A 144,179-nucleotide genomic window follows, 5' to 3' on the forward strand; every position below is an offset into this window, starting at 1 on the left:
AAAAAATCAAAAAAAAGGAAACTGAAAAAATGAAAAAACTGAAAAAATGAAAAAACTGAAATAATGAAAAAACTGAAAAAATTAAAAAAATTAAAAACTGAAAAAAATGAAAAAACTGAAAAAACTGAAAAAATGAAAAAAATCAAAAAAATCAAAAAAAATGAAACTGAAAAAATGAAAAAATGAAAAAACTGAAAAAATGAAAAAACTGAAAAAATTAAAAAAATTAAAAAAATTAAAAAATTAAAAAAATTAAAAAATTAAAAAAATTAAAAAACTGAAAAAATTAAAAAAATTAAAAAACTGGAAAAATTAAAAAAATGAAAAAACTGAAAAACTGAAAAAAATGAAAACACTGAAAAAACTGATAAAATGAAAAAAATGAAAAAACTGAAAAACGAAAAAACTGAAAAAATGGAAAAAATTAAAAAAATTAAAAAACAAAAAATTTAAAAAATTAAAAAATTAAAAAAATTAAAAAACTGAAACTGAAAAAAATTTAAAAACTGAAAAAACTGAAATATTGAAAAAAATTAATAAACTGAAAAACTGAAAAAATGAAAAAAACTGAAAAAATGAAAAATAAGAAAAAAAAAAAATTTGTTCCCCATACTGGTTGATTCATTATGTTCGGCGAGAGTTAGGACACACACACCCACACACACACACAGATTACCGTCTTTATATATATGACTAGTGTTGGACCCGTTGATTTCAACGGGTGGTTTCGAAAAGGAATTGAAACTCGAATAAAAATAAAGTTAAAGATATTGAATCGATTGGTTTCGAAAAGAAATTGATGCACGAATTACGAATGACAAATTACGAAGTGATTACGAGTAATTCGTATTACATTTTGTGCATCGCCGACGCCTCCGGCACCCCGGGGCCTTCGCCCCCAGCGCCGCCGACTCCTCCGGCGCCCCCAGCGCCCCCGATGCCTTCGGCACCCCGGGGGCTGAAAAAACTGGGAAACTGAAAAACTTAAAAAATAAAAAAAATGAAAAAAAAGGAAAAAACTTAAAAAATGAAAAAACTGGAAAAATTAAAAAAAATGAAAAAACTGAAAAAATGAAAAAAAATGAAAAAAATTGGAAAAATTAAAAAACTGAAAAAATGAAAAAAATGAAAAACTGAAAAAATGAAAAAACTGAAAAAATGAAAAAAATGAAAAAATTAAAAAAATTAAAAAATTGAAAAAATGAAAAAAATGAAAAAACTGGAAAAATGAAAAAAATGAAAAAAACTGAAAAAATTAAAAAAAAATGAAAAAACTGAAAAACTGAAAAAAATGAAAAAAACTGAAAAAATGAAAAAAATGAAAAAACTGAATTAAATGAAAAATTTGAAAAAAAGATAAAACTGAAAAAATGAAAAAAATGAAAAAAAAAAATTTGTTCCCCATACTGGTTGATTCATTATGTTCGGCGAGAGTTAGGACACACACACACACACACCCACACACACACACACAGATTACCGTCTTTATATATATGATGATTATCGATTTGAACCGGTTTCTCTTTGCATATATGTACGAAAAAGACCACGTGCACTTCTCGGAATCAATCGCCAAACACAGGTCACGTGGATCCCCAAAAACAATATAAAAGGAGGTCCACCCCAAACAACTTCAGTCGACCCACAGCAACAAGAGTCGACACACAGCAGCAGACCAGTCAACAGGCAGCATCCACCACGACAGCAGTCGACATCCAGCATCTGAGCAGCTACCACATTGCAGATCCAGCGGCCCGCACATTGCAGATCCAGCGGCCCGCACGACACCAAGTCAACAGCCAATAGCCGCTTCGAGAAAACTTCCTCAAATATTCTAATACACTTGTACAATATTTAGGCAAACAATAAAACAACTTAAAACAAGCACAACAGTGTTTCGTTAGGCTGGGGTACGGTCAACACTACCTACCCCGCCTACAAAATATTTGATATTATTCAGGATACGACATTACAATAAATTATAGTAAGCACAATTCATCAATTTGAGATTCAAATATTTTAATTTATCGAGGACATATTGTTACAATACATATTACATCAATTTTGAGATTAAATTATTTGATATTATTCAGGATACAACATTACGATAAATAATAGTAAGCGCAATACATCAATTTGAGATTCAAATACAGGTAGTCCTCAAATTACGACGGTTCGACTTACGACGGTTCGCACTTACGACCGAAAAAAAATAATATATTTTTTATTAATTAATTATTTTTCAAAAATTGATTGATAAATCTCAAGCGGATGTGAGTTATGAAAACGGGGAATTCTCTTTCGGAAGAAATGAAAAAAAAACAGAAAAACTGAAAAAAATGAAAAAACTGAAAAAAGGAAAAAAAATGAAAAAACTGAAAAAATGAAAAAATGAAAAAAATGAAAAAAATGAAAAAAATGAAAAAACTGTAAAAATGAAAAAAATGAAAAAAATGAAAAAATTAAAAAAATGAAAAAACTGAAAAACTGAAAAAAATGAAAAAACTGAAAAAATGAATAAAATGAAAAATTTGAAAAAAAAAAAATTTGTTCCCCATACTGGTTGATTCATTATGTTCGGCGAGAGTTAGGACACCCACACACACACACACACACACACACACACACACACACACACACACACACACACACACACACACACACACACACACACACACACACACACACACACACACACACACACACACACACACACACACACACACACACACACACACACACACACACACACACACACACACACACACACACACACACACACACACACACACACACACACACACACACACACACACACACACACACACACACACACACACACACACACACACACACACACACACACACACACACACACACACACACACACACACACACACACACACACACACACACACACACACACACACACACACACACACACACACACACACACACACACACACACACACAGATTACAGTCCTTATATATATCGATTTGAACCTGTTTCTCTTTGCATATACGAAAAAGAAAAAAAAATGTCGAAGATATTACTAACTTAATCGTACAATTTAGCGAACGTCTACAATTTGACGTAGATAACGAAGACATCGAAACCGCTGAAAAAATTTGTATTGAAATAAATGGCTGCTGCTTTTAATTTAATTAATCAAGGAATACAAAAGTTTGAAGTGATGGAACCAGACATTGAAAGATTTTCAAATGTGAACCGCAGGATTCAAGAAAATCTTGCATGCTACCAAGAAATATATAGAGAAAAAATACAGGATAATTTTCAAACAAAATTAGACACATTTTTCAAAAAAACTCATACGACTGTATCTCAAACTGAAGATGAAGAAATGGATTGTACTTATGTGATAAGTGATGAGGATGTCTAATTTATAATTAATAAGTACGGATGATGTAGATTTTTTTTTAAATTTAAATATGAATTCATTTGAATTACTGTATTAATAAAAGCAATATATTCCTCGACTTACGACGGATTCGACTTATGACCGAGGTTCAGGAACGTATCTCCGTCGTAAGTCGAGGAATACCTGTATTTGAATTTATCGAGGACATATTGTTACAATACGTATTACATCAATTTTGAAATTAAAATATTTGATATTATTCAGGATACAACATTACAATAAATAATAGTGAGCACAATACATCAATTTTGAGATTAAATTATTTATTTTAAACATTTAGTAAATTTCACAAATAAACTTATTTAATTTTTGATAATTTTTTTTTTTTTTAGATAATTTGAAACATTGTCAACCTTTCTTGTTACATTTCACAATTTTGTCAACATACCGAATATACCACCAAGAGGCCAAATGTAACATTATGATTATGCAAAGACGTTAAACAAAAATTGCAATGTGTTTATTTTGTATTGTTTCGCTTATTTTCACGGTGTTTGTTCGACTTCTTTTTGACAATCTGAAGCCGCTGATCGCCCGATATGATGTTTATAGTCGGTGTTACAACCTTGGGAGGAGTAGGCAGCTCGTCCAACGGGATTTGAGGCGGGGGGCTCACAGAATTGGCTTTTTCCGGAGACATCGGACCGCTGGCAGTCGACGACGAAGAACATTCGATCACCATCGGCGGAGAATTAATGCTGCTCGCATTGTCGAAGTCTAGAGCGTCGAGACAAGTCATACACTGCCAGGCAGATTCTGCATCGGTGTCGCTTATAATTGGACTATGACACTCCTAGAAAAGTCAAAGGTTGAGTTTCTTTTGTCATGAGATTTAATCAGATGTTTTTACATATATATATGTAGGAATGATTTTTAAACGAGCTGTAATTGTGGTTGGTCAAACTGCAAGGGATAAAGTATGAGTGTGGTATGCATGGGAAAGACCGGATGCGTGTTGTTATGGTCACTTGTTGGAGAACAAGCCCGAAGCATGTGTTAATAAATACATAGTTCTGACTTAATCTGCGTTTCACTTGGAATCCTTCACATCCGGATCCTATATTTGGGGGCTCGTCCGGGATGCCCGAAGACATTCCAGTGACAGCCAGAAGCGGTCAGACGACGACGCGGAGTTTTGACAGTTGAGGTTAGGACGATGCAAACATGGCTGATGGAGGTGTGAACCTGGCTGATGTAAGTGTGAACAGTGATGGTTTGCACAGAAAAAGACCTTTGCAGCAACGGGCTTCACGAGAGATGTCTGCTCAAAGAGAACTCATTGTTTCCAATGATGAAGAGGACGATGCGAACATGGCTGATGGAGGTGTGAACCTGGCTGATGGAAGTATGGACGGTGATGGATTGCAAAGAAGAAGACTTTGGGACTACGGAGACATACCGTTTTCAAATACAGATGAACCACCCGATGATCAATTTGGAAAAGGATCTAAGGATTATAGTCATTTGAAGAATTCTGAAGATGAGAATAAAGAAAAGGAAAAACATAAAGACAAAGAGAAAGATATGGCTAAATCACAAGAAGGATTAAGGGACCCAGTCAAAATTTCAACACCAAAAGACACTGTATTCACTTTCAAGCTCAGTCGTAGTCGGATTGATGTTAATTCAATGGAAAAGAAAATAGAACCATGGATTGAGAAAAGACTTACTGGATGTATCAGTGAGCTAGAACCAATATGTGTTGACTTCATTTATGGTAAATTACTAGCAGAATATCTGTGGGGTGACGGCAGATTCCTCGGACAGTCACAGAGAATCGCCGAGGGCATTGGATAGAATTTAAGTTGCACCGATGGAAGTGAAGTGTGCGTTTGTGAATTAGAGAATAAGTGAAATACCTGGAGGGTTTTTAGTTAAGCCTTACTTGTAATTTGATGATTGAAAAGTGTAATGTTTTATTGCTTATTCTAGTATTTTTTGGGAAGTGCTTGGTACATTGAATCATGTTTTAATGTGGTTACATGCTTAGAAGAATATAAGATAACTGTATTGAAATGTAATTCTAGTAATGTTTTAAAATGTGATTGTTTCTGGTGTAAAGATTTAACCTGTCATTGTAAAGGTATTGATTTTAATGTTTTATTGCTAATTCTAGTAATGTTTTAAAATGTGATTGTTTCCGGGGTAAAAATTTAACTTGTCATTGTAAAGGTTGTGATACCTTTCTGTTTTGTATTGCTTGTAATAATTTTACATAGTAAATGTGATGATTTATGTGTAACTTTAATTGTGATGATTTATGTGTAACTTTAATTGTGATGATTTATGTGTAACTTTATTGAAGATTGAATTGTGTTGAAATGAAAAATTGATTTGTAGTGAAATGTGTAACGATTAATTTGTTATAATTGTAATTGTTATGTAAATTGTAAAATGATTGATGTATAAGTGTATTGAAATGTAGTTGTGATGATGATTGTAATTGTGATGTAAATTGTAATTGTGACAATTGAAAGCATGTTTAGAAGAATATAAGATGATTTTATGGAATGGAAGATGAAACATTGTTGAGGATGATAGAGGAAATGTTTTAAAAGAATGTGAGATGAAACATTGTTGAGGATGATAGAGGAAATGTTTTAAAAGAATGTAAGATGATATATTGTATAGAGTAGAAGATGAAATGTAAAAGAATGTGAGATGAAATGCTGTAAAAATATAAAAGACAGAATGTCATCCGAGGGCGAATGACAGTCAGGAATGACCGAAATGTAGGAATGATTTTTAAACGAGCCGTAATTGTGGTTGGTCAAACTGCAAGGGATAAAGTATGAGTGTGGTATGCATGGGAAAGACCGGATGCGTGTTGTTATGGTCACTTGTTGGAGAACAAGCCCGAAGCATGTGTTAATAAATACATAGTTCTGACTTAATCTGCGTTTCACTTGGAATCCTTCACATCCGGATCCTATATATATATACATATATATATTTATTTATTTATTTATTCACAAAGTTGCCATAGTGACTTTACAGATCAACTCCAAGTCGACACTATGGTTATATAATAAGGAAATTAATATAAAAATTTGAAAATATAAAAATATGAATATAAAAATGCAATATGTTACAAGTTGCTACGATCTCAAACTAAACAGTACCTCAACCAGATCAGTATCAGATCAGTATCTTTCTCCTTTTCGCGTTCCTTTTCCTTCTCTCGCCCCGTGTCCAAATATTTCACCTCATCTAAAGCTGAACGCAATTGGTCGGTAGAATCGCTGCTCGAAGAGTGCAGCAATCGCAGAGCTTGGCAGATGGTGGGGTCCAGCTCTAAGGCACACATCGTGACGTCGTAGACTGACAAGCTGTGACTGACGAAAAACCGATAGTGAAAAAATTCTGTGTTGCTAGCCGATACAATATTAACTGAAGGCCAAAGGTTTTCAGAATTAATCAATACTTCATTGGGATATGGGTGTACAATGGTCGACTACTGCATGACTTGTACAAAAACCAACTGTTGCTCTTTATTGCGAATCATTACTAGACACGATGTCAATAAATCTCACTGCTATTTTATTTAAGACACAACAAAGCAACAGGTGTTTTTCTACAAAATATATTATTTATTTATGAGAATACATGGGGAAGACGGCGGAAGCCGATAGGTCCACGGGGCCTAATCGCTTAGTATAGATAATGAGATAAAACACTAATTACTCATAACATTAATATGGTAAAAGACAAAAAAAGTAAACACTATAAAGGATATGACTAGAGATGATAAAAAATCTGTATAATGGAACATCTGGCAGCCGAAAAGTCCATCATACTAACGATAACTATCATACTAACGAGAACTCGAGTGCCAAAAATTGTGTATTTGCGATTTTCATGGAAAAATTGTCTTTGTGACCACCGCAATGTGACGAATAGTCCAATTACCTTTTAGTACATAGGTAATTATTAAAGAAAGGTCATATTAATTTAAATATAAGACTTTTTATAAAATTATTTGAATGTCAAATATCATATTTATTCAAAATTTATGCATAAAATACATTTAATATATGTAATACAAGATCCTCTTAAACATTGAAAATTTTATGTATGTATTTATATTTTAACAATAGATAAAGGACAGTTTGATACATATGTATATTGCTTTAGCAAATGCTCTATCAAGTTGATGACATTCAGAATCAGTAATATTGTCAAAATATGATTATATTCGCCTATGGTTTATGCTAAGTAAACGTGCAGTAGATTCAATGCATGAAGATTCAGAAGTAGTGGACTGGTCTATAGCATCCAAGTCAATAATATCGGTATCTATGTATTAGTGTAGTGTGCGTGGGATGCGTGATGTGGAAAAAGGGCGGGAGATTATATAATAACAACAGGTTGTAAGTCTTTTTGTATGGCGACTGTATTTTATATAAATTATACAGAGATCAAGCAAGGGGGAAGGGGGGAACGATTTCGAATTCCGAGATCGACATATTTGCCACTTGCATTTCGAAAAAACGACAATAACTAATATCCAACTCAAATACAAATTGGACTCTCCTGGCGGCGACTCTCGTCGGGTGTACCGCAGGGCTCTGTCCTCGGACCATTCCTGTGGAACGCTATGTAAGACGGGCTACTGAGTGTAGAGCTCCCGGAGGGTGCCAGCGCCGTTGCTTTTGCGGACGATGTCACAATCACGGTGGTTGCGAAATCCCTCAGAAGCGTGGAGATCTGCGGCAATGATGCGCTCTATCGGGTGAAGACATGGCTAAATCGCGCTGGGCTGGAACTAGTGTGAGATCACAGTTATCGTCATGATCATGGTATCACAGTTATCGTCGTAGGGAGGCAATCTGCTTTAGAGAATATGTCAAGATTAAAAATGCTGAATTCCATAATTTATTGATAAATATTACTTATACTATGCTATTTTTAAATTTTTCGTTCTAGTATATTTAGAACTGAAATTTGGATTTAATGTTCGTTTAGAATCCTAGCTCCACGCTTGAAACCCAATTATAAATGTGATATTAAATTCTGAACTAAAAAAGTAATTCGAAAAAATATGTGGCTTCAAATTTTTAAACTCTTTCCAATGTTAAATTTTATTTATCGCTGTGTGAATGAGCTGATAAGCATTAAATATTGTGCGAAACAATTAGACATGTCACAAGCTACAGTTATTGATTGAAATCATTATTTACTTAGGGTCTGTGTGGTGTCGCAAATAGAACAACCAAATACCATGATCGGTGGAGAAGAGATGGTCATTGAAATTAGCAAACGTCTTTTCGTTTATATACGTACCAAATTTTTTGTAAAAAACTTCTATAGCTTCACACAAGAGTATTTTTAATACATGACTTGATACAATAGTCAATTTTCTTTAACGTTAGTTGTTTTACATATTGATTATTCATATATTGAAAAGAATATATGTGTTCTGTGTGCATATCTAAGTTTCCCATCCGAATTTACGTTGTTACTACTACGACATTTGTTTACGTTTTTACATTTGACATTTGACGTGTGTGCATTGATACCGCGACATATATAATCCATTGAGGAGTCAGTCAGTCAGTCAGTCACTTTTCTTCGAAGCCGCTGATATAGCTGAACGCATATCTAACATCTACTGCCCCTCCTCTATCATGTCCAACTTGTCTAAAGAATACAAACATAACCCCGTGGGTTCCACATCAGATGACGGCTTATCCATAAAGCTTTTTGCCGGGATGGATTTCATTGTATGTTGGTCTAACAAATTCAACGTGGATCGTTTCCAAGTCGAAAAACATTCCCGTGATTGGGTTCCACTGATTTCAATGCTATTTTCATAGTGTAGTGGATGTGGTGGAGGCAGTTCAACAGCATGCTGCATTTTTATATGAAAGAGGTGGAAAAATGACTAGTATGATCAAGGTAATGAATATTTGACAATGAACATTTTATAAAGTACATAATAAATTTAAAATTCTTTTCTTACAGAAAATATACATTCAATGTTAGACTATTCAATGTATAGGGAGAATAGGAGGCGCCAAAATTAAATTTATAGAAAATCCCTTTTCTGTAATAATCACAACTCGGCTAATGAAGAGAGACCAAACCATAATAACATTATATTTATTGACTCAACGTCATCCTGTGATTTGCAACAACACACTATAACTTTTGTTCTGACAGAAAGTATAGCCAGCGCTGTTCCATTAGCAGTTATCACTACTAAAGTCTAACAACTTTTGAGAATTTTTCAGCATTTTCAGCTCTTTTGAAAGATTTCTGGGGAACATAAATCCAAAATATATAGTGACTGCCGATTCTCATGCCGAACGCTTAGCTCTCACTAATGTTGTTAAGGATTTGGAGATGGATCTATGATTGGAGTTTTAATAGTGGATAGACAGATATTATATAGATTATTTAAAAATATAATTATTTCCAACTCATCCCATCTCATGAAACTGAAATAAACTTTATTATATTTAATAGTTCAGAGGTATGCAGAAAATACTTAGACTGGTTTAAACTTTTGTTTTCCATAAAAATATTGTTTATTTATAGTTCCAAACTGACTAAAATATCACGATTAGATTATAACCTTGTTTTCACATTGTTCTACTAGAACTTAAAATTGATACATACATTTTTTTACATATATTGTTTGTTTATAATGTTTTACCTTTATTACTTATTTATATTGTTAAAATGCAATTTTTCTTAAGATGTGTAATTCTCTGTTATTCTCATAATTACATATATGACTTAAATATTAATCAGCTAATCACTCACCATATAAAGTTTATCTCTTTTAATTAAAATAATTTAATAGTTCTAATCATTCTCTTTTACCTATTCTCTTGCGAAAAGTCCATTATCGATATTGTGTCTTAAAACTCATGAAAAGAATTCACCGAAGAACGGAGACATCTGATTTTTTTTTATTTGGTGATTCTTCAATGATTCAATGTTGAAATCACTTATTTCATGTGTCTTTTTTGTGTTTTACATTAATGAATATATATTTTTTGTTACGATTGTTTTAAATGTTATTAAAATTATATTTTAATGCTTTTATATGAATAAATGCTATTCTGTTGCTTGAGTGGCCCGTATTTAAACCCAATTACCTGACTCTTATTTCAATTTAAAACCGAAAAATCAAGGTGGACAAGAAATGGTCAAGCATCAAAAAAAAATAAAAAATAGCCTTTGTTTGGGAATTCCGAGTCATATTATATTTACACGATCAATCATAAATTGGGATTTATTTCAGTGAATTAAGATTTCGAAACATACTTAAGTAATTATAACTCTATAAAATAGCATTATGATAGTTATTTTCTTTCTTAAATATAACATGTAAATTAAAAAGCAGAAATAGTAGATTGTAAGCAGAATATACTACGATGACAATTCATATGTGTGTAGCGGCTGGCGAGCTTTTCTGAAATAAAATTATTTTGTGGAGCAAATAGCTTGTTACAGGGACGAGGAAGAGATGATAAAAATTATAACAATTATTCTCAAATGCTTATATTATATTTTCCAAATAGCAGTTTTGTGTAAACAAGATTTAGGTAGACAAGTTTTGAAATTTTGAAAGGAGTATCTATACAATTAGAATGATATTTGAAAGTTTAGATTTGAATAGGATGTGTGATTGTAGAGTGTTGAAACAATAAAGGTTTTATTTGTTTATTTAAGATATAGCCAAGCTTAATAACTAATTATATTCAATCACACAAATAATAATATATACACATACATTCACATATGTACATAGATACATACATACTGTTTGAGGTGTTACCTTACAGCTACCATAAGTTTATCAATATTACAAGTATATTTGTAATTTCATCTGGCAGCTTATTATAAGTAACAACACTTCCATACATACACGTTTTTCCTACTCTTATTTAATTTTAAATTCTGTGATTTATTGCTACCTCTAATGCTATATTTATGTAAACGTAACCCTCTGTGGTGACCGCCGGGGTTCTGGCAGTACCAATGCGATGCACGGTCAGTCACCGTTTTGCGGGAAGCATTCTCTTCGTCAGAATAAACAACACCGTCACTGTTGCACTCGCCTTCCCCCATACCTCTAATAAAATATCTATCGAAATACCTAGGTAACATTTTCTTATCTAACTTATAAATAAAAACCAACATATATATACATATTTTCAGAGTATCATCAAATTTATTAAATACTTTAACACGGATCTTATACTAATATACCTATGTATTTATGTGCATCTAAGATACTCTTCGTGGCTCTATTCTGTAATTTTTGTAGCCTATCTTAGCCTAGCCTACAGAAAAGATCCACAACACATAAAATGTGGTCGGACAATTGCATAATATATGTGAACTGCCTCCACCACATCCACTATACTATGAAAATAGTATTGAAATCACTTGGAAACGATCCACCTTGAATTTGTTAGACCAGCATACAATGAAATCCATCCCGGCAAAAAGCTTTATGGATAAACCGTCATCTGATGTGGAACCCACGGGGTTATGTTTGTATTCTATAGAAAAGTTGGACATGATAGAGGAGTTAGATGGTGTTCAGCTATATCAACGGCTTCGAAGAAAAGTGTACACTGACTCATTAATGTATTATATATGCCGCATTTTGGAGTACACACACGTCAACTGTCAAAAGTGAAAACGTAAACAAATGTCTGTTAGTGTGTCTGAGCTATCGACGCGGCACCGGTGGCAAAGCAAAAACGGACGGGAAACTTAGATATGCTGGCCGTTGTTTGTGGTCTTCGCGAGGAGTTCGCGGGAATCTGTCAGCTCATCCGAAAAAGGTTCGCATGGCAATCGCTTTTGCGTTCATTTCACTTTGACAGTTCGAATATCAAATCAAAATTTAATCTTAATTCACCGCGCTAAATGTACCGCAGAGAGGTACGAGGTATGAAAACACTGATTGTGTACTAACACTAAGAGGATCCTTTATTTATGTTCACTTGTTACAATAGTAATTATATGTAAAAAAGAAGGTCGTTTTCGTTTCTCAGCTTCGGAGCCAATGGGACGCTGCCAGAGATTCATTCTGCATGTTTGTACAAGAGCGATGATTATGCCATCGGCTTCATCTTTAATATGGACGGTATCTACAAGTGAATTCGTCATTTTATAATGAACTTGTTACATCTTATGGAGGATGAACGAATGAGACGACTGGCATGTTAATGCACGTGTTTATTATATGACAGCTGAAGACAGAGTGAGTAGTAGCTCTCCGAACCCAGCCGGGTTGGTCCCCACTCGCAGGAAGGCAACCAAACTCGACCATGTCGTATAAGCGAGCCGCCACATCACTCCCCCCCCAGCATCAGCGATACCAAAATTACAAAGAAACAAATTTTACAAAAGAAAAAAAATTGTTGTTACACAAAGAGAAAAAATTATTACGTGGGGAGAAAAAAAAATGTTGACGTGGGTCATCCGCTGTGTACATAGGTGTACCGCCCTGAATGGTCGGTAGATTCGAGGGCGGTGACGTCGCGAGCAGGACGGTGGGTGGTCCGATGGTCGCGCGATGCGATGCTGCGGCGGCGGCGCTCTTCCGAGGCTGATGTCGGTTGGTGGGGCGGCGGGGGCGGCAGGGGCATCGATGTGGTTGATGATACTCCGAGCTGGACTGTGAGTCGTTGTGGCTCGTGGAGGTGTTGTAGCGCTACCGCCCGTCTCGGCGTGACGACGCTCGTGGGGACGGACGGGGCCTTGATGATGATGATGATGATGATGGTGCTGAGGTGGTGTATGTCTTGTGGTGCTGGATGACCGTTCTATGTGTAGTGGATCGCGCATGACTCCACATCCAGCTGTCAAGATCGTCGTCTCATTCGCTCCCCCATTTTTTAAAAGCACCTGTCGTCGACGTTGTGGCTGGACGTCGGTAGGTAGGTAGCCGTGTCTGCTCGTTTATTGTCACCCGCGGGCCGCGACGCGCTCTGTTGATGGCGATGGGGGCGCGGCGGGTAGCTTCTCCCGCCTGACTCGGCGAGGCAGGGATGAGCGGCATGTTGAAATTGATCGAGGCTGCGTGGCTCGATGTCGGGGGTCACCAGTATGGAGGATGAACGAATGAGACGACTGGCATGTTAATGCACGTGTTTATTATATGACAGCTGAAGACAGAGTGAGTAGTAGCTCTCCGAACCCAGCCGGGTTGGTCCCCACTCGCAGGAAGGCAACCAAACTCGACCATGTCGTATAAGCGAGCCGCCACAATCTCATCTACATAAATAAATCGTCGCTAACATTATTTGTTTATCTTTGTTACATTGTAAAACATTTTCTATATGTCATCTATATATTATAATATATATTCAATTGTAAATAGGATGTCCGAGCCAAAAAACCCACATGGCCGTGTTTTGGGCTCTTACGGGCGCGCACTCATTTTACGAGGCGCGCTCATCTGTCAAAATCAAACGCCCGCCATCCGCCAGCCGAGACGGTCTTGGCGTGGCTGGTCTACCTTGCCTGACCAGCCTGACCTCATCCTCATCTTGCCTGACCTCATCCACAGCCCCCGCCATAAAGGGACACAGGTGCCGAGAAACTCCCCGGCTCGCCATCTACTCCTTAATAAACGAGGATAAAACCGACTTGACGTGTCTAATTCCCCACCCCGCCCTGTTTCAGCACGTGCTCCAGAGCGAGCTGAACACACACAGACGACGACACACACACACAGCCATTGGTCATCCATACATCTACATACATTACAGCTCCTGCAGCTATCGTTCATGGTCCTTCGAATCGGGATGATCTCAGCGCTGGATTCTGTCGTCAGAGCACCAGGTTGGTCGTCAGCCATTTTGCCTCTCCCGTTATCCCTTTGTTCGGGCTCCCGCCATTTTGTGATCCCGCTTCTCTTTGTTTAAACTCCCGCCATTTTCGTTTGGCCTTCGGCATCACGGCGTGCCCCCCCCCTCTCTTCTCGTTTCACCCCTTACAGTTTCTCGGAGTCATGGCGACTCAATTGCGAAGTCGTCGTGGCGCCCTTCGGGGAATGCTGACGAGAAACGCGAATCTGGTCGAGCAATTACCGCTGAGCGTGGCCCGACTCGAATATAAGCTCGAGGAGGCGCGCCAGCTGCGTCTCGATTTTCTGGACACGCAGTCCGAGTTAGAAGCGTTGGAGCCCACAGAGGCGGAGGATTCCGTGCGAACATGGGACGATTTTGAGGACGCCTATTTGGCATATACAGATGCAGTGCTGGACAAACTAGATGCCGCAAAGCGCATCACCTTGTCGGGAGGAACCTCCCCCCCAAGCGACCTTGTCCCGGTCGATCAAACCGTCCGTCGCACTGTTGACCAACTCGCTACTCCCCCAGTGGACCAACCCATTCGTCTCCCGGCACTGGAACTGCCAACATTCGATGGGAAGCTCGAAGATTGGCCCCAGTTCTCCCAACGCTTCCAAGCCGCAATAGACGGCAGTAAGGTGGATTCAGTCCGCTTCCAATATCTTACTGCCAGTCTTACCGGTGAGGCCCGCAACATTATCCGCGGCCTCGACTGTGCGGAAGGGGCCTTCACCACCGCTTGGTCCATTCTCGAGAACCGGTACAACAACAAGAGGTTGTTGGTCCCGAGACACGTGCAAGCATTGCTCAACGCTGAGCCTGTGGGCCGTCACGTCGGTCAAGGGTTGCGGCGGCTGGTGGATGACATCACCATGCATATTCGCACCCTCGGTTCCATGGGCATCCCCGTCGACAAATGGGACGACGTCCTCGTGACTTCCCTGTCGTCCAAACTGGACCGGTACACGGCCCGGCAATGGGACATGCAGTCGGTCAAGTACAAGGACTGGACCTTCGAAAAATTTCTGAGTTTCCTCAAGCTTCAGTGCCAGGTGCAAATGAACGGTGAGGCCATCCAGAGGCTTTCGTTCACCACGCGAGAGTCAAGGTAGCTCCCCGCCCTAAGTGTCGGGGTGACCACTTGCTCCACTCATGCTCATCGTTCCGGAAGCTGGCCCTACCAGAGCGAATCAGCCTGGTCAAAAGGGTAAACCTCTGCATGAACTGTCTGCGTCCTGGCCACAATACGACAGCATGCAAGAGCCAAACTCGTTGCTCCCACTGTCGCAACCCACACCACATACTTCTGCACGCCGAGTTTACTCGGACTTCTAAGTACCTCAACGCTGCTCCTGCCCCAAGGGAAGCAAGCTTCGCTAACGAAGCGCCACACGCGCCTAGCCTTCATTCCCTGCATTCAACCGTCAGGGCAGCAACAGCCCCTCACACCGTTCTGTTATCCACAGTGGTGCTGTCTGCCCGTGGAGGCGATGGGCGTTGGCATAAGTGTCGAGCACTGCTCGACAGTGGGTCAGAGATGAACATCATCTCCAATGACCTGCGTCAGCGGTTGAACGTCCAACCGCATGCATTGAATGCAAGCATGGTCGGGGTAGGCTGTAAGGAAACGCCAATCTCCCAGGGCGTAGTCTTGCACGTTGCTCCTCGGGGGTCGAGGAGCCATGCCAAAATAAAGGAGATGGAGTTTTTAGTGATCCCTAAGATCACGAACAATGCTCCATCCAGAGACCTGTCGGAATTACGGCTGGGGTTGCCCCAGCGTATTTACCTGGCTGACCCCACATTTGATTCGCCGGGGGCAGTCGACATGGTCCTCGGATGCTTGGCATTCCATCAGTCCCTTAAAGACGGTAGGAGGAATATTTCCATTCCTCCCTCACTCGCCAGCGAACGGGGCTCTACCATTCACCTGTTGAACACTTCGTTCGGCTGGGTTGTTAGTGGGGAACTGGGCTCAGTCCCAACAACCAACCGCTCCGGGAACTGCCATCAAAAAGCTTCTCGTGATCCGTCGGCGGACCGAAGAGTTCCGTTGCCAAAGCCTAGGGAACCCGCTTCTAAAAGAAGCCGCGGTAAACCCGCACCCGTTGTTCCTCATTTCATCCGACCTTCCCAACCCAGCTCCAAAAACTCCTGGTCAATTCCTAGCTGGCGAACCACTGGTTGCTCAACAGCGGGAGGATCTGCTCAATCAGCCCGCAGCACGGGCGCTACCGCACCAGCATCTGCAGCAGCGGGCAGAGATGTTCACTGGAGGAGTGCGGCACACTCCTTCAACAGCAACACCAGGAAGGCAGCCCAACGAGTAGCTCGACTGCCGATCGTGCGGCATGGAGAACATGGGGCGAGTCACGTTGGTGCTTCCTGGGCACGACGGCGTCGCACGAATTATCACCCTGTGCACTCAGAGGGGCATCACCGACAGGGCAGCTGGCGAGACGCTCGTTGGCCCCCTGACCAGCCGACTAGGCCTGGGTGCACTCACTGTTCTCCCGCCCCCATATAATTTTGTGTTTGTGTTTTGTTCTGTGGTGATGGTAAAACTTATGACAAAAATGCCATTGCCGGTGTAGTAGTGGTTTGGTTGTGGTGCGCTAATTGACGCTTTATCCTTTAATTTTGTTTTGTGTTTGTGATAGTGAATTCATACCACCCCGGCTAGTTAGCGCGGTATTAGTGATTCATTGTTTAATGAATTTGGTCCTAGTTTAATAAGCCAATCTCTGCTATGCACTCAATGTTTAATATTGTATTCTTATTTTACAGCTTCATATATGTTTGAAGGCTATTTCTTTTCTATTAGCTTTATGATGGCCTGCCGTGTAAGCGATGCCCTACTTTATTTTACCACTAAAATAGACAAAAATGTTGATGTTTGTTACCACTGCTCGGAGCTCAACATATTAGCTTTGCAAATGATTGCAAAGACCTCTTATCTGTATCATTTGAATTGTTTATGTTGATTCTTGAAATATTTGTTAATATTCCAACCCCGGGGAGTATGTCCGAGCCAAAAAACCCACATGGTCGTGTTTTGGGCTCTTACGGGCGCGCACTCATTTTACGAGGCGCGCTCATCTGTCAAACGAGACGCCCGCCATCCGCCGGCCGAGACGGTCTTGGCGTGGCTGGTCTACCTTGCCTGACCAGCCAGTGTACTCATCCACAGCTCCCGCCATAAAGGGGCACAGGCGCCGAGAAACTCCCCGGCTCGCCGTCTACTCCTTAATAAACGAGGATAAAACCGACTTGACGTGTCTAATTCCCCACCCCGCCCTGTTCCAGCACGTGCTCCAGAGCGAGCTGAACGAGAGACGACGACACACACACACACAGCCACTGGTCACCCATACATATACACACATTACAGCTCCTGCAGCTATCGTTCATAGGTTTTTGAGCTCTTTCTCCTTTTTGTTGATGAAACTGGATGATGATATACACATAGTGCTGGATCTGCTTGGATCTCGAGTTGTATTCGTACGTGCTGCTAGTTCTGCGTCACGGACTTGCGATGTCCTCAGAGGTTGCACCGTTTCCTTTGAAGATTCTATGGTAGATCTGCTCTCTCTGCATACTGTGAATTGGCTCTGCACACTGTCTGCTTTCTTGTCAGTTGTCCAGTTAGACGCCAGAAGTCTCCGCTTAGAAGATTCTGGTAGTTGGATTTTTCGCTAGATTCGAAAGGATGAAAATCCACCTGGTCCACTTCGAAGTTGTCTATACAACGGTTGTTCCTTCGTTTTAGTAGTGATGTCCAGTTGTTCAGCTATATCCGCACCCGCTGCCACCAATTTTTATGTTACGGTGACAAGTAGGAGATGGTGTAGAATATTATAGTCACAGATTTTGTCAAATGATTATATTCTTTAATTACCAGTAAATATAAACGAGATTAATGTACAAGATTGTATTACAAGTTATTAGTCTCGAAGTGCTAGTTACGCAATTTAATCACAAGTGCCTTGTGAGACTGTTTGATCGCAAGTAACTATGTAGTAATCACAAGTTACTAGTCAGGCAGTTTAATCACAAGACTGTTTTACCCCCGAATGGACTAAGTGGTCGGTAACGGCATTCGGTCACTTCCCGCTAGAGTTCTCAGAGGTGACAGCGCGAAAACGTGGGACTGCATATCTAGTACATGACTATATAACAATAAGTAAACAAACGCATCGAGGAAGATGCAGTGAGCGACCTGCCTTTTATGTGCAGGTACTTAGGCCATATGAAGGCATTCTGGACGGACTGGCAGTGCGTGGATATCCTTGGATCACCCAATAAATGCTGTGAAGTGATTTTGGCCTTTAATGTGGATCATCCACCCATCTCTACACAACAATACCATTGACACATGCAACACTTTATAGGGCGGGTGATAGGTTTCGACCGTTTCCCGGTCTATGAAAACTCAGTTGGGTTTTGAAGAGGATCTTTATTGCTCGATTAATACGGTTCGGTGATTATTGGTTACAAAACGCTCGCCCAAAAGTCACTCTCTATAACGGAACATCTGGCAGCCAAAAAATCCATCATACTAACGATAACTATCTTACTAACGAGAACTCGAGTGCCAAATATTCCGTATTCGCGTTTTTCATGGCAAAAATTTTCTTTTGGGAGATCATGTTCTGGAAGATTCCTAAAGGGTCCAAGGTCTTCCTTTGTGTGCTGTGTTTGATGCGTTGTTAGTTGGCTCCTTGGGGGTTCCAGTGTACTCGTAATTGCGTATCTGGAGCGAGTTTATGGTGCCTTTGCCCTAGTTCGGCCAAGGATGACTTTCGTGTTAGCAGGATGTCATTTGTACAGCTTAAGTTCGATGAGGAAAATAGGTGATATCATCGACCTAGTTTCGTATAGTACAAGTTGTGCTATATTCCTACAACTTGAATGAATCTAAACGTTTTCGTGTAGTGGCAGTACTTTAAATGTCCAATTTGTATTTGAGTTGGATATTAGTTATTGTCGTTTGTTCGAAATGCAAGTGGCAAATATGTCGATCTCGGAATTTGAAATCGTGGATATAAAGAGTTTATTTTTTCATCCAAAGTAATAAATTATTTTCAATATCGTTATCTTATGTGTGGACGGCCCCATTCTCAATTAAAAAATACAGTTTTATGTAAAAAAAACTGTATTTTAAATACAGTTTTTATAAAAGCGGTTTTTTTCCAGAGGTCCTGGTTTTTTATCATCTCTAGTCATATCCTTTATAGTGTTTACTTTTTTTGTCTTTTACCATATTAATGTTATGAGTAATTAGTGTTTTATCTCATTATCTATACTAAGCGATTAGGCCCCGTGGACCTATCGGCTTCCGCCGTCTTCCCCATGTATTCTCATAAATAAATAATATATTTTGTAGAAAAACACCTGTTGCTTTGTTGTGTCTTAAATAAAATAGCAGTGAGATTTATTGACATCGTGTCTAGTAATGATTCGCAATAAAGAGCAACAGTTGGTTTTTGTACAAGTCATGCAGTAGTCGACCATTGTACACCCATATCCCAATGAAGTATTGATTAAATCTGACAACCTTTGGCCTTCAGTTAATATTTTATCGGCTAGCAACACAGAATTTTTTCACTATCGGTTTTTCGTCAGTCACAGCTTGTCAGTCTACGACGTCACGATGTGTGCTCTAAAGCTGGACCCCAACATCTGCGAAGCTCTGCGATTGCTGCACTCTTCGAGCAGCGATTCTACCGACAAATTGCGTTCAGCTTTAGATGAGCTGATCGCTAAAGTTGACCCATCGCGCACCATGGCCAACGTCTTGCCGAAGAAATATTTGGATATAGGGCGAGAGAAGGAAAAGGAACGCGAAAAGGAGAAAGATAAGGAAATGGATCGGGAAATGGAAAGGGAACGGGAGCGAGAACGTGAAAGGGAACGTGAACGTGAACGTGATTGTGATGAGATTTCCCTGGAGTTGCTGGAATTGGAGCTCACCTGTGCTGTCTGTCGCCATCTAGCCACACAAGCAGGCAACAAACTCGTAGAATGTGATTTCTGCCATAAACTCTATCACCAGGTATGTATATATGTAAAAACATCTGATTAAATCTCATGACAAAAGAAACTCAACCTTTGACTTTTCTAGGAGTGTCACATTCCAATTATAATCGAGACCAATGCAGAATCTGCCTGGCAGTGTATGACTTGTCTCGACGCTCTGGACTTCGACAATGCGAGCAGCATTAATTCTCCGCCGATGGTGATCGAATGTTCTTCGTCGTCGACTGCCAACGGTCCGATATCTCCGGAAAAAGCCAATTCCGTGAGCCCCCCGCCTCAAATCCCGTTGGACGAGCTGCCTACTCCTCCCAAGGTTGTAACACCGACTATAAACATCATATCGGGCGATCAGCGGCTTCGGATTGTCAAAAAGAAGTCGAACAAGCATCGTGAAAATAAGCGAAAGAATAAAAAATAAACACATTGCAATTTTTGTTTAACGTTTAACTTGTATAATCGTAATGTTACATTTGGCCTCTTGGTGGTATATTTGGAATGTTGAGAAAATTGTGAAATGTAACAAGAAAGGGTAGCCCTGAAATACTACATTCTTTAGATTTAATTTAATTGAATGTTTCAAATTATCTAAAAAAAAAAAAAAAAATTATCAAAAATTAAACAAGTTTATTTGTGAAATTTACTAAATGTTTAAAATAAATAATTTAATCTCAAAATTGATGTAATATTTATTGTAACAATATGTTCTTAATAAAGTAAAATATTTGAATTTCAAATTGATGTATTGTGCTTATTGTTATTTATTGTGTGTTCCACGCTTCTGAGGGATTTCGTAACTACTCCTCGGTGCCTCCACATGCATGCACTAATCCGTCAAAAACTGCAGCCGTCGAGCCTGATCGCTTATATTTCATCGGGAGCAATTCAGTTCGTAGCTTTGAGATAAGATCCATGCACCAGACCTATATTTTCATGTTTCGTACATATATAAAACATTGCTAATTGTTGAATATGAGAAGTGAAAAATATGGAATAGTACAAGTGATATTGTTTCGAGTTGCTGACTATCACCGATTTAATTACCAATGTATTGATAAGTAAGTAATATGTATGTACAATAGAAACACGATTATCCGTATTGTTAAAAACAAACACAAAGTTTACGATTTTGCTGCTTTGAAATGCATAACATAAAAATTCGAAAATATATATGTATGTACCTAAATCTAAATTACAGGGACAAAATTAAAAAAAAAACCTTTTATGCACAGTAAATACAATGATTTATTATGTTTTCAACACATTATACATAAACATATTCTTGAATATATATTATTTGGTTTGATTTTTAAATGCTTTTTATTATTACGAAATTATGTTCACAATAAATCTTATATCTACATATTTTAATAGCTACTGATCTACTGATCATCTTCTATTTTACAATTTTATTTTATTTGGTTAGTAATCATAGTATTATATTGTTATGTGGTACGATCTTACAACCTATGTATATACTTATGTATAATACCCTTTAACCTTATATATTATTATCACTATTTATCTCTATGATAAATTGTGTTTCTACTCAATAATGTCTCGATACTCTCAAAGGATACATAAATCAAATATTAAAACTGTCTTACACACGGATGTTGCTCTGTATCTTAATCACTTTGTTATTTACCAACATTCTGTGATTGGTTAAAACTTATCATTCTTTTGTGTATAAATGCTCATATTAGATCTATTGAACCTCACTTGCGATCAAACACTCTAACTGATCACTTGCGATCAAACAGTCTTGTGATTAAACTGCCTCACTAGTAACTTGTGATTACTACATAGTTACTTGCGATCAAACAGAGTCTCACAAGGCACTTGTGATTAAACTGCCTAACTAGCACTTCGAGACTAGTAACTTGTAATACAAACTTGTACATTAATCTCGTTTATACTAATTTATACTGCTAATTAAAGAATATAATCATTTGACAAAATCTGTGACTATAATATTCTACACCATCTCCTACTTGTCCCCGAACTTCGAAGTTCATAAATGAACGAATCGAACATACGAATCGAAGTTCATAAATGAACTTCGATTCACTAACAAAACGTTATGCAAACCTACGGTAAAAATAAAAAGAAAAATAAATTTACTTCGAAGAAATATAAAAATGAAAAATCATGTCACTTTCGTTCAAGTACATCGCGATAATCGATATTGTAACGGAAATTTAAATAACATGAATGCGAACATGTTATCCAGAATAAAAAAATAAATAATTTTCATTGAATGCATTTAACTGACAATTTAACTATCTGTATGTATCGACAATATATCAAACCAACTCGTTTTAACCATTTCATAGAAAATGTGTTATTGAGTTCGGTAATTCCGAAATAAAAAATTGATAATCAAAGTAAAACCGTAAATCCCGTAGACGAATACTAATCTGGGAAGTATTTAAAAAAAATAAAAATAAAAACAAAACTGATAATGGAAATAGTACCCAAATGAAGAATCGTAAATTGGATAACATCACGATTTATGACTAGTGTTCTCTTTTTAAAATCACTTATGACATATGTATGTACATTCTACATGTATGTATACTAAACTTTAAATCATCAACATAAATACATAGATTCAAATTAATTTATTGTTTTGATCTATTATTTTATTTTCAATAAAAAAAAAACAACACGTTGTTTTTTAAGAAACTCAAGCAGAAAGTTGTCAGATAAAGTTAAAAATTTCAATTATGAATTAAATTATATCACAGACAGTGATGTATGCTATTATTAACATTTTATAAGAGCAATTAATTAGTTATAAAAAAAAAGGATTTAAATATTAAACATTATTTAAGCATATATCGAATCAATTAATAATAAACGAAGCATATACAATATCGAAGCATCATATATCGACAAGCCACTTATTTGCATATATCGAAGATTATTTTGAAACAATTAATAATAAACAATAATAATAAAATTTATCGTATAAATAGGATTATACGATCCCTCTCATTTATACAATATATGAAAAAATTAGAAAATTGATTTGAAGTTATAAATAATGAATATATGTACTATAAATAAAAATTATTTCTATTAGATACTTAAAATTATTATATTAGATAAGATAAGAAGTATCAATTGACTTACTGATACTTAGCAATAAATATGTATCAACTTGAAAATCATTTTTGGATTTCATTTTGAAAAATAAAATGAAAGGAATAAAATATAATTCGACAAATTCGAATGCTCCAAAATAAAATACAAATACGCGAAAGATGCTTATTATAATATCTCTAGGATTATTTACTTATTATTAATATCTTAAATCCAAAGTTTTGATGAGGAACATTTAAACCCTCACATCTCTATTAAATAAATAAAAATCTATTGAAGTGATCAGATCAACAAAATTATATTTTTTTTAACTAATTTCGTACTTTATAACTCGTTATTTTTCTGAACTCTTTTCTTTTCACTAAAAAAGCTAGTAATATTACATATTACAAAGTAAGATATCTAAATATCTACTTTTCACATAAATGTATACTTTCAGAATAAATAAAATAAAATAAGAATGATGGAATTATTCAACATTAGAACATTCTTCATCTGTTGAAAATTCACATTTGTTATAAATCACTTTTCAATAGCTATTTTAAATCAAAGATCTTGAATCTAGGTCCATCAAACACAAATCATTATTAGAAGAATACGATTATAATATCGTTCATAAATCTCTTAAAATTAACTTCAACACTACTGTTTTGACTACGTACATATAACGTATGTCCATATAATGGAATTAGAATCAGATATAATATAATGGTATAATGGAATCAGAACTACATAAATTAAATTATTACGAATTTTAAAATTTCATTACCAAACTAATGAAATTATCTTATTAAGATTGACGAATCTCTTTGGATCATAAAGATCATATATTATGTAGGACATTGCATTATATTGTTGAAGAAATAAAAAAAAATATTTCAAATTATAAATAATTAAAATTATCAGTATCTATGAAAAAAAAAAATTATATCAAATGAAAAGTCAAATATATTTTAAAATACTATAAACGAATTATTATACTCGAATCATATATTATCGAATATAAAGATTAATAATGAAAGGTCAGTGTAAAATTTTTCATCATAAAAGAATAAAAGATTATGGAAAATCTTACATTTCAAATACATATATTTAAAAATCTTAAGTTTATAAAATTTATAAACAACCTATACATATTTAAAAATATAGAAATTCAGTTTCACTATTACAACTTACATAGACGTGAAATGAATAATTTGATTACGAATAATTAAAACTATTATTTAATTAAGAATTAAAAAATATATTACTAATAACTTTTGAAATATTAAAAAAAAATAATAATAAAAATAAAAAAATCCAATTAGTTAAATCGAAAATAAACAATTCCAAATGATGATAGTTCATATTCATAAACTCATTATTTTAAGAATCATTTTAATCAATATTAAATTGTTGCAACAGACAATTCGAAATTTCTTTATTTTTAAAGTTCTACATAAAATAATTAGATTAATCGAAAAATAGATTTCACATCTAATTTTGACAGTAGTTGTAAAACTTGTCATTATTCAATATATTCAAACTATGTTCTTAAACACTACATACACATACATAAGTATGTATACGCAAGTGTAAATCGTAAAATAAATTAAATTCTGATTTTTAATAATATAGAATAAAAAATAAATAAAATAAAAAACCATGTGAAATTTCTAGAAGAAGATTGTAAGTAATCGACAACCATTTAGATTCGCAATCTACAACTAATATAAATCGTAAACCAACATATGTAGTTATAAAAACCTAAATAAACCGAAATCTAAAGCTAAAAGTAAATTTCTTAGAAACAAATATAAATCTTATTATAACAGTGAATCCCATGAAATATTTTATATTCTATAAATAAATATGACTTGAAAATTAATTAAACTGTTTAAATGTAATTACACCAGTTATCCTGATACCTAAAGGTTTAATATCGACATGTTAGTTTCAACGTTAAAATTTATATTTTATTAATATTTTATAACCAGCAAAATATATAAAGAAATTTAAAAATAACAATTAATTTAGTTCTATGACAGAACTATGAACACAATATTTAAAAATAAATATGTATAACATTATTGAACTCTCATGTATACATATAATATAAAAAGAAAGAAGACAACTAAAGTTGTTGATAAATAAAAGATTTTTGAATTATTTTAATGCAATGACAATTTATTCATGTACTTATATTGTCATCACATATTGACGACATCAAAAATAAAATATACCATACATCATAGAATAATGTAATGGAATATTATATTCGAAAAGTTAACGCTATATACAACACGTTAAATAAAAAAAACTATTCGAATTCCTCTTCGAAAGTAGTTTATACTTAAAAATCTTATATTATATAATTCAGAAACATTATTTTATCATTTTAATGAATTATTATTGTGCCTGTTGAAATTCAATGGATGTTTTAGAAAAAAATTGGTTGAACAATTTTATTATAGACACATTTAAAATGAAATTATCATTTGAAACTTTTACTGAAACTTTATATTTGAAAATTATATAATATAATTTATCTTTAATTCTTAGACTTTTAAAATTTGTATTTGTATTTAGCAGTTCAACAAACCGTTTGCTTACTTGATTAAATAAAAATATATTGATATAATAATTATCAAACAAGTAAAAACTATTGTTATGTGTATTCTTGAATAACTCGGTAACAAAACAATGATTTAATTGAATATACATATATGTTAAATAATGATAATATATTATTCTAATTTATAGTATAGTTATAGATTTCAAATAAACCAATGTATTACTAATTACTTGAAGAAAAATATTATTGAATTCTTACTAACTTAATACATTTCTGACAGTCTTGTGATTAAACTGCCTCACTAGTAACTTGTGATTACTACATAGTTACTTGCGATCAAACAGAGTCTCAAAAGGCACTTGTGATTAAACTGCCTAACTAGCACTTCGAGATACTAGTAACTTGTACATTAATCTCGTTTATATTTACTGCTAATTAAAGAATATAATCATTTGACAAAATCTGTGACTATAATATTCTACACCATCTCCTACTTGTCCCCGTAACATAAAAATTGGTGGCAGCGGGTGCGGATATACATAGCTGAACAACTGGACATCACTACTAAAACGAAGGAACAACCGTTGTATAGACAACTTCGAAGTGGACCAGGTGGATTTTCATCCTTAAAATCTAGCGAAAAATCCAACTACCAGAATCTTCTAAGCGGAGACTTCTGACGTCTAACGGGACAACTGACAAGAAAGCAGACAGTGTGCAGAGCCAATTCACAGTATGCAGAGAGAGCAGATCTACCATAGAATCTTCAAAGGAAACGGTGCAACCTGTGACGGTGACATCGCAAGTCCGTGACGCAGAACTAGCAGCACGTATGAGTACAACTCGAGATCCAAGCAGATCCAGCACTATGTGTATATCATCATCCAGTTTCATCAACAAAAAGGAGAAAGAGCTCAAAAACCTATTTACAATTGAATATATATTATAATATATAGATGACATATAGAAAATGTTTTACAATGTAACAAAGATAAACAAATAATGTTACCGACGATTTATTTATGTAGATGAGATGTAACAAGTTCATTATAAAATGACGAATTCACTTTTAGATACCGTCCATATTAAAGATGAAGCCGATGGCAACGTCCCATTGGCTCGGAAGCTGAGAAACGAAAACGACCTTCTTTTTTACATATAATTACTATTGTAACAAGTGAACATAAATAAAGGATACTCTTACTAACACAATCAGTGTTTTCGTAGACCTCCCCGCGGTACATTTACCGCGGTGAATTAAGATTAAATTTTGATTTGACATTCGAACTGTCAAGGTGAAATGCCATGGATGCCAAGATTGCCATGCGAACCTTCTCGAACGTCAGATGGGCTGACAGATTCCCGCGAACTCCTCGCGAAGACCACAAACAACGGCCAGCATATCTAAGTTTCCCGTCCGTTTTTGCTTTGCCACCGGTGCCGCGTCGATAGCTCAGACACACTAACAGACATTTGTTTACGTTTTCACTTTTGACAGTTGACGTGTGTGTACTCCAAAATGCAGCATATATAATACATTAATGAGTCAGTGTACACTTTTCTTCGAAGCCGTTGATATAGCTGAACACCATCTAACTCCTCTATCATGTCCAACTTTTCTAAAGAATACAAACATAACCCAGTGGGTTCCACATCAGATGACGGTTTATCCATAAAGCTTTTTGCCGGGATGGATTTCATTGTATGCTGGTCTAACAAATTCAAGGTGGATCGTTTCCAAGTGATTTCAATACTATTTTCATAGTATAGTGGATGTGGTGGAGGCAGTTATCATATATAATGCAATTGTCCGACCACATTTTATGTGTTGTGGATCTTTTCTGTAGGCTAGGCTAAGATAGGCTACAAAAATTACAGAATAGAGCCACGAAGAGTATCTTAGATGCACATAAATACATAGGTATATTAGTATAAGATCCGTGTTAAAGTATTTAATAAATTTGATGATACTCTGAAAATATGTATATATATGTTGGTTTTTATTTATAAGTTAGATAAGAAAATGTTACCTAGGTATTTCGATAGATATTTTATTAGAGGTATGGGGGAAGGCGAGTGCAACAGTGACGGTGTTGTTTATTCTGACGAAGAGAATGCTTCCCGCAAAACGGTGACTGACCGTGCATCGCATTGGTACTGCCAGAACCCCGGCGGTCACCACAGAGGGTTACATTTACATAAATATATTAATACATTATTATTTGTGTGATTGAATATAATTAGTTATTAAGCTTGGCTATATCTTAAATAAACAAATAAAACCTTTATTGTTTCAACACTCTACAATCACACATCCTATTCAAATCTAAACTGTCAAATATCATTCTGATTGTATAGATACTCCTTTCAAAACTTGTCTACCTAAATCTTGTTTACACAAAACTGCTATTTGGAAAATATAATATAAGCATTTGAGAATAATGGTTATAATTTTTATCATCTCTTCCTCGTCCCTGTAACAAGCTACTCGCTCCACAAAATAATTTTATTTCAGAAAAGCTCGCCAGCCGCTACACACATATGAATTGTCATCGTAGTATATTCTGCTTTTTAATTTACATGTTATATTTAAGAAAGGAAATAACTGTAACATAATGCAATTTTATAGAGTTATAATTACTTAAGTATGTTTCGAAATCTTAATTCACTGAAATAAATCCCAATTTATGATTGATCGTGTAAATACAATATGACTCGGAATTCCCAAACTTTGCCTTTTTTATTTTCTTGATGCTTGACCATTTCTCGTCCCCCTTGATTTTTCGGTTTTAAATTGAAATAAGAGTCAGGTAATTGGGTTTAAATACGGGCCACTCAAGCAACAGAATAGCATTTATTCATATAAAAGCATTAAAATATAATTTTAATAACATTTAAAACAATCGAAAAAAAAAAAAATATATATTCATTAATGTAAAACACAAAAAAGACACATGAAATAAGTGATTTCAACATTGAATCATTGAAGAATCACCAAATAAAAAAAATCAGATGTCTCCGTTCTTCGGTGAATTCTTTTCATGAGTTTTAAGACACAATATCGATAATGGACTTTTCGCAAGAGAATAGGTAAAAGAGAATGATTAGAACTATTAAATTATTTTAATTAAAAGAGATAAACTTTATATGGTGAGTGATTAGCTGATTAATATTTAAGTCATATATGTAATTATGAGAATAACAGAGAATTACACATCTTAAGAAAAATTGCTTTTAACAATATAAATAAGTAATAAAGGTAAAACATTATAAACAAACAATATATGTAAAAAAATGTATGTATCAATTTTAAGTTCTAGTAGAACAATGTGAAAACAAGGTTATAATCTAATCGTGATATTTTAGTCAGTTTGGAACTATAAATAAACAATATTTTTATGGAAAACAAAAGTTTAAACCAGTCTAAGTATTTTCTGCATACCTCTGAACTATTAAATATAATAAAGTTTATTTCAGCTTCATGAGATGGGATGAGTTGGAAATAATTATATTTTTAAATAATCTATATAATATCTGTCTATCCACTATTAAAACTCCAATCATAGATCCATCTCCAAATCCTTAACAACATTAGTGAGAGCTAAGCGTTCGGCATGAGAATCGGCAGTCACTATATATTTTTGATTTATGTTCCCCAGAAATCTTTCAAAAGAGCTGAAAATGCTGAAAAATTCTCAAAAGTTGTTAGACTTTAGTAGTGATAACTGCTAATGGAACAGCGCTGGCTATACTTTCTGTCAGAACAAAAGTTATAGTGTGTTGTTGCAAATCACAGGATGACGTTGAGTCAATAAATATAATGCTATTATGGTTTGGTCTCTCTTCATTAGCGGAGTTGTGATTATTACAGAAAAAGGATTTTCTATAAATTTAATTTTGGCGCCTCCTATTCTCCCTATACATTGAATAGTCTAACATTGAATGTATATTTTCTGTAAGAAAAGAATTTTAAATTTATTATGTACTTTATAAAATGTTCATTGTCAAATATTCATTACCTTGATCATACTAGTCATTTTTCCACCTCTTTCATATAAAAATGCAGCATGCTGTTGAACTGCCTCCACCACATCCACTACACTATGAAAATAGCATTAAAATCAGTGGAACCCAATCACGGGAATGTTTATCGACTTGGAAACGATCCACCTTGAATTTGTTAGACCAGCATACAATGAAATCCATCCCGGCAAAAAGCTTTATGGATAAGCCGTCATCTGATGTGGAACCCACGGGGTTATGTTTGTATTCTTTAGAAAAGTTGGACATGATAGAGGAGGGGCAGTAGATGTTAGATATGCGTTCAGCTATATCAGCGGCTTCGAAGAAAAGTGACTGACTGACTGACTGACTCCTCAATGGATTATATATGTCGCGGTATCAATGCACACACGTCAAATGTCAAATGTAAAAACGTAAACAAATGTCGTAGTAGTAACAACGTAAATTCGGATGGGAAACTTAGATATGCACACAGAACACATATATTCTTTTCAATATATGAATAATCAATATGTAAAACAACTAACGTTAAAGAAAATAAATTGACTATTGTATCAAGTCATGTATTAAAAATACTCTTGTGTGAAGCTATAGAAGTTTTTTACAAAAAATTTGGTACGTATATAAACGAAAAGACGTTTGCTAATTTCAATGACCATCTCTTCTCCACCGATCATGGTATTTGGTTGTTCTATTTGCGACACCACACAGACCCTAAGTAAATAATGATTTCAATCAATAACTGCAGTTTGTGACATGTCTAATTGTTTCGCACAATATTTAATGCTTATCAGCTCATTCACACAGCGATAAATAAAATTTAACATTGGAAAGAGTTTAAAAATTTGAAGCCACATATTTTTTCGAATTCCTTTTTTAGTTCAGAATTTAATATCACATTTATAATTGGGTTTCAAGCGTGGAGCTAGGATTCTAAACGTACATTAAATCCAAATTTCAGTTCTAAATATACTAGAACGAAAAATTTAAAAATAGCATAGTATAAGTAATATTTATCAATAAATTATGGAATTCAGCATTTTTAATCTTGACATATTCTCTAAAGCAGATTGCCTCCCTGCGACGATAACTGTGATACCATGATCATGACGATAACTGTGATCTCACGCTAGTTCCAGCCCAGCGCGATTTAGCCATGTCTTCACCCGATAGAGCGCATCATTGCCGCAGATCTCCACGCTTCTGAGGGATTTCGCAACCACCGTGATTGTGACATCGTCCGCAAAAGCAACGGCGCTGGCACCCTCCGGGAGCTCTACACTCAGTAGCCCGTCATACATAGCGTTCCACAGGAATGGTCCGAGGACAGAGCCCTGCGGTACACCCGACGAGAGTCGCCGTCAGGAGAGTCCAATTTGTATTTGAGTTGGATATTAGTTATTGTCGTTTTTTCGAAATGCAAGTGGCAAATATGTCGATCTCGGAATTCGAAATCGTTCCCCCCTTCCCCCCTGCTTGATCTCTGTATAATTTATATAAAATACAGTCGCCATACAAACAGACTTACAACCTGTTGCTATTATATAATCTCCCGCCCTTTTTCCACATCACGCATCCCACGCACACTATACGAAAGAGAAGGAGATAGAGCAGAGCAGCCATCATCAGCAGAGACCAGACCACCGAAGACGAAGGAAGATACCGTGAGGAAACCAGCCCCGCCCACGCTTACCACGAGCTATCTCATAAACCGACATCAGGTGACTCTCGATTGAGAACCCCTGGCGTCCGTACAATTGTCGTTTGTTCGAAATGCAAGTGGCAAATATGTCGATCTCGGAATTCGAAATCGTGGATATAAAGAATTTATTTTTTCATCCAAAGTAATAAATTCTTTTCAATATCATTTGCTTTCATTAATTCAAAAATATAATTCTATTATTCATTCATATTTTAATCCCATTATAAAATGGTAAGACCAAAATCAGCAGTTTGGAATCACTTTAAAAGAATTCTGCAAGAATGCGGAACAAGTAAGAAGTTTGCAGCTGTATGTAGATATTGTGATACGAAATATAACTGTATGGACGCCAGGGGTTCTCAATCGAGAAGCCACTTGGACGTGATGTTTGTAGAATTGCTCAGCGGTAAGAGTAGCGTGGCTTTCCTCACGGTGTCTTCCTTCGTCGTCTGTGGTCTGGTCTCCGCTGATGATGGCTCTGCTCTGTCTCCCTCTCTCGTACCGTGTGCGTATGTGAGCGCGATAAATCATATACATACATATCTACCTGCACTAAATATCAAGAAAAAAGAAAAAAAATCACGTAGTTGAGACATCACTTTTAATACATAGATACCGATATTATTGACATGGATGCTATAGACCAGTCCACTACTTCTGAATCTTCATGCATTGAATCTACTGCACGTTTACTTAGCATAAACCATAGGTGAATATAATCATATTTTGACAATATTACTGATTCCGAATGTCATCAACTTGATAGAGCATTTGCTAAAGCAATATATGTATCAAACTGTCCTTTATCTATTGTTAAAATATAAATACATACATAAAATTTTCAATGTTTAAGAGGATCTTGTATTACATATATTAAATGTATTTTATGCATAAATTTTGAATAAATATGATATTTGACATTCAAATAATTTTATAAAAAGTCTTATATTTAAATTAATATGACCTTTCTTTAATAATTACCTATGTACTAAAAGGTAATTGGACTATTCGTCACATTGCGGTGGTCACAAAAACAATTTTTCCATGAAAATCGCAAATACACAATTTTTGGCACTCGAGTTCTCGTTAGTATGATAGTTATCGTTAGTATGATGGACTTTTCGGCTGCCAGATGTTCCATTATACAGATTTTTTATCATCTCTAGTCATATCCTTTATAGTGTTTACTTTTTTTGTCTTTTACCATATTAATGTTATGAGTAATTAGTGTTTTATCTCATTATCTATTCTAAGCGATTAGGCCCCGTGGACCTATCGGCTTCCGCCGTCTTCCCCATGTATTCTCATAAATAAATAATATATTTTGTAGAAAAACACCTGTTGCTTTGTTGTGTCTTAAATAAAATAGCAGTGAGATTTATTGACATCGTGTCTAGTAATGATTCGCAATAAAGAGCAACAGTTGGTTTTTGTACAAGTCATGCAGTAGTCGACCATTATACACCCATATCCCAATGAAGTATTGATTAAATCTGACAACCTTTGGCCTTCAGTTAATTTTTCGTCAGTCACAGCTTGTCAGTCTACGACGTCACGATGTGTGCCTTAGAGCTGGACCCCACCATCTGCCAAGCTCTGCGATTGCTGCACTCTTCGAGCAGCGATTCTACCGACCAATTGCGTTCAGCTTCAGATGAGCTGAAATATTTGGACACGGGGCGAGAGAAGGAAAAGGAACGCGAAAAGGAGAAAGATACTGATCTGATACTGATCTGGTTGAGGTACTGTTTAGTTTGAGATCGTAGCAACTTGTAACATATTGCATTTTTGTATTCATATTTTTACATTTTTATATTTTCAAATTTTTTTATTTTTATGTTTCATATTTTTATATATTTATCTTTCATATTATTATTTTTCATTATAATTTTATTTCTCATGTTTTTTATATTTCTATATTTCATGTATTTACAATTTTATATTTTTATTTTTACAATTTATATTTTTATATTTTATGTTTTTACAATTTCGTATTTTTATATTTTTATATTTCATGTTTTTACAATTTTGTATTTTTATATTTCATATTTAACAATTTTGTATTTTTGTATTTGTTTTATCCATATTTGTCTTTAAATTAATATATAATATTATTATAATATAATAGAAATTAATTTCCTTTTTATATAACCATAGTGTCGACTTGGAGTTGATCTGTAAAGTCACTATGGCAAATTTGTGAATAAATAAATAAATAAATAAATAAATATATATATTTAAAAACATGTGATTAAATCTCATGACTCAACCTTTGACTTTTCTAGGAGTGTCACAGTCCAATTATAAGCGATACCGATGCAGAATCTGCCTGACAGTGTATGACTTGTCTCGACGCTCTAGACTTCGACAATGCGAGCAGCATTAATTCTCCGCCGATGGTGATCGAATGTTCTTCGTCGTCGACTGCCAGCGGTCCGATATCTCCGGAAAAAGCCAATTCCGTGAGCCCCCCGCCTCAAATCCCGTTGGACGAGCTGCCTACTCCTCCCAAGGTTGTAACACCGACTATAAACATCATATCGGGCGATCAGCGGCTTCAGATTGTCAAAAAGAAGTCGAACAAACACCGTGAAAATAAGCGAAACAATACAAAATAAACACATTGCAATTTTTGTTTATCGTTTAACTTGCATAATCATAATGTTACATTTGGCCTCTTGGTGGTATATTCGGTATGTTGACAAAATTGTGAAATGTAACAAGAAAGGTTGACAATGTTTCAAAATCATCTAAAAAAAAAAAAAAATTATCAAAAATTAAATAAGTTTATTTGTGAAATTTACTAAATGTTTAAAATAAATAATTTAATCTCAAAATTGATGTATTGTGCTCACTATTATTTATTGTAATGTTGTATCCTGAATAATATCAAATATTTTAATTTCAAAATTGATGTAATATGTATTGTAACAATATGTCCTCGATAAATTCAAATACAGGTATTCCTCGACTTACGACGGAGATACGTTCCTGAACCTCGGTCGTAAGTCGAATCCGTCGTAAGTCGAGGAATATATTTATATTTTTTTTTTCGGTGATTTTACTTACTTTTATTAATACAGTAATTCAAATGAATTCATATTTAAATTTTAAAAAAAATCTACATCATCCGTACTTATTAATTATAAATTATACATCCTCATCACTTATCACATAAGTACAATCCATTTCTTCATCTTCAGTTTGAGATACAGTCGTATGAGTTTTTTTGAAAAATGTGTCTAATTTTGTTTGAAAATTATCCTGTATTTTTTCTCTATATATTTCTTGGTAGCAGGCAAGATTTTTTTGAATCCTGCGGTTCACATTTGAAAATCTTTCAATGTCTGGTTCCATCACTTCAAACTTTTGTATTCCTTGATTAATTAAATTAAAAGCAGCAGCCATTTATTTCAATACAAATTTTTTCAGCGGTTTCGATGTCTTCGTTATCTACGTCAAATTGTAGACGTTCGCTAAATTGTACGATTAAGTTAGTAATATCTTCGACATTTTTTTTTCTTTTTCGTACATATATGCAAAGAGAAACAGGTTCAAATCGATAATCATCATATATATAAAGACGGTAATCTGTGTGTGTGTGTGTGTGTGTGTGTCCTAACTCTCGCCGAACATAATGAATCAACCAGTATGGGGAACAAATTTTTTTTTTTCATTTTTTTCATTTTTTCAGTTTTATCTTTTTTTCAAATTTTTCATTTAATTCAGTTTTTTCATTTTTTTCATTTTTTCAGTTTTTTCATTTTTTTCAGTTTTTCAGTTTTTTCATTTTTTTTTAATTTTTTCAGTTTTTTTCATTTTTTTCATTTTTCCAGTTTTTTCTTTTTTTTCATTTTTTCAATTTTTTAATTTTTTTAATTTTTTCATTTTTTTCATTTTTTTCATTTTTTCAGTTTTTTCATTTTTTCAGTTTTTTCATTTTTTTCATTTTTTCAGTTTTTTAATTTTTCCAATTTTTTTCATTTTTTTTCATTTTGTCAGTTTTTTCATTTTTTTTAATTTTTCCAGTTTTTTCATTTTTTAAGTTTTTTCCTTTTTTTTCATTTTTTTTATTTTTTAAGTTTTTCAGTTTCCCAGTTTTTTCAGCCCCCGGGGTGCCGAAGGCATCGGGGGCGCTGGGGCGCCGGAGGAGTCGGCGGCGCTGGGGGCGAAGGCCCCGGGGTGCCGGAGGCGTCGGCGATGCACAAAATGTAATACGAATTACTCGTAATCACTTCGTAATTTGTCATTCGTAATTCGTGCATCAATTTCTTTTCGAAACCAATCGATTCAATATCTTTAACTTTATTTTTATTCGAGTTTCAATTCCTTTTCGAAACCACCCGTTGAAATCAACGGGTCCAACACTAGTCATATATATAAAGACGGTAATCTGTGTGTGTGTGTGGGTGTGTGTGTCCTAACTCTCGCCGAACATAATGAATCAACCAGTATGGGGAACAAATTTTTTTTTTTCTTATTTTTCATTTTTTCAGTTTTTTTCATTTTTTCAGTTTTTCAGTTTATTAATTTTTTTCAATATTTCAGTTTTTTCAGTTTTTAAATTTTTTTCAGTTTCAGTTTTTTAATTTTTTTAATTTTTAAATTTTTTAAATTTTTTGTTTTTTAATTTTTTTAATTTTTTCCATTTTTTCAGTTTTTTCGTTTTTCAGTTTTTTCATTTTTTTCATTTTATCAGTTTTTTCAGTGTTTTCATTTTTTTCAGTTTTTCAGTTTTTTCATTTTTTTAATTTTTCCAGTTTTTTAATTTTTTTAATTTTTTCAGTTTTTTAATTTTTTTAATTTTTTAATTTTTTTAATTTTTTAATTTTTTTAATTTTTTTAATTTTTTCAGTTTTTTCATTTTTTCAGTTTTTTCATTTTTTCATTTTTTCAGTTTCATTTTTTTTGATTTTTTTGATTTTTTTCATTTTTTCAGTTTTTTCAGTTTTTTCATTTTTTTCAGTTTTTAATTTTTTTAATTTTTTCAGTTTTTTCATTATTTCAGTTTTTTCATTTTTTCAGTTTTTTCATTTTTTCAGTTTCCTTTTTTTTGATTTTTTTCATTTTTTCAGTTTTTCATTTTTTTCATTTTTTCAGATTTTTCATTTTTTTCAGTTTTTCTGTTTTTTTTTGATTTCTTCCGAAAGAGAATTCCCCGTTTTCATAACTCACATCCGCTTGAGATTTATCAATCAAGTTTTGAAAAATAATTAATTAATAAAAAATATATTATTTTTTTTCGGTCGTAAGTGCGAACCGTCGTAAGTCGAACCGTCGTAAGTCGAGGACTACCTGTATTTGAATCTCAAATTGATGTATTGGGTATACTATTATTTATTGTAATGTTGTATCCTGAATAATATCAAATAATTTAATCTCAAAATTGATGTAATATGTATTGTAACAATATGTCCTCGATAAATTAAAATATTTGAATCTCATCTGAAGTATTGTGCTTACTTTTATTTATTGTAATGTTGTTTCCTGAATAATATCAAATATTTTAATCTCAAAATTGATGTATAATGTATTATAACAATATGTCCTCGATAAATTTAAATATTTGAATGTCAAACTGATGTATTGTGCTTACAATTATTTATTGTAATGTTGTTTCCTGAATTATATCAAATATTTTAATCTCAAAATTAATGTAATATGTATTGTAACAATATGTCCTCGATAAATTATAATATTTGAATCTCAAATTGATGTATTGTGCTCACTATTATTTATTGTAATGTTGTAATATCAAATATTTGAATAATATGAAATATTTAATATTTAATAAAATCAAATATTTTAATCTCAAAATTGATGTAATATGTATTATAACAATATGTCTTCGATAAATTTAAATATTTGAATCTCAAACTGATGTATTGTGCTTACAATTATTTATTGTAATGTTGTTTCCTGAATAATATCAAATATTTTTATCTCAAAAATGATGTAATATTTATTGTAACAAAATGTCCTCGATAAATTAAAATATTTGAATCTCAATAAATGTTGTAATGTAATTCTCAAGTAATGTTGTATCCTGAATATTATCAAATATTTAAATATCAAAATTGATGTAATATGTATTGTAAGAATATGTCCTCGATAAATTATAATATTTGAATCTCAAATTGATGTATTGTGCTCACTATTATTAATTGTAATGTTTTATCCTGAATAATATCAAATATTTTAATCCCAAAATTGATGTTATATGTATTGAAACAATATGTCCTGGATAAATTAAAATATTTGAATCTCAAATTGATGTATTGTTCCTACTATGATTTATTGTAATGTTTTATCCTGAAGAATATCAAATATTTTAATCTCAAAATTGATGTAATATGTATTATAACAATATGTCCTCGATAAATTTAAATATTTGAATGTCAAACTGATGTATTGTGCTCACTATTATTTATTGTAATGTTGTATCCTGAAAAATATCAAATATTTTAATCTCAAAATTGATGTAATATGTATTGTAACAATATGTCCTCGATAAATTAAAATATTTGAATCTCAAATTGATGTATTGTGATCACTTTTATTAATTGTTATGTTGTATCCTAAATAATATCAAATATTTTAATCTCAAAATTGATGTAATATGTATTGTAACAATATGTACTCGATAAATTAAAATATTTGAATCGCAAATTGATGTTTTGTGCTCACTATTATTTATTGTAATATTGTATCCTGAAAAATATCAAATATTTTAATCTCAAAATTGATGTTGTATGTATTGAAACAATATGTCCTCGATAAATTAAAATATTTGAATCTCAAATTGATGTATTGTGCTCACTATTATTTATTGTATTGTTGTAATATCAAATATTTTGATAATATCAAATATTGAATATTTAATAATATCAAATATTTTAATCTCAAAATTGATGTAATATGTATTATAACAATATGTCCTCGATAAATTTAAATATTTGAATCTCAAACTGATGTATTGTGCTTACAATTATTTATTGTAATGTTGTTTCCTGAATAATATCAATTATTTTTATCTCAAAAATGATGTAATATTTATTGTAACAAAATGTCCTCGATAAATTAAAATATTTGAATCTCAATAAATGTTGTAATGTAATTCTCAAGTAATGTTGTATCCTGAATATTATTAAATATTTTAATATCAAAATTGATGTAATATGTATTATAACAATATGTCCTCGATAAATTTAAATATTTGAATGTCAAACTGATGTATTGTGCTTACAATTATTTATTGTAATGTTGTTTCCTGAATTATATCAAATATTTTAATCTCAAAATTAATGTAATATGTATTGTAACAATATGTCCTCGATAAATTATAATATTTGAATCTCAAATTGATGTATTGTGCTCACTATTATTTATTGTAATGTTGTAATATAAAATATTTTAATAATATCAAATATTTAATATTTAATAAAATCAAATATTTTAATCTCAAAATTGATTTAATATGTATTATAACAATATGTCCTCGATAAATATAAATATTTGAATCTCAAACTGATGTATTGTGCTTACAATTATTTATTGTAATGTTGTTTCCTGAATAATATCAAATATTTTTTTCTCAAAAATGATGTAATATTTATTGTAACAAAATGTCCTCGATAAATTAAAATATTTGAATCTCAATAAATGTTGTAATGTAATTCTCAAGTAATGTTGTATCCTGAATAATATCAAATATTTTAATCTCAAAATTGATGTAATATGTATTGTAACAATATGTACTCGATAAATTAAAATATTTGAATCGCAAATTGATGTTTTGTGCTCACTATTATTTATTGTAATATTGTATCCTGAAAAATATCAAATATTTTAATCTCAAAATTGATGTTTTATGTATTGAAACAATATGTCCTCGATAAATTAAAATATTTGAATCTCAAATTGATGTATTGTGCTTACAATTATTTATTGTAATGTTGTTTCCTGAATAATATCAAATATTTTTATCTCAAAAATGATGTAATATTTATTGTAACAAAATGTCCTCGATAAATTAAAATATTTGAATATCAATAAATGTTGTAATGTAATTCTCAAGTAATGTTGTATCCTCAATATTATTAAATATTTTAGTATCAAAATTGATGTAATATGTATTATAACAATATGTCCTCGATAAATCTAAATATTTGAATGTCAAACTGATGTATTGTGCTTACAATTATTTATTGTAATGTTGTTTCCTGAATTATATCAAATATTTTAATCTCAAAATTAATGTAATATGTATTGTAACAATATGTCCTCGATAAATTATAATATTTGAATCTCAAATTGATGTATTGTGCTCACTATTATTTATTGTAATGTTGTAATATCAAATATTTTAATAATATCAAATATTTAATATTTAATTAAATCAAATATTTTAATCTCAAAATTGATTTAATATGTATTATAACAATATGTCCTCGATAAATTTAAATATTTGAATCTCAATAAATGTTGTAATGTAATTATCAAATATTTTGATAATATCAAATATTGAATATTTAATAATATCAAATATTTTAATCTCAAAATTGATGTAATATGTATTATAACAATATGTCCTCGATAAATTTAAATATTTGAATCTCAAACTGATGTATTGTGCTTACAATTATTTATTGTAATGTTGTTTCCTGAATAATATCAAATATTTTTATCTCAAAAATGATGTAATATTTATTGTAACAAAATGTCCTCGATAAATTAAAATATTTGAATATCAATAAATGTTGTAATGTAATTCTCAAGTAATGTTGTATCCTCAATATTATTAAATATTTTAGTATCAAAATTGATGTAATATGTATTATAACAATATGTCCTCGATAAATCTAAATATTTGAATGTCAAACTGATGTATTGTGCTTACAATTATTTATTGTAATGTTGTTTCCTGAATTATATCAAATATTTTAATCTCAAAATTAATGTAATATGTATTGTAACAATATGTCCTCGATAAATTATAATATTTGAATCTCAAATTGATGTATTGTGCTCACTATTATTTATTGTAATGTTGTAATATCAAATATTTTAATAATATCAAATATTTAATATTTAATTAAATCAAATATTTTAATCTCAAAATTGATTTAATATGTATTATAACAATATGTCCTCGATAAATTTAAATATTTGAATCTCAATAAATGTTGTAATGTAATTCTCAAGTAATGTTGTATCCTGAATAATATCAAATATTTTTATCTCAAAAATGATGTAATATTTATTGTAACAAAATGTCCTCGATAAATTAAAATATTTGAATCTCAATAAATGTTGTAATGTAGATCTCAAGTAATGTTGTATCCTGAATAATATCAAATATTTTAATATCAAAATTGATGTAATATGTATTGTAACAATATGTCCTCGATAAATTAAAATATTTGAATCTCAAATTGATGTATTGTGCTTACTATGATTTATTGTAATGTTGTTTCCTGAATAATATCAAATATTTTAATCTCAAAATTGATGTTATATGTATTGTAACAATATGTCCTCGATAAATTAAAATATTTGAATCTCAAATTGATGTATTGTGCTTACTATGATTTATTGTAATGTTGTAATATCAAATATTTTTATAATATCAAATATTAAATATTTAATAATATCAATTATTTTAATCTCAAAATTGATGTAATATGTATTGAAACAATATGTCCTCGATAAATTAAAATATTTGAATCTCATCTGATGTATTGTGCTTACTTTTATTTATTGTAATGTTGTTTCCTGAATAATATCAAATATTTTAATCTCAAAATTGATGTTATATGTATTGTAACAATATGTCCTCGATAAATTAAAATATTTGAATCTCAAATTGATGTATTGTGCTCACTATTATTTATTGTAATGTTTTATCCTGAATAATATCAAATATTTTAATCCCAAAATTGATGTAATATGTATTGTAACAATATGTCCTTGACAAATTAAAATATTTGAATCTCAAATTGATGTATTGTGCTTACTATGATTTATTGTAATGTTTAATCCTGAAGAATATCAAATATTTTAATCTCAATATTGATGTAATATGTATTGAAACAATATGTCCTCGATAAATTAATATATTTGAATCTCAAATTGATGTATTGTTCCTACTATGATTTATTGTAATGTTGTTTCCTGAAGAATATCAAATATTTTAATCTCAAAATTGATGTAATATGTATTGTAACAATATGTCCTCGACAAATTAAAATATTTGAATTTCAAATTGATGTATTGTGCTTATTGTTATTTATTGTGTGTTCCACGCTTCTGAGGGATTTCGTAACTACTCCTCCACATACATGCACTAATCCGTCAAAAACTGTAGCCGTCGAGCCTGATCGCTTATATTTCATCGTTAGCAATTCAGTTCGTAGCTTTGAGATAAGATCCATGCACCAGACCTATATTTTCATGTTTCGTACATATATAAAACATTGCTAATTGTTGAATATGAGAAGTGAAAAATATGGAATAGTACAAGTGATATTGTTTCGAGTTGCTGACTATCACCGATTTAATTACCAATGTATTGATAAGTAAGTAATATGTATGTACAATAGAACCACGATTATCCGTATTATTAAAAACAAACACAAAAATTCTTAAATTCTTAAAATAAATTAAAAATTCTTAAAATAATAATAAAATCAGTTTAAAATCATTATTTTATATTTATATTATTAAATATTATACACATATAAAAAAATATATATATATAATTTTTTATTTTTGTTTTATTGTACGTTTCATCTTATGCTAATAACACTCGGCGATTTGAAGTACTTTGCATAGAATTGAAATTGTATAATTACCAAGCAAGTGGTATTGCTTTACGATCATTATGGTACTTTTAATAAATTAATTTTAATAATTATATCGGGCAAGTCCAAAGCGATATGACGACAGCTGATGGGTAAGGCTGAATCGCCCCAAACTACTTATTTATTATATCATTTACTATAAATATACGGTCATTCTATGTATATATTTTTATGGAAGAATAATAATTTAATCGTAAATAACAAACTCTATCATAAAAACAATGTTTTTTTTTTTACTTTTTAATTGTTAGCTTTTAGTGGGCTTGATTTTCTTTCTTTTGAGTATATAATTTCGAAAGATTCTTTGTATGTAAGTATGTAAATAAATATTTAATGTTGGCTGGTAACATTGAAAACACATCGAAGAATCATTGGGATACTCCTCGGTGCCTCCACATACATACACTAATCCGTCAAAAACTGCAGCCGTCGAGCCTGATCGCTCATATTTCATCGGGAGCAATTCAATTCGTAGCTTTGAGATAAGATCCATGCATCAGACCTATATTTTCATGTTTCGTACATATATAAAACATTGCTAATTGTTGAATATGAGAAGTGAAAAATATGGAATAGTACAAGTGATATTGTTTCGAGTTGCTGACTATCACCGATTTAATTACCAATGTATTGATAAGTAAGTAATATGTATGTACAATAGAACCACGATTATCCGTATTGTTAAAAACAAACACAAAGTTTACGATTTTGCTGCTTTGAAATGCATAACATAAAAATTCGAAAATATATATGTACCTAAATCTAAATTACAGGGACAAAATTAAAAAAAAAACCTTTTATGCACAGTAAATACAATGATTTATTATGTTTTCAACACATTATACATAAACATATTCTTGAATATATATTATTTGGTTTGATTTTTAAATGCTTTTTATTATTACGAAATTATGTTCACAATACATCTTATATCTACATATTTTAATAGCTAATGATCTACTGATCATTTTCTATTTTACAATTTAATTTTATTTGGTTAGTTTGTTCTTGTCGTGATCGTGTACAGAACAAACGTGTGTGGCGATTTGGGCAACGAAATTGTAACAATTAAAAAAATAAAAATAAATTTGTAATATATAATTATGTGTACGTTCTAAGTGTATAATAATGGCATCAGAACGCATAAGTGAAGTAATAACAATTGAAAAAAAAATTATGGACATTTTGACCACAAAAACTAACAGTATATCAAATGACAATAAAACATTTTTAATTACATCAGTTAAAAAATTAGTTGAATATATTTGTGAAAATGAAAATAATGATAAGGAACAATTTTTGGATGTGATATGTGAATTAAGAAGTGAATTTAAAAATTTGAAAAACAATATACAAAAAGACATAAATATATTAAAAAGCAACAGTGAATTAAACATTTTAAAAAGGGGTGTAAATAAGAATGAAAATAATTTAAGTTATGCAAATGCACTTAAAAATAATAATAAAGATGTAACAATAATAGTTCCAAAAAAAATTCAAGAAACGGACAAAACAAAAGAAGAGTGCAAAAATGTAATAAAACCCAAGGAACTAAAAATCGGAATACAAGGGATTAAAAAAATCGGTAAAGGGGGTATCGTTGTAACGTGTAACAGTGCACAGGATAGTATTAAATTTATAAAAGAAGTAGAAAATAAATTATGGGAGAGTTACAATGTTAAAAGAGGGGAATTAAAAAATCCCAAAATTAAAATTGTAGATATGTCGGAGGAACTTACAAGTGAACAGTTGGCTGAGTGTTTGATGAATCAAAATCAAGTAGTTATAAACGATGGTGAATTGAAGGTGTTGAAAATATGGAAAAGTAGAAAAAATAATAAATATAATGCGATAGTGGAAGTAGATTGCAATACATTTAAAAGATTAATTGAAGATGGAAAAGTAAATATAAATTGGGATAGATGTAGGGTTTTTGAAGAAATTAATATTCTAAGATGTCTAAATTGTTACGGATTTAATCACAAAGCGGTGGATTGTAGAAACAAGGTGACATGTGCGAAATGTGGAGAAGAAGGGCACAAAAGCGAGGGATGTAACAATAAAATAATAAAATGTATTAATTGCTTTAAGAGTAATAATAAATTAAAATTAAATTTGAACACGAATCACGGACCGTTGGACTCTAAGTGCAGTGTATATAAAAGAAATATAGAATTAATGAGAAATAGAATTAAGTATAATAATATATAGCAACCACCAAAAGGTATCTGTATAAATGTACAAAGTTTTTTTGCTCACAAGGATGAGGTTTGGAGTTTAATTGTAAATCAAAAACCATTATTTATAGGTTTAAGTGAAACGCATGTAACTAGTGATTTTGAAGATTTTGAGCTGAATATAGATGGATATTGTGTTTTGAGATGTGACTCTAATTCTAGACATACGGGTGGGGTACTATTGTATTTAAGGGATGATTTAAGTTACGGTAATGTAATAGTTAATAAGGTTGATGGTGAGTTTTGGACAATTGGTGTGGATCTGCTTGTTAATGGAGTTACTGTGTTTTTGCTAGTAATTTACCGCTCTCCGAATGGTAGAAGTGGAAGATTTCTTAAATTTTTAGAAGAATTGAGTGAAAGAAGTATAGATGTGAGTAAAAATATAATTATGTTTGGGGACTGGAATTTTAATTGGTTACAGACAGAAGAATTTTATGTAAAAAAGTTGAGAAATTGGGTAAATGAATTGGGTTTTAAACAAAAAGTGACTGAAGCAACGAGAGTGAATAATTTATCAAGCTCTCTCATTGATTTGGTTATAACAAATATAATGGATTTGCGGTGTGAGGTGAAAGATGTACCGAAAATAGGAGACCATTCTATTGTCAACATGTTTTTGGGACAGCGGTTTAGTAACGGAGGACTTAAAAATATGCAGGTGACTGAAAGAGAAAACATTGATTATCAATTGATGAATGAATTGTTAAAGGAGTGTGTATGGGGAAAGGATGGTGATAGTGTGAATGAAATGTGGGAGATAATGTATCGTAATATAACATATTCTAAAAGTAAATGCGTAAAAACCACAAGAATCATGCATAAGCATAAGCTGAAACCTTGGTTTACCAAGGAAGTAAAGGAAAGCTTAGTTGATAAGAATGTTAGTTATAAAAGATATAAAATTATTAAGGCTATGGATGGAATCCAATTAGAAAAGGCTTGGTTAGAGTATAAAAGAAAGAGGAATAAATGTGTGAATGTTTTACGTAATGCGAAGAGGGATTGGCATGAAAGAAATATTGATGGTGCAAAAAAAGATCCCACAAAAATGTGGCGAATAATTAAAACTTTGATTTCCGGGGGAAAAAATGTTTCTTTGAATGAATTAGAAGTCGAGGGAGTAGTATATAATGATAAAGAGGATATGGTTGAAAGATTGAATGAGTTTTACATCAATAGTGTGAATGATATAGTTAATTCAATACAAACAAGGCATAATAGTGTGAATGATGATATTAATTTGGGTTTAAATAAGTTTGAAAGGTTTAAATTAGTGGAAATGGGGGGATTAAATGGTGTATTGAAGGGCATGAAATCAGTTTCTAGTATGGATGGATTGACTCTAGATATTTTAATCAACACTTGGGACATGGTTGGACCTCAGTTACTGAAATTAATAAATGAATCGTTAGAAGTGGGATCCGTCCCGGATGCATGGAAGGTGTCCTATTGTACCGGTACCAAAGGTTACTGGCACACATAAAGCCAGTGAAATGAGGCCCATCAATATGTTACCAATTGTTGAGAAGATGCTGGAGGAAATCGTTATGATTCAATTGAAAGAGTTCATTAGTATAAATGATTGTTTGGTTGTGGAACAGTCTGGATTTAGAGTGAAACATTCAACAGAAACCGCTATCCAATTGGTGGTTTCTGATTGGATGGAGACGATGGATGAATCTAGCATGGTTGTTGGAGCAGTTTTTCTAGATTTTAAGCGAGCGTTCGAGACAGTAGATAGGAATATTTTATTACAAAAATTATATAAGTTAGGAATAAATGGTATAGTATTAAAGTGGCTTCAATCATACTTAAATAATAGAAGACAAAGAGTAAAAATTGATAAGGTGTTATTCTCTGAATTTGTGACACTTCATGGAGTGCCGCAAGGGTCCAAATTGGGACCCTTATTATTTATATTATATATAAACGATATTGTTAAGGTAATTAAGATGTGTAAAATAAATTTGTTTGCAGATGATACATTGATATATATAATTGGAAAGAATTTTGATGTAATGTCTGAGATTTTAAATATAGAATTAAATTATGTGAATGACTGGTTGTGTGAAAATAAATTAAAGTTGAATGTGAATAAAACAAAAATGATGTGGTTGAATGGTAAAAATAAAAATATATTGAATGAAATTAGAATTGATGATAAGTTAATTGAAAAAGTTGAAAATATAAAATACTTAGGTGTATACATAGATTCGGGACTAAATTTTAAAATGCACGCTGACTATATAATAAAAAAATGGCTAGAAAAGTTGGTGTATTATGTAGATTAAGAAATATTTTAAGTAATAAAAGTAAAATTTTAGTGTTTAATTCAATTGTCTTGCCACATGTGGTTTATTGTGCCACTGTGCTTAATTTGTTTAGTGGCCAAGATTTAGAAAAAATGCAAAAAATACAGAATAAAGCTATGAGAGCTATTTTGAATGTGAGTAGATTTAAGAGTATTGGAAGTATGTTAGATGAATTAGGATGGATGAGTATTAGAATTAGTCTAAATATTAGTACATTGTCTTTTGTTTATAAGTTAGATCATAAGTTATTACCTAAGTATTTTGATGATTATATAATAAGGAATAGAGATAAACATAGTTTTTATACTAGAAATAAGGACAAACTAGTTGTAAGTAGAGTAAGAAAGAATAAGACGGCCGGGGGTGTTTTTCACAGGGGTGTGCTCATGTATAATGCCCTCCCTGAGTGCGTCAGGTCTGCTAAAAACATGGATGCATTCCTGCGAGGTGCGAAGAGACACCTCTGTGAGGGACAGTACATATAAGTTAATTATAAATTTTAGAGTTAAGTATAATAATTAAGATGTATTTTTAAATTAGCTTGATAGCTAAAATATATATAAATAAATAAAATAAATAAAATAGTAATCATAGTATTATATTGTTATGTGGTACGATCTTACAACCTATGTATATACTTATGTATAATACCCTTTAACCTTAAGTTTGAACATCCGTTTCATTTTTAACTACTTATGATGTTATCTCTTAAAGTTATCCCTCATTATTTATGAGACTTTCAATATCTTTATTGCTTCCACACTGTACAATCAACTATTCTGTTCAATCCTATCTACTTAACTTTTATCTATTATAATTTATACGAGTTTCTAACACGATTGTTATATAAGACGATATAGTTAATGACCCGTTGAAATCCAAAGTATTACTTTTAATAATCTTTATTGCTATAGCTGCATTTTGTCCCACGATACGTGTAAACCCTAAAATATTATTATCACTATTATTATCTCTATGATAAATTGTGTTTCTACTCAATAATGTCTCGATACTCTCAAAGGATACATAAATCAAATATTAAAACTGTCTTACACACGGATGTTGCTCTGTATCTTAATCACTTTGTTATTTACCAACATTCTGTGATTGGTTAAAACTTATCATTCTTTTGTGTATAAATGCTCATGTTAGATCTATTGAACCTCACTTGCGATCAAACACTCTAACTGATCACTTGCGATCAAACAGTCTTGTGATTAAACTGCCTCACTAGTAACTTGTGATTACTACATAGTTACTTGCGATCAAACAGAGTCTCAAAAGGCACTTGTGATTAAACTGCCTAACTAGTACTTCGAGATACTAGTAACTTGTACATTAATCTCGTTTATATTTACTGCTAATTAAAGAATATAATCATTTGACAAAATCTGTGACTATAATATTCTACACCATCTCCTACTTGTCCCCGTAACATAAAAATTGGTGCGGATATAGCTGAACAACTGCACATCACTACTAAAACGAAGGAACAACCGTTGTATAGACAACTTCGAAGTGGACCAGGTGGATTTTCATCCTTAAAATCTAGCGAAAAATCCAACTGCCAGAATCTTCTAAGCGGAGACTTCTGACGTGTAACGGGACAACTGACAAGAAAGCAGACAGTGTGCAGAGCCAATTCACAGTATGCAGAGAGAGCAGATCTACCATAGAATCTTCAAAGGAAACGGTGCAACCTGTGACGGTGACATCGCAAGTCCGTGACGCAGAACTAGCAGCACGTACGAGTACAACTCGAGATCCAAGCAGATCCAGCACTATGTGTATATCATCATCCAGTTTCATCAACAAAAAGGAGAAAGAGCTCAAAAACCTATTTACAATTGAATATATATTATAATATATAGATGAAATATAGAAAATGTTTTACAATGTAACAAAGATAAACAAATAATATTACCGACGATTTATTTATGTAGATGAGATGTAACAAGTTCATTATCAAATGACGAATTCACTTTTAGATACCGTGCATATTAACAGATACCGTCCATATTAACGTGGATAGACAGATATTATATAGATTATTTAAAAATATAATTATTTCCAACTCATCCCATCTCACGAAGCTGAAATAAACTATATTATATTTAATAGTTCAGAGGTATGCAGAAAATACTAAGACTGGTTTAAACTTTTGTTTTCCATAAAAATATTGTTTATTTATAGTTCCAAACTGACTAAAATATCACGATTAGATTATAACCTTGTATTCACATTGTTCTACCAGAACTTAAAATTTATACATAAGTTTTCTTGTATATATGTATGTATCTTCATATTTTTAAAATTATGTATATATGTTTTTACCTTTTCTAAATAATTAATGTTTTACATATATTGTTTGTTTATAATGTTTTACCTTTATTACTTATTTATATTGTTATAATGCAATTTTTCTTAAGATGTGTAATTCTCTGTTATTCTCATAATTACATATATGACTTAAATATTAATCAGCTAATCACTCACCATATAAAGTTTATCTCTTTTAATTAAAATAATTTAATAGTTCTAATCATTCTCTTTTACCTATTCTCTTGCGAAAAGTCCATTATCGATATTGTGTCTTAAAACTCATGAAAAGAATTCACCGAAGAACGGAGACATCTGATTTTTTTTTATTTGGTGATTCTTCAATGATTCAATGTTGAAATCACTTATTTCATGTGTCTTTTTTGTGTTTTACATTAATGAATATATATTTTTTGTTACGATTGTTTTAAATGTTATTAAAATTATATTTTAATGCTTTTATATGAATAAATGCTATTCTGTTGCTTGAGTGGCCTGTATTTAAACCCAATTACCTGACTCTTATTTCAATTTAAAACCGAAAAATCAAGGTGGACAAAAAATGGTCAAGCATCAAAAAAAAAAAAAAATAGCCAATGTTTGGGAATTCCGAGTCATATTATATTTACACGATCAATCATAAATTGGGATTTATTTCAGTGAATTAAGATTTCGAAACATACTTAAGTAATTATAACTCTATAAAATTGCATTATGATACAGTTATTTTCTTTCTTAATTATAACATGTAAATTAAAAAGCAGAAATAGTAGATTGTAAGCAGAATATACTACGATGACAATTCATATGTGTGTAGCGGCTGGCGAGCTTTTCTGAAATAAAATTATTGTGTGGAGCGAATAGCTTGTTACAGGGACGAGGAAGAGATGATAAAAATTATAACCATTATTCTCAAATGCTTATATTATATTTTCCAAATAGCAGTTTTGTGTAAACAAGATTTAGGTAGACAAGTTTTGAAAGGAGTATCTATACAATCAGAATGATATTTGACAGTTTAGATTTGAATAGGATGTGTGATTGTAGAGTGTTGAAACAATAAAGGTTTTATTTGTTTATTTAAGATATAGCCAAGCTTAATAACTGATTATATTCAATCACACAAATAATAATGTATTAATATATTTATGTAAATGTAACCCTCTGTGGTGACCGCCGGGGTTCTGGCAGTACCAATGCGATGCACGGTCAGTCACCGTTTTGCGGGAAGCATTCTCTTCGTCAGAATAAACAACACCGTCACTGTTGCACTCGCCTTCCCCCATACCTCTAATAAAATATCTATCGAAATACCTAGGTAACATTTTCTTATCTAACTTATAAATAAAAACCAACATATATATACATATTTTCAGAGTATCATCAAATTTATCAAATACTTTAACACGGATCTTATACTAATATACCTATGTATTTATGTGCATCTAAGATACTCTTCGTGGCTCTATTCTGTAATTTTTGTAGCCTATCTTAGCCTAGCCTACAGAAAAGATCCACAACACATAAAATGTGGTCGGACAATTGCATTATATATGATAACTGCCTCCACCACATCCACTATACTATGAAAATAGCATTGAAATCACTTGGAAACGATCCACGTTGAATTTGTTAGACCAGCATACAATGAAATCCATCCCGGCAAAAAGCTTTATGGATAAGCCGTCATCTGATGTGGAACCGACGGGGTTATGTTTGTATTCTTTAGAAAAGTTGGACATGATAGAGGAGTTAGATGGTGTTCAGCTATATCAACGGCTTCGAAGAAAAGTGACTGACTGACTGACTGACTCATGAATGGATTATATATGTCGCGGTCGGTATGAATGCACACACGTCAAATGTCAAATGTAAAAACGTAAACAAATGTCTGTTAGTGTGTGTGTGTGTGTGTGAGCTATCGACGCGAAACGGGTGGCGAGGAGTAGTAATAGCGTAAATTCGGATGGGAAACTTAGATATGCGCACAGTAAATACAATGATTTATTATGTTTTTAACACATTATACATAAACATATTCTTGAATATATATTATTTGGTTTGATTTTTAAATGCTTTTTATTATTAGGAAATTATGTTCACAATACATATTATATCTACATATTTTAATAGCTACTGATCTACTGATCATTTTCTATTTTATAATGTTATTTTATTTGGTTAGTAATCATTTGTATTATATTGTGGCGGCTCGCTTATACGACATGGTCGAGTTTGGTTGCCTTCCTGCGAGTGAGAACCAACTCGGCTGGGTTCGGAGAGCCACTACTCACTCTTCCTTCAGCTGTCATATAATAAACACGTGCATTAACATGCCAGTCGTCTCATTCGTTCATCCTCCATAACTGGTGACCCCGACGTGATGGGGGGGGGGGGGGGAGTGATGTGGCGGCTCGCTTAGGTATACTCGAATTAGGTGAATTGCATTAGGCGAACTTACAGTGAATCCGGTAGATTTGGCTACTTGATACAGTGTTGTCAGCGCGATTGATCAGTGTTGTAGTTAAAATAATTGAATAAAAAATAGGTAGTCGTGACTAGAGTTGTGCCAACAGGAAAAACCCGTTTTATTCCCAGGAATAAACCGGGTTGTCCCCCGGAAATTTAAAAATCTGTCAAGCTTACACAAGCGCCACAATCTGTCACAAGCACAAAATCACAAGCGCCACAATCTGCGCAATACGCTCACGCAGGAGACAGCAGAGACCCACCTCAGGTCGCGGTGCTCTTATCGAGTCCTACGTCTCAGAAAAGCGCCCCTGGCGTCTCCTTTCCCTTTCGAACTGTAACTTCTCCCCGATCACAGAGGCAGCAAAGGCCTCCCAAGCCGGCCAGCTCCCTCTGTCGCGGAGCATCGAACCCATCACCATCCCCGTCCATAGCGTTTCCTCCCCGATCACGGCTTTGAGGGCCTCCCTTGGGGCGTCCCACGCAGGACAGTGAAGCAATGTGTGCTCTGCGTCATCGTCAGCTGCTTCACAGTGGTGGCAGCTTGGTGTTGCTTCTTTCCCTATCTTGTGCAGATAGGTTCCGAAGCAACCGTGTCCTGTCAACAACTGGGTGAGGTGGAAGTTCAGGTCACCGTGTTTCCTTCCGCACCATTGCTTCAGGTCCCCGACGAGCTTTTGCGTCCACCTTCCCCCAGTGGCTGACTCCCACCGCTGCTGCCACTGTATCATGGTGGCATCCCTCACTTCGCTTTTTTTCAGCCCGCCGTGTGTCGCCTTTCGCTCAACCGCAAGCAGGTCCACAGGCGGTGTGCCAGCGAGCACCAGTGCGGCATCTTCCGATACCGTGCGGTACGCCGAGACGACCCTCAGAGCACTCCGCCTCTGCACTCCAGCCGTTTTCCGCCTAGTGCGCACCACTTTAAGGGAGTCACACCAGACAGGAGCGCCGTATAGGAGTACAGAGTGGACCACCGAGTTCAGGAGTATCCTCCTAACACTCTTAGGCCCCCCTACATTCGGCGTGAGGTGGGCTAACTGACAGGCAGTCACGTCTGCCCTGGTGGATCCACATGTCTGCCCGCTCCACATGCTCCGTGATCCTGAGCTTCCGGTCGAGCTGGATTCCGAGGTATCGCGCCGAGTTACGGAACGGTACCTACAAACCCTCCAGCTCCAATTTCGGTGGGCCGAAACCTCTTCGTCTGGTGAAGAACACTGCCTCCGCCTTCTGGACTGCTAGTTCCAGCCCAGCGCGATTTAGCCATGTCTTCACCCGATAGAGCGCATCATTGCCGCAGATCTCCACGCTTCTGAGGGATTTCGCAAATACCGTGATTGCGACATCGTCCGCAAAAGCAACGGCACTGGCACCCTCCGGGAGCTCTACACTCAGTAGCCCGTCATACATAGCGTTCCACAGGAATGGTCCGAGGACAGAGCCCTGCGGTACACCCGACGAGAGTCGCCGCCAGGAGAGTCCAATTTGTATTTGAGTTGGATATTAGTTATTGTCGTTTTTACGAAATGCAAGTGGCAAATATGTCGATCTCGGAATTCGAAATCGTTCCCCCCTTCCCCCTTGCTTGATCTCTGTATAATTTATATAAAATACAGTCGCCATACAAACAGACTTACAACCTGTTGTTATTATATAATCTCCCGCCCTTTTTCCACATCACGCATCCCACGCACACTACACTAATACATAGATACCGATATTATTGACTTGGATGCTATAGACCAGTCCACTACTTCTGAATCTTCATGCATTGAATCTACTGCACGTTTACTTAGCATAAACCATAGGCGAATATAATCATATTTTGACAATATTACTGATTCTGAATGTCATCAACTTGATAGAGCATTTGCTAAAGCAATATACATATGTATCAAACTGTCCTTTATCTATTGTTAAAATATAAATACATACATAAAATTTTCAATGTTTAAGAGGATCTTGTATTACATATATTAAATGTATTTTATGCATAAATTTTGAATAAATATGATATTTGACATTCAAATAAATTTATAAAAAGTCTTATATTTAAATTAATATGACCTTTCTTTAATAATTACCTATGTACTAAAAGGTAATTGGACTATTCGTCACATTGCGGTGGTCACAAAGACAATTTTTCCATGAAAATCGCAAATACACAATATTTGGCACTCGAGTTCTCGTTAGTATGATAGTTATCGTTAGTATGATGGACTTTTCGGCTGCCAGATGTTCCATTATACAGATTTTTTTAATCTCTAGTCATATCCTTTATAGTGTTTACTTTTTTTGTCTTTTACCATATTAATGTTATGAGTAATTAGTGTTTTATCTCATTATCTATACTAAGCGATTAGGCCCCGTGGACCTATCGGCTTCCGCCGTCTTCCCCATATATTCTCATAAATAAATAATATAATTTGTAGAAAAACACCTGTTGCTTTGTTGTGTCTTAAATAAAATAGCAGTGAGATTTATTGACATCGTGTCTAGTAATGATTCGCAATAAAGAGCAACAGTTGGTTTTTGTACAAGTCATGCAGTAGTCGACCATTATACACCCATATCCCAATGAAGTATTGATTAATTCTGAAAACCTTTGGCCTTCAGTTAATATTGTATCGGCTAGCAACACAGAATTTTTTCACTATCGGTTTTTCGTCAGCCACAGCTTGTCAGTCTACGACGTCACGATGTGTGCCTTAGAGCTGGACCCCACCATCTGCCAAGCTCTGCGATTGCTGCACTCTTCGAGCAGCGATTCTACCGATCAATTGCGTTCAGCTTTAGATGAGGTGAAATATTTGGACACGGGGCGAGAGAAGGAAAAGGAACGCGAAAAGGAGAAAGATACTGATCTGGTTGAGGTACTGTTTAGTTTGAGATCTTAGCAACTTGTAACATATTGCATTTTTATATTCATATTTTTATATTTTCAAATTTTTATATTTTTATGTTTCATATTTTTATATATTTATCTTTCATATTATTATTTTTCATTATAATTTTATTTCTCATGTTTTTTATATTTCTATATTTCATGTATTTACAATTTTATATTTTTATTTTTACAATTTATATTTTTATATTTTATATTTTTACAATTTCGTATTTTTATATTTTTATATTTCATGTTTTAACAATTTTGTATTTTTGTATTTGTTTTATCCATATTTGTCTTTTAATTAATATATAATATTATTATAATATAATAGGAATTAATTTCCTTTTTATATAACCATAGTGTCGACTTGGAGTTGATCTGTAAAGTCACTATGGCAAATTTGTGAATAAATAAATAAATAAATAAATATATATATATATGTAAAAACATCTGATTAAATCTCATGACAAAAGAAACTCAACCTTTGACTTTTCTAGGAGTGTCACAGTCCAATTATAAGCAGTGTATGACTTGTCTCGACGCTCTAGACTTCGACAATGCGAGCAGCATTAATTCTCCGCCGATGGTGATCGAATGTTCTTCGTCGTCGACTGCCAGCGGTCCGATATCTCCGGAAAAAGCCAATTCCGTGAGCCCCCCGCCTCAAATCCCGTTGGACGAGCTGCCTACTCCTCCCAAGGTTGTAACACCGACTATAAACATCATATCGGGCGATCAGCGGCTTCAGATTGTCAAAAAGAAGTCGAACAAACACCGTGAAAATAAGCGAAACAATACAAAATAAACACATTGCAATTTTTGTTTATCGTTTAACTTGCATAATCATAATGTTACATTTGGCCTCTTGGTGGTATATTCGGTATGTTGACAAAATTGTGAAATGTAACAAGAAAGGTTGACAATGTTTCAAAATCATCTAAAAAAAAAAAAAAATTATCAAAAATTAAATAAGTTTATTTGTGAAATTTACTAAATGTTTAAAATAAATAATTTAATCTCAAAATTGATGTATTGTGCTCACTATTATTTATTGTAATGTTGTATCCTGAATAATATCAAATATTTTAATTTCAAAATTGATGTAATATGTATTGTAACAATATGTCCTCGATAAATTCAAATACAGGTATTCCTCGACTTACGACGGAGATACGTTCCTGAACCTCGGTCGTAAGTCGAATCCGTCGTAAGTCGAGGAATATATTTATTTTTTTTTTTTTCGGTGATTTTACTTACTTTTATTAATACAGTAATTCAAATGAATTCATATTTAAATTTAAAAAAAAATCTACATCATCCGTACTTATTAATTATAAATTATACATCCTCATCACTTATCACATAAGTACAATCCATTTCTTCATCTTCAGTTTGAGATACAGTCGTATGAGTTTTTTTGAAAAATGTGTCTAATTTTGTTTGAAAATTATCCTGTATTTTTTCTCTATATATTTCTTGGTAGCATGCAAGATTTTCTTGAATCCTGCGGTTCACATTTGAAAATCTTTCAATGTCTGGTTCCATCACTTCAAACTTTTGTATTCCTTGATTAATTAAATTAAAAGCAGCAGCCATTTATTTCAATACAAATTTTTTCAGCGGTTCCGCAAATGTGATTGATTTATTTTCATCAATATCCTCTTCTGCAACCATTTGAGTTTCAAGATCTAATAATTCTGCGTTGGTTACATCTTTTAAATCATTTTCAAGAAGTTGGTCGATGTCTTCGTTATCTACGTCAAATTGTAGACGTTCGCAAAATTGTACGATTAGGTTAGTAATATCCTCGACATTTTTTTTTCTTTTTCGTATATGCAAAGAGAAACGGGTTCAAATCGATAATTTTTAAATAATGAGCTTTAAGAGACGCAATGGAAATCGCTTTTCAATCTTGTCTTCGATCCAAATCACTAGTAATTTTACCATTTGTTGAATGGGTCCGAGTCTTTTTTTATTTATTATTTTAGATTTGAATGACAAGGACGATTTTAATTTGACGGCTTACGATTTTTTTTATTGTTTTATCACTTCAAGTTTCATTTCTAAGTCTATCACCTTTCTCTTTTTTTTAAAAAGAGTTTATTTATCAGTCACTATCACGTTTCTTTATCACACATTATAAATCTTCTTATAAATAAAAGTTTGAGCATTAATCAACACGAAATTAAGAAAATAAACAACAAAAACAATAACGAACAGTTATGTAACAAACAGTAACGACCATATGAGTATGTTACCGTCGTGCTATTGGTGACGAAACCCAAAAGAATGAGTCATAACTAAATTTGTAAAACTACTGATATGTTTCATTTCTTCCGAAAGAGAATTCCCCGTTTTCATACCTCACATCCGCTTGAGATTTATCAATCAATTTTTGAAAAATAATTAATTAATAATTTTTTTTTTTTTCGGTCGTAAGTGCGAACCGTCGTAAGTCGAGGACTACCTGTATTTGAATCTCAAATTGATGTATTGGGTTTACTATTATTTATTGTAATGTTGTATCCTGAATAATATCAAATACTTTAATCTCAAAATTGATGTAATATGTATTGTAACAATATGTCCTCGATAAATTAAAATATTTGAATCTCAGATTGATGTATTGTGCTCACTATTATTTATTGTAATGTTGTATCCCGAATAATATCAAATATTTTGTAGGCGGGGTAGGTAGTGTTGACCGTATCCCAGCCTAAAGAAACACTGTTGTGCTTGTTTTAAGTTGTTTTATTGTTTGCCCAAATATTGTACAAGTGTATTAGAATATTTGAGGAAGTTTTCTCGAAGCGGTTATTGGCTGTTGACTTGGTGTCGTGCTGGCCGCTGGATCTGCAATGTGGTAGCTGGTCAGATGCTGGATGTCGACTGCTGTCGTGGTGGATGCTGCCTGTTGACTGGTCTGCTGCTGTGTGTCGACTCTTGTTGCTGTGGGTCGACTGAAGTTGTTTGGGCTGGACCTCCTTTTATATTGTTTTTGGGGATCCACATGACCTGTGTTTGGCGATTGATTCCAAAAAGTGCACGTGGTGTTTACGTGTGCAAGTTATGCGAGGAATGTGGTTTGTTGTTTAGGGTGGACGTTTCTCGAATGTTTGGCGTCGTTTCACTCGATTAAGTTTAAAGGATACAGGTGTTCTTCGTGTCGTTCTGATTGGGTTGTTGGGGTGGAATATGCTCGAATGTTTGGCGTCGTTCCACTCGATATAGTTAAATGGATGCAGGTGTTCTTCGATTCCGTGTCGTTCTACTTGGTTTGTTGGGGTGGAATATGCTCGAATGTATGGCGTCGTTCCACTCGATTTAAATTATTGGATGCAGGTGTTCTTCGTGTCGTTCTGCTTGGTTTGTTGGGGAGGAATATGCTCAAATGTTTGGCGTCGTTCCACTCGATTTAGTTTAATGGATGCAGGTGTTCTTCGACTTGAGATGACGTCAATGGTTGAGCGTGAGAAATGTATTCTCCGTCGCAATAGATTTCGATAGTTTCGATTTGCGGTGGCGAGATTTCTACAATTTGAATCTCAAAATTGATGTAAAATGGATTGGAACAATATGTCCTCGATTAATTAAAATATTTGAATATCAAATTGATGTATTGTGCTTACTATGATTTATTGTAATGTTGTATCCTGAATAATATCAAATATTTTAATCTCAAAATTCATGTTATATGTATTGAAACAATATGTCCTCGATAAATTAAAATATTTGAATCTCAAATTGATGTTTTGTGCTCACTATTATTTATTGTAATGTTGTAATATCAAATATTTTAATAATATCAAATATTAAATATTTAATAATATCAAATATTTTAATCTCAAAATTAATGTAATATGTATTGTAACAATATGTCCTCGACAAATTAAAATATTTGAATCTCAAATTGATGTATTGTGCTTACTATTATTTATTGTAATGTTGTATCCTGAATGATATCAAATATTTTAATCTCAAATTTGATGTAATATGTATTGAAACAATATGTCCTCGACAAATTAAAGTATTTGAATCTCAAATTGATGTATTGTGCCTACTATTATTTATTGTAATGTTGTAATATCAAATATTTTAATAATATCAAATATTAAATATGTAATAATATCAAATATTTTAATCTCAAAATTGATGTAATATGTATTATAACAATATGTCCTCGATAAATTTAAATATTTTAATCTCAAACTGATGTATTGTGCTTACAATTATTAATTGTCATGTTGTTTCCTGAATAATATCAAATATTTTAATCTCAAAATTGATGTAATATGTATTGTAACAATATGTACTCAAAAAATTAAAATATTTGAATCGCAAATAGATGTATTGTGCTCACTATTATTTATTGTAATATTGTATCCTGAAAAATATCAAATATTTTAATCTCAAAATTGATGTTGTATGTATTGAAACAATATGTCCTCGATAAATTAAAATATTTTAATCTCAAATTGATGTATTGTGCTCACTATTATTTATTGTAATGTTGTAATATCAAATATTTTAATAATATCAAATATTTAATATTTAATAATATCAAATATTTTAATCTCAAAATTGATGTAATATGTATTATAACAATATGTCCTCGATAAATTTAAATATTTGAATCTCAAACTGATGTATTGTGCTTACAATTATTTATTGTAATGTTGTTTCCTGAATTAAATCAAATATTTTAATCTCAAAATTAATGTAATATGTATTGTAACAATATGTCCTCGATAAATTAAAATATTTGAATCTCAAATTGATGTATTGTGCTCACTATTATTTATTGTAATGTTGTAATATCAAATATTTAATATTTAATAATATCAAATATTTTAATCTCAAAATTGATGTAATATGTATTATAACAATATGTCCTCGATAAATTTAAATATTTGAATGTCAAACTGATGTTTTGTGCTTACAATAATTTATTGTAATGTTGTTTCCTGAATTATATCAAATATTTTAATCTCAAAATTAATGTAATATGTATTGTAACAATATGTCCTCGATAAATTATAATATTTGAATCTCAAATTGATGTATTGTGCTCACCATTATTTATTGTAATGTTGTAATATCAAATATTTTAATAATATCAAATATTTAATATTTAATAATATCAAATATTTAATATTTAATAATATCAAATATTTTAATCTCAAAATTGATGTAATATGTATTATAACAATATGTCCTCGATAAATTTAAATATTTTAATCTCAAACTGATGTATTGTGCTTACAATTATTTATTGTCATGGTGTTTCCTGAATAATATCAAATATTTTAATCTCAAAATTGATGTAATATGTATTGTAACAATATGTACTCAAAAAATTAAAATATTTGAATCGCAAATAGATGTATTGTGCTCACTATTATTTATTGTAATATTGTATCCTGAAAAATATCAAATATTTTAATCTCAAAATTGATGTAATATGTATTATAACAATATGTCCTCGATAAATCTAAATATTTGAATGTCAAACTGATGTATTGTGTACAATATGTACTCAAAAAATTAAAATATTTGAATCGCAAATAGATGTATTGTGCTCACTATTATTTATTGTAATATTGTATCCTGAAAAATATCAAATATTTTAATCTCAAAATTGATGTTTTATGTATTGAAACAATATGTCCTCGATAAATTAAAATATTTGAATCTCAAATTGATGTATTGTGCTTACAATTATTTATTGTAATGTTGTTTCCTGAATAATATCAAATATTTTTATCTCAAAAATGATGTAATATTTATTGTAACAAAATGTCCTCGATAAATTAAAATATTTGAATATCAATAAATGTTGTAATGTAATTCTCAAGTAATGTTGTATCCTCAATATTATTAAATATTTTAGTATCAAAATTGATGTAATATGTATTATAACAATATGTCCTCGATAAATCTAAATATTTGAATGTCAAACTGATGTATTGTGCTTACAATTATTTATTGTAATGTTGTTTCCTGAATTATATCAAATATTTTAATCTCAAAATTAATGTAATATGTATTGTAACAATATGTCCTCGATAAATTATAATATTTGAATCTCAAATTGATGTATTGTGCTCACTATTATTTATTGTAATGTTGTAATATCAAATATTTTAATAATATCAAATATTTAATATTTAATTAAATCAAATATTTTAATCTCAAAATTGATTTAATATGTATTATAACAATATGTCCTCGATAAATTTAAATATTTGAATCTCAATAAATGTTGTAATGTAATTATCAAATATTTTGATAATATCAAATATTGAATATTTAATAATATCAAATATTTTAATCTCAAAATTGATGTAATATGTATTATAACAATATGTCCTCGATAAATTTAAATATTTGAATCTCAAACTGATGTATTGTGCTTACAATTATTTATTGTAATGTTGTTTCCTGAATAATATCAAATATTTTTATCTCAAAAATGATGTAATATTTATTGTAACAAAATGTCCTCGATAAATTAAAATATTTGAATATCAATAAATGTTGTAATGTAATTCTCAAGTAATGTTGTATCCTCAATATTATTAAATATTTTAGTATCAAAATTGATGTAATATGTATTATAACAATATGTCCTCGATAAATCTAAATATTTGAATGTCAAACTGATGTATTGTGCTTACAATTATTTATTGTAATGTTGTTTCCTGAATTATATCAAATATTTTAATCTCAAAATTAATGTAATATGTATTGTAACAATATGTCCTCGATAAATTATAATATTTGAATCTCAAATTGATGTATTGTGCTCACTATTATTTATTGTAATGTTGTAATATCAAATATTTTAATAATATCAAATATTTAATATTTAATTAAATCAAATATTTTAATCTCAAAATTGATTTAATATGTATTATAACAATATGTCCTCGATAAATTTAAATATTTGAATCTCAATAAATGTTGTAATGTAATTCTCAAGTAATGTTGTATCCTGAATAATATCAAATATTTTTATCTCAAAAATGATGTAATATTTATTGTAACAAAATGTCCTCGATAAATTAAAATATTTGAATCTCAATAAATGTTGTAATGTAGATCTCAAGTAATGTTGTATCCTGAATAATATCAAATATTTTAATATCAAAATTGATGTAATATGTATTGTAACAATATGTCCTCGATAAATTAAAATATTTGAATCTCATCTGAAGTATTGTGCTTACTTTTATTAATTGTAATGTTGTTTCCTGAATAATATCAAATATTTTAATCTCAAAATTGATGTAATATGTATTGTAACAATATGTCCTCGATAAATTACAATATTTGAATCTCAAATTGATGTATTATGCTCACTATTACTAATTGTAATGTTTTATCCTGAATAATATCAAATATTTTAATCCCAAAATTGATGTTATATGTATTGAAACAATATGTCCTCGATAAATTAAAATATTTGAATCTCAAATTGATGTATTGTTCCTACTATGATTTATTGTAATGTTTTATCCTGAAGAATATCAAATATTTTAATCTCAAAATTGATGTAATATGTATTGTAACAATATGTCCTCGATAAATTAAAATATTTGAATCTCAGATTGATGTATTGTGCTCACTATTATTTATTGTAATGTTGTATCCTGAAGAATATCAAATATTTTAATCTCAAAATTGATGTAATATGTATTGAAACAATATGTCCTCGATAAATCAAAATATTTGAATCTCAAATTGATGTATTGTGCTCACTTTTATTTATTGTAATGGTATAATCGGAGTGACCTCACCCGAAAACCTGGGTAAGAAGCTAATAGAGAAGATGGAAGCTTGGGTAATCATTGACACGATCGCGTCAACGGTGATGCGCAAGAAGGAGGCGAATGAACGAGAGAGAAGAATGCACGCGAGAAGAACGGAAGAAAGGAAAGAAAGAAGACTAGAAACAAAGAATGAATGGAGATAAATTAATGGACCACCACTCTTTGAAGTAATACACAGAAGTCCCAGAGAGTGGAGGTCGGGGGTGGGGTTTAGCCGGTAAAAATCCGGCACTACCCTGCAGTTCGGACTGTAGTCTGTCTTTCGAAGATTCCCCACCTCCAGCGCAGCGAAAAAAAAAAAAAAAAAAAAAATGTTGTATCCTGAATAATATCAAATATTTTAATCTCAAAATTGATGTAATATGTATTGTAACAAAATTTCCTCGATAAATTAAAATATTTGAATTTCAATAAATGTTGTAATGTAATTCTCAAGTAATGTTGTTTCCTGAATAATATCAAATATTTTTATCTCAAAATTGATGTAATATGTATTGTAACAATATGTCCTCGATAAATTAAAATATTTGAATCTCAAATTGATGTATTGTGCTTACTATGATTTATTGTAATGTTGTTTCCTGAATAATATCAAATATTTTAATCTCAAAATTGATGTTATATGTATTGTAACAATATGTCCTCGATAAATTAAAATATTTGAATCTCAAATTGATGTATTGTGCTTACTATGATTTATTGTAATGTTGTAATATCAAATATTTTTATAATATCAAATATTAAATATTTAATAATATCAATTATTTTAATCTCAAAATTGATGTAATATGTATTGAAACAATATGTCCTCGATAAATTAAAATATTTGAATCTCATCTGATGTATTGTGCTTACTTTTATTTATTGTAATGTTGTTTCCTGAATAATATCAAATATTTTAATCTCAAAATTGATGTTATATGTATTGTAACAATATGTCCTCGATAAATTAAAATATTTGAATCTCAAATTGATGTATTGTGCTCACTATTATTTATTGTAATGTTTTATCCTGAATAATATCAAATATTTTAATCCCAAAATTGATGTAATATGTATTGTAACAATATGTCCTTGACAAATTAAAATATTTGAATCTCAAATTGATGTATTGTGCTTACTATGATTTATTGTAATGTTTAATCCTGAAGAATATCAAATATTTTAATCTCAAAATTGATGTAATATGTATTGAAACAATATGTCCTCGATAAATTAATATATTTGAATCTCAAATTGATGTATTGTTCCTACTATGATTTATTGTAATGTTGTTTCCTGAAGAATATCAAATATTTTAATCTCAAAATTGATGTAATATGTATTGTAACAATATGTCCTCGACAAATTAAAATATTTGAATTTCAAATTGATGTATTGTGCTTATTGTTATTTATTGTGTGTTCCACGCTTCTGAGGGATTTCGTAACTACTCCTCCACATACATGCACTAATCCGTCAAAAACTGTAGCCGTCGAGCCTGATCGCTTATATTTCATCGGGAGCAATTCAGTTCGTAGCTTTGAGATAAGATCCATGCACCAGACCTATATTTTCATGTTTCGTACATATATAAAACATTGCTAATTGTTGAATATGAGAAGTGAAAAATATGGAATAGTACAAGTGATATTGTTTCGAGTTGCTGACTATCACCGATTTAATTACCAATGTATTGATAAGTAAGTAATATGTATGTACAATAGAACCACGATTATCCGTATTATTAAAAACAAACACAAAAATTCTTAAATTCTTAAAATAAATTAAAAATTCTTAAAATAATAATAAAATCAGTTTAAAATCATTATTTTATATTTATATTATTAAATATTATACACATATAAAAAAATATATATATATAATTTTTTATTTTTGTTTTATTGTACGTTTCATCTTATGCTAATAACACTCGGCGATTTGAAGTACTTTGCATAGAATTGAAATTGTATAATTACCAAGCAAGTGGTATTGCTTTACGATCATTATGGTACTTTTAATAAATTAATTTTAATAATTATATCGGGCAAGTCCAAAGCGATATGACGACAGCTGATGGGTAAGGCTGAATCGCCCCAAACTACTTATTTATTATATCATTTACTATAAATATACGGTCATTCTATGTATATATTTTTATGGAAGAATAATAATTTAATCGTAAATAACAAACTCTATCATAAAAACAATGTTTTTTTTTTTACTTTTTAATTGTTAGCTTTTAGTGGGCTTGATTTTCTTTCTTTTGAGTATATAATTTCGAAAGATTCTTTGTATGTAAGTATGTAAATAAATATTTAATGTTGGCTGGTAACATTGAAAACACATCGAAGAATCATTGGGATACTCCTCGGTGCCTCCACATACATACACTAATCCGTCAAAAACTGCAGCCGTCGAGCCTGATCGCTCATATTTCATCGGGAGCAATTCAATTCGTAGCTTTGAGATAAGATCCATGCATCAGACCTATATTTTCATGTTTCGTACATATATAAAACATTGCTAATTGTTGAATATGAGAAGTGAAAAATATGGAATAGTACAAGTGATATTGTTTCGAGTTGCTGACTATCACCGATTTAATTACCAATGTATTGATAAGTAAGTAATATGTATGTACAATAGAACCACGATTATCCGTATTGTTAAAAACAAACACAAAGTTTACGATTTTGCTGCTTTGAAATGCATAACATAAAAATTCGAAAATATATATGTACCTAAATCTAAATTACAGGGACAAAATTAAAAAAAAAACCTTTTATGCACAGTAAATACAATGATTTATTATGTTTTCAACACATTATACATAAACATATTCTTGAATATATATTATTTGGTTTGATTTTTAAATGCTTTTTATTATTACGAAATTATGTTCACAATACATCTTATATCTACATATTTTAATAGCTAATGATCTACTGATCATTTTCTATTTTACAATTTAATTTTATTTGGTTAGTTTGTTCTTGTCGTGATCGTGTACAGAACAAACGTGTGTGGCGATTTGGGCAACGAAATTGTAACAATTAAAAAAATAAAAATAAATTTGTAATATATAATTATGTGTACGTTCTAAGTGTATAATAATGGCATCAGAACGCATAAGTGAAGTAATAACAATTGAAAAAAAAATTATGGACATTTTGACCACAAAAACTAACAGTATATCAAATGACAATAAAACATTTTTAATTACATCAGTTAAAAAATTAGTTGAATATATTTGTGAAAATGAAAATAATGATAAGGAACAATTTTTGGATGTGATATGTGAATTAAGAAGTGAATTTAAAAATTTGAAAAACAATATACAAAAAGACATAAATATATTAAAAAGCAACAGTGAATTAAACATTTTAAAAAGGGGTGTAAATAAGAATGAAAATAATTTAAGTTATGCAAATGCACTTAAAAATAATAATAAAGATGTAACAATAATAGTTCCAAAAAAAATTCAAGAAACGGACAAAACAAAAGAAGAGTGCAAAAATGTAATAAAACCCAAGGAACTAAAAATCGGAATACAAGGGATTAAAAAAATCGGTAAAGGGGGTATCGTTGTAACGTGTAACAGTGCACAGGATAGTATTAAATTTATAAAAGAAGTAGAAAATAAATTATGGGAGAGTTACAATGTTAAAAGAGGGGAATTAAAAAATCCCAAAATTAAAATTGTAGATATGTCGGAGGAACTTACAAGTGAACAGTTGGCTGAGTGTTTGATGAATCAAAATCAAGTAGTTATAAACGATGGTGAATTGAAGGTGTTGAAAATATGGAAAAGTAGAAAAAATAATAAATATAATGCGATAGTGGAAGTAGATTGCAATACATTTAAAAGATTAATTGAAGATGGAAAAGTAAATATAAATTGGGATAGATGTAGGGTTTTTGAAGAAATTAATATTCTAAGATGTCTAAATTGTTACGGATTTAATCACAAAGCGGTGGATTGTAGAAACAAGGTGACATGTGCGAAATGTGGAGAAGAAGGGCACAAAAGCGAGGGATGTAACAATAAAATAATAAAATGTATTAATTGCTTTAAGAGTAATAATAAATTAAAATTAAATTTGAACACGAATCACGGACCGTTGGACTCTAAGTGCAGTGTATATAAAAGAAATATAGAATTAATGAGAAATAGAATTAAGTATAATAATATATAGCAACCACCAAAAGGTATCTGTATAAATGTACAAAGTTTTTTTGCTCACAAGGATGAGGTTTGGAGTTTAATTGTAAATCAAAAACCATTATTTATAGGTTTAAGTGAAACGCATGTAACTAGTGATTTTGAAGATTTTGAGCTGAATATAGATGGATATTGTGTTTTGAGATGTGACTCTAATTCTAGACATACGGGTGGGGTACTATTGTATTTAAGGGATGATTTAAGTTACGGTAATGTAATAGTTAATAAGGTTGATGGTGAGTTTTGGACAATTGGTGTGGATCTGCTTGTTAATGGAGTTACTGTGTTTTTGCTAGTAATTTACCGCTCTCCGAATGGTAGAAGTGGAAGATTTCTTAAATTTTTAGAAGAATTGAGTGAAAGAAGTATAGATGTGAGTAAAAATATAATTATGTTTGGGGACTGGAATTTTAATTGGTTACAGACAGAAGAATTTTATGTAAAAAAGTTGAGAAATTGGGTAAATGAATTGGGTTTTAAACAAAAAGTGACTGAAGCAACGAGAGTGAATAATTTATCAAGCTCTCTCATTGATTTGGTTATAACAAATATAATGGATTTGCGGTGTGAGGTGAAAGATGTACCGAAAATAGGAGACCATTCTATTGTCAACATGTTTTTGGGACAGCGGTTTAGTAACGGAGGACTTAAAAATATGCAGGTGACTGAAAGAGAAAACATTGATTATCAATTGATGAATGAATTGTTAAAGGAGTGTGTATGGGGAAAGGATGGTGATAGTGTGAATGAAATGTGGGAGATAATGTATCGTAATATAACATATTCTAAAAGTAAATGCGTAAAAACCACAAGAATCATGCATAAGCATAAGCTGAAACCTTGGTTTACCAAGGAAGTAAAGGAAAGCTTAGTTGATAAGAATGTTAGTTATAAAAGATATAAAATTATTAAGGCTATGGATGGAATCCAATTAGAAAAGGCTTGGTTAGAGTATAAAAGAAAGAGGAATAAATGTGTGAATGTTTTACGTAATGCGAAGAGGGATTGGCATGAAAGAAATATTGATGGTGCAAAAAAAGATCCCACAAAAATGTGGCGAATAATTAAAACTTTGATTTCCGGGGGAAAAAATGTTTCTTTGAATGAATTAGAAGTCGAGGGAGTAGTATATAATGATAAAGAGGATATGGTTGAAAGATTGAATGAGTTTTACATCAATAGTGTGAATGATATAGTTAATTCAATACAAACAAGGCATAATAGTGTGAATGATGATATTAATTTGGGTTTAAATAAGTTTGAAAGGTTTAAATTAGTGGAAATGGGGGGATTAAATGGTGTATTGAAGGGCATGAAATCAGTTTCTAGTATGGATGGATTGACTCTAGATATTTTAATCAACACTTGGGACATGGTTGGACCTCAGTTACTGAAATTAATAAATGAATCGTTAGAAGTGGGATCCGTCCCGGATGCATGGAAGGTGTCCTATTGTACCGGTACCAAAGGTTACTGGCACACATAAAGCCAGTGAAATGAGGCCCATCAATATGTTACCAATTGTTGAGAAGATGCTGGAGGAAATCGTTATGATTCAATTGAAAGAGTTCATTAGTATAAATGATTGTTTGGTTGTGGAACAGTCTGGATTTAGAGTGAAACATTCAACAGAAACCGCTATCCAATTGGTGGTTTCTGATTGGATGGAGACGATGGATGAATCTAGCATGGTTGTTGGAGCAGTTTTTCTAGATTTTAAGCGAGCGTTCGAGACAGTAGATAGGAATATTTTATTACAAAAATTATATAAGTTAGGAATAAATGGTATAGTATTAAAGTGGCTTCAATCATACTTAAATAATAGAAGACAAAGAGTAAAAATTGATAAGGTGTTATTCTCTGAATTTGTGACACTTCATGGAGTGCCGCAAGGGTCCAAATTGGGACCCTTATTATTTATATTATATATAAACGATATTGTTAAGGTAATTAAGATGTGTAAAATAAATTTGTTTGCAGATGATACATTGATATATATAATTGGAAAGAATTTTGATGTAATGTCTGAGATTTTAAATATAGAATTAAATTATGTGAATGACTGGTTGTGTGAAAATAAATTAAAGTTGAATGTGAATAAAACAAAAATGATGTGGTTGAATGGTAAAAATAAAAATATATTGAATGAAATTAGAATTGATGATAAGTTAATTGAAAAAGTTGAAAATATAAAATACTTAGGTGTATACATAGATTCGGGACTAAATTTTAAAATGCACGCTGACTATATAATAAAAAAATGGCTAGAAAAGTTGGTGTATTATGTAGATTAAGAAATATTTTAAGTAATAAAAGTAAAATTTTAGTGTTTAATTCAATTGTCTTGCCACATGTGGTTTATTGTGCCACTGTGCTTAATTTGTTTAGTGGCCAAGATTTAGAAAAAATGCAAAAAATACAGAATAAAGCTATGAGAGCTATTTTGAATGTGAGTAGATTTAAGAGTATTGGAAGTATGTTAGATGAATTAGGATGGATGAGTATTAGAATTAGTCTAAATATTAGTACATTGTCTTTTGTTTATAAGTTAGATCATAAGTTATTACCTAAGTATTTTGATGATTATATAATAAGGAATAGAGATAAACATAGTTTTTATACTAGAAATAAGGACAAACTAGTTGTAAGTAGAGTAAGAAAGAATAAGACGGCCGGGGGTGTTTTTCACAGGGGTGTGCTCATGTATAATGCCCTCCCTGAGTGCGTCAGGTCTGCTAAAAACATGGATGCATTCCTGCGAGGTGCGAAGAGACACCTCTGTGAGGGACAGTACATATAAGTTAATTATAAATTTTAGAGTTAAGTATAATAATTAAGATGTATTTTTAAATTAGCTTGATAGCTAAAATATATATAAATAAATAAAATAAATAAAATAGTAATCATAGTATTATATTGTTATGTGGTACGATCTTACAACCTATGTATATACTTATGTATAATACCCTTTAACCTTAAGTTTGAACATCCGTTTCATTTTTAACTACTTATGATGTTATCTCTTAAAGTTATCCCTCATTATTTATGAGACTTTCAATATCTTTATTGCTTCCACACTGTACAATCAACTATTCTGTTCAATCCTATCTACTTAACTTTTATCTATTATAATTTATACGAGTTTCTAACACGATTGTTATATAAGACGATATAGTTAATGACCCGTTGAAATCCAAAGTATTACTTTTAATAATCTTTATTGCTATAGCTGCATTTTGTCCCACGATACGTGTAAACCCTAAAATATTATTATCACTATTATTATCTCTATGATAAATTGTGTTTCTACTCAATAATGTCTCGATACTCTCAAAGGATACATAAATCAAATATTAAAACTGTCTTACACACGGATGTTGCTCTGTATCTTAATCACTTTGTTATTTACCAACATTCTGTGATTGGTTAAAACTTATCATTCTTTTGTGTATAAATGCTCATGTTAGATCTATTGAACCTCACTTGCGATCAAACACTCTAACTGATCACTTGCGATCAAACAGTCTTGTGATTAAACTGCCTCACTAGTAACTTGTGATTACTACATAGTTACTTGCGATCAAACAGAGTCTCAAAAGGCACTTGTGATTAAACTGCCTAACTAGTACTTCGAGATACTAGTAACTTGTACATTAATCTCGTTTATATTTACTGCTAATTAAAGAATATAATCATTTGACAAAATCTGTGACTATAATATTCTACACCATCTCCTACTTGTCCCCGTAACATAAAAATTGGTGCGGATATAGCTGAACAACTGCACATCACTACTAAAACGAAGGAACAACCGTTGTATAGACAACTTCGAAGTGGACCAGGTGGATTTTCATCCTTAAAATCTAGCGAAAAATCCAACTGCCAGAATCTTCTAAGCGGAGACTTCTGACGTGTAACGGGACAACTGACAAGAAAGCAGACAGTGTGCAGAGCCAATTCACAGTATGCAGAGAGAGCAGATCTACCATAGAATCTTCAAAGGAAACGGTGCAACCTGTGACGGTGACATCGCAAGTCCGTGACGCAGAACTAGCAGCACGTACGAGTACAACTCGAGATCCAAGCAGATCCAGCACTATGTGTATATCATCATCCAGTTTCATCAACAAAAAGGAGAAAGAGCTCAAAAACCTATTTACAATTGAATATATATTATAATATATAGATGAAATATAGAAAATGTTTTACAATGTAACAAAGATAAACAAATAATATTACCGACGATTTATTTATGTAGATGAGATGTAACAAGTTCATTATCAAATGACGAATTCACTTTTAGATACCGTGCATATTAACAGATACCGTCCATATTAACGTGGATAGACAGATATTATATAGATTATTTAAAAATATAATTATTTCCAACTCATCCCATCTCACGAAGCTGAAATAAACTATATTATATTTAATAGTTCAGAGGTATGCAGAAAATACTAAGACTGGTTTAAACTTTTGTTTTCCATAAAAATATTGTTTATTTATAGTTCCAAACTGACTAAAATATCACGATTAGATTATAACCTTGTATTCACATTGTTCTACCAGAACTTAAAATTTATACATAAGTTTTCTTGTATATATGTATGTATCTTCATATTTTTAAAATTATGTATATATGTTTTTACCTTTTCTAAATAATTAATGTTTTACATATATTGTTTGTTTATAATGTTTTACCTTTATTACTTATTTATATTGTTATAATGCAATTTTTCTTAAGATGTGTAATTCTCTGTTATTCTCATAATTACATATATGACTTAAATATTAATCAGCTAATCACTCACCATATAAAGTTTATCTCTTTTAATTAAAATAATTTAATAGTTCTAATCATTCTCTTTTACCTATTCTCTTGCGAAAAGTCCATTATCGATATTGTGTCTTAAAACTCATGAAAAGAATTCACCGAAGAACGGAGACATCTGATTTTTTTTTATTTGGTGATTCTTCAATGATTCAATGTTGAAATCACTTATTTCATGTGTCTTTTTTGTGTTTTACATTAATGAATATATATTTTTTGTTACGATTGTTTTAAATGTTATTAAAATTATATTTTAATGCTTTTATATGAATAAATGCTATTCTGTTGCTTGAGTGGCCTGTATTTAAACCCAATTACCTGACTCTTATTTCAATTTAAAACCGAAAAATCAAGGTGGACAAAAAATGGTCAAGCATCAAAAAAAAAAAAAAATAGCCAATGTTTGGGAATTCCGAGTCATATTATATTTACACGATCAATCATAAATTGGGATTTATTTCAGTGAATTAAGATTTCGAAACATACTTAAGTAATTATAACTCTATAAAATTGCATTATGATACAGTTATTTTCTTTCTTAATTATAACATGTAAATTAAAAAGCAGAAATAGTAGATTGTAAGCAGAATATACTACGATGACAATTCATATGTGTGTAGCGGCTGGCGAGCTTTTCTGAAATAAAATTATTGTGTGGAGCGAATAGCTTGTTACAGGGACGAGGAAGAGATGATAAAAATTATAACCATTATTCTCAAATGCTTATATTATATTTTCCAAATAGCAGTTTTGTGTAAACAAGATTTAGGTAGACAAGTTTTGAAAGGAGTATCTATACAATCAGAATGATATTTGACAGTTTAGATTTGAATAGGATGTGTGATTGTAGAGTGTTGAAACAATAAAGGTTTTATTTGTTTATTTAAGATATAGCCAAGCTTAATAACTGATTATATTCAATCACACAAATAATAATGTATTAATATATTTATGTAAATGTAACCCTCTGTGGTGACCGCCGGGGTTCTGGCAGTACCAATGCGATGCACGGTCAGTCACCGTTTTGCGGGAAGCATTCTCTTCGTCAGAATAAACAACACCGTCACTGTTGCACTCGCCTTCCCCCATACCTCTAATAAAATATCTATCGAAATACCTAGGTAACATTTTCTTATCTAACTTATAAATAAAAACCAACATATATATACATATTTTCAGAGTATCATCAAATTTATCAAATACTTTAACACGGATCTTATACTAATATACCTATGTATTTATGTGCATCTAAGATACTCTTCGTGGCTCTATTCTGTAATTTTTGTAGCCTATCTTAGCCTAGCCTACAGAAAAGATCCACAACACATAAAATGTGGTCGGACAATTGCATTATATATGATAACTGCCTCCACCACATCCACTATACTATGAAAATAGCATTGAAATCACTTGGAAACGATCCACGTTGAATTTGTTAGACCAGCATACAATGAAATCCATCCCGGCAAAAAGCTTTATGGATAAGCCGTCATCTGATGTGGAACCGACGGGGTTATGTTTGTATTCTTTAGAAAAGTTGGACATGATAGAGGAGTTAGATGGTGTTCAGCTATATCAACGGCTTCGAAGAAAAGTGACTGACTGACTGACTGACTCATGAATGGATTATATATGTCGCGGTCGGTATGAATGCACACACGTCAAATGTCAAATGTAAAAACGTAAACAAATGTCTGTTAGTGTGTGTGTGTGTGTGTGAGCTATCGACGCGAAACGGGTGGCGAGGAGTAGTAATAGCGTAAATTCGGATGGGAAACTTAGATATGCGCACAGTAAATACAATGATTTATTATGTTTTTAACACATTATACATAAACATATTCTTGAATATATATTATTTGGTTTGATTTTTAAATGCTTTTTATTATTAGGAAATTATGTTCACAATACATATTATATCTACATATTTTAATAGCTACTGATCTACTGATCATTTTCTATTTTATAATGTTATTTTATTTGGTTAGTAATCATTTGTATTATATTGTGGCGGCTCGCTTATACGACATGGTCGAGTTTGGTTGCCTTCCTGCGAGTGAGAACCAACTCGGCTGGGTTCGGAGAGCCACTACTCACTCTTCCTTCAGCTGTCATATAATAAACACGTGCATTAACATGCCAGTCGTCTCATTCGTTCATCCTCCATAACTGGTGACCCCGACGTGATGGGGGGGGGGGGGGGAGTGATGTGGCGGCTCGCTTAGGTATACTCGAATTAGGTGAATTGCATTAGGCGAACTTACAGTGAATCCGGTAGATTTGGCTACTTGATACAGTGTTGTCAGCGCGATTGATCAGTGTTGTAGTTAAAATAATTGAATAAAAAATAGGTAGTCGTGACTAGAGTTGTGCCAACAGGAAAAACCCGTTTTATTCCCAGGAATAAACCGGGTTGTCCCCCGGAAATTTAAAAATCTGTCAAGCTTACACAAGCGCCACAATCTGTCACAAGCACAAAATCACAAGCGCCACAATCTGCGCAATACGCTCACGCAGGAGACAGCAGAGACCCACCTCAGGTCGCGGTGCTCTTATCGAGTCCTACGTCTCAGAAAAGCGCCCCTGGCGTCTCCTTTCCCTTTCGAACTGTAACTTCTCCCCGATCACAGAGGCAGCAAAGGCCTCCCAAGCCGGCCAGCTCCCTCTGTCGCGGAGCATCGAACCCATCACCATCCCCGTCCATAGCGTTTCCTCCCCGATCACGGCTTTGAGGGCCTCCCTTGGGGCGTCCCACGCAGGACAGTGAAGCAATGTGTGCTCTGCGTCATCGTCAGCTGCTTCACAGTGGTGGCAGCTTGGTGTTGCTTCTTTCCCTATCTTGTGCAGATAGGTTCCGAAGCAACCGTGTCCTGTCAACAACTGGGTGAGGTGGAAGTTCAGGTCACCGTGTTTCCTTCCGCACCATTGCTTCAGGTCCCCGACGAGCTTTTGCGTCCACCTTCCCCCAGTGGCTGACTCCCACCGCTGCTGCCACTGTATCATGGTGGCATCCCTCACTTCGCTTTTTTTCAGCCCGCCGTGTGTCGCCTTTCGCTCAACCGCAAGCAGGTCCACAGGCGGTGTGCCAGCGAGCACCAGTGCGGCATCTTCCGATACCGTGCGGTACGCCGAGACGACCCTCAGAGCACTCCGCCTCTGCACTCCAGCCGTTTTCCGCCTAGTGCGCACCACTTTAAGGGAGTCACACCAGACAGGAGCGCCGTATAGGAGTACAGAGTGGACCACCGAGTTCAGGAGTATCCTCCTAACACTCTTAGGCCCCCCTACATTCGGCGTGAGGTGGGCTAACTGACAGGCAGTCACGTCTGCCCTGGTGGATCCACATGTCTGCCCGCTCCACATGCTCCGTGATCCTGAGCTTCCGGTCGAGCTGGATTCCGAGGTATCGCGCCGAGTTACGGAACGGTACCTACAAACCCTCCAGCTCCAATTTCGGTGGGCCGAAACCTCTTCGTCTGGTGAAGAACACTGCCTCCGCCTTCTGGACTGCTAGTTCCAGCCCAGCGCGATTTAGCCATGTCTTCACCCGATAGAGCGCATCATTGCCGCAGATCTCCACGCTTCTGAGGGATTTCGCAAATACCGTGATTGCGACATCGTCCGCAAAAGCAACGGCACTGGCACCCTCCGGGAGCTCTACACTCAGTAGCCCGTCATACATAGCGTTCCACAGGAATGGTCCGAGGACAGAGCCCTGCGGTACACCCGACGAGAGTCGCCGCCAGGAGAGTCCAATTTGTATTTGAGTTGGATATTAGTTATTGTCGTTTTTACGAAATGCAAGTGGCAAATATGTCGATCTCGGAATTCGAAATCGTTCCCCCCTTCCCCCTTGCTTGATCTCTGTATAATTTATATAAAATACAGTCGCCATACAAACAGACTTACAACCTGTTGTTATTATATAATCTCCCGCCCTTTTTCCACATCACGCATCCCACGCACACTACACTAATACATAGATACCGATATTATTGACTTGGATGCTATAGACCAGTCCACTACTTCTGAATCTTCATGCATTGAATCTACTGCACGTTTACTTAGCATAAACCATAGGCGAATATAATCATATTTTGACAATATTACTGATTCTGAATGTCATCAACTTGATAGAGCATTTGCTAAAGCAATATACATATGTATCAAACTGTCCTTTATCTATTGTTAAAATATAAATACATACATAAAATTTTCAATGTTTAAGAGGATCTTGTATTACATATATTAAATGTATTTTATGCATAAATTTTGAATAAATATGATATTTGACATTCAAATAAATTTATAAAAAGTCTTATATTTAAATTAATATGACCTTTCTTTAATAATTACCTATGTACTAAAAGGTAATTGGACTATTCGTCACATTGCGGTGGTCACAAAGACAATTTTTCCATGAAAATCGCAAATACACAATATTTGGCACTCGAGTTCTCGTTAGTATGATAGTTATCGTTAGTATGATGGACTTTTCGGCTGCCAGATGTTCCATTATACAGATTTTTTTAATCTCTAGTCATATCCTTTATAGTGTTTACTTTTTTTGTCTTTTACCATATTAATGTTATGAGTAATTAGTGTTTTATCTCATTATCTATACTAAGCGATTAGGCCCCGTGGACCTATCGGCTTCCGCCGTCTTCCCCATATATTCTCATAAATAAATAATATAATTTGTAGAAAAACACCTGTTGCTTTGTTGTGTCTTAAATAAAATAGCAGTGAGATTTATTGACATCGTGTCTAGTAATGATTCGCAATAAAGAGCAACAGTTGGTTTTTGTACAAGTCATGCAGTAGTCGACCATTATACACCCATATCCCAATGAAGTATTGATTAATTCTGAAAACCTTTGGCCTTCAGTTAATATTGTATCGGCTAGCAACACAGAATTTTTTCACTATCGGTTTTTCGTCAGCCACAGCTTGTCAGTCTACGACGTCACGATGTGTGCCTTAGAGCTGGACCCCACCATCTGCCAAGCTCTGCGATTGCTGCACTCTTCGAGCAGCGATTCTACCGATCAATTGCGTTCAGCTTTAGATGAGGTGAAATATTTGGACACGGGGCGAGAGAAGGAAAAGGAACGCGAAAAGGAGAAAGATACTGATCTGGTTGAGGTACTGTTTAGTTTGAGATCTTAGCAACTTGTAACATATTGCATTTTTATATTCATATTTTTATATTTTCAAATTTTTATATTTTTATGTTTCATATTTTTATATATTTATCTTTCATATTATTATTTTTCATTATAATTTTATTTCTCATGTTTTTTATATTTCTATATTTCATGTATTTACAATTTTATATTTTTATTTTTACAATTTATATTTTTATATTTTATATTTTTACAATTTCGTATTTTTATATTTTTATATTTCATGTTTTAACAATTTTGTATTTTTGTATTTGTTTTATCCATATTTGTCTTTTAATTAATATATAATATTATTATAATATAATAGGAATTAATTTCCTTTTTATATAACCATAGTGTCGACTTGGAGTTGATCTGTAAAGTCACTATGGCAAATTTGTGAATAAATAAATAAATAAATAAATATATATATATATGTAAAAACATCTGATTAAATCTCATGACAAAAGAAACTCAACCTTTGACTTTTCTAGGAGTGTCACAGTCCAATTATAAGCAGTGTATGACTTGTCTCGACGCTCTAGACTTCGACAATGCGAGCAGCATTAATTCTCCGCCGATGGTGATCGAATGTTCTTCGTCGTCGACTGCCAGCGGTCCGATATCTCCGGAAAAAGCCAATTCCGTGAGCCCCCCGCCTCAAATCCCGTTGGACGAGCTGCCTACTCCTCCCAAGGTTGTAACACCGACTATAAACATCATATCGGGCGATCAGCGGCTTCAGATTGTCAAAAAGAAGTCGAACAAACACCGTGAAAATAAGCGAAACAATACAAAATAAACACATTGCAATTTTTGTTTATCGTTTAACTTGCATAATCATAATGTTACATTTGGCCTCTTGGTGGTATATTCGGTATGTTGACAAAATTGTGAAATGTAACAAGAAAGGTTGACAATGTTTCAAAATCATCTAAAAAAAAAAAAAAATTATCAAAAATTAAATAAGTTTATTTGTGAAATTTACTAAATGTTTAAAATAAATAATTTAATCTCAAAATTGATGTATTGTGCTCACTATTATTTATTGTAATGTTGTATCCTGAATAATATCAAATATTTTAATTTCAAAATTGATGTAATATGTATTGTAACAATATGTCCTCGATAAATTCAAATACAGGTATTCCTCGACTTACGACGGAGATACGTTCCTGAACCTCGGTCGTAAGTCGAATCCGTCGTAAGTCGAGGAATATATTTATTTTTTTTTTTTTCGGTGATTTTACTTACTTTTATTAATACAGTAATTCAAATGAATTCATATTTAAATTTAAAAAAAAATCTACATCATCCGTACTTATTAATTATAAATTATACATCCTCATCACTTATCACATAAGTACAATCCATTTCTTCATCTTCAGTTTGAGATACAGTCGTATGAGTTTTTTTGAAAAATGTGTCTAATTTTGTTTGAAAATTATCCTGTATTTTTTCTCTATATATTTCTTGGTAGCATGCAAGATTTTCTTGAATCCTGCGGTTCACATTTGAAAATCTTTCAATGTCTGGTTCCATCACTTCAAACTTTTGTATTCCTTGATTAATTAAATTAAAAGCAGCAGCCATTTATTTCAATACAAATTTTTTCAGCGGTTCCGCAAATGTGATTGATTTATTTTCATCAATATCCTCTTCTGCAACCATTTGAGTTTCAAGATCTAATAATTCTGCGTTGGTTACATCTTTTAAATCATTTTCAAGAAGTTGGTCGATGTCTTCGTTATCTACGTCAAATTGTAGACGTTCGCAAAATTGTACGATTAGGTTAGTAATATCCTCGACATTTTTTTTTCTTTTTCGTATATGCAAAGAGAAACGGGTTCAAATCGATAATTTTTAAATAATGAGCTTTAAGAGACGCAATGGAAATCGCTTTTCAATCTTGTCTTCGATCCAAATCACTAGTAATTTTACCATTTGTTGAATGGGTCCGAGTCTTTTTTTATTTATTATTTTAGATTTGAATGACAAGGACGATTTTAATTTGACGGCTTACGATTTTTTTTATTGTTTTATCACTTCAAGTTTCATTTCTAAGTCTATCACCTTTCTCTTTTTTTTAAAAAGAGTTTATTTATCAGTCACTATCACGTTTCTTTATCACACATTATAAATCTTCTTATAAATAAAAATTTGAGCATTAATCAACACGAAATTAAGAAAATAAACAACAAAAACAATAACGAACAGTTATGTAACAAACAGTAACGACCATATGAGTATGTTACCGTCGTGCTATTGGTGACGAAACCCAAAAGAATGAGTCATAACTAAATTTGTAAAACTACTGATATGTTTCATTTCTTCCGAAAGAGAATTCCCCGTTTTCATACCTCACATCCGCTTGAGATTTATCAATCAATTTTTGAAAAATAATTAATTAATAATTTTTTTTTTTTTCGGTCGTAAGTGCGAACCGTCGTAAGTCGAGGACTACCTGTATTTGAATCTCAAATTGATGTATTGGGTTTACTATTATTTATTGTAATGTTGTATCCTGAATAATATCAAATACTTTAATCTCAAAATTGATGTAATATGTATTGTAACAATATGTCCTCGATAAATTAAAATATTTGAATCTCAGATTGATGTATTGTGCTCACTATTATTTATTGTAATGTTGTATCCCGAATAATATCAAATATTTTGTAGGCGGGGTAGGTAGTGTTGACCGTATCCCAGCCTAAAGAAACACTGTTGTGCTTGTTTTAAGTTGTTTTATTGTTTGCCCAAATATTGTACAAGTGTATTAGAATATTTGAGGAAGTTTTCTCGAAGCGGTTATTGGCTGTTGACTTGGTGTCGTGCTGGCCGCTGGATCTGCAATGTGGTAGCTGGTCAGATGCTGGATGTCGACTGCTGTCGTGGTGGATGCTGCCTGTTGACTGGTCTGCTGCTGTGTGTCGACTCTTGTTGCTGTGGGTCGACTGAAGTTGTTTGGGCTGGACCTCCTTTTATATTGTTTTTGGGGATCCACATGACCTGTGTTTGGCGATTGATTCCAAAAAGTGCACGTGGTGTTTACGTGTGCAAGTTATGCGAGGAATGTGGTTTGTTGTTTAGGGTGGACGTTTCTCGAATGTTTGGCGTCGTTTCACTCGATTAAGTTTAAAGGATACAGGTGTTCTTCGTGTCGTTCTGATTGGGTTGTTGGGGTGGAATATGCTCGAATGTTTGGCGTCGTTCCACTCGATATAGTTAAATGGATGCAGGTGTTCTTCGATTCCGTGTCGTTCTACTTGGTTTGTTGGGGTGGAATATGCTCGAATGTATGGCGTCGTTCCACTCGATTTAAATTATTGGATGCAGGTGTTCTTCGTGTCGTTCTGCTTGGTTTGTTGGGGAGGAATATGCTCAAATGTTTGGCGTCGTTCCACTCGATTTAGTTTAATGGATGCAGGTGTTCTTCGACTTGAGATGACGTCAATGGTTGAGCGTGAGAAATGTATTCTCCGTCGCAATAGATTTCGATAGTTTCGATTTGCGGTGGCGAGATTTCTACAATTTGAATCTCAAAATTGATGTAAAATGGATTGGAACAATATGTCCTCGATTAATTAAAATATTTGAATATCAAATTGATGTATTGTGCTTACTATGATTTATTGTAATGTTGTATCCTGAATAATATCAAATATTTTAATCTCAAAATTCATGTTATATGTATTGAAACAATATGTCCTCGATAAATTAAAATATTTGAATCTCAAATTGATGTTTTGTGCTCACTATTATTTATTGTAATGTTGTAATATCAAATATTTTAATAATATCAAATATTAAATATTTAATAATATCAAATATTTTAATCTCAAAATTAATGTAATATGTATTGTAACAATATGTCCTCGACAAATTAAAATATTTGAATCTCAAATTGATGTATTGTGCTTACTATTATTTATTGTAATGTTGTATCCTGAATGATATCAAATATTTTAATCTCAAATTTGATGTAATATGTATTGAAACAATATGTCCTCGACAAATTAAAGTATTTGAATCTCAAATTGATGTATTGTGCCTACTATTATTTATTGTAATGTTGTAATATCAAATATTTTAATAATATCAAATATTAAATATGTAATAATATCAAATATTTTAATCTCAAAATTGATGTAATATGTATTATAACAATATGTCCTCGATAAATTTAAATATTTTAATCTCAAACTGATGTATTGTGCTTACAATTATTAATTGTCATGTTGTTTCCTGAATAATATCAAATATTTTAATCTCAAAATTGATGTAATATGTATTGTAACAATATGTACTCAAAAAATTAAAATATTTGAATCGCAAATAGATGTATTGTGCTCACTATTATTTATTGTAATATTGTATCCTGAAAAATATCAAATATTTTAATCTCAAAATTGATGTTGTATGTATTGAAACAATATGTCCTCGATAAATTAAAATATTTTAATCTCAAATTGATGTATTGTGCTCACTATTATTTATTGTAATGTTGTAATATCAAATATTTTAATAATATCAAATATTTAATATTTAATAATATCAAATATTTGAATCTCAAACTGATGTATTGTGCTTACAATTATTTATTGTAATGTTGTTTCCTGAATTAAATCAAATATTTTAATCTCAAAATTAATGTAATATGTATTGTAACAATATGTCCTCGATAAATTAAAATATTTGAATCTCAAATCGATGTATTGTGCTCACTATTATTTATTGTAATGTTGTAATATCAAATATTTAATATTTAATAATATCAAATATTTTAATCTCAAAATTGATGTAATATGTATTATAACAATATGTCCTCGATAAATTTAAATATTTGAATGTCAAACTGATGTTTTGTGCTTACAATAATTTATTGTAATGTTGTTTCCTGAATTATATCAAATATTTTAATCTCAAAATTAATGTAATATGTATTGTAACAATATGTCCTCGATAAATTATAATATTTGAATCTCAAATTGATGTATTGTGCTCACCATTATTTATTGTAATGTTGTAATATCAAATATTTTAATAATATCAAATATTTAATATTTAATAATATCAAATATTTAATATTTAATAATATCAAATATTTTAATCTCAAAATTGATGTAATATGTATTATAACAATATGTCCTCGATAAATTTAAATATTTTAATCTCAAACTGATGTATTGTGCTTACAATTATTTATTGTCATGGTGTTTCCTGAATAATATCAAATATTTTAATCTCAAAATTGATGTAATATGTATTGTAACAATATGTACTCAAAAAATTAAAATATTTGAATCGCAAATAGATGTATTGTGCTCACTATTATTTATTGTAATATTGTATCCTGAAAAATATCAAATATTTTAATCTCAAAATTGATGTAATATGTATTATAACAATATGTCCTCGATAAATTTAAATATTTTAATCTCAAACTGATGTATTGTGCTTACAATTATTTATTGTCATGTTGTTTCCTGAATAATATCAAATATTTTAATCTCAAAATTGATGTAATATGTATTGTAACAATATGTACTCAAAAAATTAAAATATTTGAATCGCAAATAGATGTATTGTGCTCACTATTATTTATTGTAATATTGTATCCTGAAAAATATCAAATATTTTAATCTCAAAATTGATGTAATATGTATTATAACAATATGTCCTCGATAAATTTAAATATTTGAATCTCAAACTGATGTATTGTGCTTACAATTTTTTATTGTAATGTTGTTTCCTGAATTATATCAAATATTTTAATCTCAAAATTAATGTAATATGTATTGTAACAATATGTCCTCGATAAAATAAAATATTTGAATCTCAAATTGATGTATTGTGCTCACTATTATTTATTGTAATGTTGTAATATCAAATATTTAATATTTAATAATATCAAATATTTTAATCTCAAAATTGATGTAATATGTATTATAACAATATGTCCTCGATAAATTTAAATATTTGAATGTCAAACTGATGTTTTGTGCTTACAATAATTTATTGTAATGTTGTTTCCTGAATTATATCAAATATTTTAATCTCAAAATTAATGTAATATGTATTGTAACAATATGTCCTCGATAAATTATAATATTTGAATCTCAAATTGATGTATTGTGCTCACCATTATTTATTGTAATGTTGTAATATCAAATATTTTAATAATATCAAATATTTAATATTTAATAATATCAAATATTTAATATTTAATAATATCAAATATTTTTATCTCAAAAATGATGTAATATTTATTGTAACAAAATGTCCTCGATAAATTAAAATATTTGAATCTCAATAAATGTTGTAATGTAATTCTCAAGTAATGTTGTATCCTGAATAATATCAAATATTTTAATCTCAAAATTGATGTAATATGTATTATAACAATATGTCCTCGATAAATTTAAATATTTTAATCTCAAACTGATGTATTGTGCTTACAATTCTTTATTGTCATGTTGTTTCCTGAATAATATCAAATAGTTTAATCTCAAAATTGATGTAATATGTATTGTAACAATATGTACTCAAAAAATTAAAATATTTGAATTGCAAATAGATGTATTGTGCTCACTATTATTTATTGTAATATTGTATCCTGAAAAATATCAAATATTTTAATCTCAAAATTGATGTTGTATGTATTGAAACAATATGTCCTCGATAAATTAAAATATTTTAATCTCAAATTGATGTATTGTGCTCACTATTATTTATTGTAATGTTGTAATATCAAATATTTTAATAATATCAAATATTTAATATTTAATAATATCAAATATTTTAATCTCAAAATTGATGTAATATGTATTATAACAATATGTCCTCTATAAATTTAAATATTTGAATCTCAAACTGATGTATTGTGCTTACAATTATTTATTGTAATGTTGTTTCCTGAATTATATCAAATATTTTAATCTCAAAATTAATGTAATATGTATTGTAACAATATGTCCTCGATAAATTAAAATATTTGAATCTCAAATTGATGTATTGTGCTCACTATTATTTATTTTAATGTTGTAATATCAAATATTTAATATTTAATAATATCAAATATTTTAATCTCAAAATTGATGTAATATGTATTATAACAATATGTCCTCGATAATTTTAAATATTTGAATGTCAAACTGATGTTTTGTGCTTACAATAATTTATTGTAATGTTGTTTCCTGAATTATATCAAATATTTTAATCTCAAAATTAATGTAATATGTATTGTAACAATATGTCCTCGATAAATTATAATATTTGAATCTCAAATTGATGTATTGTGCTCACCATTATTTATTGTAATGTTGTAATATCAAATATTTTAATAATATCAAATATTTAATATTTAATAATATCAAATATTTAATATTTAATAATATCAAATATTTTTATCTCAAAAATGATGTAATATTTATTGTAACAAAATGTCCTCGATAAATTAAAATATTTGAATCTCAATAAATGTTGTAATGTAATTCTCAAGTAATGTTGTATCCTGAATAATATCAAATATTTTAATCTCAAAATTGATGTAATATGTATTATAACAATATGTCCTCGATAAATTTAAATATTTTAATCTCAAACTGATGTATTGTGCTTACAATTCTTTATTGTCATGTTGTTTCCTGAATAATATCAAATAGTTTAATCTCAAAATTGATGTAATATGTATTGTAACAATATGTACTCAAAAAATTAAAATATTTGAATTGCAAATAGATGTATTGTGCTCACTATTATTTATTGTAATATTGTATCCTGAAAAATATCAAATATTTTAATCTCAAAATTGATGTTGTATGTATTGAAACAATATGTCCTCGATAAATTAAAATATTTTAATCTCAAATTGATGTATTGTGCTCACTATTATTTATTGTAATGTTGTAATATCAAATATTTTAATAATATCAAATATTTAATATTTAATAATATCAAATATTTTAATCTCAAAATTGATGTAATATGTATTATAACAATATGTCCTCTATAAATTTAAATATTTGAATCTCAAACTGATGTATTGTGCTTACAATTATTTATTGTAATGTTGTTTCCTGAATTATATCAAATATTTTAATCTCAAAATTAATGTAATATGTATTGTAACAATATGTCCTCGATAAATTAAAATATTTGAATCTCAAATTGATGTATTGTGCTCACTATTATTTATTTTAATGTTGTAATATCAAATATTTAATATTTAATAATATCAAATATTTTAATCTCAAAATTGATGTAATATGTATTATAACAATATGTCCTCGATAATTTTAAATATTTGAATGTCAAACTGATGTTTTGTGCTTACAATAATTTATTGTAATGTTGTTTCCTGAATTATATCAAATATTTTAATCTCAAAATTAATGTAATATGTATTGTAACAATATGTCCTCGATAAATTATAATATTTGAATCTCAAATTGATGTATTGTGCTCACCATAATTTATTGTAATGTTGTAATATCAAATATTTTAATAATATCAAATATTTAATATTTAATAATAATATTTTAATTTCAAAATTGATGTAATATGTATTATAACAATATGTCCTCGATAAATTTAAATATTTTAATCTCAAACTGATGTATTGTGCTTACAATTATTAATTGTCATGTTGTTTCCTGAATAATATCAAATATTTTAATCTCAAAATTGATGTAATATGTATTGTAACAATATGTACTCAAAAAATTAAAATATTTGAATCTCAAATTGATGTATTGTGCTCACTATTATTTATTGTAATGTTGTAATATCAAATATTTAATATTTAATAATATCAAATATTTTAATCTCAAAATTGATGTAATATGTATTATAACAATATGTCCTCGATAAATTTAAATATTTGAATGTCAAACTGATGTTTTGTGCTTACAATAATTTATTGTAATGTTGTTTCCTGAATTATATCAAATATTTTAATCTCAAAATTAATGTAATATGTATTGTAACAATATGTCCTCGATAAATTATAATATTTGAATCTCAAATTGATGTATTGTGCTCACCATTATTTATTGTAATGTTGTAATATCAAATATTTTAATAATATCAAATATTTAATATTTAATAATATCAAATATTTAATATTTAATAATATCAAATATTTTAATCTCAAAATTGATGTGATATGTATTATAACAATATGTCCTCGATAAATTTAAATATTTGAATCTCAAACTGATGTATTGTGCTTACAATTATTTATTGTAATGTTGTTTCCTGAATAATATCAAATATTTTTATCTCAAAAATGATGTAATATTTATTGTAACAAAATGTCCTCGATAAATTAAAATATTTGAATCTCAATAAATGTTGTAATGTAATTCTCAAGTAATGTTGTATCCTGAATAATATCAAATATTTTAATCTCAAAATTGATGTAATATGTATTATAACAATATGTCCTCGATAAATTTAAATATTTTAATCTCAAACTGATGTATTGTGCTTACAATTATTTATTGTCATGTTGTTTCCTGAATAATATCAAATATTTTAATCTCAAAATTGATGTAATATGTATTGTAACAATATGTACTCAAAAAATTAAAATATTTGAATCGCAAATAGATGTATTGTGCTCACTATTATTTATTGTAATATTGTATCCTGAAAAATATCAAATATTTTAATCTCAAAATTGATGTAATATGTATTATAACAATATGTCCTCGATAAATTTAAATATTTGAATCTCAAACTGATGTATTGTGCTTACAATTTTTTATTGTAATGTTGTTTCCTGAATTATATCAAATATTTTAATCTCAAAATTAATGTTATATGTATTGTAACAATATGTCCTCGATAAAATAAAATATTTGAATCTCAAATTGATGTATTGTGCTCACTATTATTTATTGTAATGTTGTAATATCAAATATTTAATATTTAATAATATCAAATATTTTAATCTCAAAATTGATGTAATATGTATTATAACAATATGTCCTCGATAAATTTAAATATTTGAATGTCAAACTGATGTTTTGTGCTTACAATAATTTATTGTAATGTTGTTTCCTGAATTATATCAAATATTTTAATCTCAAAATTAATGTAATATGTATTGTAACAATATGTCCTCGATAAATTATAATATTTGAATCTCAAATTGATGTATTGTGCTCACCATTATTTATTGTAATGTTGTAATATCAAATATTTTAATAATATCAAATATTTAATATTTAATAATATCAAATATTTAATATTTAATAATATCAAATATTTTAATCTCAAAATTGATGTAATATGTATTATAACAATATGTCCTCGATAAATTTAAATATTTGAATCTCAAACTGATGTATTGTGCTTACAATTATTTATTGTAATGTTGTTTCCTGAATAATATCAATTATTTTTATCTCAAAAATGATGTAATATTTATTGTAACAAAATGTCCTCGATAAATTAAAATATTCGAATCTCAATAAATGTTGTAATGTAATTCTCAAGTAATGTTGTATCCTGAATAATATCAAATATTTTAATCTCAAAATTGATGTAATATGTATTATAACAATATGTCCTCGATAAATTTAAATATTTTAATCTCAAACTGATGTATTGTGCTTACAATTATTTATTGTCATGGTGTTTCCTGAATAATATCAAATATTTTAATCTCAAAATTGATGTAATATGTATTGTAACAATATGTACTCAAAAAATTAAAATATTTGAATCGCAAATAGATGTATTGTGCTCACTATTATTTATTGTAATATTGTATCCTGAAAAATATCAAATATTTTAATCTCAAAATTGATGTAATATGTATTATAACAATATGTCCTCGATAAATTTAAATATTTGAATCTCAAACTGATGTATTGTGCTTACAATTATTTATTGTAATGTTGTTTCCTGAATTATATCAAATATTTTAATCTCAAAATTAATGTAATATGTATTGTAACAATATGTCCTCGATAAATTATAATATTTGAATCTCAAATTGATGAATTGTGCTCACCATTATTTATTGTAATGTTGTAATATCAAATATTTTAATAATATCAAATATTTAATATCAAATATTTTAATCTCAAAATTGATGTAATATGTATTATAGCAATATGTCCTCGATAAATTTAAATATTTGAATCTCAAACTGATGTATTGTGCTTACAATTATTTATTGTAATGTTGTTTCCTGAATAATATCAAATATTTTTATCTCAAAAATGATGTAATATTTATTGTAACAAAATGTCCTCGATAAATTAAAATATTTGAATCTCAATAAATGTTGTAATGTAATTCTCAAGTAATGTTGTATCCTGAATAATATCAAATATTTTAATCTCAAAATTGATGTAATATGTATTATAACAATATGTCCTCGATAAATTTAAATATTTTAATCTCAAACTGATGTATTGTGCTTACAATTCTTTATTGTCATGTTGTTTCCTGAATAATATCAAATAGTTTAATCTCAAAATTGATGTAATATGTATTGTAACAATATGTACTCAAAAAATTAAAATATTTGAATTGCAAATAGATGTATTGTGCTCAATATTATTTATTGTAATATTGTATCCTGAAAAATATCAAATATTTTAATCTCAAAATTGATGTTGTATGTATTGAAACAATATGTCCTCGATAAATTAAAATATTTTAATCTCAAATTGATGTATTGTGCTCACTATTATTTATTGTAATGTTGTAATATCAAATATTTTAATAATATCAAATATTTAATATTTAATAATATCAAATATTTTAATCTCAAAATTGATGTAATATGTATTATAACAATATGTCCTCTATAAATTTAAATATTTGAATCTCAAACTGATGTATTGTGCTTACAATTATTTATTGTAATGTTGTTTCCTGAATTATATCAAATATTTTAATCTCAAAATTAATGTAATATGTATTGTAACAATATGTCCTCGATAAATTAAAATATTTGAATCTCAAATTGATGTATTGTGCTCACTATTATTTATTTTAATGTTGTAATATCAAATATTTAATATTTAATAATATCAAATATTTTAATCTCAAAATTGATGTAATATGTATTATAACAATATGTCCTCGATAAATTTAAATATTTGAATGTCAAACTGATGTTTTGTGCTTACAATAATTTATTGTAATGTTGTTTCCTGAATTATATCAAATATTTTAATCTCAAAATTAATGTAATATGTATTGTAACAATATGTCCTCGATAAATTAAAATATTTGAATCTCAAATTGATGTATTGTGCTCACTATTATTTATTGTAATGTTGTAATATCAAATATTTAATATTTAATAATATCAAATATTTTAATCTCAAAATTGATGTAATATGTATTATAACAATATGTCCTCGATAAATTTAAATATTTGAATGTCAAACTGATGTTTTGTGCTTACAATAATTTATTGTAATGTTGTTTCCTGAATTATATCAAATATTTTAATCTCAAAATTAATGTAATATGTATTGTAACAATATGTCCTTGATAAATTATAATATTTGAATCTCAAATTGATGTATTGTGCTCACCATTATTTATTGTAATGTTGTAATATCAAATATTTTAATAATATCAAATATTTAATATTTAATAATATCAAATATTTTAATCTCAAAATTGATGTAATATGTATTATAACAATATGTCCTCGATAAATTTAAATATTTGAATCTCAAACCGATGTATTGTGCTTACAATTATTTATTGTAATGTTGTTTCCTGAATAATATCAAATATTTTTATCTCAAAAATGATGTAATATTTATTGTAACAAAATGTCCTCGATAAATTAAAATATTTGAATCTTAATAAATGTTGTAATGTAATTCTCAAGTAATGTTGTATCCTGAATAATATCAAATATTTTAATCTCAAATTTGATGTAATATGTATTGTGACAATATGTCCTCGATAAATTAAAATATTTGAATCTCAAACTGATGTATTGTGCTTACTATTATTTATTGTAATGATGTTTCCTGAAGAATATCAAATATTTTAATCTCAAAATTGATGTTATATGTATTGAAACAATATGTCCTCGATAAATTAAAATATTTGAATCTCAAATTTATGTATTGTTCTCACTATTATTTATTGTTATGTTGTAATATCAAATATTTAAATAATATCAAATATTTAATATTTAATAATATCAAATATTTTAATCTCAAATTTGATGTAATATGTATTATGACAATATGTCCTTTATAAATTAAAATATTTCGATCTCAAATTGATGTATTGTGCTCACTATTACTTATTGTAATGTTGTAATCGGAGTGACCTCACCCTAAAACCTGGGTAAGAAGCTAATAGAGAAGATGGAAGCTTGGGTAATCATCGACACGATCGCGTCAACGGTGATGCGCAAGAAGGAGGCGCATGAACGAGAGAGAAGAATGCACGCGAGATGAACGGAAGAAAGGAAAGAAAGAAGACTAGAAACAAAGAATGAATGAAGATGAATGAATGGACCACCACTCTTTGAAGAAATACACATAAGTCCCAGAGTGTGGAGGTCGGGGGTGGGGTTTAGCCGGTAAAAATCCGGCACTACCCTGCATGTCGGACTGTAGGCTGTCTTTCGAAGATTCCCCACCTCCAGCGCAGCGAAAAAAAAAAAAAAAAAAAAAATGTTGTATCCTGAATAATATCAAATATTCTAATCTCAAAATTGATGTTATATTTATTGTAACAATATGTCCTTAATAAAGTCAAATATTTGAATTTCAAATTGATGTATTGTGCTTATTGTTATTTATTGTGTATTCCACGCTTCTGTGGGATTTCGTAACTACCATGATTGCGACATCGTCCGCAAAAGCAACGGCGCTGGCATCCTCCGGGAGCTCCACACTCAGTAGCCCGTCATACTTAGCGTTCCACAGGACTGGTCCGAGGACAGAGCCCTGCGGGACGCCCGACGAGAGTCGCCGCCAGGACAGATCGGTTTTCACAGTATCTCTCCAGCAGTCTCGTCAGGTAGCGGGGTACCCGATGGTCCTCCCCCACGGCTCTTAGGATATTATCCCATCGAGCCGAGTTGAAGGCATTTCAGATATCCAGCGTCACCAACGCGACATGCTTGCTCCGCTTCACAGATCCTTCACATGCCGATCGTACTGTTCCGATGACATGGTCGAGAGCGTCAATCGTTGATCGGCCCCGCCTGAATCCGTATTGAAGCGGGGAGAGTCCCGTAGCGTCATCTTCGAGGAACGGCTGAAGTCTCTTAAGAGTCATTCTCTCCAGGAGCTTCTCGAATCCATCGAGCATACACAGCGGCCTGTAAGAGGACGGTCCCACCGCAGGGCTCTTCTTAGGTATTAGCACAAGCTTTTGCCTCTTCAAACCCCGCCGAAAGTCCCCTCCCGCAGACACGCGTTGTAAACGTCGAGTAGGACATCGGGGAAGGCCCTCCCTATCGCCGAGACTATTTCGTTCGGGACTCCATCCGGGCCCGGAGCTTTGTGGGCCTTGCGGCCCTTCAGAGCCCTTTTGGAACAGCGGGCATTCTTCGCTATCAATTAAGACGTCGAGCGCTCGCGTTCGTTCCTGGTGTTCCGGAAAGAGCTTATCGACCACAGTTTTCAGATTCTCCGGATCGGCCGACCGACCGCGCAGTTTCTGTCGCACTATTTTGTACGGTAGTGAGTACTAGTAATTACGTCAATTCGGATGGGAAACTTAGATATGCTGACAGTTTAATTATTCAATTAATTTGACAGTTTTCATGAAAGCCTCATAGCGACAGCTAGCATTCGGCAATAGCATACGCCTACGCGTACAATATTGCGTTGTTATGGAAACGGTACGCGTGTTTTGAAACAAAAAATGTATTCGAAAGGGCACTTCTATTATTATAATATTGTAGCGTATGCTAAGTGCAAGTGGGCTAAACAATGAGAGACCCCCGATTGCACTTAGCGGCACTCGATCGCATTCCCGTGGAGTTCTTAGAACTGACAACGCCAAAGCGTGAGACTGCACATCCGCGTACGTGACTAAACAATGGGAAAGTAACCGGACGTCGAAGATATCCTTAGCGACCTGTCCTTTATAAGGAGGTACTTAGACCATATCAGTGGCGGCTCGTGACATTATGCTGCGTACGGACCAAACCAACGACGATTTTGGGCCAACTTTTAAAACCAGTAGCGTACAAAATATCGAAATAAAAATTAAATTAAATTAAAAAATTGAAATTAAATATCAAAATTAAGCTAAAGAGCGAGATTGAGCTAAAACTAGATCATCGTTGATGTTTTGAATTACAACAATGTTTTGAATTACGACGATACGCATTTACAACCAGAGAAATATTATAATTTCTCTGATTAAAAAAAAATCTTCTTATTTCCTAAAAGTACTAATACATGATATATTCTCAGTAACTGTGCATTACGGGGAAGTAAAAATAATAATTCTTTGATTGTTTTTCGATCTTAGTGCGTATCTTCGTAAATCAAAACATCTTCGACAAACAAAAGTCGAGGAATACCTGTATGTGATTATTGATGATCTAATTTTAAGTCAATCTCGAAAATTTATTTAAATTGGGCATGTTCTTTTTTAACTTTCAATATTTTATTTTAATTTAATATAATGATTATAATTTTATTTTGATATTTGAATTTAATTTCAATATAATTATAATAGTTTTAATTTTGATATTTAATTTCAATTTTTAAATTCAATTTTTATTTCGATATTTTGTACGGGTAAACGGACTACTAGTCAAATGTGAACCTGTCACAGGACAACTGGTCGCTCTAGATCGGTCACTCGTGATCATCCGTCACGCTAAAACTGGTCACGAGAAAACTAGTCACACGCTAAAACTGGTCACGAGAAAACTGGTCACACGCTAAAACTGGTCAAACCCAAAAATTTAAAATTGGTCACACAAACAAAAATATTCTCAAATACTTTTTATTTACGAAATTTGTATTATTATCGACTAGACATATGTTCGAGCCAAAGGCCCTCATGGCCGTTGTTTGTGGTCTTCGCGAGGAGTTCGCGGGAATCTGTTAGCCCATCTGACGTTCGCATCCGAGTTGGTTCGCATGGCAATCTTGGCATCCATGGCATTTCACCTTGACAGTTCGAATGTCAAATCAAAATTTAATCTTAATTCACCGCGGTAAATGTACCGCGGGAAGGTCTACGAAAACACTGATTGTGATAGTAAGAGGATCCTTTATTTATGTAAAAAAGAAGGTCGTTTTCGTTTCTCAGCTTCCGAGCCAATGGGACGTTGCCATCGGCTTCATCTTTAATATGGACGGTATCTAAAAGTGAATTCGTCATTTGATAATGAACTTGTTACATCTCATCTACATAAATAAATCGTCGGTAATATTATTTGTTTATCTTTGTTACATTGTAAAACATTTTCTATATTTCATCTATATATTATAATATATATTCAATTGTAAATAGGTTTTTGAGCTCTTTCTCCTTTTTGTTGATGAAACTGGATGATGATATACACATAGTGCTGGATCTGCTTGGATCTCGAGTTGTACTCGTACGTGCTGCTAGTTCTGCGTCACGGACTTGCGATGTCACCGTCACAGGTTGCACCGTTTCCTTTGAAGATTCTATGGTAGATCTGCTCTCTCTGCATACTGTGAATTGGCTCTGCACACTGTCTGCTTTCTTGTCAGTTGTCCCGTTACACGTCAGAAGTCTCCGCTTAGAAGATTCTGGCAGTTGGATTTTTCGCTAGATTTTAAGGATGAAAATCCACCTGGTCCACTTCGAAGTTGTCTATACAACGGTTGTTCCTTCGTTTTAGTAGTGATGTGCAGTTGTTCAGCTATATCCGCACCAATTTTTATGTTACGGGGACAAGTAGGAGATGGTGTAGAATATTATAGTCACAGATTTTGTCAAATGATTATATTCTTTAATTAGCAGTAAATATAAACGAGATTAATGTACAAGTTACTAGTATCTCGAAGTACTAGTTAGGCAGTTTAATCACAAGTGCCTTTTGAGACTCTGTTTGATCGCAAGTAACTATGTAGTAATCACAAGTTACTAGTGAGGCAGTTTAATCACAAGACTGTTTGATCGCAAGTGATCAGTTAGAGTGTTTGATCGCAAGTGAGGTTCAATAGATCTAACATGAGCATTTATACACAAAAGAATGATAAGTTTTAACCAATCACAGAATGTTGGTAAATAACAAAGTGATTAAGATACAGAGCAACATCCGTGTGTAAGACAGTTTTAATATTTGATTTATGTATCCTTTGAGAGTATCGAGACATTATTGAGTAGAAACACAATTTATCATAGAGATAATAATAGTGATAATAATATTTTAGGGTTTACACGTATCGTGGGACAAAATGCAGCTATAGCAATAAAGATTATTAAAAGTAATACTTTGGATTTCAACGGGTCATTAACTATATCGTCTTATATAACAATCGTGTTAGAAACTCGTATAAATTATAATAGATAAAAGTTAAGTAGATAGGATTGAACAGAATAGTTGATTGTACAGTGTGGAAGCAATAAAGATATTGAAAGTCTCATAAATAATGAGGGATAACTTTAAGAGATAACATCATAAGTAGTTAAAAATGAAACGGATGTTCAAACTTAAGGTTAAAGGGTATTATACATAAGTATATACATAGGTTGTAAGATCGTACCACATAACAATATAATACTATGATTACTATTTTATTTATTTTATTTATTTATATATATTTTAGCTATCAAGCTAATTTAAAAATACATCTTAATTATTATACTTAACTCTAAAATTTATAATTAACTTATATGTACTGTCCCTCACAGAGGTGTCTCTTCGCACCTCGCAGGAATGCATCCATGTTTTTAGCAGACCTGACGCACTCAGGGAGGGCATTATACATGAGCACACCCCTGTGAAAAACACCCCCGGCCGTCTTATTCTTTCTTACTCTACTTACAACTAGTTTGTCCTTATTTCTAGTATAAAAACTATGTTTATCTCTATTCCTTATTATATAATCATCAAAATACTTAGGTAATAACTTATGATCTAACTTATAAACAAAAGACAATGTACTAATATTTAGACTAATTCTAATACTCATCCATCCTAATTCATCTAACATACTTCCAATACTCTTAAATCTACTCACATTCAAAATAGCTCTCATAGCTTTATTCTGTATTTTTTGCATTTTTTCTAAATCTTGGCCACTAAACAAATTAAGCACAGTGGCACAATAAACCACATGTGGCAAGACAATTGAATTAAACACTAAAATTTTACTTTTATTACTTAAAATATTTCTTAATCTACATAATACACCAACTTTTCTAGCCATTTTTTTATTATATAGTCAGCGTGCATTTTAAAATTTAGTCCCGAATCTATGTATACACCTAAGTATTTTATATTTTCAACTTTTTCAATTAACTTATCATCAATTCTAATTTCATTCAATATATTTTTATTTTTACCATTCAACCACATCATTTTTGTTTTATTCACATTCAACTTTAATTTATTTTCACACAACCAGTCATTCACATAATTTAATTCTATATTTAAAATCTCAGACATTACATCAAAATTCTTTCCAATTATATATATCAATGTATCATCTGCAAACAAATTTATTTTACACATCTTAATTACCTTAACAATATCGTTTATATATAATATAAATAATAAGGGTCCCAATTTGGACCCTTGCGGCACTCCATGAAGTGTCACAAATTCAGAGAATAACACCTTATCAATTTTTACTCTTTGTCTTCTATTATTTAAGTATGATTGAAGCCACTTTAATACTATACCATTTATTCCTAACTTATATAATTTTTGTAATAAAATATTCCTATCTACTGTCTCGAACGCTCGCTTAAAATCTAGAAAAACTGCTCCAACAACCATGCTAGATTCATCCATCGTCTCCATCCAATCAGAAACCACCAATTGGATAGCGGTTTCTGTTGAATGTTTCACTCTAAATCCAGACTGTTCCACAACCAAACAATCATTTATACTAATGAACTCTTTCAATTGAATCATAACGATTTCCTCCAGCATCTTCTCAACAATTGGTAACATATTGATGGGCCTCATTTCACTGGCTTTATGTGTGCCAGTAACCTTTGGTACCGGTACAATAGGACACCTTCCATGCATCCGGGACGGATCCCACTTCTAACGATTCATTTATTAATTTCAGTAACTGAGGTCCAACCATGTCCCAAGTGTTGATTAAAATATCTAGAGTCAATCCATCCATACTAGAAACTGATTTCATGCCCTTCAATACACCATTTAATCCCCCCATTTCCACTAATTTAAACCTTTCAAACTTATTTAAACCCAAATTAATATCATCATTCACACTATTATGCCTTGTTTGTATTGAATTAACTATATCATTCACACTATTGATGTAAAACTCATTCAATCTTTCAACCATATCCTCTTTATCATTATATACTACTCCCTCGACTTCTAATTCATTCAAAGAAACATTTTTTCCCCCGGAAATCAAAGTTTTAATTATTCGCCACATTTTTGTGGGATCTTTTTTTGCACCATCAATATTTCTTTCATGCCAATCCCTCTTCGCATTACGTAAAACATTCACACATTTATTCCTCTTTCTTTTATACTCTAACCAAGCCTTTTCTAATTGGATTCCATCCATAGCCTTAATAATTTTATATCTTTTATAACTAACATTCTTATCAACTAAGCTTTCCTTTACTTCCTTGGTAAACCAAGGTTTCAGCTTATGCTTATGCATGATTCTTGTGGTTTTTACGCATTTACTTTTAGAATATGTTATATTACGATACATTATCTCCCACATTTCATTCACACTATCACCATCCTTTCCCCATACACACTCCTTTAACAATTCATTCATCAATTGATAATCAATGTTTTCTCTTTCAGTCACCTGCATATTTTTAAGTCCTCCGTTACTAAACCGCTGTCCCAAAAACATGTTGACAATAGAATGGTCTCCTATTTTCGGTACATCTTTCACCTCACACCGCAAATCCATTATATTTGTTATAACCAAATCAATGAGAGAGCTTGATAAATTATTCACTCTCGTTGCTTCAGTCACTTTTTGTTTAAAACCCAATTCATTTACCCAATTTCTCAACTTTTTTACATAAAATTCTTCTGTCTGTAACCAATTAAAATTCCAGTCCCCAAACATAATTATATTTTTACTCACATCTATACTTCTTTCACTCAATTCTTCTAAAAATTTAAGAAATCTTCCACTTCTACCATTCGGAGAGCGGTAAATTACTAGCAAAAACACAGTAACTCCATTAACAAGCAGATCCACACCAATTGTCCAAAACTCACCATCAACCTTATTAACTATTACATTACCGTAACTTAAATCATCCCTTAAATACAATAGTACCCCACCCGTATGTCTAGAATTAGAGTCACATCTCAAAACACAATATCCATCTATATTCAGCTCAAAATCTTCAAAATCACTAGTTACATGCGTTTCACTTAAACCTATAAATAATGGTTTTTGATTTACAATTAAACTCCAAACCTCATCCTTGTGAGCAAAAAAACTTTGTACATTTATACAGATACCTTTTGGTGGTTGCTATATATTATTATACTTAATTCTATTTCTCATTAATTCTATATTTCTTTTATATACACTGCACTTAGAGTCCAACGGTCCGTGATTCGTGTTCAAATTTAATTTTAATTTATTATTACTCTTAAAGCAATTAATACATTTTATTATTTTATTGTTACATCCCTCGCTTTTGTGCCCTTCTTCTCCACATTTCGCACATGTCACCTTGTTTCTACAATCCACCGCTTTGTGATTAAATCCGTAACAATTTAGACATCTTAGAATATTAATTTCTTCAAAAACCCTACATCTATCCCAATTTATATTTACTTTTCCATCTTCAATTAATCTTTTAAATGTATTGCAATCTACTTCCACTATCGCATTATATTTATTATTTTTTCTACTTTTCCATATTTTCAACACCTTCAATTCACCATCGTTTATAACTACTTGATTTTGATTCATCAAACACTCAGCCAACTGTTCACTTGTAAGTTCCTCCGACATATCTACAATTTTAATTTTGGGATTTTTTAATTCCCCTCTTTTAACATTGTAACTCTCCCATAATTTATTTTCTACTTCTTTTATAAATTTAATACTATCCTGTGCACTGTTACACGTTACAACGATACCCCCTTTACCGATTTTTTTAATCCCTTGTATTCCGATTTTTAGTTCCTTGGGTTTTATTACATTTTTGCACTCTTCTTTTGTTTTGTCCGTTTCTTGAATTTTTTTTGGAACTATTATTGTTACATCTTTATTATTATTTTTAAGTGCATTTGCATAACTTAAATTATTTTCATTCTTATTTACACCCCTTTTTAAAATGTTTAATTCACTGTTGCTTTTTAATATATTTATGTCTTTTTGTATATTGTTTTTCAAATTTTTAAATTCACTTCTTAATTCACATATCACATCCAAAAATTGTTCCTTATCATTATTTTCATTTTCACAAATATATTCAACTAATTTTTTAACTGATGTAATTAAAAATGTTTTATTGTCATTTGATATACTGTTAGTTTTTGTGGTCAAAATGTCCATAATTTTTTTTTCAATTGTTATTACTTCACTTATGCGTTCTGATGCCATTATTATACACTTAGAACGTACACATAATTATATATTACAAATTTATTTTTATTTTTTTAATTGTTACAATTTCGTTGCCCAAATCGCCACACACGTTTGTTCTGTACACGATCACGACAAGAACAAACTAACCAAATAAAATTAAATTGTAAAATAGAAAATGATCAGTAGATCATTAGCTATTAAAATATGTAGATATAAGATGTATTGTGAACATAATTTCGTAATAATAAAAAGCATTTAAAAATCAAACCAAATAATATATATTCAAGAATATGTTTATGTATAATGTGTTGAAAACATAATAAATCATTGTATTTACTGTGCATAAAAGGTTTTTTTTTTAATTTTGTCCCTGTAATTTAGATTTAGGTACATATATATTTTAGAATTTTTATGTTATGCATTTCAAAGCAGCAAAATCGTTAACTTTGTGTTTGTTTTTAACAATACGGATAATCGTGGTTCTATTGTACATACATATTACTTACTTATCAATACATTGGTAATTAAATCGGTGATAGTCAGCAACTCGAAACAATATCACTTGTACTATTCCATATTTTTCACTTCTCATATTCAACAATTAGCAATGTTTTATATATGTACGAAACATGAAAATATAGGTCTGATGCATGGATCTTATCTCAAAGCTACGAATTGAATTGCTCCCGATGAAATATGAGCGATCAGGCTCGACGGCTGCAGTTTTTGACGGATTAGTGTATGTATGTGGAGGCACCGAGGAGTATCCCAATGATTCTTCGATGTGTTTTCAATGTTACCAGCCAACATTAAATATTTATTTACATACTTACATACAAAGAATCTTTCGAAATTATATACTCAAAAGAAAGAAAATCAAGCCCACTAAAAGCTAACAATTAAAAAGTAAAAAATAAAAACATTGTTTTTATGATAGAGTTTGTTATTTACGATTAAATTATTATTCTTCCATAAAAATATATACATAGAATGACCGTATATTTATAGTAAATGATATAATAAATAAGTAGTTTGGGGCGATTCAGCCTTACCCATCAGCTGTCGTCATATCGCTTTGGACTTGCCCGATATAATTATTAAAATTAATTTATTAAAAGTACCATAATGATCGTAAAGCAATACCACTTGCTTGGTAATTATACAATTTCAATTCTATGCAAAGTACTTCAAATCGCCGAGTGTTATTAGCATAAGATGAAACGTACAATAAAACAAAAATAAAAAATTATATATATATATTTTTTTATATGTGTATAATATTTAATAATATAAATATAAAATAATGATTTTAAACTGATTTTATTATTATTTTAAGAATTTTTAATTTATTTTAAGAATTTAAGAATTTTTGTGTTTGTTTTTAATAATACGGATAATCGTGGTTCTATTGTACATACATATTACTTACTTATCAATACATTGGTAATTAAATCGGTGATAGTCAGCAACTCGAAACAATATCACTTGTACTATTCCATATTTTTCACTTCTCATATTCAACAATTAGCAATGTTTTATATATGTACGAAACATGAAAATATAGGTCTGGTGCATGGATCTTATCTCAAAGCTACGAACTGAATTGCTCCCGATGAAATATAAGCGATCAGGCTCGACGGCTACAGTTTTTGACGGATTAGTGCATGTATGTGGAGGAGTAGTTACGAAATCCCTCAGAAGCGTGGAACACACAATAAATAACAATAAGCACAATACATCAATTTGAAATTCAAATATTTTAATTTGTCGAGGACATATTGTTACAATACATATTACATCAATTTTGAGATTAAAATATTTGATATTCTTCAGGAAACAACATTACAATAAATCATAGTAGGAACAATACATCAATTTGAGATTCAAATATATTAATTTATCGAGGACATATTGTTTCAATACATATTACATCAATTTTGAGATTAAAATATTTGATATTCTTCAGGATTAAACATTACAATAAATCATAGTAAGCACAATACATCAATTTGAGATTCAAATATTTTAATTTGTCAAGGACATATTGTTACAATACATATTACATCAATTTTGGGATTAAAATATTTGATATTATTCAGGATAAAACATTACAATAAATAATAGTGAGCACAATACATCAATTTGAGATTCAAATATTTTAATTTATCGAGGACATATTGTTACAATACATATAACATCAATTTTGAGATTAAAATATTTGATATTATTCAGGAAACAACATTACAATAAATAAAAGTAAGCACAATACATCAGATGAGATTCAAATATTTTAATTTATCGAGGACATATTGTTTCAATACATATTACATCAATTTTGAGATTAAAATAATTGATATTATTAAATATTTAATATTTGATATTATAAAAATATTTGATATTACAACATTACAATAAATCATAGTAAGCACAATACATCAATTTGAGATTCAAATATTTTAATTTATCGAGGACATATTGTTACAATACATATAACATCAATTTTGAGATTAAAATATTTGATATTATTCAGGAAACAACATTACAATAAATCATAGTAAGCACAATACATCAATTTGAGATTCAAATATTTTAATTTATCGAGGACATATTGTTACAATACATATTACATCAATTTTGAGATAAAAATATTTGATATTATTCAGGAAACAACATTACTTGAGAATTACATTACAACATTTATTGAAATTCAAATATTTTAATTTATCGAGGAAATTTTGTTACAATACATATTACATCAATTTTGAGATTAAAATATTTGATATTATTCAGGATACAACATTTTTTTTTTTTTTTTTTTTTTCGCTGCGCTGGAGGTGGGGAATCTTCGAAAGACAGACTACAGTCCGAACTGCAGGGTAGTGCCGGATTTTTACCGGCTAAACCCCACCCCCGACCTCCACTCTCTGGGACTTCTGTGTATTACTTCAAAGAGTGGTGGTCCATTAATTTATCTCCATTCATTCTTTGTTTCTAGTCTTCTTTCTTTCCTTTCTTCCGTTCTTCTCGCGTGCATTCTTCTCTCTCGTTCATTCGCCTCCTTCTTGCGCATCACCGTTGACGCGATCGTGTCAATGATTACCCAAGCTTCCATCTTCTCTATTAGCTTCTTACCCAGGTTTTCGGGTGAGGTCACTCCGATTATACCATTACAATAAATAAAAGTGAGCACAATACATCAATTTGAGATTCAAATATTTTGATTTATCGAGGACATATTGTTTCAATACATATTACATCAATTTTGAGATTAAAATATTTGATATTCTTCAGGATACAACATTACAATAAATAATAGTGAGCACAATACATCAATCTGAGATTCAAATATTTTAATTTATCGAGGACATATTGTTACAATACATATTACATCAATTTTGAGATTAAAATATTTGATATTCTTCAGGATAAAACATTACAATAAATCATAGTAGGAACAATACATCAATTTGAGATTCAAATATTTTAATTTATCGAGGACATATTGTTTCAATACATATAACATCAATTTTGGGATTAAAATATTTGATATTATTCAGGATAAAACATTACAATTAGTAATAGTGAGCATAATACATCAATTTGAGATTCAAATATTGTAATTTATCGAGGACATATTGTTACAATACATATTACATCAATTTTGAGATTAAAATATTTGATATTATTCAGGAAACAACATTACAATTAATAAAAGTAAGCACAATACTTCAGATGAGATTCAAATATTTTAATTTATCGAGGACATATTGTTACAATACATATTACATCAATTTTGATATTAAAATATTTGATATTATTCAGGATACAACATTACTTGAGATCTACATTACAACATTTATTGAGATTCAAATATTTTAATTTATCGAGGACATTTTGTTACAATAAATATTACATCATTTTTGAGATAAAAATATTTGATATTATTCAGGATACAACATTACTTGAGAATTACATTACAACATTTATTGAGATTCAAATATTTAAATTTATCGAGGACATATTGTTATAATACATATTAAATCAATTTTGAGATTAAAATATTTGATTTTATTAAATATTAAATATTTGATATTATTAAAATATTTGATATTACAACATTACAATAAATAATAGTGAGCACAATACATCAATTTGAGATTCAAATATTATAATTTATCGAGGACATATTGTTACAATACATATTACATTAATTTTGAGATTAAAATATTTGATATAATTCAGGAAACAACATTACAATAAATAATTGTGAGCACAATACATCAGTTTGACATTCAAATATTTAGATTTATCGAGGACATATTGTTATAATACATATTACATCAATTTTGATACTAAAATATTTAATAATATTGAGGATACAACATTACTTGAGAATTACATTACAACATTTATTGATATTCAAATATTTTATTTTATCGAGGACATTTTGTTACAATAAATATTACATCATTTTTGAGATAAAAATATTTGATATTATTCAGGAAACAACATTACAATAAATAATTGTAAGCACAATACATCAGTTTGAGATTCAAATATTTAAATTTATCGAGGACATATTGTTATAATACATATTACATCAATTTTGAGATTAAAATATTTGATATTATTAAATATTCAATATTTGATATTATCAAAATATTTGATATTACAACAATACAATAAATAATAGTGAGCACAATACATCAATTTGAGATTCAAATATTTTAATTTATCGAGGACATATTGTTTCAATACATACAACATCAATTTTGAGATTAAAATATTTGATATTTTTCAGGATACAATATTACAATAAATAATAGTGAGCACAAAACATCAATTTGCGATTCAAATATTTTAATTTATCGAGTACATATTGTTACAATACATATTACATCAATTTTGAGATTAAAATATTTGATATTATTCAGGATACAACATTACTTGAGAATTACATTACAACATTTATTGAGATTCAAATATTTTAATTTATCGAGGACATTTTGTTACAATAAATATTACATCATTTTTGAGATAAAAATATTTGATATTATTCAGGAAACAACATTACAATAAATAATTGTAAGCACAATACATCAGTTTGAGATTCAAATATTTAAATTTATCGAGGACATATTGTTATAATACATATTACATCAATTTTGAGATTAAAATATTTGATATTATTAAATATTAAATATTTGATATTATTAAAATAATTGATATTACAACATTACAATAAATAATAGTGAGCACAATACATCAATTTGAGATTAAAATATTTTAATTTATCGAGGACATATTGTTTCAATACATACAACATCAATTTTGAGATTAAAATATTTGATATTTTTCAGGATACAATATTACAATAAATAATAGTGAGCACAATACATCTATTTGCGATTCAAATATTTTAAATTTTTGAGTACATATTGTTACAATACATATTACATCAATTTTGCGATTAAAATATTTGATATTATTCAGGAAACAACATGACAATTAATAATTGTAAGCACAATACATCAGTTTGAGATTAAAATATTTAAATTTATCGAGGACATATTGTTATAATACATATTACATCAATTTTGAGATTAAAATATTTGATATTATTAGATATTAAATATTTGATATTATTCAGGATACAACATTACTTGAGAATTACATTACAACATTTATTGAGATTCAAATATTTTAATTTATCGAGGACATTTTGTTACAATAAATATTACATCATTTTTGAGATAAAAATATTTGATATTATTCAGGAAACAACATTACAATAAATAATTGTAAGCACAATACATCAGTTTGAGATTCAAATATTTAAATTTATCGAGGACATATTGTTATAATACATATCACATCAATTTTGAGATTAAAATATTTGATATTATTAAATATTAAATATTTGATATTATTAAATATTAAATATTTGATATTATTAAAATATTTGATATTACAACATTACAATAAATAATGGTGAGCACAATACATCAATTTGAGATTCAAATATTATAATTTATCGAGGACATATTGTTACAATACATATTACATTAATTTTGAGATTAAAATATTTGATTTAATTCAGGAAACAACATTACAATAAATAATTGTAAGCACAATACATCAGTTTGAGATTCAAATATTTAAATTTATCGAGGACATATTGTTATAATACATATTACATCAATTTTGAGATTAAAATATTTGATATTATTAAATATTAAATATTTGATATTATTAAAATATTTGATATTACAACATTACAATAAATAATAGTGAGCACAATACATCAATTTGAGATTAAAATATTTTAATTTATCGAGGACATATTGTTTCAATACATACAACATCAATTTTGAGATTAAAATATTTGATATTTTTCAGGATACAATATTACAATAAATAATAGTGAGCACAATACATCTATTTGCGATTCAAATATTTTAATTTTTTGAGTACATATTGTTACAATACATATTACATCAATTTTGAGATTAAAATATTTGATATTATTCAGGAAACAACATGACAATTAATAATTGTAAGCACAATACATCAGTTTGAGATTAAAATATTTAAATTTATCGAGGACATATTGTTATAATACATATTACATCAATTTTGAGATTAAAATATTTGATATTATTAAATATTTAATATTTGATATTATTAAAATATTTGATATTACAACATTACAATAAATAATAGTAGGCACAATACATCAATTTGAGATTCAAATACTTTAATTTGTCGAGGACATATTGTTTCAATACATATTACATCAAATTTGAGATTAAAATATTTGATATCATTCAGGATACAACATTACAATAAATAATAGTAAGCACAATACATCAATTTGAGATTCAAATATTTTAATTTGTCGAGGACATATTGTTACAATACATATTACATTAATTTTGAGATTAAAATATTTGATATTATTAAATATTTAATATTTGATATTATTAAAATATTTGATATTACAACATTACAATAAATAATAGTGAGCACAATACATCAATTTGAGATTCAAATATTTTAATTTATCGAGGACATATTGTTTCAATACATATAACATGAATTTTGAGATTAAAATATTTGATATTATTCAGGATACAACATTACAATAAATAATAGTAAGCACAATACATCAATTTGATATTCAAATATTTTAATTAATCGAGGACATATTGTTCCAATCCATTTTACATCAATTTTGAGATTCAAATTGTAGAAATCTCGCCACCGCAAATCGAAACTATCGAAATCTATTGCGACGGAGAATACATTTCTCACGCTCAACCATTGACGTCATCTCAAGTCGAAGAACACCTGCATCCATTAAACTAAATCGAGTGGAACGACGCCAAACATTTGAGCATATTCCTCCCCAACAAACCAAGCAGAACGACACGAAGAACACCTGCATCCAATAATTTAAATCGAGTGGAACGACGCCATACATTCGAGCATATTCCACCCCAACAAACCAAGTAGAACGACACGGAATCGAAGAACACCTGCATCCATTTAACTATATCGAGTGGAACGACGCCAAACATTCGAGCATATTCCACCCCAACAACCCAATCAGAACGACACGAAGAACACCTGTATCCTTTAAACTAAATCGAGTGAAACGACGCCAAACATTCGAGAAACGTCCACCCTAAACAACAAACCACATTCCTCGCATAACTTGCACACGTAAACACCACGTGCACTTTTTGGAATCAATCGCCAAACACAGGTCATGTGGATCCCCAAAAACAATATAAAAGGAGGTCCAGCCCAAACAACTTCAGTCGACCCACAGCAACAAGAGTCGACACACAGCAGCAGACCAGTCAACAGGCAGCATCCACCACGACAGCAGTCGACATCCAGCATCTGACCAGCTACCACATTGCAGATACAGCGGCCAGCACGACACCAAGTCAACAGCCAATAACCGCTTCGAGAAAACTTCCTCAAATATTCTAATACACTTGTACAATATTTGGGCAAACAATAAAACAACTTAAAACAAGCACAACAGTGTTTCTTTAGGCTGGGATACGGTCAACACTACCTACCCCGCCTACAAAATATTTGATATTATTCGGGATACAACATTACAATAAATAATAGTGAGCACAATACATCAATCTGAGATTCAAATATTTTAATTTATCGAGGACATATTGTTACAATACATATTACATCAATTTTGAGATTAAAGTATTTGATATTATTCAGGATACAACATTACAATAAATAATAGTAAACCCAATACATCAATTTGAGATTCAAATACAGGTAGTCCTCGACTTACGACGGTTCGCACTTACGACCGAAAAAAAAAAAATTATTAATTAATTATTTTTCAAAAATTGATTGATAAATCTCAAGCGGATGTGAGGTATGAAAACGGGGAATTCTCTTTCGGAAGAAATGAAACATATCAGTAGTTTTACAAATTTAGTTATGACTCATTCTTTTGGGTTTCGTCACCAATAGCACGACGGTAACATACTCATATGGTCGTTACTGTTTGTTACATAACTGTTCGTTATTGTTTTTGTTGTTTATTTTCTTAATTTCGTGTTGATTAATGCTCAAATTTTTATTTATAAGAAGATTTATAATGTGTGATAAAGAAACGTGATAGTGACTGATAAATAAACTCTTTTTAAAAAAAAGAGAAAGGTGATAGACTTAGAAATGAAACTTGAAGTGATAAAACAATAAAAAAAATCGTAAGCCGTCAAATTAAAATCGTCCTTGTCATTCAAATCTAAAATAATAAATAAAAAAAGACTCGGACCCATTCAACAAATGGTAAAATTACTAGTGATTTGGATCGAAGACAAGATTGAAAAGCGATTTCCATTGCGTCTCTTAAAGCTCATTATTTAAAAATTATCGATTTGAACCCGTTTCTCTTTGCATATACGAAAAAGAAAAAAAAATGTCGAGGATATTACTAACCTAATCGTACAATTTTGCGAACGTCTACAATTTGACGTAGATAACGAAGACATCGACCAACTTCTTGAAAATGATTTAAAAGATGTAACCAACGCAGAATTATTAGATCTTGAAACTCAAATGGTTGCAGAAGAGGATATTGATGAAAATAAATCAATCACATCTGCGGAACCGCTGAAAAAATTTGTATTGAAATAAATGGCTGCTGCTTTTAATTTAATTAATCAAGGAATACAAAAGTTTGAAGTGATGGAACCAGACATTGAAAGATTTTCAAATGTGAACCGCAGGATTCAAGAAAATCTTGCATGCTACCAAGAAATATATAGAGAAAAAATACAGGATAATTTTCAAACAAAATTAGACACATTTTTCAAAAAAACTCATACGACTGTATCTCAAACTGAAGATGAAGAAATGGATTGTACTTATGTGATAAGTGATGAGGATGTATAATTTATAATTAATAAGTACGGATGATGTAGATTTTTTTTTAAATTTAAATATGAATTCATTTGAATTACTGTATTAATAAAAGTAAGTAAAATCACCGAAAAAAAAAATATAAATATATTCCTCGACTTACGACGGATTCGACTTACGACCGAGGTTCAGGAACGTATCTCCGTCGTAAGTCGAGGAATACCTGTATTTGAATTTATCGAGGACATATTGTTACAATACATATTACATCAATTTCGAAATTAAAATATTTGATATTATTCAGGATACAACATTACAATAAATAATAGTGAGCACAATACATCAATTTTGAGATTAAATTATTTATTTTAAACATTTAGTAAATTTCACAAATAAACTTATTTAATTTTTGATAATTTTTTTTTTTTTTTAGATGATTTTGAAACATTGTCAACCTTTCTTGTTACATTTCACAATTTTGTCAACATACCGAATATACCACCAAGAGGCCAAATGTAACATTATGATTATGCAAGTTAAACGATAAACAAAAATTGCAATGTGTTTATTTTGTATTGTTTCGCTTATTTTCACGGTGTTTGTTCGACTTCTTTTTGACAATCTGAAGCCGCTGATCGCCCGATATGATGTTTATAGTCGGTGTTACAACCTTGGGAGGAGTAGGCAGCTCGTCCAACGGGATTTGAGGCGGGGGGCTCACAGAATTGGCTTTTTCCGGAGATATCGGACCGCTGGCAGTCGACGACGAAGAACATTCGATCACCATCGGCGGAGAATTAATGCTGCTCGCATTGTCGAAGTCTAGAGCGTCGAGACAAGTCATACACTGCTTATAATTGGACTGTGACACTCCTAGAAAAGTCAAAGGTTGAGTTTCTTTTGTCATGAGATTTAATCAGATGTTTTTACATATATATATATATTTATTTATTTATTTATTTATTCACAAATTTGCCATAGTGACTTTACAGATCAACTCCAAGTCGACACTATGGTTATATAAAAAGGAAATTAATTCCTATTATATTATAATAATATTATATATTAATTAAAAGACAAATATGGATAAAACAAATACAAAAATACAAAATTGTTAAAACATGAAATATAAAAATATAAAAATACAAAATTGTAAAAACATGAAATATAAAAATATAAAAATACGAAATTGTAAAAATATAAAATATAAAAATATAAATTGTAAAAATAAAAATATAAAATTGTAAATACATGAAATATAGAAATATAAAAAACATGAGAAATAAAATTATAATGAAAAATAATAATATGAAAGATAAATATATATAAATATGAAACATAAAAATATAAAAATTTGAAAATATAAAAATATGAATATAAAAATGCAATATGTTACAAGTTGCTAAGATCTCAAACTAAACAGTACCTCAACCAGATCAGTATCTTTCTCCTTTTCGCGTTCCTTTTCCTTCTCTCGCCCCGTGTCCAAATATTTCACCTCATCTAAAGCTGAACGCAATTGGTCGGTAGAATCGCTGCTCGAAGAGTGCAGCAATCGCAGAGCTTGGCAGATGGTGGGGTCCAGCTCTAAGGCACACATCGTGACGTCGTAGACTGACAAGCTGTGGCTGACGAAAAACCGATAGTGAAAAAATTCTGTGTTGCTAGCCGATACAATATTAACTGAAGGCCAAAGGTTTTCAGAATTAATCAATACTTCATTGGGATATGGGTGTATAATGGTCGACTACTGCATGACTTGTACAAAAACCAACTGTTGCTCTTTATTGCGAATCATTACTAGACACGATGTCAATAAATCTCACTGCTATTTTATTTAAGACACAACAAAGCAACAGGTGTTTTTCTACAAATTATATTATTTATTTATGAGAATATATGGGGAAGACGGCGGAAGCCGATAGGTCCACGGGGCCTAATCGCTTAGTATAGATAATGAGATAAAACACTAATTACTCATAACATTAATATGGTAAAAGACAAAAAAAGTAAACACTATAAAGGATATGACTAGAGATTAAAAAAATCTGTATAATGGAACATCTGGCAGCCGAAAAGTCCATCATACTAACGATAACTATCATACTAACGAGAACTCGAGTGCCAAATATTGTGTATTTGCGATTTTCATGGAAAAATTGTCTTTGTGACCACCGCAATGTGACGAATAGTCCAATTACCTTTTAGTACATAGGTAATTATTAAAGAAAGGTCATATTAATTTAAATATAAGACTTTTTATAAATTTATTTGAATGTCAAATATCATATTTATTCAAAATTTATGCATAAAATACATTTAATATATGTAATACAAGATCCTCTTAAACATTGAAAATTTTATGTATGTATTTATATTTTAACAATAGATAAAGGACAGTTTGATACATATGTATATTGCTTTAGCAAATGCTCTATCAAGTTGATGACATTCAGAATCAGTAATATTGTCAAAATATGATTATATTCGCCTATGGTTTATGCTAAGTAAACGTGCAGTAGATTCAATGCATGAAGATTCAGAAGTAGTGGACTGGTCTATAGCATCCAAGTCAATAATATCGGTATCTATGTATTAGTGTAGTGTGCGTGGGATGCGTGATGTGGAAAAAGGGCGGGAGATTATATAATAACAACAGGTTGTAAGTCTGTTTGTATGGCGACTGTATTTTATATAAATTATACAGAGATCAAGCAAGGGGGAAGGGGGGAACGATTTCGAATTCCGAGATCGACATATTTGCCACTTGCATTTCGTAAAAACGACAATAACTAATATCCAACTCAAATACAAATTGGACTCTCCTGGCGGCGACTCTCGTCGGGTGTACCGCAGGGCTCTGTCCTCGGACCATTCCTGTGGAACGCTATGTATGACGGGCTACTGAGTGTAGAGCTCCCGGAGGGTGCCAGTGCCGTTGCTTTTGCGGACGATGTCGCAATCACGGTATTTGCGAAATCCCTCAGAAGCGTGGAGATCTGCGGCAATGATGCACTCTATCGGGTGAAGACATGGCTAAATCGCGCTGGGCTGGAACTAGCAGTCCAGAAGGCGGAGGCAGTGTTCTTCACCAGACGAAGAGGTTTCGGCCCACCGAAATTGGAGCTGGAGGGTTTGTAGGTACCGTTCCGTAACTCGGCGCGATACCTCGGAATCCAGCTCGACCGGAAGCTCAGGATCACGGAGCATGTGGAGCGGGCAGACATGTGGATCCACCAGGGCAGACGTGACTGCCTGTCAGTTAGCCCACCTCACGCCGAATGTAGGGGGGCCTAAGAGTGTTAGGAGGATACTCCTGAACTCGGTGGTCCACTCTGTACTCCTATACGGCGCTCCTGTCTGGTGTGACTCCCTTAAAGTGGTGCGCACTAGGCGGAAAACGGCTGGAGTGCAGAGGCGGAGTGCTCTGAGGGTCGTCTCGGCGTACCGCACGGTATCGGAAGATGCCGCACTGGTGCTCGCTGGCACACCGCCTGTGGACCTGCTTGCGGTTGAGCGAAAGGCGACACACGGCGGGCTGAAAAAAAGCGAAGTGAGGGATGCCACCATGATACAGTGGCAGCAGCGGTGGGAGTCAGCCACTGGGGGAAGGTGGACGCAAAAGCTCGTCGGGGACCTGAAGCAATGGTGCGGAAGGAAACACGGTGACCTGAACTTCCACCTCACCCAGTTGTTGACAGGACACGGTTGCTTCGGAACCTATCTGCACAAGATAGGGAAAGAAGCAACACCAAGCTGCCACCACTGTGAAGCAGCTGACGATGACGCAGAGCACACATTGCTTCACTGTCCTGCGTGGGACGCCCCAAGGGAGGCCCTCAAAGCCGTGATCGGGGAGGAAACGCTATGGACGGGGATGGTGATGGGTTCGATGCTCCGCGACAGAGGGAGCTGGCCGGCTTGGGAGGCCTTTGCTGCCTCTGTGATCGGGGAGAAGTTACAGTTCGAAAGGGAAAGGAGACGCCAGGGGCGCTTTTCTGAGACGTAGGACTCGATAAGAGCACCGCGACCTGAGGTGGGTCTCTGCTGTCTCCTGCGTGAGCGTATTGCGCAGATTGTGGCGCTTGTGATTTTGTGCTTGTGACAGATTGTGGCGCTTGTGTAAGCTTGACAGATTTTTAAATTTCCGGGGGACAACCCGGTTTATTCCTGGGAATAAAACGGGTTTTTCCTGTTGGCACAACTCTAGTCACGACTACCTATTTTTTATTCAATTATTTTAACTACAACACTGATCAATCGCGCTGACAACACTGTATCAAGTAGCCAAATCTACCGGATTCACTGTAAGTTCGCCTAATGCAATTCACCTAATTCGAGTATACCTAAGCGAGCCGCCACATCACTCCCCCCCCCCCCCCCCATCACGTCGGGGTCACCAGTTATGGAGGATGAACGAATGAGACGACTGGCATGTTAATGCACGTGTTTATTATATGACAGCTGAAGGAAGAGTGAGTAGTGGCTCTCCGAACCCAGCCGAGTTGGTTCTCACTCGCAGGAAGGCAACCAAACTCGACCATGTCGTATAAGCGAGCCGCCACAATATAATACAAATGATTACTAACCAAATAAAATAACATTATAAAATAGAAAATGATCAGTAGATCAGTAGCTATTAAAATATGTAGATATAATATGTATTGTGAACATAATTTCCTAATAATAAAAAGCATTTAAAAATCAAACCAAATAATATATATTCAAGAATATGTTTATGTATAATGTGTTAAAAACATAATAAATCATTGTATTTACTGTGCGCATATCTAAGTTTCCCATCCGAATTTACGCTATTACTACTCCTCGCCACCCGTTTCGCGTCGATAGCTCACACACACACACACACACTAACAGACATTTGTTTACGTTTTTACATTTGACATTTGACGTGTGTGCATTCATACCGACCGCGACATATATAATCCATTCATGAGTCAGTCAGTCAGTCAGTCACTTTTCTTCGAAGCCGTTGATATAGCTGAACACCATCTAACTCCTCTATCATGTCCAACTTTTCTAAAGAATACAAACATAACCCCGTCGGTTCCACATCAGATGACGGCTTATCCATAAAGCTTTTTGCCGGGATGGATTTCATTGTATGCTGGTCTAACAAATTCAACGTGGATCGTTTCCAAGTGATTTCAATGCTATTTTCATAGTATAGTGGATGTGGTGGAGGCAGTTATCATATATAATGCAATTGTCCGACCACATTTTATGTGTTGTGGATCTTTTCTGTAGGCTAGGCTAAGATAGGCTACAAAAATTACAGAATAGAGCCACGAAGAGTATCTTAGATGCACATAAATACATAGGTATATTAGTATAAGATCCGTGTTAAAGTATTTGATAAATTTGATGATACTCTGAAAATATGTATATATATGTTGGTTTTTATTTATAAGTTAGATAAGAAAATGTTACCTAGGTATTTCGATAGATATTTTATTAGAGGTATGGGGGAAGGCGAGTGCAACAGTGACGGTGTTGTTTATTCTGACGAAGAGAATGCTTCCCGCAAAACGGTGACTGACCGTGCATCGCATTGGTACTGCCAGAACCCCGGCGGTCACCACAGAGGGTTACATTTACATAAATATATTAATACATTATTATTTGTGTGATTGAATATAATCAGTTATTAAGCTTGGCTATATCTTAAATAAACAAATAAAACCTTTATTGTTTCAACACTCTACAATCACACATCCTATTCAAATCTAAACTGTCAAATATCATTCTGATTGTATAGATACTCCTTTCAAAACTTGTCTACCTAAATCTTGTTTACACAAAACTGCTATTTGGAAAATATAATATAAGCATTTGAGAATAATGGTTATAATTTTTATCATCTCTTCCTCGTCCCTGTAACAAGCTATTCGCTCCACACAATAATTTTATTTCAGAAAAGCTCGCCAGCCGCTACACACATATGAATTGTCATCGTAGTATATTCTGCTTACAATCTACTATTTCTGCTTTTTAATTTACATGTTATAATTAAGAAAGAAAATAACTGTATCATAATGCAATTTTATAGAGTTATAATTACTTAAGTATGTTTCGAAATCTTAATTCACTGAAATAAATCCCAATTTATGATTGATCGTGTAAATATAATATGACTCGGAATTCCCAAACATTGGCTATTTTTTTTTTTTTTTGATGCTTGACCATTTTTTGTCCACCTTGATTTTTCGGTTTTAAATTGAAATAAGAGTCAGGTAATTGGGTTTAAATACAGGCCACTCAAGCAACAGAATAGCATTTATTCATATAAAAGCATTAAAATATAATTTTAATAACATTTAAAACAATCGTAACAAAAAATATATATTCATTAATGTAAAACACAAAAAAGACACATGAAATAAGTGATTTCAACATTGAATCATTGAAGAATCACCAAATAAAAAAAAATCAGATGTCTCCGTTCTTCGGTGAATTCTTTTCATGAGTTTTAAGACACAATATCGATAATGGACTTTTCGCAAGAGAATAGGTAAAAGAGAATGATTAGAACTATTAAATTATTTTAATTAAAAGAGATAAACTTTATATGGTGAGTGATTAGCTGATTAATATTTAAGTCATATATGTAATTATGAGAATAACAGAGAATTACACATCTTAAGAAAAATTGCATTATAACAATATAAATAAGTAATAAAGGTAAAACATTATAAACAAACAATATATGTAAAACATTAATTATTTAGAAAAGGTAAAAACATATATACATAATTTTAAAAATATGAAGATACATACATATATACAAGAAAACTTATGTATAAATTTTAAGTTCTGGTAGAACAATGTGAATACAAGGTTATAATCTAATCGTGATATTTTAGTCAGTTTGGAACTATAAATAAACAATATTTTTATGGAAAACAAAAGTTTAAACCAGTCTTAGTATTTTCTGCATACCTCTGAACTATTAAATATAATATAGTTTATTTCAGCTTCGTGAGATGGGATGAGTTGGAAATAATTATATTTTTAAATAATCTATATAATATCTGTCTATCCACGTTAATATGGACGGTATCTGTTAATATGCACGGTATCTAAAAGTGAATTCGTCATTTGATAATGAACTTGTTACATCTCATCTACATAAATAAATCGTCGGTAATATTATTTGTTTATCTTTGTTACATTGTAAAACATTTTCTATATTTCATCTATATATTATAATATATATTCAATTGTAAATAGGTTTTTGAGCTCTTTCTCCTTTTTGTTGATGAAACTGGATGATGATATACACATAGTGCTGGATCTGCTTGGATCTCGAGTTGTACTCGTACGTGCTGCTAGTTCTGCGTCACGGACTTGCGATGTCACCGTCACAGGTTGCACCGTTTCCTTTGAAGATTCTATGGTAGATCTGCTCTCTCTGCATACTGTGAATTGGCTCTGCACACTGTCTGCTTTCTTGTCAGTTGTCCCGTTACACGTCAGAAGTCTCCGCTTAGAAGATTCTGGCAGTTGGATTTTTCGCTAGATTTTAAGGATGAAAATCCACCTGGTCCACTTCGAAGTTGTCTATACAACGGTTGTTCCTTCGTTTTAGTAGTGATGTGCAGTTGTTCAGCTATATCCGCACCAATTTTTATGTTACGGGGACAAGTAGGAGATGGTGTAGAATATTATAGTCACAGATTTTGTCAAATGATTATATTCTTTAATTAGCAGTAAATATAAACGAGATTAATGTACAAGTTACTAGTATCTCGAAGTACTAGTTAGGCAGTTTAATCACAAGTGCCTTTTGAGACTCTGTTTGATCGCAAGTAACTATGTAGTAATCACAAGTTACTAGTGAGGCAGTTTAATCACAAGACTGTTTGATCGCAAGTGATCAGTTAGAGTGTTTGATCGCAAGTGAGGTTCAATAGATCTAACATGAGCATTTATACACAAAAGAATGATAAGTTTTAACCAATCACAGAATGTTGGTAAATAACAAAGTGATTAAGATACAGAGCAACATCCGTGTGTAAGACAGTTTTAATATTTGATTTATGTATCCTTTGAGAGTATCGAGACATTATTGAGTAGAAACACAATTTATCATAGAGATAATAATAGTGATAATAATATTTTAGGGTTTACACGTATCGTGGGACAAAATGCAGCTATAGCAATAAAGATTATTAAAAGTAATACTTTGGATTTCAACGGGTCATTAACTATATCGTCTTATATAACAATCGTGTTAGAAACTCGTATAAATTATAATAGATAAAAGTTAAGTAGATAGGATTGAACAGAATAGTTGATTGTACAGTGTGGAAGCAATAAAGATATTGAAAGTCTCATAAATAATGAGGGATAACTTTAAGAGATAACATCATAAGTAGTTAAAAATGAAACGGATGTTCAAACTTAAGGTTAAAGGGTATTATACATAAGTATATACATAGGTTGTAAGATCGTACCACATAACAATATAATACTATGATTACTATTTTATTTATTTTATTTATTTATATATATTTTAGCTATCAAGCTAATTTAAAAATACATCTTAATTATTATACTTAACTCTAAAATTTATAATTAACTTATATGTACTGTCCCTCACAGAGGTGTCTCTTCGCACCTCGCAGGAATGCATCCATGTTTTTAGCAGACCTGACGCACTCAGGGAGGGCATTATACATGAGCACACCCCTGTGAAAAACACCCCCGGCCGTCTTATTCTTTCTTACTCTACTTACAACTAGTTTGTCCTTATTTCTAGTATAAAAACTATGTTTATCTCTATTCCTTATTATATAATCATCAAAATACTTAGGTAATAACTTATGATCTAACTTATAAACAAAAGACAATGTACTAATATTTAGACTAATTCTAATACTCATCCATCCTAATTCATCTAACATACTTCCAATACTCTTAAATCTACTCACATTCAAAATAGCTCTCATAGCTTTATTCTGTATTTTTTGCATTTTTTCTAAATCTTGGCCACTAAACAAATTAAGCACAGTGGCACAATAAACCACATGTGGCAAGACAATTGAATTAAACACTAAAATTTTACTTTTATTACTTAAAATATTTCTTAATCTACATAATACACCAACTTTTCTAGCCATTTTTTTATTATATAGTCAGCGTGCATTTTAAAATTTAGTCCCGAATCTATGTATACACCTAAGTATTTTATATTTTCAACTTTTTCAATTAACTTATCATCAATTCTAATTTCATTCAATATATTTTTATTTTTACCATTCAACCACATCATTTTTGTTTTATTCACATTCAACTTTAATTTATTTTCACACAACCAGTCATTCACATAATTTAATTCTATATTTAAAATCTCAGACATTACATCAAAATTCTTTCCAATTATATATATCAATGTATCATCTGCAAACAAATTTATTTTACACATCTTAATTACCTTAACAATATCGTTTATATATAATATAAATAATAAGGGTCCCAATTTGGACCCTTGCGGCACTCCATGAAGTGTCACAAATTCAGAGAATAACACCTTATCAATTTTTACTCTTTGTCTTCTATTATTTAAGTATGATTGAAGCCACTTTAATACTATACCATTTATTCCTAACTTATATAATTTTTGTAATAAAATATTCCTATCTACTGTCTCGAACGCTCGCTTAAAATCTAGAAAAACTGCTCCAACAACCATGCTAGATTCATCCATCGTCTCCATCCAATCAGAAACCACCAATTGGATAGCGGTTTCTGTTGAATGTTTCACTCTAAATCCAGACTGTTCCACAACCAAACAATCATTTATACTAATGAACTCTTTCAATTGAATCATAACGATTTCCTCCAGCATCTTCTCAACAATTGGTAACATATTGATGGGCCTCATTTCACTGGCTTTATGTGTGCCAGTAACCTTTGGTACCGGTACAATAGGACACCTTCCATGCATCCGGGACGGATCCCACTTCTAACGATTCATTTATTAATTTCAGTAACTGAGGTCCAACCATGTCCCAAGTGTTGATTAAAATATCTAGAGTCAATCCATCCATACTAGAAACTGATTTCATGCCCTTCAATACACCATTTAATCCCCCCATTTCCACTAATTTAAACCTTTCAAACTTATTTAAACCCAAATTAATATCATCATTCACACTATTATGCCTTGTTTGTATTGAATTAACTATATCATTCACACTATTGATGTAAAACTCATTCAATCTTTCAACCATATCCTCTTTATCATTATATACTACTCCCTCGACTTCTAATTCATTCAAAGAAACATTTTTTCCCCCGGAAATCAAAGTTTTAATTATTCGCCACATTTTTGTGGGATCTTTTTTTGCACCATCAATATTTCTTTCATGCCAATCCCTCTTCGCATTACGTAAAACATTCACACATTTATTCCTCTTTCTTTTATACTCTAACCAAGCCTTTTCTAATTGGATTCCATCCATAGCCTTAATAATTTTATATCTTTTATAACTAACATTCTTATCAACTAAGCTTTCCTTTACTTCCTTGGTAAACCAAGGTTTCAGCTTATGCTTATGCATGATTCTTGTGGTTTTTACGCATTTACTTTTAGAATATGTTATATTACGATACATTATCTCCCACATTTCATTCACACTATCACCATCCTTTCCCCATACACACTCCTTTAACAATTCATTCATCAATTGATAATCAATGTTTTCTCTTTCAGTCACCTGCATATTTTTAAGTCCTCCGTTACTAAACCGCTGTCCCAAAAACATGTTGACAATAGAATGGTCTCCTATTTTCGGTACATCTTTCACCTCACACCGCAAATCCATTATATTTGTTATAACCAAATCAATGAGAGAGCTTGATAAATTATTCACTCTCGTTGCTTCAGTCACTTTTTGTTTAAAACCCAATTCATTTACCCAATTTCTCAACTTTTTTACATAAAATTCTTCTGTCTGTAACCAATTAAAATTCCAGTCCCCAAACATAATTATATTTTTACTCACATCTATACTTCTTTCACTCAATTCTTCTAAAAATTTAAGAAATCTTCCACTTCTACCATTCGGAGAGCGGTAAATTACTAGCAAAAACACAGTAACTCCATTAACAAGCAGATCCACACCAATTGTCCAAAACTCACCATCAACCTTATTAACTATTACATTACCGTAACTTAAATCATCCCTTAAATACAATAGTACCCCACCCGTATGTCTAGAATTAGAGTCACATCTCAAAACACAATATCCATCTATATTCAGCTCAAAATCTTCAAAATCACTAGTTACATGCGTTTCACTTAAACCTATAAATAATGGTTTTTGATTTACAATTAAACTCCAAACCTCATCCTTGTGAGCAAAAAAACTTTGTACATTTATACAGATACCTTTTGGTGGTTGCTATATATTATTATACTTAATTCTATTTCTCATTAATTCTATATTTCTTTTATATACACTGCACTTAGAGTCCAACGGTCCGTGATTCGTGTTCAAATTTAATTTTAATTTATTATTACTCTTAAAGCAATTAATACATTTTATTATTTTATTGTTACATCCCTCGCTTTTGTGCCCTTCTTCTCCACATTTCGCACATGTCACCTTGTTTCTACAATCCACCGCTTTGTGATTAAATCCGTAACAATTTAGACATCTTAGAATATTAATTTCTTCAAAAACCCTACATCTATCCCAATTTATATTTACTTTTCCATCTTCAATTAATCTTTTAAATGTATTGCAATCTACTTCCACTATCGCATTATATTTATTATTTTTTCTACTTTTCCATATTTTCAACACCTTCAATTCACCATCGTTTATAACTACTTGATTTTGATTCATCAAACACTCAGCCAACTGTTCACTTGTAAGTTCCTCCGACATATCTACAATTTTAATTTTGGGATTTTTTAATTCCCCTCTTTTAACATTGTAACTCTCCCATAATTTATTTTCTACTTCTTTTATAAATTTAATACTATCCTGTGCACTGTTACACGTTACAACGATACCCCCTTTACCGATTTTTTTAATCCCTTGTATTCCGATTTTTAGTTCCTTGGGTTTTATTACATTTTTGCACTCTTCTTTTGTTTTGTCCGTTTCTTGAATTTTTTTTGGAACTATTATTGTTACATCTTTATTATTATTTTTAAGTGCATTTGCATAACTTAAATTATTTTCATTCTTATTTACACCCCTTTTTAAAATGTTTAATTCACTGTTGCTTTTTAATATATTTATGTCTTTTTGTATATTGTTTTTCAAATTTTTAAATTCACTTCTTAATTCACATATCACATCCAAAAATTGTTCCTTATCATTATTTTCATTTTCACAAATATATTCAACTAATTTTTTAACTGATGTAATTAAAAATGTTTTATTGTCATTTGATATACTGTTAGTTTTTGTGGTCAAAATGTCCATAATTTTTTTTTCAATTGTTATTACTTCACTTATGCGTTCTGATGCCATTATTATACACTTAGAACGTACACATAATTATATATTACAAATTTATTTTTATTTTTTTAATTGTTACAATTTCGTTGCCCAAATCGCCACACACGTTTGTTCTGTACACGATCACGACAAGAACAAACTAACCAAATAAAATTAAATTGTAAAATAGAAAATGATCAGTAGATCATTAGCTATTAAAATATGTAGATATAAGATGTATTGTGAACATAATTTCGTAATAATAAAAAGCATTTAAAAATCAAACCAAATAATATATATTCAAGAATATGTTTATGTATAATGTGTTGAAAACATAATAAATCATTGTATTTACTGTGCATAAAAGGTTTTTTTTTTAATTTTGTCCCTGTAATTTAGATTTAGGTACATATATATTTTCGAATTTTTATGTTATGCATTTCAAAGCAGCAAAATCGTAAACTTTGTGTTTGTTTTTAACAATACGGATAATCGTGGTTCTATTGTACATACATATTACTTACTTATCAATACATTGGTAATTAAATCGGTGATAGTCAGCAACTCGAAACAATATCACTTGTACTATTCCATATTTTTCACTTCTCATATTCAACAATTAGCAATGTTTTATATATGTACGAAACATGAAAATATAGGTCTGATGCATGGATCTTATCTCAAAGCTACGAATTGAATTGCTCCCGATGAAATATGAGCGATCAGGCTCGACGGCTGCAGTTTTTGACGGATTAGTGTATGTATGTGGAGGCACCGAGGAGTATCCCAATGATTCTTCGATGTGTTTTCAATGTTACCAGCCAACATTAAATATTTATTTACATACTTACATACAAAGAATCTTTCGAAATTATATACTCAAAAGAAAGAAAATCAAGCCCACTAAAAGCTAACAATTAAAAAGTAAAAAAAAAAACATTGTTTTTATGATAGAGTTTGTTATTTACGATTAAATTATTATTCTTCCATAAAAATATATACATAGAATGACCGTATATTTATAGTAAATGATATAATAAATAAGTAGTTTGGGGCGATTCAGCCTTACCCATCAGCTGTCGTCATATCGCTTTGGACTTGCCCGATATAATTATTAAAATTAATTTATTAAAAGTACCATAATGATCGTAAAGCAATACCACTTGCTTGGTAATTATACAATTTCAATTCTATGCAAAGTACTTCAAATCGCCGAGTGTTATTAGCATAAGATGAAACGTACAATAAAACAAAAATAAAAAATTATATATATATATTTTTTTATATGTGTATAATATTTAATAATATAAATATAAAATAATGATTTTAAACTGATTTTATTATTATTTTAAGAATTTTTAATTTATTTTAAGAATTTAAGAATTTTTGTGTTTGTTTTTAATAATACGGATAATCGTGGTTCTATTGTACATACATATTACTTACTTATCAATACATTGGTAATTAAATCGGTGATAGTCAGCAACTCGAAACAATATCACTTGTACTATTCCATATTTTTCACTTCTCATATTCAACAATTAGCAATGTTTTATATATGTACGAAACATGAAAATATAGGTCTGGTGCATGGATCTTATCTCAAAGCTACGAACTGAATTGCTCCCGATGAAATATAAGCGATCAGGCTCGACGGCTACAGTTTTTGACGGATTAGTGCATGTATGTGGAGGAGTAGTTACGAAATCCCTCAGAAGCGTGGAACACACAATAAATAACAATAAGCACAATACATCAATTTGAAATTCAAATATTTTAATTTGTCGAGGACATATTGTTACAATACATATTACATCAATTTTGAGATTAAAATATTTGATATTCTTCAGGAAACAACATTACAATAAATCATAGTAGGAACAATACATCAATTTGAGATTCAAATATATTAATTTATCGAGGACATATTGTTTCAATACATATTACATCAATTTTGAGATTAAAATATTTGATATTCTTCAGGATTAAACATTACAATAAATCATAGTAAGCACAATACATCAATTTGAGATTCAAATATTTTAATTTGTCAAGGACATATTGTTACAATACATATTACATCAATTTTGGGATTAAAATATTTGATATTATTCAGGATAAAACATTACAATAAATAATAGTGAGCACAATACATCAATTTGAGATTCAAATATTTTAATTTATCGAGGACATATTGTTACAATACATATAACATCAATTTTGAGATTAAAATATTTGATATTATTCAGGAAACAACATTACAATAAATAAAAGTAAGCACAATACATCAGATGAGATTCAAATATTTTAATTTATCGAGGACATATTGTTTCAATACATATTACATCAATTTTGAGATTAAAATAATTGATATTATTAAATATTTAATATTTGATATTATAAAAATATTTGATATTACAACATTACAATAAATCATAGTAAGCACAATACATCAATTTGAGATTCAAATATTTTAATTTATCGAGGACATATTGTTACAATACATATAACATCAATTTTGAGATTAAAATATTTGATATTATTCAGGAAACAACATTACAATAAATCATAGTAAGCACAATACATCAATTTGAGATTCAAATATTTTAATTTATCGAGGACATATTGTTACAATACATATTACATCAATTTTGAGATAAAAATATTTGATATTATTCAGGAAACAACATTACTTGAGAATTACATTACAACATTTATTGAAATTCAAATATTTTAATTTATCGAGGAAATTTTGTTACAATACATATTACATCAATTTTGAGATTAAAATATTTGATATTATTCAGGATACAACATTTTTTTTTTTTTTTTTTTTTTCGCTGCGCTGGAGGTGGGGAATCTTCGAAAGACAGACTACAGTCCGAACTGCAGGGTAGTGCCGGATTTTTACCGGCTAAACCCCACCCCCGACCTCCACTCTCTGGGACTTCTGTGTATTACTTCAAAGAGTGGTGGTCCATTAATTTATCTCCATTCATTCTTTGTTTCTAGTCTTCTTTCTTTCCTTTCTTCCGTTCTTCTCGCGTGCATTCTTCTCTCTCGTTCATTCGCCTCCTTCTTGCGCATCACCGTTGACGCGATCGTGTCAATGATTACCCAAGCTTCCATCTTCTCTATTAGCTTCTTACCCAGGTTTTCGGGTGAGGTCACTCCGATTATACCATTACAATAAATAAAAGTGAGCACAATACATCAATTTGAGATTCAAATATTTTGATTTATCGAGGACATATTGTTTCAATACATATTACATCAATTTTGAGATTAAAATATTTGATATTCTTCAGGATACAACATTACAATAAATAATAGTGAGCACAATACATCAATCTGAGATTCAAATATTTTAATTTATCGAGGACATATTGTTACAATACATATTACATCAATTTTGAGATTAAAATATTTGATATTCTTCAGGATAAAACATTACAATAAATCATAGTAGGAACAATACATCAATTTGAGATTCAAATATTTTAATTTATCGAGGACATATTGTTTCAATACATATAACATCAATTTTGGGATTAAAATATTTGATATTATTCAGGATAAAACATTACAATTAGTAATAGTGAGCATAATACATCAATTTGAGATTCAAATATTGTAATTTATCGAGGACATATTGTTACAATACATATTACATCAATTTTGAGATTAAAATATTTGATATTATTCAGGAAACAACATTACAATTAATAAAAGTAAGCACAATACTTCAGATGAGATTCAAATATTTTAATTTATCGAGGACATATTGTTACAATACATATTACATCAATTTTGATATTAAAATATTTGATATTATTCAGGATACAACATTACTTGAGATCTACATTACAACATTTATTGAGATTCAAATATTTTAATTTATCGAGGACATTTTGTTACAATAAATATTACATCATTTTTGAGATAAAAATATTTGATATTATTCAGGATACAACATTACTTGAGAATTACATTACAACATTTATTGAGATTCAAATATTTAAATTTATCGAGGACATATTGTTATAATACATATTAAATCAATTTTGAGATTAAAATATTTGATTTAATTAAATATTAAATATTTGATATTATTAAAATATTTGATATTACAACATTACAATAAATAATAGTGAGCACAATACATCAATTTGAGATTCAAATATTATAATTTATCGAGGACATATTGTTACAATACATATTACATTAATTTTGAGATTAAAATATTTGATATAATTCAGGAAACAACATTACAATAAATAATTGTAAGCACAATACATCAGTTTGACATTCAAATATTTAGATTTATCGAGGACATATTGTTATAATACATATTACATCAATTTTGATACTAAAATATTTAATAATATTGAGGATACAACATTACTTGAGAATTACATTACAACATTTATTGATATTCAAATATTTTAATTTATCGAGGACATTTTGTTACAATAAATATTACATCATTTTTGAGATAAAAATATTTGATATTATTCAGGAAACAACATTACAATAAATAATTGTAAGCACAATACATCAGTTTGAGATTCAAATATTTAAATTTATCGAGGACATATTGTTATAATACATATTACATCAATTTTGAGATTAAAATATTTGATATTATTAAATATTCAATATTTGATATTATCAAAATATTTGATAATTACATTACAACATTTATTGAGATTCAAATATTTAAATTTATCGAGGACATATTGTTATAATACATATTAAATCAATTTTGAGATTAAAATATTTGATTTAATTAAATATTAAATATTTGATATTATTAAAATATTTGATATTACAACATTACAATAAATAATAGTGAGCACAATACATCAATTTGAGATTCAAATATTATAATTTATCGAGGACATATTGTTACAATACATATTACATTAATTTTGAGATTAAAATATTTGATATAATTCAGGAAACAACATTACAATAAATAATTGTAAGCACAATACATCAGTTTGACATTCAAATATTTAGATTTATCGAGGACATATTGTTATAATACATATTACATCAATTTTGATACTAAAATATTTAATAATATTGAGGATACAACATTACTTGAGAATTACATTACAACATTTATTGATATTCAAATATTTTAATTTATCGAGGACATTTTGTTACAATAAATATTACATCATTTTTGAGATAAAAATATTTGATATTATTCAGGAAACAACATTACAATAAATAATTGTAAGCACAATACATCAATTTGAGATTCAAATATTTTAATTTATCGAGGACATATTGTTTCAATACATAAAACATCAATTTTGAGATTAAAATATTTGATATTTTTCAGGATACAATATTACAATAAATAATAGTGAGCACAATACATCTATTTGCGATTCAAATATTTTAATTTTTTGAGTACATATTGTACACAATACATCAGTTTGACATTCAAATATTTAGATTTATCGAGGACATATTGTTATAATACATATTACATCAATTTTGAGATTAAAATATTTGATATTTTTCAGGATACAATATTACAATAAATAATAGTGAGCACAATACATCTATTTGCGATTCAAATATTTTAATTTTTTGAGTACATATTGTTACAATACATATTACATCAATTTTGAGATTAAAATATTTGATATTATTCAGGAAACACCATGACAATAAATAATTGTAAGCACAATACATCAGTTTGAGATTAAAATATTTAAATTTATCGAGGACATATTGTTATAATACATATTACATCAATTTTGAGATTAAAATATTTGATATTATTAAATATTAAATATTTGATATTATTAAATATTAAATATTTGATATTATTAAAATATTTGATATTACAACATTACAATAAATAATGGTGAGCACAATACATCAATTTGAGATTCAAATATTATAATTTATCGAGGACATATTGTTACAATACATATTACATTAATTTTGAGATTAAAATATTTGATATAATTCAGGAAACAACATTACAATAAATTATTGTAAGCACAAAACATCAGTTTGACATTCAAATATTTAAATTTATCGAGGACATATTGTTATAATACATATTACATCAATTTTGAGATTAAAATATTTGATATTATTAAATATTAAATATTTGATATTACAACATTACAATAAATAATAGTGAGCACAATACATCAATTTGAGATTCAAATATTTTAATTTATCGAGGACATATTGTTACAATACATATTACATTAATTTTGAGATTAAAATATTTGATTTAATTCAGGAAACAACATTACAATAAATAATTGTAAGCACAATACATCAGTTTGAGATTCAAATATTTAAATTTATCGAGGACATATTGTTATAATACATATTACATCAATTTTGAGATTAAAATATTTGATATTATTAAATATTAAATATTTGATATTATTAAAATATTTGATATTACAACATTACAATAAATAATAGTGAGCACAATACATCAATTTGAGATTAAAATATTTTAATTTATCGAGGACATATTGTTTCAATACATACAACATCAATTTTGAGATTAAAATATTTGATATTTTTCAGGATACAATATTACAATAAATAATAGTGAGCACAATACATCTATTTGCGATTCAAATATTTTAATTTTTTGAGTACATATTGTTACAATACATATTACATCAATTTTGAGATTAAAATATTTGATATTATTCAGGAAACAACATGACAATTAATAATTGTAAGCACAATACATCAGTTTGAGATTAAAATATTTAAATTTATCGAGGACATATTGTTATAATACATATTACATCAATTTTGAGATTAAAATATTTGATATTATTACATATTTAATATTTGATATTATTAAAATATTTGATATTACAACATTACAATAAATAATAGTAGGCACAATACATCAATTTGAGATTCAAATACTTTAATTTGTCGAGGACATATTGTTTCAATACATATTACATCAAATTTGAGATTAAAATATTTGATATCATTCAGGATACAACATTACAATAAATAATAGTAAGCACAATACATCAATTTGAGATTCAAATATTTTAATTTGTCGAGGACATATTGTTACAATACATATTACATTAATTTTGAGATTAAAATATTTGATATTATTAAATATTTAATATTTGATATTATTAAAATATTTGATATTACAACATTACAATAAATAATAGTGAGCACAAAACATCAATTTGAGATTCAAATATTTTAATTTATCGAGGACATATTGTTTCAATACATATAACATGAATTTTGAGATTAAAATATTTGATATTATTCAGGATACAACATTACAATAAATCATAGTAAGCACAATACATCAATTTGATATTCAAATATTTTAATTAATCGAGGACATATTGTTCCAATCCATTTTACATCAATTTTGAGATTCAAATTGTAGAAATCTCGCCACCGCAAATCGAAACTATCGAAATCTATTGCGACGGAGAATACATTTCTCACGCTCAACCATTGACGTCATCTCAAGTCGAAGAACACCTGCATCCATTAAACTAAATCGAGTGGAACGACGCCAAACATTTGAGCATATTCCTCCCCAACAAACCAAGCAGAACGACACGAAGAACACCTGCATCCAATAATTTAAATCGAGTGGAACGACGCCATACATTCGAGCATATTCCACCCCAACAAACCAAGTAGAACGACACGGAATCGAAGAACACCTGCATCCATTTAACTATATCGAGTGGAACGACGCCAAACATTCGAGCATATTCCACCCCAACAACCCAATCAGAACGACACGAAGAACACCTGTATCCTTTAAACTTAATCGAGTGAAACGACGCCAAACATTCGAGAAACGTCCACCCTAAACAACAAACCACATTCCTCGCATAACTTGCACACGTAAACACCACGTGCACTTTTTGGAATCAATCGCCAAACACAGGTCATGTGGATCCCCAAAAACAATATAAAAGGAGGTCCAGCCCAAACAACTTCAGTCGACCCACAGCAACAAGAGTCGACACACAGCAGCAGACCAGTCAACAGGCAGCATCCACCACGACAGCAGTCGACATCCAGCATCTGACCAGCTACCACATTGCAGATCCAGCGGCCAGCACGACACCAAGTCAACAGCCAATAACCGCTTCGAGAAAACTTCCTCAAATATTCTAATACACTTGTACAATATTTGGGCAAACAATAAAACAACTTAAAACAAGCACAACAGTGTTTCTTTAGGCTGGGATACGGTCAACACTACCTACCCCGCCTACAAAATATTTGATATTATTCGGGATACAACATTACAATAAATAATAGTGAGCACAATACATCAATCTGAGATTCAAATATTTTAATTTATCGAGGACATATTGTTACAATACATATTACATCAATTTTGAGATTAAAGTATTTGATATTATTCAGGATACAACATTACAATAAATAATAGTAAACCCAATACATCAATTTGAGATTCAAATACAGGTAGTCCTCGACTTACGACGGTTCGCACTTACGACCGAAAAAAAAAAAAATTATTAATTAATTATTTTTCAAAAATTGATTGATAAATCTCAAGCGGATGTGAGGTATGAAAACGGGGAATTCTCTTTCGGAAGAAATGAAACATATCAGTAGTTTTACAAATTTAGTTATGACTCATTCTTTTGGGTTTCGTCACCAATAGCACGACGGTAACATACTCATATGGTCGTTACTGTTTGTTACATAACTGTTCGTTATTGTTTTTGTTGTTTATTTTCTTAATTTCGTGTTGATTAATGCTCAAATTTTTATTTATAAGAAGATTTATAATGTGTGATAAAGAAACGTGATAGTGACTGATAAATAAACTCTTTTTAAAAAAAAGAGAAAGGTGATAGACTTAGAAATGAAACTTGAAGTGATAAAACAATAAAAAAAATCGTAAGCCGTCAAATTAAAATCGTCCTTGTCATTCAAATCTAAAATAATAAATAAAAAAAGACTCGGACCCATTCAACAAATGGTAAAATTACTAGTGATTTGGATCGAAGACAAGATTGAAAAGCGATTTCCATTGCGTCTCTTAAAGCTCATTATTTAAAAATTATCGATTTGAACCCGTTTCTCTTTGCATATACGAAAAAGAAAAAAAAATGTCGAGGATATTACTAACCTAATCGTACAATTTTGCGAACGTCTACAATTTGACGTAGATAACGAAGACATCGACCAACTTCTTGAAAATGATTTAAAAGATGTAACCAACGCAGAATTATTAGATCTTGAAACTCAAATGGTTGCAGAAGAGGATATTGATGAAAATAAATCAATCACATTTGCGGAACCGCTGAAAAAATTTGTATTGAAATAAATGGCTGCTGCTTTTAATTTAATTAATCAAGGAATACAAAAGTTTGAAGTGATGGAACCAGACATTGAAAGATTTTCAAATGTGAACCGCAGGATTCAAGAAAATCTTGCATGCTACCAAGAAATATATAGAGAAAAAATACAGGATAATTTTCAAACAAAATTAGACACATTTTTCAAAAAAACTCATACGACTGTATCTCAAACTGAAGATGAAGAAATGGATTGTACTTATGTGATAAGTGATGAGGATGTATAATTTATAATTAATAAGTACGGATGATGTAGATTTTTTTTTAAATTTAAATATGAATTCATTTGAATTACTGTATTAATAAAAGTAAGTAAAATCACCGAAAAAAAAAAAATAAATATATTCCTCGACTTACGACGGATTCGACTTACGACCGAGGTTCAGGAACGTATCTCCGTCGTAAGTCGAGGAATACCTGTATTTGAATTTATCGAGGACATATTGTTACAATACATATTACATCAATTTTGAAATTAAAATATTTGATATTATTCAGGATACAACATTACAATAAATAATAGTGAGCACAATACATCAATTTTGAGATTAAATTATTTATTTTAAACATTTAGTAAATTTCACAAATAAACTTATTTAATTTTTGATAATTTTTTTTTTTTTTTAGATGATTTTGAAACATTGTCAACCTTTCTTGTTACATTTCACAATTTTGTCAACATACCGAATATACCACCAAGAGGCCAAATGTAACATTATGATTATGCAAGTTAAACGATAAACAAAAATTGCAATGTGTTTATTTTGTATTGTTTCGCTTATTTTCACGGTGTTTGTTCGACTTCTTTTTGACAATCTGAAGCCGCTGATCGCCCGATATGATGTTTATAGTCGGTGTTACAACCTTGGGAGGAGTAGGCAGCTCGTCCAACGGGATTTGAGGCGGGGGGCTCACGGAATTGGCTTTTTCCGGAGATATCGGACCGCTGGCAGTCGACGACGAAGAACATTCGATCACCATCGGCGGAGAATTAATGCTGCTCGCATTGTCGAAGTCTAGAGCGTCGAGACAAGTCATACACTGCTTATAATTGGACTGTGACACTCCTAGAAAAGTCAAAGGTTGAGTTTCTTTTGTCATGAGATTTAATCAGATGTTTTTACATATATATATATATTTATTTATTTATTTATTTATTCACAAATTTGCCATAGTGACTTTACAGATCAACTCCAAGTCGACACTATGGTTATATAAAAAGGAAATTAATTCCTATTATATTATAATAATATTATATATTAATTAAAAGACAAATATGGATAAAACAAATACAAAAATACAAAATTGTTAAAACATGAAATATAAAAATATAAAAATACGAAATTGTAAAAATATAAAATATAAAAATATAAATTGTAAAAATAAAAATATAAAATTGTAAATACATGAAATATAGAAATATAAAAAACATGAGAAATAAAATTATAATGAAAAATAATAATATGAAAGATAAATATATAAAAATATGAAACATAAAAATATAAAAATTTGAAAATATAAAAATATGAATATAAAAATGCAATATGTTACAAGTTGCTAAGATCTCAAACTAAACAGTACCTCAACCAGATCAGTATCTTTCTCCTTTTCGCGTTCCTTTTCCTTCTCTCGCCCCGTGTCCAAATATTTCACCTCATCTAAAGCTGAACGCAATTGATCGGTAGAATCGCTGCTCGAAGAGTGCAGCAATCGCAGAGCTTGGCAGATGGTGGGGTCCAGCTCTAAGGCACACATCGTGACGTCGTAGACTGACAAGCTGTGGCTGACGAAAAACCGATAGTGAAAAAATTCTGTGTTGCTAGCCGATACAATATTAACTGAAGGCCAAAGGTTTTCAGAATTAATCAATACTTCATTGGGATATGGGTGTATAATGGTCGACTACTGCATGACTTGTACAAAAACCAACTGTTGCTCTTTATTGCGAATCATTACTAGACACGATGTCAATAAATCTCACTGCTATTTTATTTAAGACACAACAAAGCAACAGGTGTTTTTCTACAAATTATATTATTTATTTATGAGAATATATGGGGAAGACGGCGGAAGCCGATAGGTCCACGGGGCCTAATCGCTTAGTATAGATAATGAGATAAAACACTAATTACTCATAACATTAATATGGTAAAAGACAAAAAAAGTAAACACTATAAAGGATATGACTAGAGATTAAAAAAATCTGTATAATGGAACATCTGGCAGCCGAAAAGTCCATCATACTAACGATAACTATCATACTAACGAGAACTCGAGTGCCAAATATTGTGTATTTGCGATTTTCATGGAAAAATTGTCTTTGTGACCACCGCAATGTGACGAATAGTCCAATTACCTTTTAGTACATAGGTAATTATTAAAGAAAGGTCATATTAATTTAAATATAAGACTTTTTATAAATTTATTTGAATGTCAAATATCATATTTATTCAAAATTTATGCATAAAATACATTTAATATATGTAATACAAGATCCTCTTAAACATTGAAAATTTTATGTATGTATTTATATTTTAACAATAGATAAAGGACAGTTTGATACATATGTATATTGCTTTAGCAAATGCTCTATCAAGTTGATGACATTCAGAATCAGTAATATTGTCAAAATATGATTATATTCGCCTATGGTTTATGCTAAGTAAACGTGCAGTAGATTCAATGCATGAAGATTCAGAAGTAGTGGACTGGTCTATAGCATCCAAGTCAATAATATCGGTATCTATGTATTAGTGTAGTGTGCGTGGGATGCGTGATGTGGAAAAAGGGCGGGAGATTATATAATAACAACAGGTTGTAAGTCTGTTTGTATGGCGACTGTATTTTATATAAATTATACAGAGATCAAGCAAGGGGGAAGGGGGGAACGATTTCGAATTCCGAGATCGACATATTTGCCACTTGCATTTCGTAAAAACGACAATAACTAATATCCAACTCAAATACAAATTGGACTCTCCTGGCGGCGACTCTCGTCGAGTGTACCGCAGGGCTCTGTCCTCGGACCATTCCTGTGGAACGCTATGTATGACGGGCTACTGAGTGTAGAGCTCCCGGAGGGTGCCAGTGCCGTTGCTTTTGCGGACGATGTCGCAATCACGGTATTTGCGAAATCCCTCAGAAGCGTGGAGATCTGCGGCAATGATGCGCTCTATCGGGTGAAGACATGGCTAAATCGCGCTGGGCTGGAACTAGCAGTCCAGAAGGCGGAGGCAGTGTTCTTCACCAGACGAAGAGGTTTCGGCCCACCGAAATTGGAGCTGGAGGGTTTGTAGGTACCGTTCCGTAACTCGGCGCGATACCTCGGAATCCAGCTCGACCGGAAGCTCAGGATCACGGAGCATGTGGAGCGGGCAGACATGTGGATCCACCAGGGCAGACGTGACTGCCTGTCAGTTAGCCCACCTCACGCCGAATGTAGGGGGGCCTAAGAGTGTTAGGAGGATACTCCTGAACTCGGTGGTCCACTCTGTACTCCTATACGGCGCTCCTGTCTGGTGTGACTCCCTTAAAGTGGTGCGCACTAGGCGGAAAACGGCTGGAGTGCAGAGGCGGAGTGCTCTGAGGGTCGTCTCGGCGTACCGCACGGTATCGGAAGATGCCGCACTGGTGCTCGCTGGCACACCGCCTGTGGACCTGCTTGCGGTTGAGCGAAAGGCGACACACGGCGGGCTGAAAAAAAGCGAAGTGAGGGATGCCACCATGATACAGTGGCAGCAGCGGTGGGAGTCAGCCACTGGGGGAAGGTGGACGCAAAAGCTCGTCGGGGACCTGAAGCAATGGTGCGGAAGGAAACACGGTGACCTGAACTTCCACCTCACCCAGTTGTTGACAGGACACGGTTGCTTCGGAACCTATCTGCACAAGATAGGGAAAGAAGCAACACCAAGCTGCCACCACTGTGAAGCAGCTGACGATGACGCAGAGCACACATTGCTTCACTGTCCTGCGTGGGACGCCCCAAGGGAGGCCCTCAAAGCCGTGATCGGGGAGGAAACGCTATGGACGGGGATGGTGATGGGTTCGATGCTCCGCGACAGAGGGAGCTGGCCGGCTTGGGAGGCCTTTGCTGCCTCTGTGATCGGGGAGAAGTTACAGTTCGAAAGGGAAAGGAGACGCCAGGGGCGCTTTTCTGAGACGTAGGACTCGATAAGAGCACCGCGACCTGAGGTGGGTCTCTGCTGTCTCCTGCGTGAGCGTATTGCGCAGATTGTGGCGCTTGTGATTTTGTGCTTGTGACAGATTGTGGCGCTTGTGTAAGCTTGACAGATTTTTAAATTTCCGGGGGACAACCCGGTTTATTCCTGGGAATAAAACGGGTTTTTCCTGTTGGCACAACTCTAGTCACGACTACCTATTTTTTATTCAATTATTTTAACTACAACACTGATCAATCGCGCTGACAACACTGTATCAAGTAGCCAAATCTACCGGATTCACTGTAAGTTCGCCTAATGCAATTCACCTAATTCGAGTATACCTAAGCGAGCCGCCACATCACTCCCCCCCCCCCCCCCCATCACGTCGGGGTCACCAGTTATGGAGGATGAACGAATGAGACGACTGGCATGTTAATGCACGTGTTTATTATATGACAGCTGAAGGAAGAGTGAGTAGTGGCTCTCCGAACCCAGCCGAGTTGGTTCTCACTCGCAGGAAGGCAACCAAACTCGACCATGTCGTATAAGCGAGCCGCCACAATATAATACAAATGATTACTAACCAAATAAAATAACATTATAAAATAGAAAATGATCAGTAGATCAGTAGCTATTAAAATATGTAGATATAATATGTATTGTGAACATAATTTCCTAATAATAAAAAGCATTTAAAAATCAAACCAAATAATATATATTCAAGAATATGTTTATGTATAATGTGTTAAAAACATAATAAATCATTGTATTTACTGTGCGCATATCTAAGTTTCCCATCCGAATTTACGCTATTACTACTCCTCGCCACCCGTTTCGCGTCGATAGCTCACACACACACACACACACTAACAGACATTTGTTTACGTTTTTACATTTGACATTTGACGTGTGTGCATTCATACCGACCGCGACATATATAATCCATTCATGAGTCAGTCAGTCAGTCAGTCACTTTTCTTCGAAGCCGTTGATATAGCTGAACACCATCTAACTCCTCTATCATGTCCAACTTTTCTAAAGAATACAAACATAACCCCGTCGGTTCCACATCAGATGACGGCTTATCCATAAAGCTTTTTGCCGGGATGGATTTCATTGTATGCTGGTCTAACAAATTCAACGTGGATCGTTTCCAAGTGATTTCAATGCTATTTTCATAGTATAGTGGATGTGGTGGAGGCAGTTATCATATATAATGCAATTGTCCGACCACATTTTATGTGTTGTGGATCTTTTCTGTAGGCTAGGCTAAGATAGGCTACAAAAATTACAGAATAGAGCCACGAAGAGTATCTTAGATGCACATAAATACATAGGTATATTAGTATAAGATCCGTGTTAAAGTATTTGATAAATTTGATGATACTCTGAAAATATGTATATATATGTTGGTTTTTATTTATAAGTTAGATAAGAAAATGTTACCTAGGTATTTCGATAGATATTTTATTAGAGGTATGGGGGAAGGCGAGTGCAACAGTGACGGTGTTGTTTATTCTGACGAAGAGAATGCTTCCCGCAAAACGGTGACTGACCGTGCATCGCATTGGTACTGCCAGAACCCCGGCGGTCACCACAGAGGGTTACATTTACATAAATATATTAATACATTATTATTTGTGTGATTGAATATAATCAGTTATTAAGCTTGGCTATATCTTAAATAAACAAATAAAACCTTTATTGTTTCAACACTCTACAATCACACATCCTATTCAAATCTAAACTGTCAAATATCATTCTGATTGTATAGATACTCCTTTCAAAACTTGTCTACCTAAATCTTGTTTACACAAAACTGCTATTTGGAAAATATAATATAAGCATTTGAGAATAATGGTTATAATTTTTATCATCTCTTCCTCGTCCCTGTAACAAGCTATTTGCTCCACACAATAATTTTATTTCAGAAAAGCTCGCCAGCCGCTACACACATATGAATTGTCATCGTAGTATATTCTGCTTACAATCTACTATTTCTGCTTTTTAATTTACATGTTATATTTAAGAAAGAAAATAACTGTATCATAATGCAATTTTATAGAGTTATAATTACTTAAGTATGTTTCGAAATCTTAATTCACTGAAATAAATCCCAATTTATGATTGATCGTGTAAATATAATATGACTCGGAATTCCCAAACAAAGGCTATTTTTTATTTTTTTTTGATGCTTGACCATTTCTTGTCCACCTTGATTTTTCGGTTTTAAATTGAAATAAGAGTCAGGTAATTGGGTTTAAATACGGGCCACTCAAGCAACAGAATAGCATTTATTCATATAAAAGCATTAAAATATAATTTTAATAACATTTAAAACAATCGTAACAAAAAATATATATTCATTAATGTAAAACACAAAAAAGACACATGAAATAAGTGATTTCAACATTGAATCATTGAAGAATCACCAAATAAAAAAAAATCAGATGTCTCCGTTCTTCGGTGAATTCTTTTCATGAGTTTTAAGACACAATATCGATAATGGACTTTTCGCAAGAGAATAGGTAAAAGAGAATGATTAGAACTATTAAATTATTTTAATTAAAAGAGATAAACTTTATATGGTGAGTGATTAGCTGATTAATATTTAAGTCATATATGTAATTATGAGAATAACAGAATTACACATCTTAAGAAAAATTGCATTTTAACAATATAAATAAGTAATAAAGGTAAAACATTATAAACAAACAATATATGTAAAAAAATGTATGTATCAATTTTAAGTTCTAGTAGAACAATGTGAAAACAAGGTTATAATCTAATCGTGATATTTTAGTCAGTTTGGAACTATAAATAAACAATATTTTTATGGAAAACAAAAGTTTAAACCAGTCTAAGTATTTTCTGCATACCTCTGAACTATTAAATATAATAAAGTTTATTTCAGCTTTATGAGATGGGATGAGTTGGAAATAATTATATTTTTAAATAATCTATATAATATCTGTCTATCCACTATTAAAACTCCAATCATAGATCCATCTCCAAATCCTTAACAACATTAGTGAGAGCTAAGCGTTCGGCATGAGAATCGGCAGTCACTATATATTTTGGATTTATGTTCCCCAGAAATATTTCAAAAGAACTGAAAATGCTGAAAAATTCTCAAAAGTTGTTAGACTTTAGTAGTGATAACTGCTAATGGAACAGCGCTGGCTATACTTTCTGTCAGAACAAAAGTTATAGTGTGTTGTTGCAAATCAGAGGATGACGTTGAGTCAATAAATATAATGTTATTATGGTTTGGTCTCTCTTCATTAGCGGAGTTGTGATTATTACAGTAAAGGGATTTTCTATAAATTTAATTTTGGCGCCTCCTATTCTCCCTATACATTGAATGTATATTTTCTGTAAGAAAAGAATTTTAAATTTATTATGTACATATGTAGCTTTATAAAATGTTCATTGTCATAATATTCATTACCTTGATCATACTAGTCATTTTTCCACCTCTTTCATATAAAAATGCAGCATGCTGTTGAACTGCCTCCACCACATCCACTACACTATGAAAATAGCATTGAAATCAGTGGAACCCAATCACGGGAATGTTTTTGCGACTTGGAAACGATCCACGTTGAATTTGTTAGACCAACATACAATGAAATCCATCCCGGCAAAAAGCTTTATGGATAAGCCGTCATCTGATGTGGAACCCACGGGGTTATGTTTGTATTCTTTAGACAAGTTGGACATGATAGAGGAGGGGCAGTAGATGTTAGATATGCGTTCAGCTATATCAGCGGCTTCGAAGAAAAGTGACTGACTGACTGACTCATTAATGGATTATATATGTATGTCGCGGTATCAATGCACACACGTCAAATGTCAAATGTAAAAACGTAAACAAATGTCGTAGTAGTAACAACGTAAATTCGGATGGGAAACTTAGATATGCACACAGAACACATATATTCTTTTCAATATATGAATAATCAATATGTAAAACAACTAACGTTAAAGAAAATTGACTATTGTATCAAGTCATGTATTAAAAATACTCTTGTGTGAAGCTATAGAAGTTTTTTACAAAAAATTTGGTACGTATATAAACGAAAAGACGTTTGCTAATTTCAATGACCATCTCTTCTCCACCGATCATGGTATTTGGTTGTTCTATTTGCGACACCACACAGACCCTAAGTAAATAATGATTTCAATCAATAACTGCAGTTTGTGACATGTCTAATTGTTTCGCACAATATTTAATGCTTATCAGCTCATTCACACAGCGATAAATAAAATTTAACATTGGAAAGAGTTTAAAAATTTGAAGCCACATATTTTTTCGAATTCCTTTTTTAGTTCAGAATTTAATATCACATTTATAATTGGGTTTCAAGCGTGGAGCTAGGATTCTAAACTTACATTAAATCCAAATTTCAGTTCTAAATATACTAGAACGAAAAATTTAAAAATAGCATAGTATAAGTAATATTTATCAATAAATTATGGAATTCAGCATTTTTAATCTTGACATATTCTCTAAAGCAGATTGCCTCCCTACGACGATAACTGTGATACCATGATCATGACGATAACTGTGATCTCACACTAGTTCCAGCCCAGCGCGATTTAGCCATGTCTTCACCCGATAGAGCGCATCATTGCCGCAGATCTCCACGCTTCTGAGGGATTTCGCAACCACCATGATTGCGACATCGTCCGCAAAAGCAACGGCGCTGGCACCCTCCGGGAGCTCTACACTCAGTAGCCCGTCATACATAGCGTTCCACAGGAATGGTCCGAGGACAGAGCCCTGCGGTACACCCGACGAGAGTCGCCGCCAGGAGAGTCCAATTTGTATTTGAGTTGGATATTAGTTATTGTCGTTTTTTCGAAATGCAAGTGGCAAATATGTCGATCTCGGAATTCGAAATCGTTCCCCCCTTCCCCCCTGCTTGATCTCTGTATAATTTATATAAAATACAGTCGCCATACAAACAGACTTACAACCTGTTGCTATTATATAATCTCCCGCCCTTTTTCCACATCACGCATCCCACGCACACTATACGAAAGAGAAGGAGATAGAGCAGAGCAGCCATCATCAGCAGAGACCAGACCACCGAAGACGAAGGAAGATACCGTGAGGAAACCAGCCCCGCCCACGCTAACCACGAGCTATCTCATAAACCGACATCAGGTGACTCTCGATTAAGAACCCCTGGCGTCCGTACAATTGTCGTTTGTTCGAAATGCAAGTGGCAAATATGTCGATCTCGGAATTCGAAATCGTGGATATAAAGAATTTATTTTTTCATCCAAAGTAATAAATTCTTTTCAATATCATTTGCTTTCATTAATTCAAAAATATAATTCTATTATTCATTCATATTTTAATCCCATTATAAAATGGTAAGACCAAAATCAGCAGTTTGGAATCACTTTAAAAGAATTCTGCAAGAATGCGGAACAAGTAAGAAGTTTGCAGCTGTATGTAGATATTGTGATACGAAATGTAACTGTATGGACGCCAGGGGTTCTCAATCGAGAAGCCACTTGGACGTGATGTTTGTAGAATTGCTCAGCGGTAAGAGTAGCGTGGCTTTGGCCTCACGGTGTCTTCCTTCGTCGTCTGTGGTCTGGTCTCCGCTGATGATGGCTCTGCTCTGTCTCCCTCTCTCGTACCGTGTGCGTATGTGAGCGCGATAAATCATATACATACATATCTACCTGCACTAAATATCAAGAAAAAAGAAAAAAAATCACGTAGTTGAGACATCACTTTTAATACATAGATACCGATATTATTGACATGGATGCTATAGACCAGTCCACTACTTTTGAATCTTCATGCATTGAATCTACTGCACGTTTACTTAGCATAAACCATAGGTGAATATAATCATATTTTGACAATATTACTGATTCCGAATGTCATCAACTTGATAGAGCATTTGCTAAAGCAATATATGTATCAAACTGTCCTTTATCTATTGTTAAAATATAAATACATACATAAAATTTTCAATGTTTAAGAGGATCTTGTATTACATATATTAAATGTATTTTATGCATAAATTTTGAATAAATATGATATTTGACATTCAAATAATTTTATAAAAAGTCTTATATTTAAATTAATATGACCTTTCTTTAATTATTACCTATGTACTAAAAGGTAATTGGACTATTCGTCACATTGCGGTGGTCACAAAGACAATTTTTCCATGAAAATCGCAAATACACAATTTTTGGCACTCGAGTTCTCGTTAGTATGATAGTTATCGTTAGTATGATGGACTTTTCGGCTGCCAGATGTTCCATTATACAGATTTTTTATCATCTCTAGTCATATCCTTTATAGTGTTTACTTTTTTTGTCTTTTACCATATTAATGTTATGAGTAATTAGTGTTTTATCTCATTATCTATACTAAGCGATTAGGCCCCGTGGACCTATCGGCTTCCGCCGTCTTCCCCATATATTCTCATAAATAAATAATATATTTTGTAGAAAAACACCTGTTGCTTTGTTGTGTCTTAAATAAAATAGCAGTGAGATTTATTGACATCGTGTCTAGTAATGATTCGCAATAAAGAGCAACAGTTGGTTTTTGTACAAGTCATGCAGTAGTCGACCATTATACACCCATATCCCAATGAAGTATTGATTAAATCTGACAACCTTTGGCCTTCAGTTAATTTTTCGTCAGTCACAGCTTGTCAGTCTACGACGTCACGATGTGTGCCTTAGAGCTGGACCCCACCATCTGCCAAGCTCTGCGATTGCTGCACTCTTCGAGCAGCGATTCTACCGACCAATTGCGTTCAGCTTTAGATGAGCTGAAATATTTGGACACGGGGCGAGAGAAGGAAAAGGAACGCGAAAAGGAGAAAGATACTGATCTGGTTGAGGTACTGTTTAGTTTGAGATCTTAGCAACTTGTAACATATTGCATTTTTATATTCCTATTTTTATATTTTCAAATTTTTATATTTTTATGTTTCATATTTTTATATATTTATCTTTCATATTATTATTTTTCATTATAATTTTATTTCTCATGTTTTTTATATTTCTATATTTCATGTATTTACAATTTTATATTTTTATTTTTACAATTTATATTTTTATATTTTATATTTTTACAATTTCGTATTTTTATATTTTTATATTTCATGTTTTAACAATTTTGTATTTTTGTATTTGTTTTATCCATATTTGTCTTTTAATTAATATATAATATTATTATAATATAATAGGAATTAATTTCCTTTTTATATAGCCATAGTGTCGACTTGGAGTTGATCTGTAAAGTCACTATGGCAAATTTGTGAATAAATAAATAAATAAATAAATATATATATATGTAAAAACATCTGATTAAATCTCATGACAAAAGAAACTCAACCTTTGACTTTTCTAGGAGTGTCACAGTCCAATTATAAGCAGTGTATGACTTGTCTCGACGCTCTAGACTTCGACAATGCGAGCAGCATTAATTCTCCGCCGATGGTGATCGAATGTTCTTCGTCGTCGACTGCCAGCGGTCCGATATCTCCGGAAAAAGCCAATTCCGTGAGCCCCCCGCCTCAAATCCCGTTGGACGAGCTGCCTACTCCTCCCAAGGTTGTAACACCGACTATAAACATCATATCGGGCGATCAGCGGCTTCAGATTGTCAAAAAGAAGTCGAACAAACACCGTGAAAATAAGCGAAACAATACAAAATAAACACATTGCAATTTTTGTTTAACGTTTAACTTGCATAATCATAATGTTACATTTGGCCTCTTGGTGGTATATTCGGTATGTTGACAAAATTGTGAAATGTAACAAGAAAGGTTGACAATGTTTCAAAATCATCTAAAAAAAAAAAAAAATTATCAAAAATTAAATAAGTTTATTTGTGAAATTTACTAAATGTTTAAAATAAATAATTTAATCTCAAAATTGATGTATTGTGCTCACTATTATTTATTGTAATGTTGTATCCTGAATAATATCAAATATTTTAATTTCAAAATTGATGTAATATGTATTGTAACAATATGTCCTCGATAAATTCAAATACAGGTATTCCTCGACTTACGACGGAGATACGTTCCTGAACCTCGGTCGTAAGTCGAATCCGTCGTAAGTCGAGGAATATATTTATATTTTTTTTTTCGGTGATTTTACTTACTTTTATTAATACAGTAATTCAAATGAATTCATATTTAAATTTTAAAAAAAATCTACATCATCCGTACTTATTAATTATAAATTATACATCCTCATCACTTATCACATAAGTACAATCCATTTCTTCATCTTCAGTTTGAGATACAGTCGTATGAGTTTTTTTGAAAAATGTGTCTAATTTTGTTTGAAAATTATCCTGTATTTTTTCTCTATATATTTCTTGGTAGCATGCAAGATTTTCTTGAATCCTGCGGTTCACATTTGAAAATCTTTCAATGTCTGGTTCCATCACTTCAAACTTTTGTATTCCTTGATTAATTAAATTAAAAGCAGCAGCCATTTATTTCAATACAAATTTTTTCAGCGGTTCCGCAGATGTGATTGATTTATTTTCATCAATATCCTCTTCTGCAACCATTTGAGTTTCAAGATCTAATAATTCTGCGTTGGTTACATCTTTTAAATCATTTTCAAGAAGTTGGTCGATGTCTTCGTTATCTACGTCAAATTGTAGACGTTCGCAAAATTGTACGATTAGGTTAGTAATATCCTCGACATTTTTTTTTCTTTTTCGTATATGCAAAGAGAAACGGGTTCAAATCGATAATTTTTAAATAATGAGCTTTAAGAGACGCAATGGAAATCGCTTTTCAATCTTGTCTTCGATCCAAATCACTAGTAATTTTACCATTTGTTGAATGGGTCCGAGTCTTTTTTTATTTATTATTTTAGATTTGAATGACAAGGACGATTTTAATTTGACGGCTTACGATTTTTTTTATTGTTTTATCACTTCAAGTTTCATTTCTAAGTCTATCACCTTTCTCTTTTTTTTAACAAGAGTTTATTTATCAGTCATTATCACGATTCTATATCACACATTATAAATCTTCTTATAAATAAAAATTTGAGCATTAATCAACACGAAATTAAGAAAATAAACATTCTAAAACAATAACGAACAGTTATGTAACAAACAGTAACGACCATATGAGTATGTTACCGTCGTGCGATTGGTGACGAAACCCAAAAGAATGAGTCATAACTTAATTTGTAAAACTACTGATATGTTTCATTTCTTCCGAAAGAGAATTCCCCGTTTTCATACCTCACATCCGCTTGAGATTTATCAATCAATTTTTGAAAAATAATTAATTAATAATTTTTTTTTTTTTCGGTCGTAAGTGCGAACCGTCGTAAGTCGAGGACTACCTGTATTTGAATCTCAAATTGATGTATTGGGTTTACTATTATTTATTGTAATGTTGTATCCTGAATAATATCAAATACTTTAATCTCAAAATTGATGTAATATGTATTGTAACAATATGTCCTCGATAAATTAAAATATTTGAATCTCAGATTGATGTATTGTGCTCACTATTATTTATTGTAATGTTGTATCCCGAATAATATCAAATATTTTGTAGGCGGGGTAGGTAGTGTTGACCGTATCCCAGCCTAAAGAAACACTGTTGTGCTTGTTTTAAGTTGTTTTATTGTTTGCCCAAATATTGTACAAGTGTATTAGAATATTTGAGGAAGTTTTCTCGAAGCGGTTATTGGCTGTTGACTTGGTGTCGTGCTGGCCGCTGGATCTGCAATGTGGTAGCTGGTCAGATGCTGGATGTCGACTGCTGTCGTGGTGGATGCTGCCTGTTGACTGGTCTGCTGCTGTGTGTCGACTCTTGTTGCTGTGGGTCGACTGAAGTTGTTTGGGCTGGACCTCCTTTTATATTGTTTTTGGGGATCCACATGACCTGTGTTTGGCGATTGATTCCAAAAAGTGCACGTGGTGTTTACGTGTGCAAGTTATGCGAGGAATGTGGTTTGTTGTTTAGGGTGGACGTTTCTCGAATGTTTGGCATCGTTTCACTCGATTAAGTTTAATGGATACAAGTGTTCTTCGTGTCGTTCCACTCGATTTAAATTATTGGATGCAGGTGTTCTTCGTGTCGTTCTGTTTGGTTTGTTGGGGTGGAATATGATCGAATGTTTGGCGTCGTTCCACTCGATTTAAATTATTGGA

The 144,179-nt window shown here is 31.3% G+C and overlaps 1 protein-coding gene and 7 long non-coding RNA genes across 8 annotated transcripts; 5 read left to right on the plus strand and 3 right to left on the minus strand.

Moving 5' to 3' along the window:
* Positions 1-3,771: 3,771 nt before the first annotated feature.
* LOC143922667 (uncharacterized) lies at positions 3,772-6,789 on the minus strand. Its single transcript, XR_013261614.1, has 2 exons — positions 6,564-6,789; positions 3,772-4,234 (listed from the first exon to the last, which is right to left on the minus strand). It is a non-coding gene; the product is annotated as an uncharacterized LOC143922667 (long non-coding RNA).
* A 7,061-nt stretch (positions 6,790-13,850) lies between these two features.
* Positions 13,851-21,037, plus strand: LOC143922946 (uncharacterized). The gene is made up of 4 exons (XM_077446377.1): positions 13,851-14,003; positions 14,098-16,533; positions 19,936-20,322; positions 20,392-21,037. The coding sequence occupies exons 2-4, from the start codon at positions 15,487-15,489 to the stop codon at positions 20,722-20,724; spliced, it is 1,767 nt and encodes a 588-aa protein (XP_077302503.1). The 5' UTR covers positions 13,851-14,003; positions 14,098-15,486; the 3' UTR covers positions 20,725-21,037.
* A 12,186-nt stretch (positions 21,038-33,223) lies between these two features.
* LOC143922736 (uncharacterized) lies at positions 33,224-34,442 on the plus strand. The gene is made up of 2 exons (XR_013261638.1): positions 33,224-33,432; positions 33,976-34,442. It is a non-coding gene; the product is annotated as an uncharacterized LOC143922736 (long non-coding RNA).
* A 20,070-nt stretch (positions 34,443-54,512) lies between these two features.
* Positions 54,513-55,722, plus strand: LOC143922539 (uncharacterized). The gene is made up of 2 exons (XR_013261587.1): positions 54,513-54,765; positions 55,280-55,722. It is a non-coding gene; the product is annotated as an uncharacterized LOC143922539 (long non-coding RNA).
* A 20,819-nt stretch (positions 55,723-76,541) lies between these two features.
* LOC143922703 (uncharacterized) lies at positions 76,542-77,783 on the plus strand. The gene is made up of 2 exons (XR_013261631.1): positions 76,542-76,794; positions 77,309-77,783. It is a non-coding gene; the product is annotated as an uncharacterized LOC143922703 (long non-coding RNA).
* Positions 77,784-108,390: 30,607 nt separating this feature from the next.
* Positions 108,391-109,673, minus strand: LOC143922686 (uncharacterized). The gene is made up of 2 exons (XR_013261624.1): positions 109,386-109,673; positions 108,391-108,832 (listed from the first exon to the last, which is right to left on the minus strand). It is a non-coding gene; the product is annotated as an uncharacterized LOC143922686 (long non-coding RNA).
* A 19,110-nt stretch (positions 109,674-128,783) lies between these two features.
* On the minus strand, positions 128,784-131,667 carry LOC143921913 (uncharacterized). The gene is made up of 2 exons (XR_013261523.1): positions 131,415-131,667; positions 128,784-130,900 (listed from the first exon to the last, which is right to left on the minus strand). It is a non-coding gene; the product is annotated as an uncharacterized LOC143921913 (long non-coding RNA).
* Positions 131,668-139,815: 8,148 nt separating this feature from the next.
* On the plus strand, positions 139,816-143,512 carry LOC143921921 (uncharacterized). The gene is made up of 2 exons (XR_013261524.1): positions 139,816-140,880; positions 141,393-143,512. It is a non-coding gene; the product is annotated as an uncharacterized LOC143921921 (long non-coding RNA).
* The last annotated feature ends 667 nt before the right edge of the window (positions 143,513-144,179 follow it).

The sequence above is a fragment of the Arctopsyche grandis genome, chromosome 2, assembly GCF_051622035.1.
Source record: "Arctopsyche grandis isolate Sample6627 chromosome 2, ASM5162203v2, whole genome shotgun sequence".
NCBI classification, from domain to species: Eukaryota; Metazoa; Arthropoda; class Insecta; order Trichoptera; family Hydropsychidae; genus Arctopsyche; species Arctopsyche grandis.

Bases quoted from the DNA above. Each gene is read 5' to 3' on its own strand.
- LOC143922946 (XM_077446377.1), top strand. From the start codon at position 15,487: ATGAACTGTCTGCGTCCTGGCCACAATACGACAGCATGCAAGAGCCAA. The intron at 16,534-19,935 runs GTTCACTGGAGG...TGTGCTCTAAAG, and splicing joins CTGCAGCAGCGGGCAGAGAT to CTGGACCCCAACATCTGCGA. The intron at 20,323-20,391 runs GTATGTATATAT...TGACTTTTCTAG, and splicing joins GCCATAAACTCTATCACCAG to GAGTGTCACATTCCAATTAT.